Raw genomic sequence first — 144179 nt, 5'->3', positions numbered from 1 at the left:
AGTCCAGAGGCCAAATCTAGCCTATTGCCTGTTCTGTACAGCCTACTGTAAGTTCACCAGATTGCATGATGACTTGCAGAAACCAAGCTAGACATTCCCCCTCTGCTCCCAGCACCTGCCCATGTTCTCCTTTGCTCCCAGCACCTGCCTCCCTGGCTGGTGGCCACAACTTGCCACCACCCAGACCCATGCTGGTTGCCCTGATACACTGGAAAAAGCCGTTGGAAACTGCTGCGTGCTGAGCTATAGGATCTCAGTCCAGGAGTTGGTGGCTTGGGGAGTCATTCTGCCTCTTGTCAGCTGTCCAAGTTAAGTAGGCTGGGCTCTCCAGGGGAAAAGAAGGGTTCATCAAGATCTGGGTGTCACTGTCCCAGTGACAGTCACCATGAGCTGCTGTCCTTCTTTTGGGCAAAGTCTTTGTGAAAAAGCACGGCCCCTGTGTTAGAGGACAGCCTCTGCCTGGGAGAAATGTGGTGCTAGGAGTGGTTACAGCTGGTTTGTCAAGCTGGAGAGCAGCTCAGTCTAGCAGGCAAATATGCAGTTATAACCCAGTTAGGAAGTACCATAAGATTGAGGTATGTAGGCAGCTGGCTGGATCCAAAAGCATGGAGGGAAGGGGTAGGATAACAAAAGGAAAAAGTTGTAAGGGAGTATGAACATCAATTTGCCCACGGATGTTCAAAGATAAGCACCATCTCAGAAGAAAGTTTCCTTTTTCCTCTTTGGGGGACAGTACCTTATACTGGAATTTGGCCAAATCCTGGCTTGCCTCATCAACTAGGATTCATTTTAATGGCCTCCCAGAAAGATTTTCATACCACACTTCTTTGACAAAAATGCATGAAGGTTCCCAGCAAGAAGTAGAAGCAGATGCCCTCCTTCCATTCAGTGGTTTGTTGGCCAGGAGAAAGAAATTAGGTGGATCCACATTTCTTCTGAGTCTGAAAGACCCTGGGGCGAACCTTAGGAGACTCCAGAGGTAAGAATCTATCCTAATACTTCTCAAATAAGGAGTGCTTCACTTCAGGTTTGTAATATGTTTGGGATTGCATTGCACTTGCCCATGTACTACCATGCTTACCCAACTTACCAGGGAAGAATGAGCACAGCTTCTAAAAGTATGGGTTCAAATCCTACCTCTGTCACTGAGCATGAGACTCCATACAAACCACTTCATATGCTAGAATCTCATTTTCCTCATCCATAAATAGCGATTCATGATAACTCCCTGAATGGGCAGCTGTGAGGATGAAATGAAAACACTTGTGAAGCCTGAGATATACCAGACTCCTACTGAATGGTATCCATGTGTGCTGGAGCCAGCAGGCTCATCCCAGCTGATGGTTACAGATTCTGAAAACTGGCCAGCCAGTGCTTAAGCCATTAGTGGCCTGAAATCATTCACTGTGTTGATGTTTACACCATCAAAACTGGGGATTGCCACATATCAGGGCTTTTTGTTTTTTCGGGAGATCCAGTTTCTCAACACACTATTGCTTCTATTATTTCCCTTCTCTTCCTTATATTCTGGAAAGAATCCCTGTGAGGTGGTATCATTACCCCCAGTTTATTTTTATTTATTTATTTTTTAAAAGGTTTTATTTATTTATTCATGAGAGACACAGAGAGAAACAGAGACACAGGCAGAGGGAGAAGCAGGCTCCATGCAGGGAGCCTGATGTGGGACTCAATCCCGGAGTCCTAGGATCATGACCTGAGCCAAAGGCAGACGCTCAACTGCTGAGCCTCTCAGGTGTCCCTACCCCCAGTTTACAGATAAGAAAATGAGAATTAGGTTAAATGACCTGCCCAAAGTCAACAGGTCACAAATATCCACTTTTCTGGTCTGCAAATCCAGTGCAATCTTCGCGCTACCATAGCAGCATTAAGGCTAATTTTGAGTACACACAGAGTCTACCTTGGCTTCTGGTGCCATTTTTCTAGCCATTACAGAGGATGTGACCTGTCAGGGCCCAGACTGCACCCCCCCACCCCGGACAGTTTGGTTTTACCTTCACATCCGAAAGCCAAAGCTCTATGTCTACTACAGAGAGATCCTACCTCGCCTTCAAGGATTCCCATTTGTTAATTTTACTGTGTATTTATCATTGCATTTGTACAAGCACTTCACCATCTATATAGCATCCTTATGCTAAGTGGCTTCAAGGGCTCCAGAAACATTATCTCATTGTCCCTTAACTTCTTAATGGAGAGGGTTGGAGACTAGAGCCCTTATTTTTCAACGGAGAAAAGTGACTTGTCCAAGGTCGCCTGAGAAATTGGAAGCAGTGGCAGCCAGCAATCCTTTCTTTCCTGCCTAGGCTGCTCCACCCACGAGAAAGAGCAGAGTAGCAGCTGCAGCCTCTCTCCTGAAGGAAGAGAAAATGTCAAGGGCTATCAAGACTCTAGCTGCAGGGCGCAAACTCATTACCACCTAGGGTTAAGGATAAAAAAAAAAATCCGTTGCATGATATACTACTGTCCAATTATGAGCATCACCTAGATTTGAAGCAGTTGACATTGTCCACAGTCAAGATTCTAAACCCATTCTGGATAAGGACATGGTTTGCATTTACTGGCAGTGGGAGGATGCTGAAGTAGCTCGGTAAAAAAAGAGAGAGGTTTACGCTGCCAGATTATCTGAGCTGACATTATTACTATCATGCTTAGTGATTAAGAAGAAAATAAAGGCAGAGTCCCACTTGACTAATTTGATTATCTGAGAAGCTCTGTGTTGATTACCAATGTCTGCTTGCAATTGGGGGCAAAGAAGAGGTATCCAATCGGCCGAAAGCTGGGAAATCACACAGAGAAGCCTGAGGTCTGTGTAAATGAAATTTAATAATAAATGGGATGTGCTCTCAGGTAAACAGGTAAATAACAGGCAGTGAAAGAGAAGGTTCAGATTATACAGGTGGGAAGGGGATTCTGGCCAACCTGACATATTTGGAGAAATGGCCTGCGTTGAGAGAGGAAGACAGGCTCAGGGCAAGAGTAAAGTGAAGGAGGCAGAGGAATAAAAAAGATAGCGAATCAGATATGAAATTATGGTGCTGGTCTCAGGAGAGGTGATTATAAGTACTGTTGCGGGCAGTGTACAAGAAGGCTTCTGTGTATAGAGAGAGAAATGTGGCCAAATAAGAAGGACCCCAGAGCCAAGCAGAGAAAGACTGCAAGATGGGCGGCTGGCCTAGCATCTGCTTGTAAGCTAGGAGAGAAGGGGGCAGGCTCAGCATGTGCCCTGCCCCAGGACATTAGGAGAGAATTCACACAAGCAGGGAGCAGTGCTGGTTGGGCACCTGACTCCAGCGGTGGCTGTGCCATTGCTTAGGGAGATTGACAACATGTGCCATCTCCAATCGAATGGCCCCAGAGAAATACTTCATATTGATGACATGGTGCTGATACGAGGGGAAAATGACAGGCCTGAGGTCAGAAGCCCAGACTCTGATTCTCCTCATCTGTAAAATGGGGAAAACAATATAATTCATACTTGGGAGTGGAAGGATTATCAGGGAAGAAGACAATTTAAAATAAGGAGAAGGACTTAGCCCTCTAAATATTAAAACTGTCAGGTCAGCATTTACTGATCTAAACAGAAACAGGCAAAGTTACATTAAAGTGACACAGGAAGTACACAGGCTGAGCAAGAGTTAGCTTAAAAGTATCAATATCTCCAAAGAAGGAAATTGTGCAACCAAAGGGGGCTTGATGAAAAATGGAAGCACAACAAGAAGGAGGATAGTGGGCAGTGCCCCTTCTAGGCAGGTCCTATGACATCTTGCCCCAGACCTAGAGAATTATGGTCTCATGGACAAGAACACACCTACTGTGACCATACTAAGATGAGGCTATTAGATAACCCAGTCGCCCAACTCTATGCCTTAGTTCTGTGCTCAACAGTCAGTCTTCAACTTGGCTTATTCTACTGGGGAATCACTCTGCTAATTTAGTTTCCTTTAGAAGAATGTGTTGGCTTTACTTGGAAAGCAAGACCACTGTGTTCACTGAGCTTTTCCCAGGTGAGCAGATGGAGGAGGAAGCCTGCTGCCTGACCAGTGTCCTCCCACACAGCAGGGAGGTTCTGTTCTGCCAGAAACCTGCTGGGCTCCAAACGTACAGAGCTGTACGAGGACATCGTCCTTGCCTTTGAAGAACCAGTAGATGGAGAAGCCAGGCATACCAATAATAGTGTGGTAAATGGTGGATAGGGACCTGGAGTTAAAAGACTCTATGCCTCTGTGACTCAACTATAAAATGGGGTATTGGGGTAAATGAGTTGATCTATGTAAAGCATTCAAAATAGTGCCAGGAACATAGCAGGCTCTCAATAAATGTCAGCCATGAGCCATCACTAGGCACAGTAGCATGTGTCTCCACTTCACTGTACATACAGTACAGCCCCTTGACTTTGGAAATTTTTATTTCTTAATGCCAATTTTACAGCTGTGATGTGCTTTCTCCTTATTAACATTATATGATTATCAGGGTATAAACACTATGCTACATGCAAAAGAAAAAAAAAACCAGCTTTGTTCAAGACTGAAATAATAACTTATAAAGTAGGGAACAGAAAGATCTTCTAACACATTCACAGGTTATTTTAATACTTTCCAAATAAATGCCAAGGAAGGCAGTGTTTATAAATAGCATTCAAAACAGCCCCTCCACTTTCTTGGTGAATGCGCACCAGCTTGTCAATGTCCTCATTGTGCAGGGCCCAGAGCTGGATATAATTAAATCCTATTACCCAGGAAAACTTGCAGCATAGTTGGTCTGACACATTTAATGATTTGTTAACTCAATCCGCAAACATAATTGGAATAACTCTGTGCCTGGGAGATGGGGGATGACTGTGATGGTATAGCGCCATGTCTGCCCTTAAAGGGCTTATAATCCAATGGATGGGCTAGACATGGGAATGACTAAATGTAATCTCAGGCAGAAATAAATGAACACTAAGTAAACATTCAACAGCTGGAAGTGCCAGTGTCTGAACTCTTAAAGGCAAGGTTTTGTCTGTACCCCTTCATCTGCAGAGGAAAGATGCCCTAGCACAACGACTGGAACTCTCAATTCTGAACTCAGCTCACCCAGGTATAAATCTCAACACAGGCTCTTGCCAATTGTATGATCTTGGTTGGATGAACTGGTTAACTTCTTTAAACCTCTGTTTCCTCATCTTTAAAATAATGATAATAACTATCTCATGGGGATCTCTCATTGGGATAATATCTCTCTTATCATAATAATAGTAACTAAATCATTGGATGAAGGTTGAGATAATAGGCATAAAACACACATCACAATATCCACAATAGCCACATAATAAATTAGTATTAAAATTATTCTGCTCCCTTCCCCTAATACCTAGCATAGAGCCAATTCACAGTAGGCACCAGTAGGAAATGTTCACAGAATGGAAAATGCAAGAATAAAATAAATGAAGAGTAAATACATTATTTAATCAATGAGACAAATTCTTGTGTGGGAATAAAGGTAGAAAAGTAATTATTGTTGCTTGGGGAAAGAATGAAGTGTCTTCGATGATGCAGCATTTGAGAGAGCCCAAAAATCTGGACTAATAAGAATCCTGAGGGGCACCTGGGTGGCTCAGTGGTTAAGCATCTGCTTTTGGCTCAGGATGTGATCCCGGGGTCCTGGGATCAAGTCCTGGCATCAGGCTCCCCAAAGGGAGTTTGTTTCTCCCTCTGCCTATGTCTCTGCCTCTCTCTCTTTGTGTATCTCATGAATAAATAAATAAAATTTTTTTAAAAAAAAAAGAAAAAAGAAAAAAAGCCTGAGCCTGCATGGCACATGTGGAGCAGGTAGATACGCTTGGAATGAGGTTGGAGCCTTGGGAGCAATTTGAGTACCATGAGCTTCTCTCTGGGGAAAGAAGAGCTAGTGGAGATTTTAGTAGAAGGGTTTCATATAATACCTATTTTTTAAAGTACCATTCTGGCCATACACAAAAAATGAAGTCATGGGAGAAGAGAGTAGAAGCTGGGAGAACAATGAAAAAGCCAACATAATAGCTCAGGCAACAGACATGGGAGTCTGACTTAGGGCAATGGCAGTGGAAATGAGGATGAGGTGGAGAAGGCTTATGAGAATGGATGGGATGTGAGGGGCAAAGGAGAGGGGGCAGCAAATGAAGATTTTTGAGGTTTCTCACCTGGCTGGTTGACATAGCCATTATTATATAGAGAGACTGTACCATAGAGAGAAAATGGTGCATAATGGTCAGTTATTTCTTCTGAAATCATATAATCCTAGATTATCATGGTGGATGAGACCAGCCCCCCAAACATTCACCATCTGCTGCATCAATTTCACTCATCTGTGTCCTAATTCCAAAGCAGCTTCAGGACATCTCTTATTCTTAGAAAGGTTGGACTCATACTGAATTAAAACCTACTTTCCCATAATTTTCGACCTTTGGTTTCAGTTTGGCTTCTGGAAACACAGATCGAATTTGGACCTTCTGCTCTAACACCCTCTTTTGGGTTCAGCTGGCTAAATAAGAATTCCACCTTCGTTTTCCTAATCTGTCCATTAAAACAACATGAGGTATTTCATCAAATACTTGGCTGAAATCAAAATACATTGTTTGCCTCTCTCTACTGTTCTATTAAACCTGCCACAAAATGTGGAGAGGATCTAGTTATGTTAATGCTCACAAACTAGACACTAATGACCATCAATTTTTATATGGGTGCCCGAGAATTATTTATTTAATAATGTATCCTAGGGTTTTCCTCCATATGACTAAGTTGACCACTTCAGTTTAACTGGAAGGGAAAAACTCTGGAATCTTACAGCACCCCCATCACTTGAAGGAAAAGCATATACTACTTTTATGACCTTGACCACACCAAACCAGATTTACCCAGTAGACATTTGTGTTTGCTGGTCCTTCTCATGACATACTCTTGTATGGCTGGTTGTTTCTCATTACTCGGATTTCAGCTTAAATATCCCTTCCTGATGGAGGCCTTCCCTGGCATCTAGATTCACTCAACCCCCAACATTTTCCCCATTACCCTGTTTTATTGTTTGTGTAGCATTTAAAAACCATTCGCAATGATTTTGTTCATTTGTTTGGTTACCTCCTCAGGACAGGGATGTTGCCTTGTGACATGTGGTAATCCTATAACCAAGAACACTACCTAGCACAGAACCGGTGCTCTATAAGCTGAACATGTGTGTGAATAGTCGGTCACTGGCTTAGAATTCTAACTGCCTAGACTTCAACCTTTTCAGCTTTCACAATCCCCAGGATCACGTTGCTGCTTTCTCCCAAGGTCCCTGTCACATCCACTTTGCCAAGCAATTTTTCCTAGTTGGTCAGAATTAGGTCCAGAACAGAAGTTCCCCAAATCTCTTCCGCTTCTGGCTGAAAAATGAAATTAGCAGCCAAGTCAAGCAAGGCAAAATGGATCAGATGCCCTGCGTGAGGCTGAAGGAAGCTTCCAGCAGTTACTGCCCACATACTGTTCCTCACGTGGGGAGGTCTCATCCCCCAACTGTCTCCTACTAACATACACACTCCCCAACTTCAAGAAGAGGGTGGATCTGCTCTGGCATTATCACAGCAACTTCTCCATCACTGACTGACCTCCTTCTCTTCCCCGACTCTGGTTCCTGATTCTCAGCTTTAATAACTCATGTTAGACCAAAGTCTGATAGCAGCTTTAACCATGAAGCTACAGTCAGTGTATACATGCCATTAGCTGTGTGGATCAGAAACCACTAAGTACACACAATAAGAAGAGGAGTAACGGAAAGTTTAACAGGGAGTCTCGTGGGACTACTGTCTCTGTCTCTGTCCCCCCCCCTTCCCCCCGCCCCGTCTCCGGGGCCACATGCTCTTGCATCCTTCCTTCTTTCTGCAGGGCTCTGTCATGTTGCCCTTGCTTAACAACTGGCTTCCTTTCCTTGATTATGGTTTATGTGTTCTTCCAAAATGTTGACTTATATGTGCTGTGGCTTTGCTTTGTCACATTGCAAACTTCAACTCAAGTCCGTGTGACCTTTCAGCTCAAATGCCCACCACTGATTGACTAGCCTGTCTCTAGCCTCTAGCCTAGCCTCTAGCCTGTTGCTTCAATTACTCAACAGAAAAACACCTGAGAGGTCACTACACAGCCAATAAACTGTCTTTTTATTTCAGGTGTTTATCTTTGGTTCCATCAGGCCTGGGTTGAAAGACCGTCACATGGTTCACAGGGATGCTCTTCAGGGTGGTGAGTGGGATTTCCAAAGGTGAGGGGGACAGGCAAGGGAGAGATTCCAAAAGATAGTAACAGCCTCGCTAAAGTGACTGTCTCTTGCTTGGCCCTGCTTTGTCTCTCTGGATTGGAGCCCAGTTCAAACCTTCACACCATCCTAGACCTGAACCTCTCTTCCAATGAGGAATAGGACCCCATCTCTGCAGTAGTTATCAGCCCTTGTTCTGCTCTGGATTTCTGATATATCTAGCATCAGCCAAACACTGACATACCTGGGTGCACTGGATGCAGTTGGTTTCAACCACGTGTGGTACTGCCACCACAGGGGGTGTTTGGAAATGTGTAAGAGTGGCTTTGGGTCAATGGGGATAGCTGTTGCTCTTTGGTGGGCAGAGGCCAGGGATCCTGAACTTCCTGCAGCATGCAGGATAGTCCCTCTCAACAAAGACATGTCCTACCCAAAGTGCAGCAATGCTTCTATTGAAAAATACAAGTAACTGGATAAATCCATTCAATCAGTCATCCATGTACACGTTCAGTATCTTTACTCCCTGCTACTATGCAGCTCTGAGAATACAAAGATAAATATATGACAGATATATTAATTTTATATAATAAATATATCTGATAAAGATAAACATAACCCTTGTGCCAGAGGTTCTCATGGCCTAAAGGGGAAGGGAGTCCGATAGAAATAATACCAAATGGGAAAATAAAGAAAAACATGAATTCTAGATTTTAAAAAAAGTGCTGCCTAAGAAAGGAAATATAATCATGGTATACCATTTGATTCAGCAGGGAGAGATACATAATCAGAATCATGTAAACTCTCAATTTAATAAGAAATAATGATGTAACTATTTTGAGAGGATGAAGAAAATAAGAAGTAGGGTGATGTTTGGACAAGAAAATCAAATCCTCATCCACTACAAAAGGAGGTCAATAGATAATTCCAATAAATTGTAGCATGGCTGTATAAGCACATTATTTAGAAATATGAAGATAAATTTCAAAAGACATAACATGGAGAACTAGTTTGGCTGTCTATGGGGAACAGGGTGATGGGAATGTAATAAGTCTTATAATATTATTTAAATTTTTGATCTAGGTATGCATATTATCCTTTGACATAAAATTTCATTTTAAAGCTATTACAAGGTAGGCTATGTAATTATTATGAAGCCTATCTTGGAAGAATGTACAAGATGCCATGCATTTATTCTTAATGTTATGATGTCTGTAATTAGTTAAGCTGTGAAAAGGTTTTGCTAGGCTAAGTGTGCAGGCCTGTGGGAACACACCAGCAATCCCCAACATATGGCTAAGGCAGGTTCCAAAGGCTTATATATATTTTCTTAGCACCTCTGTTGGAACATTCTCTGATCAGCCCACCTGGGGCAGAAAGTGGAACCTCCAGAATTCCAGCATTGGCTGCCACTCAGGCTGTGGAGGATAGGGTAAGCTAAGATATATACCAGAGAGTGAGAGGAATTGGGAGCCTAGGAGAAATCCAGAGAGAGGGGTTGAAGAGAGAGGAGAGATGGAGAAAAGAGACCCAAGAGACTGCATGCAAGGATGGGGTGGTCTGTGAGATCTCCAGTCAACTCTAAGGTTTCTCAGTTTCCTCCTTGTATCTGCCTCCTCCTCCATCTATAAGATCCTAGCAGGCAAGGCCCATAGTCAGTCACCTCTGAGTCCCCTGCATCTTCCAGGCCACCCCGGCCATGTTCCCTAAATAGCAGAGAGTTCTTAAGCACTTATCCCTGATAGGTACTGTTCTAATATATGAGCATGGATGAACATATAATATCGATGCTGTCTCCATATACAAACACATTTAGTCTTGACCCATACCCGGCAAGGTAGGCATTATTAAGTTCATTCGACAGAGGAAGAAACTAAAGCCCTTAGACATTCTGGAACTCTACTGGAAATACATTAAGCCCATCTGAAATTCTAGCTCTTTTTTTATTTTCTCCTTCTTTGTTTGCTTTTTTAATTGGTGTATAGTTGACACACAATGTTACATTAATTTCAGGTGTATAACATAGCTGCCCTTTATGCTGTGCTCACCCGCTCACCCGCAAGGGCAGCTACCAGCTGTCACCATACATCATTATAACAATACCATTGATTATGTGAAATCCTAGCTCTTAATCATATATGACCCCCATTCCTGGGAAACTGCCACACCAACATTGGAGAAATTGCAAAAATGCAATGGAGGGGGAACAGAAAAAAAAAGTGAGCTAATATTTAGTAAGCTATTTGGTTTATGTGCCAAGCACTTTGCATATGCTATCTAATTGAAACCTTACAACAATCACTTCAAGCGTTATTTATATCATTTCACTCATGAAGAAATTGAGGGTCAAAGAAGTGAATGGGCTTTTCCAGGATCCTAAGTTTTTGCTCAAAGCAAAATTTGAGCCCAGGTCTGTCTAATGACCATGCTTTTCAAGGTGGCCAGCCTCCTGGAGATCCTAGGGGCAAGTCAGGCCAACCTTGCCAAGCCAATGCTAATTGATCTCAATGCTGGTGATACTGGCTTGGGACGGCCAATATTTGGGGATCTCTCCTCACTGGTGATTCGCAGTTTCTGTATGTACATCAGTGGAGGAATCACCTCAGCATTTAAGATGTTTCTTCTGAATGTTGTGCAGTTCTGGGCTGCGAGGACCATCTCTGAACCCATGGAACCCTGGTGTCCTGCAGGCTGGACGGGGTGTCAGCTGCCCAAAAGGCAGAACAGTGAGCATTTCCCGGTTCATGGAAACATGTTAAGCTAATGGTTGGAAATTTTTTCAAGTTTTTTTCTTCTTTTACCAATGGCACCTGTTAGTGCTTGTCCGTGCTAGAATCTGGTATTGAATGATGTCTTATATACTGAGCTATTTTAAATTTCATATATCAATATTTTATGGTGTTCCACAAATAGCTCAAGACATAGATAATGTCAGCCCCACTGCCTCTCCTGTCCATCTCTGCCTGCCCATGGCTCAGGTTACATAGTAGCTGTGAAATGAACAGACTGACTTATAGATTTTCTTTTTTAAAGGAGGAAAAAAAAATCATTGTTATGTCCATGTTCCTTTTTAAGCCCATCTCTTTCACAATAGATCCTATCCCTTTCCAAGTGCTCAAGGACTTCACTTCTCTCCAACTAATGCCTGTTTTTCAGGTCCTCTTTACAGAAAAACTCTTCAAAGGTGCTGTCCAGGCTCACTGTCACCTCTTCATTGCCTCTCTTTCACTTAAAGTCACTCTAATGAGGTTTTAGATCCCACCATTCTTCTGGAAGAGCTCTTGCAAGGTCACCAATGATCTCCACATTGCAAAATCCCACTCAATTCGTAGTTATCTTTCCCAAATTCTCAGCTCATTTTACTCCCTCTTTCTCAAAACGTTTTCTTTCCTTGGTTTCTAGGACCTCATTCTCTTGTGGTCCTCTCTCTGCCTCCCTCATCACTCAGCTTCAGTGTCCTTCACTTGTTGACCTTGTGCCCCAGAGCTCGGTTCTTGGGATGATTCTCTTTCGTATCTATTTTCACTCCCTGGATGATAATCTCACCCTACTCTGTGTCTTAAATGCCATCTATACTCTGAAAACTCCCAAATTTATAATTCCAATCTGGACCACTTTCTGAAATACAGACTTTTATCTGCAACTGCCTTCTTGACCTCTCCTCTTGGGTGTTTAAATGGCATCTTACCAAAAAAAAAAAAATGGCATCTTACCTAATAAGCCCAAAACCAAACTCCTGGTTTCCCCATTTAAAACTTTTCTTCCACATTTCTGCCCATTTTGGAAATGGAGACTCAATCCTTCCCAGTGTTCAAACTTGGAATCATCTGGGGCGCCTCCTTCCAACACATCAGCCAATCCTGTGAGCTCTACCTTCAAAATGTGTCCCATATCTGACCACCTTGTATCACACCCCTGGCATCTACCCAGTCAGAGCCACTATCATCTCCACCTGGATTCTAGCAATAGGTCCTGAGTGATCTCTCTGCTTTCTCATACTCCTGTTCATTCCATTCTTCCTTGCCCCCAGCAGCCAGATTGATCCTGTTAAAATGTACTTATATTATGTCCTAAAGCTTTGTTTTATATCTTTTACATGGCTTGCTCCATCAATCCCTCAAATCTCTGTTCAACTGTCATCTAAATAGAGAGCCCTTCCCTAACCACCCTGTTAAAAATACTAATCTCCATCTACCCGCTGCCCTCCCTGTATCCCTTACTCCACTTTATTTTTCCTCATATGTAAGCTCCCCCTGCTATCTGAAGGTAAAGCATTCCTATGAAAACCTTTGTAAGCCAAGGTGGCATAAATCAAAGAAGCAATTACCATTAATCTATATGTAAAAACATTTTTTAAAGATTTCATTTTAATGATCTCTACACCCAATGCGAGGCTTGAACTCACAACATAAAGGTCAAGAGTCGCATGCTCTACTGCCTGAGCATATGGAAAGATGTTTAACATTCTCAGACTCCCCCAAAAAAACCCTCTCTCAAGCATTCCTCATACTTTAGGGCGCATCTTGCAAACGGGTACACAAAATAAATCCAGATAAGGCACAGATGTTCACAAAGATGGTTTGAAGCTTTGGTGACTGAATGCTGAGATGCTTCATGTCTTCCCCAGGAAAGAGCTTGGCAGGGCCAGTCCCGCTGCTCAGGCTGCACGCTGCTTCCACAAAGACTCTCTGCAGCACAAACACCATTTTTGCTTTCCATTTTTCATAAAAGCAAAAAACTCCAGATTTCTTTCAGTTAGTGGAAACAGGTACTGATGTAGGTCTTCTGTAAAAGTGAAATGGTGTACCACGAATTTTCGTAAAGTCGGGGATACCTGTACATGTTCTATATCTATTTTGTTATATATTTGTTGTCTCTCTGTGAGTACAAATGCTGTCTTTTATATTCGCTACCTTATCCCCAGCACCTAGAACAGTGCCTGACTCGAAGTAGGCCTATAAATTCTTATTGAAGGAATGAATGCCCTCAGGACAAGAAGTAAAAGAGAAGTATGAACACAGAGCGGGGTGTGATCCTCTGGAGAGGAAGAGGCAGACAGAGCAGCCTCCTTGGACAACATGATAGGACACTAGCACAAGATTGAGAACTACTGTCCTATAACAAAGTAAGGATTATGCCTGTTGAAGCTTGAACTTCATTCCAATTCAAATATCATCACTCACAGGCATTATTCTCTTTGGTGAAAGAGTCAAGTGTGACTCCCATCCAAACTTTCATGTGAAAGAGACGCTGACTTTGGGGGTTCTTCCCAGCACCCAACAGAAATGAAGGCTGGTGGCTGTCAGCACAGGGCAACTTGACTATCTATGATTCAGCCCACATTAGAAGATAAGCAAGAAAGAAAAATCTCCTCAAACATTTAAAGGACATGTTTGGCCAAACCAAACCTGTAGGAGGCTTAATGTTGCTGGGGATGTTTTATTCAGCCACTGGAACAGAGGTGTAGGTAGTGCTTTGGGAGAAAGGAGTCATGCCCAGACACAGACGGGATAATGCCCTGGCTCTGAGAGAGAGCAGGTTAATCTCAGCAGCTGCCACTAGAGGTCTATTCACAGCCAGAAATAAGAAGAGCCATCATTCCTGCAGCCTTTTCAGGGCTCCTAGGGAGCTCCTGCCCTAGAGTCTGCCCCTGGAGTTTGCTGAGCTCGGGTCACAGCTTTCAGTCCCTCTGCTATGGCCTTTTTATCACCCCTCATGTTGGGCCCCCTGCCCCCCAAAACCATGGGAGGACAATCCTTAGAAGTGCTGGCTGTCATGAGCCCATGGTTAGAGGGTGAACAAATGAGGAGGTGGTTCCTGATAAGTAAACATTTCTACATTCAGTAGTAGCATTGCAATTACTCAAAGCAGGTCTTCTTCCCACTTTGTGCAGTAAATATTTCCCCCAAAGATCTACCTAGAAGAGAGAGTTGTTTTCATGCAAAAGAAAGGAGTGCTTACAACCTGAAGGAATCTTGCAAGACTCCTGAGTGGTGAACTGAGAACTCTGTATAATCTATCCATTTGGTAGATGAATGCCTCGGGATTGCTCTATGTGGTTCTCGGGTTTGTAGGTAAGTTAGAAGAAATCAGCCCTATGTGTGTTAGAGGCCAGTTATACTTTTCATGCAGATCCACTCTGTTTTTTTATTGAGGAAAAATTTGCATAACCTAAAATTTACTATTTTAACCATTTTGCCAGCACATTCATGATGTTGTATAACCATCACCACTGATTCCAGAACATTTTCATCATTCCCAAAAGAAATTATACCCACTAAACAAATCGTTCCCTACTCCTGCTTCCTTCAGGCCCTGGCGATCATTCCCCTCCTTTCTGTCTCTATGAATTTATCTATCCTGGCCATTTTAGACAATTGGCATCATACAATGTATGGCTTTTTGCGTCTGGCTTCTTTCACTTAGCATAACATTTTAGGTTTCGCCATGTTGTGGCAGGTATCAGCAGTTTGTTCCTTTTGTAGCTGAATAATAGTCCATTGTATGGACATACCACATATTGTTTATCGCTCACCAGTTGATAGGGGCATTTGGGTTGATTCCACCTCTTTTCTACTGTGAATAATGCTGCCATGGACATTTTTGTAGAAGGTTTTGTTTGAACATCTATTTTCAGTTCTCTTGGCTATACACTAAAGTGGAATGATTTCATTTTTCACTGAGCACCTAGTCTCTACCAGGCATAGGATTACAAAGAGGAATAAGACATGGCCTCTCCCTCCCACCAAGTAAACTCCCTCCATGCTTTCTGTTTGATGTTCGTTTGTTCAGCAAAGGTACACCAGGTACTGAAAGTAGATCCATGGACAAAAGGCACAGAAGTCCCAAATCTTGTGGAGTTCACAGTCAAGTGAGGATATGGGAATGACAGTAAAACAGAAAAAGAGATAGCAGATAATTTCAGATGTGGGTTGATGGCTATTTTAAGTAGCACAAACATCCAGTTGTGTACTAGGTAATCCTCAATTGCCACAAAAACAATTGATAACTAACATGTCTAAGGCTAGACTCCACATCTTTATCCCATTCTTTCTCTCTCAGTTAACCTGGTTACCTTCTTGGTTTCCCTAACTCTGCTATTGACCTATCTAGCCAGTGATTTAAGCCACCATCGTAGAATCCTCCTCAACTGCCCCTACTCCCAAATCCTTATATCTAAGTGGTCCCAAGTCTTCATTTCCCCTTCCATATCTTGAGTCAGTCTTCCTTGCTCGCTCCCTTACTCTTGCCTCTGCCTGGTTCAGACTACTAACGGTTGCTGTATTTCTGCATGGCTTCCCATCTCTCCCCTGCAATCAAGTCTTCATGCTAGAATTATCTTTCTACCATGCAAACCCAATCCTGCTGTCCTCCAATTTAAAATCTTCACTACTTCCTCATTCCACACAGGGTTAAGTTCAAATTCCAGTATGGCATAAAAGGATTTCCATCAGGGGCAGCTGGGTGGCTCAGTCAGTTAGGAGTCTACCATCAGCTCAGGTTATAATCCCAGGGTCCCGGGATGGAGCCCCATGTCAGGTTCCCTGCTCAGCAGGGAATCTGCTTCTCCCTTCCCCTTTGTCCCTCCCTTAGCTCATGCTCTCTCTCTCAAATAAATAAATAAATATTTAAAAAAAAAAAAAAAAAAAGGTTTCCTTCAGCCAGGCTCTGCCTACCCCTCTAGCCATCTCTCCTGCTAGACCTCACATCATCTTCTCTCCAGCAGAAGTAAAATCCTTTGCTATCTTCAAATCATACCATAGTTGCATGTTGTTCTTTTCCCTCTGACTTGACCTTCTGTTCTTACCTACCTCACCCTCTTAGAAGCCTCTCCACTCTTCTCCCCACTGCCACTAGGCTGAATTAAATGCAGTGCTGTCTTTTCCAAGCCTAAACTGATTAGCAATTGCTTTTGCTAGTCTGCAAGGTTGATTTTCTCCTAGGAGAAGCCCATGTCTGGTTACTTCTATGTCCCTAGGGCTGAGCACTTTCTACAAGGTATGCAATTTAGCTCCTCTGAACCTTAAGTTCCCTTTTGTAGAAAGGAGTAAATACTACCGACTTTACATGGCTCTTGTGAGGAATAAATGAACAACACTTTATAAAATAAGTAAACAAGCAAACAAACAAATTTAAAAATTGCCCAGAGCCTGGCTTATGAAAGGCACTCGAACCTTGTCACTATGTTTCTCCATCACACCGCATCGAGAATTTCCTCTTCTATCCAACCGCTGCGCAGCTTCTCCCCAAGGCCTCTATATTTCCAGCAATGAAAACATCATGCAAATTACTTAGGTTCTAAATTCCTCTCTCTTCCATTTCTTCCTGTATTCATTTGTTCATAGAGACCTGTCGAATTTTCCTTTCGCAATGTTTCTAGCAATAATACCTCCCTATCTATTTCCAAAGTCACCGCGCCCTAGTTTAAAAGCTGATGACGTCAGGTTTGAATTATTTCTTATGATCTCCTCACTCCCACCCCTGGCCTCTCCAAGACTTCTCTCCTCCCACCCCCCACTCTCTCCAAATCTCCTCTCCCCTTACCTCCACCATCTCCAAGGCTCCCCATATTGTAGTAACCTTCTAAAAATGCACAACTGCCAAAGGTTGCCATTCTATCTTCTATCCATGTGCACACAGGGATGGAATGTGACCTGATTATATTAAAAACAGTCCAGCAAGCATATCAAGAAAGTGTTGTTGACTTCCTAAAGCTGGAGGCATTCTGTTCTCCATGCCTCTGTCCTGTTCACTTTTGGTCAATGGTATGAGTGAATTACAGAGAAGAGATGCTGACCAAACTGTAAGTGACAAAAAAATCAGAGGGATTGCAAATGTATAGCTATTTTTTCTAATCTTCTAGAATGTAGAGTGAAAATGAGTAAGATGTCGCAGGAATACATGAGTTTGTTATTAAGATTCCAAAAATCAATTGCATACACACCAGACCAGGGTGCTCTTGCTTAAAAATGGCTCATGTGAACAGATGGGGTAATGTGACTGCTGAAAAAAAGGTGAGTCACATAAGGTTGGTGTTGCAAACTCCTGTCGTTTTTAGCTTCATGCACATGACATCGGGAATGTGTGCGACCATATTTGAAGAGGAACATTGAACCAAATGCACAGTATCTTTGAACAAGCAATCAAAAATAAAAATACCGAGGGGTGAAAATACCAACAGTGGAAAACAGACATCACTATTTATTTCCAAACTGTAGATGGGGCCTCAGATGAATCTATGTCACATCATTATGCTAAAGGCCAATTTTGTTCAAAGTCAGTAAAAAGCAATCACCTAAAAAACAGATAATGTGAAGGATCACTTTGGCCAAAATGGCATTTCAGTCTTGCCCATAACCCACTGCAATTACTTCTACATTTGGGTAAAGTTAAATATTCATTGTTGGGTTTTTTTTTTTTCCATTTAACTGAAAAAGCAGAAATCAACTCTGCTGTCTGTTAGACTGTGATAAATAATGTTTCTAACCAAACAGAGGCAAGGCCATACTAGGGTTGAAAAAGTTACTTCGGAGAGATTGTTGCTTTCTTATCCAGCCCTGTTTTGCTCTTTCTAAATTCCTGAGCAAGGATTTCTGAGATACCAAGTTGCCGAATTACTCTCAGTACCTAATAGCATCCGATACAAAACTAGTTCCTATTTTTCTAGTCTTCCCTTAAAATCATTAAAATCCTTTAATAAACCCATCCAACACTCTCTTACCAAGGTACCATGTGTTCTCTCTTACGGCAGCAAACTAAATAAACACACATTTGTTTAACTATAGATATGTCCTTGGAGGTCTTCGACTGGTGGACTTTGATACAACAAATATTTGTTGAGCACCTTTTAAGTGTTGGGTACTATACTAGGTGGTGGAGGAAAGCAAAGAGTTGATTATAGATGAGAAAGTAGAGGAAGCTGGATCAATTCCAATATGATAATAAATGATAAGAACAAAAAAAGAGAAATCAGGAAATAAGCCAGAGTAGTAGAAGTTGGATGGACTGTGTACCGGGGTACCTGCCTTGTCCCTATCTCCCACTGCAGATCCCTGCTGAACAGACATAGTCAGACTCTGTACCAGGTGGCACAGAATAAGGGTGGCACCAGCCCCCAACAGGGCCTGGCCTGTAGACTAAGAGTCCATGACTTGTGTGGCCTTGCTCAAAGAAGACGACTTAGGCCAACTATATTCCTATTTCAGGATGTTGAGCTAAAATTCACATAGACCAGTTCCAGCTGGCAATGAAGTCAAAAGGATTATCAAGAGTTACCCTATTGTATAAGAGAACTGGGTGGCCATTATGGACCATCTGCTACTGAAGCCAGGAAGACACTGATCAGTAGGCAGGTGAGACTAGAGGTCATGAGCAGAGGGCAGCAGGGTTGTCTTAAGAGAGGTCTTGAAGTCATCAAGAGATAAAGCAGCCTTTTTGTGTGATGATATCATCCCCATTCAAGTCCCCATGAAGCCTGGAGGAACTTGGCTTCCTGTCTTGGATTCTCATGAGCCTTTCTTTGTGATTGATGCCCCTCTTGTTAAGCTAGCTCTATTACTACAATTAGAGCACTAACCAGGACAGGAAAGAAGGAAAAGGGGATCCCTAAACAACATCCCAAGAGTAGTAACCTAGAAAGCAGAGAGACAAATGAAGGGAATCAGAGTTCACACGGTGGCTTCTGAGTTCAGCATGAGACCAGACAGAGAGAGGACTACATGATGAAGGATGTGTGTATGTGTAAAGAGATATACGTATGTAAAGAGATTTACATATGCATGTAAAGAGATTTATTATAAGGAATTGGCTCACATGGTTACAGAGGCTGACAAGTCCCAAGATCTTCAGGGTGGGTTGCCAAGCTGGAGATTCAGGAAAAGCCAATGTTTCAGTTCAAGTCCAAAGGCAGGAAGAAAGCCAATGATGTCCTGGTTCAAATGCACTTAGGCAAAAAGAGTTCTCTCTTATTCGGGGGAGGGTCAGCCTTTCATTCTATTTAAGGCTTTAGCTGATTGGATGAGGCCCACTCACATTAGGGAAGGCAATCTGCTTTATTTACTCAGTCTACCGATTCAGATACTATGTTCATCCAGAAACACCCTCACAGACAGAAGAACATTTGACCAGATATCTAGGTGGTCTATGGCACAGTCAGGTTGACACATAAAAGTAATCAAGGGGTGGGGGAGAGGGATGGAATTTCTCTTGCTGAATTTGTGTTTAGGAACATTTTATGGTAATTAGGCAAATCATATTTTTTTAATGACTTAGGGAGCTGTCCCAACTTTGCCTGGGCTCAGCCCTCATCTCTTGCCTGGAAGGAAACAGGAAAAAACAGAAAGAATGGGATAAAATCCATCGATTCTGGTTCAGCACATGATTCTCCTCGTGACACACTGAATACTGCAGTTGCTGCTGGGGTGATGAGCTTCCACTGACTCACTCAGATACAAAGAGGGAATGGGAAGACCACCAGGAGTGGAGCTGCCAGGACCTCAAAATTCTGAACCACAGACATCCGGGTCCTTGGTTGTTCCTAGATGCGATCATTACTAACCTGGACATTGTTGTTTTGCATAAGACTAAATATTTTCATAAACAGATGTTTTTCCATTTCAAAAACTCAGACTCTGGCCTCGTGGCTTAGAAAACTACTATTCAGCCTCTGGTAAGATGCTCAAACTCTTTGTGCTTGGGACAAAAGGACTGTGGCACGCTCCTGCCACCTGGTGGCAAGATATTGAAAATTGCACATTAGCTTTAACCCTGAAGTTTGGATTTGGGCAAGACACAAGACAGGACAGAGACTTGTATTAGTGAAACTGACTTTTTTTTTTCTTTTTTACTGTTTTTAAAATTTTTTAATTTAAACACAATTTGCCAACATAAAGTAATAGAACAATAAACCTGAGAGGGAACTTAGTGATTACTGAGCCCAACTACCACAATTTCCAGAAGACAACAAGGCAGAGAGATACTTTATTACTTCCTCAAGATACATAGGCAGTGACTGACCAGAGCCTCCTCATTGTCTCTAATCAAGCGTCATATCCCTTCCAACCCAACTCTAAAAAATAACTATTTTTTTTTACTTGAGGCAACTGAAGACTCGAATATGTGGCAGAATGATGAGCACTTAAATATAATTATAAAGCAAAAGTGGACAAATTTCTATTGTGATACCTCTTTGTAAAGAGAGTGTCTTTTTAGAAGTGACATATTATGCCAGGATTGAATTATGAGCTTGCTTTTCAGTTTAAATGGACAGAGATGGGGAGCGCCTGGGTGGCTCAGTTGGTTGAGCATCAGGCTCTTGGTTTTGGCTCAGGTCATGATCTCAGGGTCATGGGGTCAAGACTCGCATATGGCTCTGCACTCGGTGTGGAGTCTGCTTGAGATCCTCTCTCCCTCTCCCTGTGGCCCTCTCACTATGCACGCTTCCTCTCTCAAATAGGTAAATAAATCTTTTAAATCAATGAATCAATAAATAAACAGAGACGGATGCATATCAGCAAAATCAAATGAGTGTTTGCTTCTCTCTCCAGGAATGGGGTATTATATTTTGTTTATGCTTTCGTTTGTCCAATTGGTATTGAACATCACTGTGTTGTATTGGGTGCTGTGCTAGGTGCTGCGGATACAATGAGGAGAAAAATGGATGAGATTTTTGTTCTTGTGGAGCTCATGATCTGGAGGAGGAAGATAGACAAGTTAACACTCAAGTCCCGTGCAAAGTAGTAACAAGGATGCTGCACATGTGGTCACGGAGAAGCAGGGAACTAGAATTTAGGGGGTAACTGTCAACAGAAATAGAATCAATGACAGCTGCTGGTCTTGGAGAGGTAGCAGGGTCTGATGAGGGAGCCAGATTCTAAACATGCTCAGTGCCACGTGAGCCAAGAGGAAGTGCAAAATGGTAGCACTGTTAAAACTAAAGGGTCAAGTGAGAGTGGGCATCTGGGAGAAGATCCATATGGTCCACTATGGCTAAGGAGAACTCACCTCTGTAATGCCAAGTACTGGATGTGGTTGTCACCAGAAATAGGAAGAGCAGAGGGAGGCAGGAACAGAGGCTGGACCACTGAGCCCCAGGTCTCGGAAGCCTTATCAGGACAAGCCTATGTCAGGATTGTCTCAGGGACTGGCATTAGGCTGCACCGACAGGCAGTGGGGCAGCCAGCACAGATGGCTTCTGGGCTGAGGGTGCTAGCAGGGTCCAGATGGAAACTCTGACCATAATGTGAATTCATGCCTCTGTGGTTTTCTGTTCAGACAAATGTTGGCCTCTTGTGGGTTTAGCTTAAAGCCACTGGCTGTGTGGGGCCAAGGCCCTACCTCCTAGATTTGTTTTAATTTCTAATTCCCTGATAGTGGCATTTAAAGGAAGAGATGATCAAGAGTCCTGGCTCCTGGGAAGCCACCATGACACTTTAGACAGCAGTTGGGAAAAACACTAGTAGGTCCCTTGGGAGCTGAGCTACATCCCAGTCTGGGAAACTCAGTCTCCTACTCATAATGCAGCACCAGTCTGAGAGGCTTTAGGGTAGGCAGTGAGCCCACATCCTTTAACACGTCCAATCCAATGTCCCTGGGGAAAAAAATGAGCTCGCAGCAAAGAAAGGTGGAAGATGAAGCTGGGTTGATTCATGGTGCCATGTCTTGTCCTTCTGTTGGATTGGGTCCTTCCCTGAGGCACTTTCTACACCCCAAATCTGCTCTGGGACATTGAGCTGGGCCCTCTGAAGTGAACTTTGGCCCAACTGGCAAGAGATTTGTTTCCACCAGGGCTTGGTCACAGACCAGTCCTATGACTCGGAGATAGTTCTCACTCACTGACTCAATTTCCTCAGCTACTCCTGGGATAATTTTCAACACCGAGGAAAAAAAACTAGTGTCAGGGCCAAAAATAAAAACGTTATGCTAGATATTAAATGTTCGTCCCAGAGACAGTAAATTTAATGGCCCCAAAGTGGTTTCAGGCCTCTGAGAGAATTTTACTTCTCGAGCATTGGAGAAGCTAAGCGCAGCCTTCTATTTCTGTTCTGCATTGAAAAAGTCATAAATAGTTAACTGTGTGAGTCCTTTTTTAAAATCTCCCTGGAGCATCTAAAAATAGCCTCTAAGGGCTCAATGCCTATTTCCTCGGGTCCTCCTCTTAATCTTTCAGTATTGGTGGTGACGATTTACTGTTTCTGTCACCTATGGACTTGCACAGACAAAAGCAGCGAGGCTGGAAGGCAGAGGGAGGCAGCGTGTCGGAAGGGTCCCCTGGGAGGTGAAAGCGAGCACTGATTCACTAGATGCACGCGGGGATGAGAGATGTCACCTCTTCTTGACTTGGTTTCCCTGCTAGTAAAAAGAGAGAGAGGTGAGGAAGACTCCCTCTCCCCAGGGTGCAGCAAGAATCTACCCTCGAGTGGGAAGCTCCCGTAGCTTCTTCAGCAAGGCAGGCCCTGCCAGCAGCCAAGTGCTATTATGACCAATCAAGTCCACACTCATTACATGCCTTTGCAGCGCATGTCACCCCTGCCGCTTCCTATCTTCAGACCAGAGTGGGGCTCTCCTGCCAGATTTCCAGCCCGGTGGCATGACCCGAGGCTGACTGTCCATCACAAGCTTGATGGACAAGGGCAGGAACAGCCAAGCCTGCCATAGCCGCCTGCCTGTCCTTTACAGCCCTGCCTCTGCTTTCTTTATGCTGCACCACAACAGTTAAATACTGCTTCTCTCCAACTCTCAGCCCATCTCCTTCAGGAGGGCACCCTTGCAAACAGACCACCAGCCCAGGGCACTCCTGTCGCCCCAGAAGGAACAGTAGGGCAGCACATACCAGGCGGCCTCTGTGCCCTCCGTCTTCTCTCCAAACACTCCCGACAATGCACGGTGATTAGCAGCGTGCCGGGTCCCCTGACACCCCTTAACCTGGAAAATCAGGCAGACTTTTCGCGACAGCAATCAGCTCCCAGACACATCGAACCGTAATGTGATTACGCCATTTACCAAAATGCAAAGAGAGATACTTGAGGCGTTTCTGATTAGGGCTGACATTATCCCTCTAATGGGCCACCGCATTAATCAAAGCTGTTGCTATGACTATGGCGATGGTGGGGAAATAACCCCAGCTTGATTCTGGGCCTACCAAACGCCGCCAAGGAAGAGGTCAGCTTTTGTTAGGGACACAGCAGAACTGCTTCTTCTTGCTCGAGAAGGGCTTTCCATTGAAATCATACCAGCAGCCAGAAAGAGAGGCCTCTGTTTTCTTTCACTACACTGGGGTTTTCTGGTTCCATTGCTCAAGATGACTTGATAGCATTGTCCTAGGAGGGGCTGGGAGGAGTGGCGGGGGGGTATGGAGGCTGATTTGTGGGGCTGTCAGAGCCTTCTGCTTTCCAGAACTGTGTCTTAATTGCCAGTGGCCCCCTGGGAATCATGTGGGGCATGAGAACCTGCAGGCAGGGGGAGGGATGATCTGTGCAAAAGCCCAGCTTTTCCCATGGTGTAAACACTCTGGGCTCATGCTGCTCTCTCTCCTCCAGAGCCTCTAAAGCATTTGGCAGAGGCAAGCCCCTACCACACACCCTGTGACAAGGCAGATGGAAAAACAGGCGGGAATGCAATGGATCTGACAGGCCCGTATGGAAAACCCCTCAGCCTCTGCTCTGTGCGACAGGGAACCCAGGAATGGCAGGGCTGGGCAGAGGAGACAGGCACTGGGTGTTGGGGACAGAGTCGTTGGAACCTTGCTCTGGCTATTTTGGTGGCAAACTGTTCCATGGACCCAAGTCAGCCTTCTCCCAGGCGCAGTTATGCGCTGAAAAGAGCACCTGCGAGGTCAGTGACGTGGCATGGCCTCTCCCCGTACAGAGCACCGGAACAGAATCAGGAAATGTGCTTTCCAGTCCCTCGCAGTCCTTCTAAAATTTCCTCTGAGCCTTGGTTTTCCCATCTTAAGAGTGGGGACAATGAAATCTCTGCTGCTTTCACAGGGGAGAAAAATTCACATTGCTTCATTTGGGGGAAAAGTGTCACGTAAACTCTAGAGCACAGATCTTCAAACCTGGCTGCATTCTGGAGCCCCCTTTAGTTTTCTAAAGTTCTGATGCTTGAGCCCCAGTATCTGACATTCCAGCTTCACTGGTCTGGAAGGCAGCCAGGGCACGGGGTTTCTGCAGAGCTCTCACATGCAACCAAGGTTGAGAACCACTGCTCTCAGGCGTGGGGTGGGGGGCTGTACCCCCTCTTTGAGCCTCATTTCCGAAGCTAACCTATATATTTTTTTAATGAGGATGAAAATTTTTATAATAAAAGGCTTTTGTGAGGTTAAAAGTAGAAAATACATGAGAGTGCATAAGGTGGTGTATCCTAGATTCCTAATTAATGCTTAAGGCTCTCATTAGAGGCCACTGTCTCCACTTCAGGGGAAAAAGCCTTGTCCCCAGGGTTGAGACCCCAGACAGCACCTCACACCTTAGCTGCGTGACAGCAGGCAAGTTACTGAATAACAGGGAGCATCTGCAACACCCATAGCCTCCCACATGCTTGATCTAGCTTAATTATAGCAATCACCCGGTGAGGCAGGCTCAGACCATTGTCATCACCCTCTGAAGCGACATCATAGATGATTCAGGAAGTCAGTGGTGGAGCTGGGATTTTAGTCCAAATTTGTCTTGTTCCGAAACTGGAGTTCTTTCTCCGACCTTCTTGGTTAGAACTGACCCGAGTCAATTTTGTCATTCACCATGTACATGCATGAGGTCTTGGGGCCACCGGTCTCTGTATGTTATAATGAAAGCAGGTGTCAGAAAGAATTGTGCCACGCAGACTCTCATTTATTAGCAAGCAGGTGCAAAAACAGGAATGTGGCTTGCTGTGTGAACTCAATGATATCCAGAATCATTGTCCTTTTAGATGCCCCAGCAGAGCCTTGCATGAAAGCCTTGCTCAAGGCAGAGGTGACATCTTTAGCCCCAGGATTCAGCTAACCTTGTAGTTGGGTCATGAAAGAAAAATCCTCTGATAATCAGCCCAACAAACACAGGATCCATTTGGAGTCATAGGCTCATGGGGCTGTTCCATTTAGCTAACACGGAAGGCCACCAGAACATTCCAGCCCAGGGCTGACAGAGGCCTTTCCCAATGGCTGTGAGGAAGGAGGAGAGGGGTTAGATCATTCATGGAGCCAACCCAATTTGTGCGGGCACTACATGAGTTTCCTAGGGTTGCTGTCACAGAGTACCACAACAGGGGGCTTCACGCAACAGAATGGCTTATCCTCCCAGTTCTGCAAGCCAGCAGTCCAAGACCAAGGTTTCAGCAGGGCCACGCTCCCGCTGAGGGCTCTAGGGAAGGGTCCTTCCTTGTCCGTCTCATAGTGTCTGGTGGATGCCAACAGTCCTTGGTGTTCCCTGGCTTGGAGCTGTGTCACCGTGATCTCTGTCTCTGCTGTCGTGTGGCTGTCTTCTCTGTGTTTGTGTCTGTGTCCTTTCTTCTTCTTCTTAGGACACTAGTCATATTGCATTAGAGACCCACCCTGATGTAACTTAACTAATTACCTCTATGAAGGCCTCATTCTCAAAGAAGGTCATATTCTGAAATTCCAGGTAGACAAATTTGGGGGGACACTATTCAACTCAGCACAGATACCATGAAGGCAACTGGTGAAAGCCTGACAGGAGGTGGCCAGTGGAGAGGGACTTGGAGGCCCATGGATCTGGTCTAAGCGGCTGGCAGCAGGATGCATTCATGGAGACAGGAATGTGGGTTCTGACATGGGCAAGAGATGCCAGATGAAGCCAAACTGTTGGGCAGGAGCAGGTCAGAAAGGCCTCACATGCCAATCTAAGAAAGTTAGAATTGAATCCTGTGAAGCTCAGGAAGCCAGTGGCATATTTTAAGCAAGGGGGAAAGGTAGTCGTATTTGCACGTCAGGACAACTGCTCTAAGGCACGGAAAAGGATAAATCAGAACAGTTAAGATCGAAAATGGGAATCCTACCTAAAGAGTAATAGGCTCTACAGATGGCAGCAACCATGGGGATGGTTTAGAATTTATTCAGAAGAAATCGTCAGAACTTGCTGATAAATGGGATGTTGGGTGAAAAAAGATGGAGTTGGCAATGGCATTCGAGGTGTTCTGTTTTGGGAGTCTCAGCCAGTTAAGCACTGGACTCTTGTTTTGGTCAGGTCATGATCTCAGAGTTGCGAGATTGAGCCCTGCGCGAGGCTCCATGCTGGGCTGGGTGTGGAGCCTGCTTGACATTCTCCCTCTCCCTTTGCCTCTCCTCCCCCACCTCCACTCTCCTTCCCCTGCTTGCCTGCACAGGTGCACACACTCTCTCTCTCAAAAAAAGAAGTGTTTGAAATCTGTCCAAGGGTAGGTTGAGATTCCTGTCTCTCTCTGCCAAGGGCAAGTTAAAAGAAGGTGGTTTGAATATAACTTAGGCCAGGGATAGAAAAACATTCTTAGCAAAATAAGGCTGTGGTGTGAGTTCCTAAGAAAGTAGGTTAATAGGAGAAATATTAATTTCTTGAATAAACTTGAGAAGGACAGGAATTATGCTTATTCCGTGTTTTTAATCCAATAAAAGCAGTGTGGGTTCTCAAGATAGCTGCATTAAAATGAGAAATAACTTCTCTTATAAAGCTGAGGACAGCCAGGGTCAGAAGGAAGGGAAGAAGTCCACACAGGATAAAACCTGCTTGGTTTTAGATACTCCAGGAGAGGACCAGTTCCAGTTTGGAGAGGAAAACAGTCCAATCTTGCCTTCAATCGGCCATATGAGTTTCCTAGTGCCGCCATAGCAAATGACCATGATCCAGGTGGCTAAAAACAGCAGGAATTCATTCTTTCCCAGTTCTGGAGGCCACAAGGTCAAAATTGGGGTGTCAGCAGAGCTGCACTCCTTCTGGTCCTGGTGGGGCAGAGGTGAGATTGAGACTCTATTCCTTGCCTCTTTCAGTTTCTGGTGGCTCTTGGTGAATCATTTGGGGGTCCTTGGCTTGCAGGTACATAGATCTCTGCCGCCATACTCACATGGCCTTCTCCCCGTGTTTCTTTCTAAGTCCTCCTCTTCTGTCACCTAATCTCCCTCTGCCTTACTCTTAGAAGGTCAGCTGTCATTGCGTTTAGGGCCCACCCAGGCAATCCAGATGATTTCATCTCAGGATCCTTAAGCAATAACTCCATTTCAAGAACGCTTTTCTCACAGAAGTTCTCATTGCCAGCTTCCCAGGATTAGGACTTGGACATATCTTTTTGGGGGTCACAATTCAACCCATGACACCCTCATTCATCCTTATTAATACAACCCAAGCTCTTTTTCCCCACTTGTGTGCTGCAGGGAGGGGCAAGGAGAGCCCCCCAACCCTGACAAAGAGCCCATCCTTCCTCAGCCCCAGATGTACCTGAGAATAAAAGTCATTGATAGGGCCTGCAGGTCTGGTCATCCAGTTTGTGAACTGCACAAAAGCCCTTGGCAAAGGGGCAATTGAGGAGGATACTGAAATACAGCCTGTTCTCAATAGCCCAAACCATGCACCTTATCAGTACTACACCCAACGGGAGAAAGGAACATCTTTTTCTCTCCCACCAAGAAATTGCGCGGGTCCTAAGCATTGTGCCCAGGTCAAGGGGGCTCCTTTTTCTGGTTTAAACAAAGGTGCTGTATAGGCCAGGGGAGAACCTGGCCATTGGCACGCATTACTTCAACTCTGTCTGCCAATGGCCAATTAGAGGCGATGGTACAATCTATTACTAAAATTTTTCAGGACCATGCAAAATCTGCCAGACATGAAGAGAGATTATTGTTTTTTAGGAAGCAGTGGCACAAAAGATTTGAAACAAGATGGAAACTGCAACAGGTCGTGAGTTAAAGGGAGACAGTCACTAGAATCACAGGAAGGGAATTGTGGTGGTGGGGGTGGAGGTTAAGGAGGTTCCCAGCCCAGAACAGCCTCCATGTAAGGACACCCTTATCATCCTCACCCATTGCCCCCTAAGCAGCAAGGCCTCATCCCTTTTGTGATAGGAGAGGGCAATACAGCTGGGCTGAGAACTGATCCCCAACCCCACCTCTGCCTGCCACATACTCTGGAAGATTCTGAAGTGATCCCCAAAACCCCTGCAGTAAAGACCTGCCTGAGCACTCACTGGGGGCCATACACCTTTGTTATGAAGAAAGCTGAGTGCTGCGGTACTTGAGCCAGATAGAGAAGAGCAGTGACATCCTCACTGTGGCCGACTGTGTGTCTGGCAGTAGATACCCACAGGCAATGGCCCACCTGGAAGAAGAGCAAGACCAGACCCCCAACTCAATCTGCCCAAAGACCGGTCAGACACCCATCCTTTCAGAGAAGGGGACAGGAGAAAGGAGCCTCTCCCTCCAATGACACCACCATCCTTTAACATATGCAACCCCAAAGCCTTTTTCTTTTCTTTTCTTTCTTTTTTTTTTTTTTTTTGAAGACTTTAGTTATTTATTTGAGACTAAGACAGAGAGAGAGCGAATGAGCATGAGTTGCCAGGAGACAGGGCAGAGGGAAAAGGAAAAGCAGGCTCCCTGCTGAGCAGAGAGCCAGATGGATTCAGGGCTCCATCCCAGGACCCCAAGATCATGACCTAAGCTGAAGGCAGATGCTTAACCAACTGAGCCTCCCAGGTGCCCCACCTCAAAGACTTTTTATAGTCGCGATTCTATTGGATCCTCACAACAGTATCCTAAGACAAGCCCATTTTACAGGTCTGGAAAATGAGTTTCAAAGAGGTGATAAGTCTTGCTTAGAGGCAGGACTCCCTACTCTTGATTGTGTTTTGCCATTCAGAGTAGTGATTTTCCATTCCCAGTCCTCTGTGTCAGGAATGCTGAGAATCTTAAAGCTAGGTTCTAATCTTGACTCTCCCTTGCAGAGGTCTCAGGGAATGCCACTTAACCCTGCAGCAGCATTTACTCTGTAAATAAAAAGGAATAACAATTATCTTCCCCATGATGTCACTGTGGAATAGCCAATAAAAAATGATTAAAAAGCAATTGCCAACAATTGAAATCAAATACATAAGAGAGTAAATAGCTATGTTCTACTAACTTCCGTGGGATTTCAGATATAATTAAAAAAAAAAAAGATCAGTCCCTGGATATCCATGCAAGTTAGAGGGAGTCATTAGTGCGATGGAAAGAAAAATGGATTTTCTTGATGGTTTTATTAATAAGGAAAAAAGTAGATGTGTACTGTTTGTCAAAAAAATGAAATTTTCAGGAGCATATGGCAAATTAATCATTAAGACTCTCTTATGGCTCAGACCCACTTAATATGTTCTCTGCGGTGTGTGTACAACAAACTTGCAAAATTACATTACGGTGGCTATTAAATGATTCATCAGGGTCACTTCCCCAATAGATTTAGAATCTGGTGCTTATTCACGCTTCCCCCTTGGTAAGCTTTATTATCTTAATTGTGTTTGCCAGTGGCTAATTAAAGGTGATGGTACAAGCTAATTGCTAAAATTTTTCAGAACCATGCAAAGTATTTATTTTGAGAGAAGAGGGAAATTACAGTTCCATCTTTGGCAGCAGAAGGGATGCACTGCGATTTTAACAAATGGTGTGGCTGCTGCTCCTTAAGAGTTCAGCATCGGTTTAATGCACAAAGTGATTGGCTGACAGCATGGACCCAGGAGCTGAGAGCTATTATAGCTCTCCCTATCCAGGAGCACACAGGCTATAGTTAGACTCATGCTCTGCGGCTTGAAATGCTCAATGCCTGGGTTTGGTCCATGAGGACTTTTTTCTCTCTTGGACCCTTAACCATAGCCAGAGGGGAAAACCATGGGCTTGGCAAATTGAACCAGGCTCACGGGGAATGTCATAGGCAGGGTAGACCAGGGCAGATGAGCTCCAAGTGATAAGAAAAAGTGCAATCTGGAGGGAAAGGGCACACTTCAAAGAGCAGAGGAAAGTTTTTTTGGCAGCTGGGCACAAAGGTAAGAGAGCCAAGGAGAGGCAATGTGTAGAGGATTCAGGTTGGCAGCCCTGAGAAATCTGGCACCAATAATCAAGGTTTGGACCCTAGAATGGGGGTCAGGATTGAGACTGGTTCCTGGGGAGAAAGAAAGTAGAAGGCAGTGGAAGAGGAGAATCAAGTCTGGGTTTCAAACACGAAGAGTTCCCCTAGCAGCAAGAGGGCTGATGCCGAATGCTACAGGATGAGAGCTGGATATCTCATTCCTGATCCTGAGAGCTACTCTTACAGCAGCCTTCGCTGTCATGACATTTTGTTGGATTGAGCCACAGCCAATGTGCTCAGCATCCATTCCCACTCCTAGTATGCCTCCCCCCACCAGAGGAGGCTGGAAATAGACATTTCAACTCCATGGCTCGCCTGCAGTTAGGGATTGCCATACAAATTCGGTTCTGCCACTTAGATGCACTCAAGGCAGATGTGAGTGGGGAAGGGGAAGTGGAGACCATTTTCCTGCTGTATTTACTGTTTCTCCAGATAAGAAAGATCCTGAACATAGAGGACTATGGCAGTCAGGAGAATGCATCTCTCACTTCTCCATTGCAAGGTCTGGGGAAGACCCACCTCCCTGCTACTATGCTCTGAAATCCACCCTCACGTTACCCGCAGAGGCCACACTTCCCATGGGCTGGGAATTATCTCATTTTAAAAATTTATTTTTTTTATTTGTTTGGTTTAAAGATTTTATTTATTCGATAGAGAGAGAGAGTGCACTGTGTGAACTGGGGAAAAAGTGTAGGGAGAGAGAGAGAGACTCTCAAACAGACTCTGTGCTGAGCTGGGTGCCTGATGGGGGCCTCCAACTCACAACCCTGAGATGACGACCTGAGCCAAAACCAAGACTCCATGCTCAACAGACTATGCCACCAACGCACTCCATATCTCATTTTATTTATTTCTCACAATGAAGCAGGTCTTATTATTAGCCCCATCTCACATTTGAGGATATTGAAGCTTAAAGAGATGATGTCATTTCTGCAAAGTCATATGGCTAATAAAGGGTAGGCTCTCTTGCCTGATTAATTGTGCATGTACTATGTGCCATGTGCCAAGCCAAGACCTACACATCAGTTATTTCACACACTCCCCACTATAAAGTCAATGCCAACACCAGAAATTCAGCAGGGGCAGGCTGGCTTAGAAGGATCTCATTAAGAAAGCTTCATTGTTGGGTTTCTTTTCAATGCTTGTCACATCTATAGTAATTAAGATTGCCAGATAAAACAGAGAACACCCAGTTAAATCTGAATTTCAGATAAACGAAGAATAATTTTTTTTAGTGTTAATTATGCCCCAGACAATATTTGAACACACTTAGACTAAAAATTACTTGTTGTTTATGTGAAATTCAGATTTACCTGGGTGTCCCGTGTCTATTTGTCAAATCTAACAAGCCTAACAACAATGAACAAACCCCTACCAAGGAGACAGGGAGAATGCTATCCAAAGCCATGATTCAAAGAGAATTTCTAAGCATTGCCTAAGATGCAAAGCTAGGTGTTCTTAGGAGAAAGATAATAATAGCAACAATAGTTGCTTTGTTGAACACCTTTCTACTTGGCAGGCATCTTGCTTTCATGAAATAACTCACTCTGACCTCACAACAAGCCAGTGGCATAGGCACTAGTGTTCTTCGTGTCTCACAGACAACTGGGACAGACAGAAACTTGCCTAAAGACAGACAGCCAGCAAGCCAAGGGGCTGGGATTCTAGCCATGACAGTTCCCAATACCACATGCTTAACCACTACCCATTCTCATAGACAGCAAGGCTCAATTTGCTAAATTATATAAGGAATATTCGAATCAGGGCTACTCAATGTCTAGATTTATTCTCTATTTGTTCCTTTCCAGTTACCACCAATCTAGGTCCCATTTTTCTCCCTAATAGATGCCATACCCATTCTCCCCTGTCTAGCCAGAGCTTGTGTTTTTAAAGCACAATTTTCTTATTTAAAAAGTACTACAGGGGTGCCTGGGTGGCTCAGTAAGCTAAGTATCCAACTCTTGATTTTGGCTCAGGTCCTGACCTCAGGATCATGAGATCGAGCTCCTCCACGTTGGGCTCCACACTCAGCATGGAGTCTGCTTAAGATTCTATTGATCCCTCTCCCTTGGCCCCATCCCCCTGCCCGCTCTGATGTTCATGCACATCTCTCTCTCAAAAAAATAAATAAATAAAAATAAAAAGTACTGCATGTTAACCTTCTAAAATTTTGGAATATAAAAGAGTACAGAAAACTACATGAAGTATAAAGAAATTCAAAATCACCTTAATTTCCACTTTTCAACATGCTGTATAGTCTTCTAGTCTTCCAGTAGAGGCATAATTTTCTTTTCACTTGCTTTTTAGACAATATCTGAAACATACCACGCACACTGTGTTGTGGCTTCTGTGACCAATATGTTGTGTATATACTTCTTCTCTACAAGTGGTCTTGGAGATCGCTATGGGCTGAATTCTGTCCTCCCCACATTCATATGCTGAAGCCTTAAGCCCCCAGTATGACTGTATTTGGAGTAAGGAAGTAATTAAGGCTAACTGAGGTCAAGAAGGGGGGCCCTAGTCCAATGGGATTAGTGCCCTTATGAAAAGAGACACAGGATGGCTGGCTCGCTCTCTCTGCTTCATGAGGACACAGCAAAAAGGCAGCCAGCTACAATGCAGGAAGAGAGCCCTCCCCAGAAATCAACCCTGCTAACTCTTGATCTGGGACTTCCAGCCTCTAGGATCGTTGAATGAGAAAATAAACTTCTATTGTCCAAACCACCTAGTCTGTAGTATTTCATTAGGGCATCCTGAGGCAATTACTACAGATTTTTTTTAGAACTATAATACTCCATCTGATGGATACACCAAAATTTACTCAACAAATTCCCCATTGCTAATTTTGTAACTTGCTTCCAAGTCTGCATTTTCTCAACTAACACCTACCATATGTAACCTTTCCTGGTTTGTTACCTTAGGACAGCTTTCTAAAGGTGGAGATGCTGGCAGGTGTAATGCACTGTCCCTGTTTGCCCTGGACCATCTTGGTTTTTGTATTGAAAACCTCGAATCTCAGGTAAATCTCTTGGTAAACCAAGACAGTTGGTCACAATATCCCTGGGTCAAAGGCAACACACATTTTACTGCCTTCCTACATATTATGCTGGGCCACCCACCGGACTTGGGCTAATTTCCACACCCACCACACAAGAGGTTTCCCTTCCAAGGTATAGGACCTTATCTGTAATTTACATTTACGTGCTTCAGCATAGTGAGAAATACGAGGTGTAAATTAAAAGTAATCTATACCCTAGAAACAGTTAATTAATATGTGAAGTACCCTAATCAAGAATCCACATTCCAGAGGTGGCTGGTTAGCATTTGAAAGACCCTAATCAGGAGCCCCCACTCCAACTCCACCTACAAGCACCGTGACAAGTGCTTTCTTTAAATACCACTATCTGAAGCGGCATATTGAGCTTGTTAATTAGCATAAGGGATATTAGGAATAATGTTTCACTGGCAAAATGCGAGCTATTCAAGAAGCATTCAGCCTTGCATTAACAGAATATTTTGATGAATCTGGTATCAAAACCCAGCAACCTAACACCTTTAGAGTGGGGCTTTCGGTAAAGAACTCCATTTGATCCCATTACCCCTACATTTATCAGATTACAGAGAAGTGGAAGTGGAGGGGGACATTTTGGGGTTGCCACAATGACCAGGAGGTAGTAGTTGTGGGGCGAATAGCGGACAGAATTCAGTGCCTGGGTCCTGGGTTGCAAAATATCCTACGATACCCAGGGAAGTCCAGCACTCAAAATGCCAGGGATGCTGGAAAAGCTCCAATAGTCAGGACCTGTGGCATTTTTTTTGCCTCAGCAGAACCTTTCATGTTGGAGAACCCCAAGGCCAGGGGGATGGTACTTCAGTGGACTTACCAAACAGATCCACTGATTTTTGTGTCTATTTTCTGTTATTGTTTTTGTTTGTTTGTTATTTTGTTGTTGTTACATGTGGCCAAATTTGGTCCAAGACTTGGCTTGCTTCATAACACATCACCCAGAAGCAAGGTTTTGGTTAAGGAGACCTACTGCCCTCACACACCTCTAATCATTCAACAAAAGAAGCTAATCATTGTGAATAGGCAAATCAGGATCAGGTCAGGTCACAATAATTGATATCTTTTAAGTTTGCTTTACTATGTTAAGATCCCTTTCAGTGCTTGCTATTAAATACAAAAGAAAAAAGAAAAAAAAGAAATGCAAAGAAAATAAAGCTGGTAAGTCCCTCTGTTTGATTTAAAACAAAGCATAAGCCAAAATTGTCTGATGCTACTGTTTGCTGAAAACTATGCCAGATGAATGTGAATGTGCGTGTATGTGCATTCTCCTTGGTGAATCCAGTTATGCATGTGTCCATTTTATTTAAGTGATGAACAGGATTTTTTTTAAATTTTTTTACTTATTCATTTGAGAGACAGAGAGAGAGAGAGTGCATGCATGTGTGCGAGTGTGAGCATGAGCAGGTGGGAAGGGGCAGAGGGAGAGAGAGAAGCAGACTCCTGGTGAGCAGATGCCCGGTGTAGGGTAGGGCTTGATCCCAGGACCCTGGAATTATGACTCCATCCAAAGGCAGATGCTTAACTGACTGAGCCTCCCAGGCACCCCACTGTGACGGACCAGCTTTAAACTTGATCCTCCAATAGGCAGGATGGAACTCAGGAGCAGTGCCACTCTTACTAGGAGAGAGGTCTCTGCAAAGCCATCTGGACTGCCGAAGAGAGCCAGCAGAGGCTTGTGTGGTAGAGGGCAGGTTCTCTATAGTAGCAGATCTCAGACTCTCCTGGACATCAGAGTCCCCTGGAGGAATTAAAATCCCACAGATCACTGGGCCCTGCCTCTCAAAATTCTGATTCAGGAGGGCTGGCGTGAGGCCTGAGAACCTGCATTTCTAACAAACCCCCCAGGTGCTGCTGATACTTCCGGTCCTGGGCCTACATTTTAGGAACCACTGCTGTGCTTGTCAACCTTGGCTGCATATTACAATCACCTAGGGAGCTTTTAAAACAAGATCCAGGCCACACCCCAGAATGATTTGTTAGAATCTCTAGGCGGGGGTGTCAGGGGAGGCAGGCCACAGAATTTTTTTTGGTACTTCTTAGAGAATTCCAAAGTAGAGCCAAGGTTGAGGACCATGCTTCCAGAAGGAGGCCAGAGTCAAGCTACATCTGGTTTGGAATTCCCAAGCTGGATACTAATAGCAGTAACAATAACAAAGATGTAATTTAAGTCTGACTGTATGCCAGTTTCTGTCCTAGGCCTCCTACAGGCACCATCTAATTCATCTGTACAAAAACCTATGAAATTAGGATTTTTGATCTTTTTTAATTTTAAACAGATGAAACTCAGGCTCAGAGAGGTCAAGTGACTGGCCAAGATCACTGAGGAAACAAGTGGGGAATTCAAACCCAAGAGGATGTGACTCCAGATTCTGTTTCTTAATAACCCTGTGATACTCTTTCTTGTCACCCCTTCAAAAGGGTAGGTAGGAACCAGAGCTACATGAAGGATTTAAAGGAGGGAAAAAAAAAAAGCAAACAAGAAGAGGCTGGGGCATTTCTGGAGATGGTGCTGATGCCCAGGATGTCACCTTTAATCATCCTGGTGTAGGCTACATAGACAGATAGGGTCCATTTGAAGGGCCCTGGCATGCAGCATGTAAAGGCAGAGGGACCAGAGATAGGGATCTTTATGCTTTCTACCCCATGTTGGTCTGGGGTTAAGTCGAAGCCTCTTTTTTTTTTTTAAATGATCCCCAGGTAATTCTAATGGGCAGCTGTTTTAAGATAGCCATAATTTACTTGACCTCAGCACAGATGATGTGATATTATTACATCTTTGGATTAAGACAATGGTTCTTGACCTGGGCTGTAGGCTGAAGTCACCTGGGGAAGTTTTAAAAATACCGATGCCTGGATGCCACCACCAGAGAGTCTTAAATATTTGGTCTGCAGGAGCAGCATCAGCAGAAGTAGTTTAAAAAGTTCCTTCAGGATCCCTGGGTGGCTCAGCAGTTTGGTGCCTGCCTTCGGCTCAAGGCATGGTTCTGGAGTCCTGGGATCAAGTCCTGCATTGGGCTCCCTCCATGGAGCCTGCTTCTCTCTCTCTTTCTCTCTCTCTGTGTGTCTCTCATGAATAAATAAATAAAATATTTAATAAATAAATAAATAGCAAATAAAATAAAAATTAAAAGTTCCTTCAGGTGACCCCAATAGATGGTCAGGAACAAGAGTTACTGAATTAAGTTCTAGCCCAGAAACTGATAGTATCTTTAAGGATACAAAATTCAGGTGTGGTCAAATGGCATTCTCATCTAGATACTCATTCTTCAAAATATTCATTCTTCAAGTGGGAGGTACTACATACATGTTCTTCTATATCCAATCTCAATAAAAAACAAGTGCTTTGAAAATTAACATACTGGGCATCAAAATGAGTGTTTATTAAATAGCATGATCAATGTTACAAACAGGTTCTCACTGGTGAAATTACAGTGATATTACACTAATAAGCATTTATTTAGTAAATATACTTCCAACAGAATTTGAATATGTCCAAAATCATCAAATTGTATGCGTTAAATATGTACAGTTTTTGTATATAAATTATAGTTCAATTAAGCTGTAAAAAATATCTTATAAAGACCCTCCTATCCACTTTTTAAAAAACTAATTAGCTAATTTTTTAAATCTTTTTTTTTTTTAAGGGAGAGAGGAGCAGAAGGAGAGGGAGAGAGAGAACCTTAAGCAGGCTGCATGTCCAGTGTGGTGCCAGACACGGGCCTCAAGTCCACAACACTGAGATCATGACCCAAGCCAAAATCAAGAGTCAGATGCTCAACCAACTGAGCCACCCAGGAACTGCCCAAAATTAGTTAATTTATTAAAACTGCCATATCTGAAAAAATAAAAACCAGACCTGTTAAGGTTGTAGGAATATTTGACTGTAACCTACCTACATCAAAGCAGCCCCTAATGGCTGTTAGCTCAGAACTGGCACAGTTCTAACAGGAAACACACGGTGTTTTTCTGTTGAACACAAGGCCACTCTGACTATGATGAGCGAGACAAAAATAGGGCCATTCTGGAATGGTGTCTGAACACAGACAAAGGCAAGAGCAGTGTCCAAACCACAAAAATGGCCAAATATCTCCTTCTCCCTGCTGATATAAGTAACTGGGGCTTCTTCACCCATTGCAGCTTTAATTCCACCTCTTAGACAAAATTTATTAAGCTACCCAATTATGGACTAGTCCCTTCTTTCCGATAGCACCCAAATCAAAACAAAAACGTGCTTCTTTGAACTCTTGCCCAAATCACCTAACACAATCCCAGATTCCAGAACAAGCCCCTTGTACAACTTCCTCACTGAGATGCTCCAAGTCTCTCCATTTTTTGTCTCCCTTATTGTAATTAGCCAATTGCATTAGTTTTCTATTATATGTTACTGCATAACATATTGCCATAAATTTAGATGCTTAAAGGCAGTACAAATTCTTACTTGATAGTTTCTCTAGGACCGGAGTCTGGGCATAGGCTAACTGGGTCTTCTCAGTCTCTCACAAGGCTAAAATCAGGGTCAGCAGGGGCTATCTTCTCATCTGCAGCTTGGGGTCTTTCCAAGCTTACTCAAGTTGTCAGTAGAATTTGGCTCCTTGAAGTGGTCCCATTTTCTTACTGGCTTTTGGCTGTTAGCAGGTGACCAGGGGTCATTTTCAGCTCTGAGAGGCCACTTTCACGTGTAAGCCACACGGGGCCCTTCCATAGGCAGTTCGCAACATGGTTGTTTGGTTTTTTCCAGCCCATTGGATGAACTCCCTAACATTTCACTTTCTTTCAAGGGCTCATCTGATTAGTTCAGGCCACCTAGGGTAATCTGCCTTTTGAATGATTGGTAACATAATGGTGGGAGTGGCATTCCAATACAGTCATATGTGAGGGATGTCTGGGTGGCTCAGCAATTGAGCATCTGCCTTTAGCTCAGGGCATAATCCTGGAGTCCAGGGATCCAGTCCCACATTGGGCTCCCTGAATGGAGCCTGCTTCTTCCTCTGTTTATGTCTCCTTTGCCTATGTCTCTGCCTCTCTCTGTGTGTCTCTTATGAATAAAGAAATAAAATCTTAAAAAAAAAAAAAAAAGATTTAGTCACTATGTCATAGGGGGGTAGCTATACAGAGCTTGTCCACCAGGGGGCAGGAATCTTGGGGATCATCTGCCTGCTACACCAAGAAACCTAATTTTGATTACAAATGTGTTCCTGGTGATCTCTGGCTGAAAGGCATCAACACTACCCAGCTAACATTTTCTACTAAAATGAGCCTAAGACATGATCGGACTACATCAAACCAATTTCTAATGCCAGATGGGAAACCAATGGGCAGACTTTCCAGGAGACTTTACTGAGCCCCATCCAAACCAGCTGGGTGAATCACAGCCTTTTTTCATGGGCAAAGACATTGTAAGCCTCTCCCACCAAAAGGCAGGTGGAGCTTGATACCCAGAGGGGTAAAAAGAAGCCTATTTGTTCAATGATCTATTCACCAAATCACACCAACTTTACCCATTTATTAAAATGTATACTGAAGAACATTCTTGAGTATATTCAATAAATAGTGATACAGTAGCCCCCTTTATCTGTGGGGGATGTTTCAAGACCCCTAGAGGATACCTAAAACTACAGGTGATACCAAACCCTATATATGCTGTTTTTTTCCTATACATTACCTTTCTATGATAAATTAAGCACTCTAAGAGACAAACAATGACATAATAAAACACAATGCTTATAATAATATAAGAGTTGTGTGAATGTGGTCTCTCAAAGTACCTTATTTACTCTTCTCCTTGTAATGATGTGCGATGATAAATTGCCTACATGATGAGCTAAAGTGAGGTGACTGGCATAGACATAGTGACTAGTATCAAGCTACTTTTGACCTTGTGACAATATGTCAGAAGAAACATTGTCTGCTTCCAAATCACAGTTGACTGCCAGTAACTGACACCGCAGAAAGTGAAACCATGGATACAGAAGGACCATCATATATTCTGTTAGATAGAGCAGTGACCAGTAATTCTTCCCTTCTATTAGAAGAGCAAAGAATACTTGCCTAGTGAGCAAATAGACGGTATGTCCGTTATCTACAATTTTTAGCACCTCCTGCCCTACGTGCCCAATTTAAATTATCCCTGTGGAAGAAAATATCAGAATGGTTTGGCACCTGGAATTCACGCCCGGTTGAAATATCTCTATGAACTACAACAGGTTGATTTACCCTCTAATGAAGCATCCTTACAAACTCAATTATATTGTAATTTATGTGAATCTTTCAAATATCTTATTTTACTCAAACTATCAGGATTTTTCATGTATCCATTTATTGAATAAATATATGCTGAGCACCAACTATATATTAGGTGCTCAATATGGAGATACAGCAGAAGACCACAGAAATGTCCTCTTTCATGGAGTTTCTAATGTAGCAGAGACACAGATATTCAACAACTACAACAACAATAATAATCCAAAACTTAACACAATTACAAATTCTGATGACTACTAGGAAGGAGAAGTGTAATAGAAAAATAAAACCATGTGGTTGTGATAGTTATAGTAAATATGCAGTGAAACTCGAGCTTGGACATTTTTTCTTTACTCTTATCTTTGCAAAGATTGATTAGGAAGAGACACCCAAGAAAATGAAATGACTGCTTCAAAGAATGTTCACTGCAGCTTTATTCACAATTGCCAAGACATGGAAATAACCTAAGAGTCCATCAATAGATACATGAATAAAAATGTGATACACACCAATACACAGACACACACGCTGGAATATTGTTCAGCCATAAAAAAGGACATCCTGCCATTTGTGACAACATGCATGAAACCTGAGGGAATCATGCTAAGTGAAATAAGTTAGAGACAGGTAAATATTGTATGACCTCACTTATATGTAGAATTTTAAAATGCTGAATTCATAGAAACATAATAGAGTGGTAGTGGTTGCTAGGTGTTGAAGGTGATCAAAATGGGGAGACACTGGTCAAAGGGTACAAGCTTCCAGTTACAAGATGAATAAGTTCTGGGAATATAATGCACAGCATGGTGACTATAGTTAACAACACTGTATTACATACTTGAAAGCAGCTGAAAGAAGAGATTTTAAATACTTTCACCACACATACACACACACACACACACACACAGCATACACACAATGTAATTATGTGAAGTGATGGATATATTAAGTAAACTTACTGTAGTAATCATTTTGCAATATACACATGTATCAAATCATTATGCTGAATACCTTATATATAACAAAATGCAATATGTCAATTATATCTCAATAAAGCTGGGGGGAAAAGAAAAAGACATCCACCCTAATATGAAGGACTATTAGGAATGTACCTACCTGTCCAAGGAATAAGGGATCAACTTCATCAAGTTTATTTCAGGAATAAAACAGGTCAGCTGTGTGACCATGACCTTCTACGCACATCATTTCAGCTGGAAAAACTAGAGCCCCCACCCCTCAACTCAAAGGTGTCCAGTCCCAATATTACTTGCTCCATTAATCTTTGTTGTCAAGTCAGCTAAAGGAGGAGTGCTTATTCCCCTAATGGATTAAAAATATAAAGACACCTACTCTGAATATATCTAATGCCTATTAAAATTGTGTATGAAAATCAAGAATATCTCATGTTTAAATATTTACCAAACACAGATAAATCTTAGGTCTTAAATAGAATGGTATAATTTAGTTCAGTTTCATTCATTCTAAAATAAGGATTCTCCACTGTAATTATCCAGGTAAAGTCAGTTACTCTCAAAACCCTTCCTAGATTCCCCCAGGCACAGTTATTAATAGGTACGTCCTTCCCTGTGCTCCCACAAGACTTCCATTACAGCTCATTTTTGCACTGTACCATAAATATCTTGAAGTCTTTGAAATTACTTTTCTGGCTCTCCTATTCAACTGAGGCCCTTGAGAAGAACACCATGGTCTTATTCATCTGTGCTCCTTGGTACCTAGCCGTGGGCCAAGTTCATGGTAATAAACCTCAATACAAGTTTGAGTGAATAAACAAAAAAATATTGTACAAATCTCATTTTATTACAACAAATGCAATTGGGTGACACCTGACTCTTGATTTGGGCCCCAAATGAGAAGACAGCCATGTAAAGATGTAGTCAGGAACAGCATTCCAGAGAGAACTACTAGTGCCAAGGGGGGGAGGGAGGGGAGAAAAGAACATACAGAAAGAATTCTACTGGGTAGAATGAAAGGGAGAGGAGAAAATGAGGTTAGAGCAGAGAGGTAAAGAAAGGTCAAATAAAGTGGCCCCTTGTAGGTCAGGATAAGAAGTTTGTGTTTTGTACCATGCATAATGGAATTATTTGCTGCAGGATTACACCCTAGAGCTTGTATTTTTCAAAATCACTCGGGCTATGTTTGGAGAATATAGAGGTGTGTGCTTGAGACTAGAGAAACCATCCAGCCTATGCAGAAATGCAGGCAAGAGACTATGGTGGCCAGTTCTCAGGCAGCAGCCACTGAGGTAGACAGAAGATATCTCTTGGATGTAAAGGCAACAGAACTTGGTAAGTTAGATGTGAGCAGGAGTACTATGTAGCTGATAAGTCCCTGGAGAGCCCTCTCAGTGGCCAAAATATTGAAATATTTCTATACCAGCTGGTAAACAGTCACAGCTGAGAGGTCCCAAGTGCCTCCACCCCAACACCCCAATACACCCAGACTTCCTCTAGAATCAAAAATGAAATATCAATGCTTGGCATGGTAGGGATCCCACTCAACCACTCCATAGCCTGACTGTGTTCTGATGGGTGGGTCCCATACAGTACGGTTTATTAAAGACCACAATGAGATTTAAATTTTTTTAACTTAAATTTAATTAACATGTACTGTATTATTAGTTTCAAAGGTAGAACTTAGTGATTCATAAGTTGCATACAACATCCAGTGCTCATTACTTCAAGTGTCCTTCTTAATGTCGTCCGACAACCTATTTGTTTCCCATAGTTAAATCCTTTTTAAATTTTTTTTCAGTTTTTAAAGATTTTATTTATTTATTCATGAGAGAGAGAGAGAGAGAGAGAGGCAGAGACACAGGCAGAGGGAGAAGCAGGCTCCCTTCAGGGAGCCTGATGCAGGACTTGATCCCAGGACCCTGGGATCATTACCTGAGCCAAAGGCAGATGCTCAACCACCAAACCATCCAGGTGCCCTGTTTTGTTTCTTAAATTCCTCATATGGTAAAATCATATGGTATTTGTCTTTGTCTGACTGACTTATTTCACTTAGCATAATACCCTCTATTCCACAGATGCCATTGCAAATGGTAAAATTTTATTCTTTTTGTTGGCTGAATAATATTCCATTGTGTATTTATATACCACTTCTTATTTATCCATTCATCTGTCTATGGAAATCTGGGCTCTTTCCATAGTTTGACTATTGTGGACATTAGTGCTATCAACACTGGGGTGCGTGTGCACTTTCGAAAGACTGTGTTTGTGATCTTTGGATAAATACCTAGTAGTTCAATTGCTGGGTCATAGGGTAGCTCTATTTTTAACTTGTGAGGAACCTCCATATTGCTTTCCAGAGGGGCTGCAGCAGTTGCATTTCCACCAACAGTGTAAGAGGGTTCCCCTTTCTCTGCATCCTCGCCAACATATGTTATTTCCTGAGTTGTTAATTTTAGCCATTCTGACCCATGTGAGGTGGTATCTCATCGTGGTTTTGATTTGTATTTCCCTGATGTCAAGTAAAGATCACAATGGGATGTAAAGGGCAGTGAAAAGAGAGGAATTGAGTGCTACTAGGCTTTTGGCATGAGCTGTTGGATAGCTGCACTGCCATTTACTGACATGGAGGAACAGGAGAGAAGTACGTCTGATGGGAGGAAAATGATTCTGTTAAATTCAATACTTATTAAACATCCAGGTGGAAAGGACCAATAGGCCAAGTAAAGGTTCCCAGTCACTACCCACCAGCAAAGTTCAAAGCAGCAAAACTCTAGAATGATGGAACTCGGCAATAACCTTGAGGACCATTTTATTGTGAATAAAATCATAATGTTCTGGATTTGATTAATATCAGGAAGGACGTCCAAGTGCTTTATAAATCCAGGCTCTTATGATCCATTTGGCTGGCTGGTAGTAGGCTGAATAATAGCCACCCAAATATATGAGATCCTAATCCTGGTACCTGTACATAATACCTTTTTCTGAATAAGGGTCTCTATAGATGTGACTGGGCTAAAATTCTTGAGATGGGTAGATTATTTTAGATTATCCAGTTGATCATAAATGCAATTACATGTATTATGAACTGAATTGTGTACCCCTCAAATTCATACATTGAAGCCCTAATCTCTGGCAGGACCGTACTGAAAGATAGGGCTTTTAAGAAGTACTTAAGGTTAAATGAGGTCATGAGGACCCCAATCTTAAAGGACTGGTGGCTTTGTAAGAAGAGAAAGAGCTTTCTCTTTCTCTCTCTCTGTCTCTCCCTGCCCCCAACACAGACACACCATGTGAAGACACAGGGAGAAGGCAGCTGTCTGCCAGCCAGGAAGGGAACTCTAACCAGAAACCAAATTGGCCAATACCTTAACCTGTACCTTCTCAGCTTCCACAATGGTGAGAAATATATTTTCTGTAGTTAAAGCCACCCACTTCATGGTATTTTGTTATGGCAGCCTGAGCAGACTAACACATATTGTATTCATATAAGAGGGATGCAGAGAGAAATTAGAAACAGAAGAAAAAGAAGGTCATATAAAGACGGAGGCAGAGATTGGAGTGATGTGGCCAAAAACAAGGAATGCCAGCAGCCACCAGACATTAGAAGAGGCAGGGGACATATTCTCCCCGAGGCCTTCAAAAGGAGTATAGCCCTACTGAGGCTTTGATTCTGATGGAGTGGTACAGATCTCAGACTTCTGGCCTACAGAACAGTGAGGGGATATTTCTGCTGGTTTAAACCACCATGTTTGTGGTACTTTGCTGCAAAGGTCACAGGAAACTAACATGCACACTGAGGTTGTTGGGAGGAAAAGTGGTGTTATGTCCCTCTTACAAATGAATACCCAGAGACAGAGGGTGGCTCAGTGGTTGAGCATCTGCCTTTTTGGCTCAGTTCATGATCCTGGGGTCCCGAGATTGAGTCCCACATCAGGCCCCCTGCTTTTCCCTCTGCCTATGTCTCTACCTGTCTCTCTGTGTCTCTCATGAATAAATAAATAAAATCTTAAAAAAGAAAGAAAGGAAGAGAAGAAAGAAAGAAAGAAAGAAAGAAAGAAAGAAAGAAAGAAAGAAAGAAAGAAAGAAAGAAAGAAAGAAGAAAGAAAAGAAAGAAAGAAAGTCCAGAGACAGGAATATTTATAACATTTTGTCAAACACTCCCAACTTCTAGGGCAGACACTTGCCCCACCCCTGCTTTAGATTAGCCTGGTGACTTTTAGCAGGCATCTTTCAGAGCCTCTGTCCTATGTGAAAAGACAGAGGTGGCAAATACTCTCTCCTTGACCAAACCTTAGCCAGGCTCTTGAAAACCCTCTTCTTGACAGGGCCTCTATCCTGTCCTCAGTCTGCCTACCTGGGTTTTATCAAGAATCCTGCTGTTAGTCTAGCAAGAATCCCCTGCCCCGATCCTTAATAGCTGACCAAATTCATTCCCCACCTTTGATGCCTAAGTCCTTGGCCTTCCTTTAGCAAAAATCCTGTTGGGTTAGTTTGGCAAGAATCCCCCTACCCTTGATGTCTCTCCTTAGTAATTTCTTATCCACTGACGCCTTCAATCTGCTCCTCGGCTATAAATCCCTTTGTCCTTGCTGTAGTTGGAGTTCAGTTTGATCTCTGTCCTCTATTGCAATAGAGCTGATCCCTACTGTAATAGTCTTGAAAAGTCTTCCTTACCATTTTCATGAATGCCACAATAATTTTTTCTTTAAGAGAGGTGGCACTGCTGGTATATCAACTACTGACTTCCAGATATGTGGAGCTTTAAACAGCTCTCCCTTCTAAATTTCAAGGTTGCTGCTGCTGCTGAAAATGTTTCACAGGCTTAGGGAAAAAAGGAAATATTCCCATTCTCTTTGGAGATGCACGTTTGAGTTGAAACCCCTCATAACTTTTGCATTACAAAGGAAACCAAGAAGGCTAGTTCTTCTGATTTGTCTGTAACCTACCTACTTTCTTTCCTTCCCTCCTCTCACTTATTCATTCATTCATTCAGGAAATCAGGAAATATTTACTGAGTCATGACTATGCACAAGGCTATGTGCTCTGTGCCACAGGGTTACAAACATGTAGACATTGTGGCCACTCTCCTCAAAGGAGAAAGGAAAACATGGTAGGACTCTAAGACCCTCCCATGTGTCTGGCAGCATGTTGGACATTTTCACCTGTATTGTCACATTTAATCCATCCATAGGACCAAACAGATGGTAATTATTTTTCTTTCTTTCTTTTTCTAACAGATGATAAAACTGATTCTTAAAGAAATTGAGCAACTTACTCAAAACCACACCGCTATCAAATGTTGGAGGCAGGTCTCAAAACCAGATGTCAGACGTGGGAATCTGTGACCTTTTTTCTCACTGTGATATACAACAATTAACATATGCACATAAATAACTATGATACAAACTAAGTGGGTAAATGCTCTTGGAGATTAAAGAATTAAAAACAGAAAGGAAAATAAATATTGTGTCTGCAATGTGCTAGGCACATATCCACAGGCATAATCATCACTGTAATGTGGTAACAACATTTGACACAAGATCTACCCTCTCAGTAAATCTTTAAGTGCACAATACAGTATTGTTGACTATAGGCACAAAGTTGTACATCAGATCTCTAGAACTTATCCATCTTTCATAACTGAACTTTTTACCCATTGAATATCAACTCCCCATTCCCTCCTCCCCTCAACCTTTGGCAAGCACTCTCTGCTTCTACGCATAATCTTATTCAGTCCTTTCAACAACGCTGTGAAGAGAGACAGCCCACTTTCAGCAGAAGAGAGTACAAAAATCCTCAAGGAAAAGGTAATGCCAAGTCTGTGCTTTGAAGGATGACAGTAAAGCATGGGGGACCAGTGAGAAGACATGTTCCAAGGGAGGAAACGGGGTACTCTAGAAAAAGGGAGGACATGATCACAAAGCAGCTGTTGGTGAAAGTGGCTGAGCAGAAAAAAGAAAATAGCAAAGAACAAAAGGGAGAGAACCTACCAGGGCATGCTCAAATATGCAGCCCTTGTTCAGTGAGCCATGGGAACTGTTGACAAAGAGGCCAGAAAGGATCTTTGGTAAATATGTAGTGTAGGGTTTGACTTGAAAAGGATGGCAGGAGAACCCAGGGTCAAGAGAACCTCGTGAGTGGTTATAAGGCTCTCCTGAGGCAGAGGCTGGGGCTGGAGGAACGGGAGAAACGCATAGTAAGATGAACGTACACAGCATTTTTCAAAAACAGCTCTAACAACAGGAAAAACCATGGCTCAAAATAAATAGTTCTCTTTGGGAACAGAGGCAGCAACAGGCCTATGATGTTTTCACTTAAACCCACGTTTGTTAGATAGCAAGGGTGGCAGCTGGCCGGCAGCAAACTGCTTCTTATCTCCAAATCCAGGCCATGTCACTCCTCTGCCCAGAGTCTGAATAATAAATTTTCGATTCCTCTGAAGAAAACAATGTCATTGAATGAGGTGGAAATACCAAAAATAGGATGGCTTGATTTTATGGACAGGGTTTCACATGATATATCAGAACTCACCTGTTTCTTTTCCCAGTTGGCCCACCAGCCCAACTAACTGACCTTGGAAAGTCATTTTCTTCCTCTTTTCAGTACAATTTTAAAAATTGAAGTGTTTTTGGAATTGGAGAAACAAACCTAGGAATGCAGCTTATAGCAAAGAAAGGAAAATCAATCTGTTCAAAGAACCAGAGTTCTTCTCAGAAGACTGAACAGGAATAGCTGGAAGCCTGCCCAGTGAAGATTATGGATTATGCAGTGATGGGGAGGGGAACTAATCACTGGCACCTGTTACTCTTCAGATACTGGGCTTCTTGTTGTGGATTTAAAACTAACAAGACAATCTCTGATCTCATGGTGCTCGCAGATATATAGAAACCCCCCCCCCCATGGTGTGATGGGAACAACAATATGGAAAGTAGAGGTTCAGGGAGTCAGTGAAGTTTCTCAGAGACCTCAGTAAACAGGCACCATCCAAGGAAAGTACATCAGGTCTACATCAATGTCTCCTAAACCTCCACATTATACTTCCTGGTTTCAAACTATATTACAAAAATACAGTAATCCAAACAGTATGGTACTTGCATAAAAACAGACACCCAGACCACAGAACAGATTCAAGAGCTCAGAAACAAACTTTCACATATATCATCAACTAATATTTGACAAGGGAGCCAATACTCAATGGGAGAAGGACAGTGTCTTCGATAAACGGTGCTGGGAAAACTGGATAATCACATGAAGATGAATGAAATTGAACCCCCATCTTATACCACTCACAAAATTAACTTGAAATGGATCCAAGACTTTCACAGAAGAACTGAAACTGTAAAACTCCTAGAAAAAATTAAAAATAAAAATAAAAAACAAACAAAAACAGAGGAAAGCTCCCTGACATTGGTCTTGGCAATGATTTGTTGGATCTGACTCCAAAAGCAAAGGCCAACAAAAGGCAAAAATAAACATGTGAGACTACATCAAACTAAAAACCTTTTGCATAGCAAAAGAAACAATCAACTAAATGAAAGGCGTTGTTCAACAGGGTGTGAACTGTCTTGGGAGGATGTGCGTACTTATTTCTGCAGATATCAAATACAAGTGCAGTAAGCATTGGGAGGCATGTGGCAAAGGGGCTCAAAATAGTAGGAAGAGGTCATTTAAAGTAGATGTCATCACGCTTCTTTCCAAGCCTGACATTCTGTGACCCTATGCTGGAGCTTCCTATAAGGTTTGCTCCAATGCTCCCATCCCTATAGAGCTCTGTGCTTAGGGATTATATGTTAAGAAGTGGTAAGCAGCACCTGAGCAAACAGAATTCATGTAATGAAACCAGGTAGCAACTTTATATCTGTCTCCCACCTTCCCTTCAAATTTTATCCAGTGGGGTGAAAAGTCAGGCAATCTCATAATTTTTGGATCACTTTCTGATCAAGTCTGATAGCCACTTTTGGTGGCAGATAAGAGTATAAACCTGGTGATAAAAATGGCCAGGGGTGGGCATCTGGGTGGCTCAGTCTGTCAAGCGTCTGTCTTCAGCTCAGGTCATGATCTCAGAGTCCTCTGCTCAGCAGGGAGTCTGCTTCTCCCTCCATCCCTCCGACTTGTTTGTGATCTCTCTCTCTCAAATAAATAAAAGTCTTTAAAATAAAATGGCCAGGCTCTTGTGATAATAATAAAAGCTGCCAACATAACAACTTTGAATATATGATTTTGCCCACCTTCCCAGCAATAAGCCCACTGGGAGGGTAGAGCTGGAGGAAGGCCAGCAGGTGCAGGAGCTTCTTCCACCTGCTAATTCTCTCCTCCCCCAGCTTGTCACTTGCAGTTTCTGATCCCCTCATGGTCGGGCTAAGGCAGGATCAAGTGGGCATAGGAGGCAGGAAAGAAGGTAAGAGTAGCAGAGCAGAAAATGCTTAACCTGACTATCATACACAGGTGGGGCCCTGGGGATGGGAAGATGTTACCATTGTGTTCTGGGACAGTTTGCTGGTAAGTAGTCACAGCTCATGCCCTCAACCCAGGCAAAAGGCCACTGGTCTAGCATTGCTCACTCTTTCCTCTGCCCCTAAGAATTCAGAAATGCAACTTTGGCCTAGCCTCTATTGAGGCACTTATTTCACCGTGATAACTCTATTGGACTGGATACTACAAGATGGACCTGCTCAAGGTTGCCACATGAATATACTGTCTTTGCCCTGACAGACTCTGGGAGTGAAGGTCAGTCCCCAGGAAGGAACAATTCTCTTTTGCTTTGCTGCCACAGCAGCTAAATGGTGCAGGTGTCATACTCTGATATCCTGGGTGGGGCAGTGATGTGGGGTCAGATGATAGGTCTGTGTGCTCCCGTAACTGCTCTCTGGTCCCACTGGAACTCCTTTTCCTTGATAAGGTGAACAGGGAAGCTCCCTTCAAACCTCCCCCTTGGATGGGGAATGAGGACTCACAGCACAGCCACAATTCTCTCTAAAGAAATCCGCATACATTTTCTCTAAATCTCCACTCTTTCAACCCTACTATATATTCTTGATATGGCTGTTGGTTTGGCGAGCTATGGTTTTCAACCTACCTTCTCTGTAACCCCTGTACATGGCTTAAAATCACCTTTAGATTGTATGTTCTTGCAGGGATTGAAACTTCCACCTGTTTAATTTTCAGTGACCAAATGAGGAAAAAAAATAATACTTATTAATAGCTAGTTAAGAGCTTGATAAGGTAAGTAAGGTGGCTACGTGCTCCAATGCAAAGCCCTTGTAAGAGAATGAAGATGAAGCCTGAACCCTCTTCCTTCCCACTCATTGAATCTCTGCCTCTCTCATTCCCCAAACCCACGGGTGAGACACTATCACTAATGTGCAAGGAAAACTAATGTAAAGCAGCATCCCACAACTACCAAAGGAAGCAGAGCAAATCAAGCCACTTAAAAGACCACATCTGATCCCCACCTACTGCTGAGTGTTCTAAGCATCTTTTTATTTTTTATTTAAGAGAAAGAGAGTATGAGTGGGGAGGGACAGAGAGAGAGAAAGAATCTTAAACAGATTCCACGTCCAGAGCAGGGCCTGACACAAGGCTCAATCTCACAACCCTGACCTGAGCCTAAGATCAAGAGTCAGATGCTTAACTGACTGAGCCACACAGGCACTCTGAGTAGCCCAGGCCCTTAGTGTGGGATGAGAATAGTAGACAAGGTCAGATTACCACCTGGGAGAAATGAGAGCCAAATGGAGATAACCAAGTCTTTTAAACAATCGTTTGCGCAGGAAGTAAAAGAGCAAGGGGGTTGGAGAGCCCACTATGCCTAGATTCAAGAAATGAAAGAGAAAGAGGTTGGCTTGGTTTCTGCCCCTGAGTAATCAAGCTTCCCAACCGGTCAAGTTGTGTGCCATGAATGAGTTACAAGAGTGCCACAAGACCTTAAACTCCCAAGTCTTTAGGGCTGTTGAAGATCTTGAATTGGTCACGTAGGCCCATAAGTAGCCTTTCGGGGGGCTCTGCAAAGGATGGCCCCAGATGAGTGACATCTGTCTGTACACCCTACAGTCCCTACAGTCCCTACAGATAGGAATGTAGTGAGCATCACCAAGCACTACAGTTCAGCTTCAACAGGCTAAGCAGAGCTAGGGAGGAGCCCTCCCATCTGGACCACCATACCACGGCTAACAATGGAGCCCAGCTTGCCTACTATAAACACATGGCCCATGGAGCTTTTGGAGGAGCTTGTCTTCCTGGTGACCAAGGAGCACAGTGCATAACCGTAGGTGCCACCTGTCTATTTTGAGAGAAGGAGGAGCAAGAAGGTTGAACTTCTCGTGGTGGCCTTCCCATAGGTGTGAGATTTTTGCCCATTTGTAATTGATGTGTTCTTTTAATAGTGACCATTTTAATGATATGTGAGAGTTCTGAGAACCAGAGCCATATTTTATCATTCTGAAGTACTAGATATGAAAAAGTTCAATTAGATTTGGAGAATATTTGCATTATCTCTTAAGAATTTCAACACTGATTTTGTTGATAAAAGGATGGGATGTTATAGTCCTCAAATATAGTTTCAACTACTATGAATTTTGAAACAGTCATAAAACAGTTTTTTTTCATAAAACAGTTTAAATACTTTTTTATGATCTTTTCATCAAACACTGATCATCCTCATTAATAGTGAATATCCAAAATTTGAAGAGATCATTATTAAAGACTTTTGATCAGGAATTAAGGACCATCATTTCAAGCATCAAACTTAATATAAAAAAAAATTTCCAGAAGCAAAATCTTTTTCTCATTTAAGAAGTTGACAATAGTCAATTTGAGTATTTTATGCAAACTTACTGTCTAAATGTTACTCAACTTTTAATTTTCCTTGCAATTACATGACGTAAAAAAAATTGTTTTGTTCTCCTGTCCTACATAGATCTCCCCAGAACCCCTTCAGTCTACCCACAATGTGTTATAAAAATATTACCATTTTCTGTATATGCCATGATGCAACAGTAATCCTCTAATCCCCTGCACTTGAGCACATGATCTAATAGGTTACGTAAAGCCTCTTTCCAATACTATGCTGAGTTAGGTGAGGAAGCACCAAGGGAAATTCTTTTATGAGAAAATTGCTTTGGTATACATATTTTTAAGTTTGCATGCTCTATCTATATTCATTGTGTAGCATGTCAAGAATGTTTCCTAAAACATTTGATCCAACTATGGATCTCCGGTTCTCGAGATTCTTGTACAAATCCCATGTTGGGAGGATTGCTCATGACCACCTCATTCCTCAGGATCCTTCCTCCTCTGGGAAGACATAGAACAGTGTCGGTCCTGTAGTCTCTCAGCTATTTGATGTTAACGAGCCACATTTTCTTATTTGGTCATTTGGCCATTAAAAAAAAAAAAAAGTAATCTAATTTTAGCATATTCCTTGGCTAATTCCACTATTTTCCTTTAAAAAAAAAATTCTCCCTACCCTTTTAACTAAGCTTTCATATTTTATCTTTTTTCTCCTCGTCTTGCCCCATTCTAGGAGGGGAAGACTGGAGAGATGAAGGTACTCAGACATTTCTTGTGGCACTGTTTGTGGTCAGGCCCAATTCTCAGGAAGCCTTGTGAGTTCCTCCTACATCATTATTGCTCATCTATGCACTAGGCACATTCACATGCTATTGCCAGTCACTACGGTGATCCTACAGTATAGGATGTAGTGGATCCAACTGATGGACAAATGACTTAGCAATTGCATCAGGACACAACTCTAGTGAGCAGGTGAGTATGTCAGGAGTTGCGGTAAGATCTGTTTGATTTTGAACCCTTGCCCTTCCTACTCCCACAGTGTTTCTCCACCTTTAATATGCTTAAAAGCCACAAGGCATCTTAAAATGCACATTTAACAGGTCCGGGGTGGGGCTTGAGAGTCTGCATTTCTGACAGGTTTCTAGGGGAGGCAGGTGCGGCTCCCCAGAGAACACTTGAGTTAAACGTGCACATGGTCTCAGCCAGGCTCCTCTGAGTACACGGGCACCAAGGGGATGGCCCAGATAGAGCCATCGAGGTTATCATTCACAGCTGATTTAGCCCTCTTTCGCTGACTGGCTTTTGATCAGGGTTCCAATGGATGGCTAGCAAGAGCTAATTACAATCCCGACTAATTCACTGTCAGTTGTTATTCATTAACAAATTATGTTCCTGACAAACTGCTCTAGTGTGGTACCCTAAGTACTGTAATTAAAATCTTAGAAAGTTGCATGTGGGCTTAATTGATTTCCTTAATGTATTACACAGACTAAACATTCCATTATTTTGTGTCTTGATGTTTATGAAGGGGCAGAGGGCCTGCTCCACCCAGGCAGCAGATAGACGGGCTCTGGGTTAACAGGGAGCCTGCCTGTTTTGTGGGCCTGCTCACTCCCCCAGGACAGTGGTGATGGCTCTCCACCAGAAATATTCACAGAGAAAGGGACGGAGGGTCATTTGACTTGTGTCTCTAATTAATTTGTATCCTTGGATTTCTAAACTTTGAGAATGTTAGGATGACTCTGGTGTGCTGATGGAGAAACAGGGAGCTGTTTCCCCAGGCTGTTATGGCCACATGTCCTATAGGCTCTGGCTTTTAGCACTGAGCACCACAGGGCCAAATTAGAGAGGGAGCTGGGAACAATGTCTACATTTTATCTAAAGGCGTGTGTGTAGGGACGCCTGGGTGGCTCAGTGGTTGAGCGTCTGCCTTTGGCTCAGGGTGTGATCCAGGGATCCTGGATCGAGTCCCACATTGGGCTCCCTGCGTGGAGCCTGCTTCTCCCTCTGCCTGTGTCTCTGCTTCTCTATATGTCTCTCATGAATAAATAAATAAAATCTTAAAAAATAAAAAATAAAGGCGTGTGTGATGCAGACAAGTCCAAGTGTATTTGGCAAATCTGGAATACTATGGACAGCCAACGTGAATACTGCAAACTAGTCAATTTGACTGCATATATTCATTTATTCATGTGTTTGACAGCCTCTTAATGAGTACCTAACATGGGCCAGGCTCAGTGCAAGATTTCAATTTAAAAAAAAAAACATACAAAATATGCACAACTTTAATAGCAGTGAACACTTATACATTAAATGCCAGGCACTGTACTCGGAACTTTGAACATATTAACTCATTTAATTCCTGCTCAGGTCCTATGAAGGAGGTGCTCCTATTATCCCTGTTTTATAAATGAGAGAACTGAGGTAACAGAGAAGGTAAAGAACTTTCCTAAGGTCATGCACCCAGGATTCCAATCCAAACAGTCTGGCTCTGACTCCTTGCTTGAACCCCAATGCTATATTGCCTCTCTTTATTATAATAGCAATAGCTAATGAGGACTTAGGGTGTCCTCATGAGTAATTTTACACTCACAAAAACCCTCACAAGATAGGTACTGCCATCATCTCAATTTTGTGATTGAGAAGAACAAGAAGAACAAGAGAGAAGAGAAGAGCGAACAAGATCCAGAGAGGTTGCTGAATTGCCCAAAGGTCCCCTCGCTCATAAGTGGCAGAGCTGGGATTTGAGCAATAGGCCCAGGACCTATATGCTTAATCTCAATGCATCTTAGAACTAGCAGAGATCTGAAAAATCATACGGAGATTTGGGGCCTGCACAGCCAACCAATTTAAATAATTAAACTCCAAGTGACCCTGCTCTAGATCTCCAGCAGAGGAAGGTAAGGCCCAGGTTGAAAGTGCAAAGCAGGGCAGCCCAGGTGGCTCAGCGGTGTAGCACCACCTTCAGCACAGGGCCTGGTCCTGGGGTCCAGGGATCGAGTCCCATGTCCAGCTCCCTGTGTGGAACCTGCTTCTCCCTCTGCCTGTGTCTCTGCCTCTCTCTCTGTGTGTCTCATGAATAAATAAATAAAATCTTAAAAAAAAAAAAAAAGAAAGAAAGAAAGTGCAAAGCAGAGATGGGAAGGTCCAATGCCTAAGGCTGCCTGTGACCTCTGTATTATCACTCCTCTTGTACACCTGTAGTTCTCGGACACCATTCCCTGCCCTCTGCCCTACTCACCCTCACTGGGCATCTAAAACAACGGGGGTGGACCACACAAGCCTAAGGATAAACCCAACAAGCTGGCAATATGTTACATTATTCCTTACACACATGTTCAAGAAACTAAAATGTGCTTGAATTTTAGAACTTTACTTTCATTTTTTATGAGGGTACCCATCCAAAAAATGCAAATTTGAAAAGAGATATTTGTCACATTTTCCTGATTCTAAAAAAGTAAAAAGGTGTCAGTAGTGAGGTCATTTAAAAGAATAGGACTATTTTGTTTGCTGGAACAGGAGACTGAGCTTTTTCAATAGGGTATTTCTCACGCTGCACCGATTAGCTGAAGGAGGACTCCCATTATCTGCCGGCTGCCCTAAGCATGACGTGCTTCACTTGTGCTTTCAAGCTCTCTCCTTGGTTCTGGAACCACAACCTGACATGACTCATCCCCACTACCCTCTGAGTCACTTCCGGGATCACTCTTAATGGGCTCCCTCACCACAAATGGCACTATTTCTGCTTCTCTCAGACAAGCACTTTTGCATACACCCTAACCCAGGCCTCCAGATCATTTTATTCCCAGACTTGCGCCACAGACAACACAAAGTACTTTCTGTTCAGTGTCTGGTGGTGATCCGACTATGTGCCATTCATTCTTGGTGAGCTCTTTTCAGTATTTCTACTCATTATCAAGTATGCTTTTCTCTCAGGTAAACCAACCATGTACCCTTCCGTTGGAATGTCCCCCTGGTAGAACAAATTGGCTTTCCATTCGTTGCTTTTAACATACAATATTCTCCTATTCTTTTTTAAGGCACACATACACACACATATATTATAGATGTTTCTATTTTAATACAAGAAGCCCAAAGTATACATTTCTATCATATTACTAAATAAAAACTCGGTTTGAGTTTAACTTCAAAGAACCATGTAGACATTATTCATCTCTGCAAACTCCACTTTCAATTTTTATGCAGGATCCTGGAGCATTGATGACTTAGCTAATAAAAATGCTGTCGGACGTTAAAAATTGCTTCTGGGGTAGTGCTACCTTTCAGTAAGAGAGTTCTTGGAAACACTTGACAGAACTTGGTTGCATATGACAGATTCCTCCTTCTACACAAGTCACCGTACGCAAGCCAAAGAGGCAATGCAATCGTCAGAAAAGCTTCAACCATTCTTTTCAATTTATTTGATATAAAAGAAAACCTCTGGCTTAGGCTACATGTCCAGAATACAAACTATTTGTGAGCAGGTATGATGCTGATGCCTGGTAAAGGCAGAATTTCTTTCTCCTTTTTTCCTGGAACTGCCAGTGGGAGGCTACTGGCCACTTTTAGTGGGAAGGTTGTGAAAGCTCTCAGTCTTTGGAACAGATTCTTCTTGTCTCTGGAAAAGTTCCAGGGTTGGCCCTGTAGTTATTATATAAATATAAAGCAAGTACCCACCCATTGTCCTTGGCAAAAGCAGTGAAATCACCATACATCTGAATGCTGATGCTGCAGAGTAAGATGCCTGCCCAGTGATGTAAGTGGGGTAACTTCCGCCAGAACCATGCCCTTGAAGAGGGTGAAAAATGTTTTGCCTAATGTGAATCTAGAGTAGGAGAACTGGTATTTAAGTACTATTTAAAGAGCAAATAACACCAACTTTGTGAAATATATTTTCAAACTATTTGAGTATTTTCAACTTTTTTGATAAAAACCAAACTTTTTTTTAATTTATAGTTTTTAGAGAGGGGTGGGTTGGGGAAGCACAGAGGGAAAGAGAGAGAGAATCTTAAGCAGGTTCTACACCAAGCTTGGAGCCTGTGTGGAACTTGATCTCACCACCCTGAGATCATGATCTGAGCCAAAATCAAGAGTAGGACCTGTAACTCACTGAGCCACGCAGCTGCCCTCAAACAAGCATTTTAAAAGATTATTTTGTATTTTACAAAGTGTAACAGTAAACACATACCACAAATATTTAACATGAAGTTTCAGAAACAATACTTACCTTTATCAAATTTAATACTGATATTTCTATATACTCTATTTCATTGTTTTTAATGTTGGCTATGTCCCATTGAATTCATATTATGATCTTCTAATGGGTTATAATTTACAGTTTGAAAAACATCCAGCTATAGTGATTCCTTGTCTGGGTCCAGTGATCAATCTGTAGAATCTGAGAGATTTGGGGTCTTAGACTTTGAGGTTCAGGGACCTACAGAGATAACAATAATTTACTTTAAAACACATTAATACAGGGTGCCTGGGTGGCTCAGTTGGTTAAGTGTCTGCCTTCAGCTCAGGTCATGATCCCGGGGTCCTGGAACAGAGTCCCACATTGGGCTCCCTGCTCGGTGGGGAATCAGTTTCTCTCTCTGCCTGTCCCCACTGCTCGTGCTCTCTCTTGCTCGCTCTCTCTCTCAAATAAATAAAATCTTTAATAAAATTAAAAAAAAAAAAAACATGTCAACACAGCCAGTGAGATATTACATATGCCAGTTAGTTTCAGTGTTAGCTCTAGTGGTAACTGTGGTGGTCAGCTAGCATCCTGATGTGAGTCAACCCACCAGTGATTTTGCTGTCTGTATCTTCAATCAAATAGTCAAAACTCGTGAATTTGCACGTGGAATGTCAAAAATGGGTTTTTATTGTGCAAAATGGTGTCTTGTTGACCAGCATTACAAATGTCAGAAATGGGTTCTTACTAATGAAAAGTCAAATGTATTTCTTTTTTTAAAAAAGATTTTATTTATTTATCCATGAGAGACATAGAGGCAGAGACACAGGCAGAGGGAGAAACAGGCTTCATGCTGGGAGCCCGAAGTGGGACTCAATCCTGGGACTCTGGGATCACACCCTGAGTCAGAGGCAGATGCTCAACCACTGAACCACCCAGGCATCCCAAATGTATTTCAATTAAAGAAAAGGTTTTAAAGGTCTCAAAAAAGAACACTTGTAATAAAGATATTTCTAAGAATGTGAAAGAAAAAAGGATTCTTAATATGTAGACTGGCTAACATACCTCTACCCTTGCACAATCAGAGTCTCAGAATCCAGACAGCCCAGTAACCTATAACCCCAGGGACATCTGATTGCTAAAAGGCTAAACATGCACCCCAGTGCGTGCCCATGGATGTGGAATATGCTTGTTGTCTGATATTGACTGAAAGAATAACAGAACCCTGCCTCTGCAGTGTTGGCTTTTGTCTCCAGTAAACAGAAGTTCATGCAAGGTGTTCATCAGACCATCCAAAAGGCCAGACAGAAGCTGTGACTTCTTCAAGTGTCCAGAATAGATGGCCGTGACCTGTTTTGTGCCTGCTTGCTAGTGAACGTGTGTTTTGCAAGTGTCTGCTTGTCTGGTGGAATCTGGTCTGAGACTTGCTCTCATTGTAACATGGTAGCAAGGTTATGTGGGAGTGGCAAACCGTTACCCACCTCAAACTTCTTTGGTTGACTAGTGTTATCTTCTTTTTACAAAGACCTAAGAGTGATGATTATCAAATTGATTAAATCCATCCAGTTTCCAAGCCCCCTTCCATACTTGCAAATCAATGTGGAGCATGAGGAATCCTGGAGAAACAGGTTGCTTTGGGTGAGAATAGCTGACAAACACGATTAGCATAACCCATCTGGAAAGCATGGGAATGTTCTTGACTCCCAGATGTCAGTTGGTGAGGAAGACTCAGCAGAGGAAGGGTATTCACAGGATGGAGACTTATGATCATTTTACTTTAGATCTCAAAAGGAATTATGGCCTTATTTGGTAATCAGGCTGGAGAGGCCTGGAAATCCATAAGCCACTTGAAATCGCAGTATATAACAAAAGGGATTTTTTGACATTCTACTCCACTTGAATGCTAGTGTTTTAATTATAAAGTTCATTTTCTCAGGATAATATTGTGACAGTAGAAGTGGCAGGACTCCCTGTGAGCCCCAGACCATGCTGAGTTTCAGAACTTCCTGAAAATAAAACAAAGGACAGGCCATAACTGAGTAACCACTGAGGAAAGAGCTTTCTGAATTATGGAACTAATTGGAAGGAAGCTAGTGGTTTGAAAAATGTTCAAGACAAATAAAGAAGAAATGAAGGATTTGGGATCTGCCTTGTCGTTCCTTGGCCCAGCCCACGAACCAGATCCGAGCTCTCTGGGCTGCAGGCAGAATTAAAGGGAGTCATGAAAATATTGCTCCCTGTGCTCTTGACCTGGGGAATTAAGAATAACCCAGATGGGAAGAGGGATCTTCTCTTCATTGCTGTATGGATCCAACACAGAGAAGATTCAAGGGAGTGCAGAGCCACGTGGAAGCTAGAAGAGTTTGGGTCTGCATTTTTGGCATCACTTGGAGAACACAGACAAAAGTGTTGTCACCCAAGGCCCTGGCATCAGCGACAGTACCAAGGCATGACCACTGAGGGACTTTTCAGTTGATGGACATCAACTGTGTAAACCAGACACTAAGAATTTGAGATCAGTGTTCATAGGCTCATGCAGTTTGGCACCAGAGCCAAAAATATTTGGTTATTAACCACACTGAGCTCCATGATACTTATTTATGCAAGACTTGAGGAAACTTGAAATAAATTTGGGGATCTCATTAGGATTTTAGTGATTATAGATTCTCCTTCAAAGACACAGCCTGAGGGATCCCTGGGTGGCTCAGTGGTTTGGTGCCTGCCTCCAGCCCAGGGCGGGATCCTGGAGTCCTGGGATCGAGTCCCATGTCGGGCTTCCTGCATGGAGCCTGCTCCTCCTCTGCCTCTCTCTTTCTCTGTGTCTCTCATGAATAAATAAATCTTAAAAAAAAAGAAAAAAAAAGAGCCTGAGACAAGGGCTTGTGTGCAAGCAGTTTATTTGGGAAATGATCCAGAAAAGTGAGGTCAGGAAGAAATGGCAATATAGGAGTATTGGTCACTGCTGTAACTAGGGCTTGACCCACTAAGACCTTCTGAGGAGCCATAGATAACATGCCTCATTTATCCACCAGCTCTCATCCCCCATTAGAAAAGGGATGCCCCATTGGGCTTTAACTCCCCTGCCCTTTTAGGCTGTGTATGCCTGAGTGGGTTTCCATAGCCATCACACAGTGCAGCATTAGAGAAGTCCCAGGGCAGGAAGACATGATGCAGATGAAGTGAGGCACTGTCAGAATATGTTTGCACAAAGCTCACTGCTATGGCAGTGGCCAGAGTAAAATGTGGGCTGAGAAGATGTGAGGATGTAAGTGGTACACACCAAGTGTCTGATATAGTACATCTCTTGCACTGCTCACATCCACTCGTGACTCCTCGTGAAGTCCCATTTAGCAGGCAGCTTTCAGTGTAGTGGACTTCCACAGACTCTACAAAAGACTTAATACAAGGGGTTTCCTGGAAAAAGTTATAGTCCTTACTGCTGTACGTGGTGTTGCAGGAAGGGATCTGATAGAGGTCCATCTGTTATCAGGTGCCTGGCTGACACCTTCCGCATACCCTCATAAGAAAGGGAAATTATCCACTACATGAGTTGCAATTCAATTTCAAGTAATAGACAACCTACTCAAAATGATTTAAATGGAAAAAGGGAACCTAATGGCTCATATAACTAAGCAGTCCAGGAGTAGATATGGATTCAGATAGGGCTTGAGGCAAAATGTTTGTGGAACTGTTGCCATGGAACAGAAGAAGGAAGTGATGTAGGGCAGGGGGTAAAAAACAAGTGTACTTGATCAATATTTAAAATGATTGCCAGGGGACACTTGGGTGGCTCAGTGGTTAAACAGCTGCCTTTGGCCCAGGATCGAGTCCCGTAGCAGGGTCTCTGTGAGGAGCCTGCTTCTCCCTCTGCCTGTGTCTCTGCCTCTCTCTCTCTTTCTAATGAATGAATGAGTGAAAAATAAATAAATAAACAAACAAATAAATAAATAAAACTTTACCTGCAAACTTAATGGAAATAGGAATTCTTTTTCTTATTGCTAAGGGGTTGTCTTGTTTCGGTGGCCTATATAGGGAACGAACCTTCTTATTGCTAAGATTATAAAGGCAATGAAATGATGTACTTTCTCAAGAACTTTTAAGGGCTTAACTATTGCCTTTTATTGAGAGAAAATCATGAAAAGATTCAGACCAGCTCGCAGAAGAGGAAAGGGACTGAACTGGAACCAAAGGGAATCTATTTAGTCACAATTATACCTCTCACCAGAAAAGATCCAACACAGGGTTAGGTGTAGTAAGTGGGTATGTTGTTTATCTTCTTCCTTCCCAGTTCATGTGGTCCCATTGCAACCATGAATAATGATGCCACCCTCCTCCCAATGCAATAGTAGTCATGTTGACCAATGACTAATCAATGTGCTCACTTCTCTGGTCATGGTTAATGGCTGAAAGACGGACATGTGATATAAGCAGAGCCATGATGGGTGAAATAGAAATAGAAAACATATATTTAAGTATATTTACCAATCTACACCCAGATCACAGAAAAGGAAGAAAGAGAAAAAGAGAAAAAAAAAAACTGTAGTATTCGTTACCGTGTGATTTTTGCAGTGAGTAATAAACTATGACATGCAATAGTGCATACTCTTTCCCTAGTCCAGCAATGCAAGTCTAAGGGGAGTCCTCCCCAGGACTTGGCTGCTAAAGTAATCAGAATACCTCTTTTCCATTAGGGTCGATAACCTGGCATCTAAAGCCAGCAGCATCCCTGAATTTCCAAGTCATATGAGCCAATACATTTTATATTTTGCCTGAGCTGAATTACTCAGATTTCCATAAAAACAAGAAGCTTTTAACCAATATGTTAGCTCAGTCTCAAAACTATCGGAGCTCCTTCTTCTGAGTTTGTTTATGCGAGATGTGTTATGTGCAAAAGGAAGATGGCCAGTTGACTCTACTCTAGAGATGAGTCCCCTCTCACCAGAGATCCCATGGTGAGTGTAAAGGACAAAGGAATGCAGGGTGAGTATGATTCTGACTTCAGATTCTGGGAAATACATTCAATGCTCCCACGTTCCTTGAATACCATTCCAGAACACGTAGGGGAGAGACATCGAAGTGATTTACAGTGGGTAACAGATAAAGCTATAATCCTTTTTCCTTTGTTGCATGAGAAATGAAAAGTTGATTCCTACTTACAATCATTCACACAAACCAGAATCTGGACCTAGTGTCAGCCGTGTGTGATCAGCCAAAACACAGGGCTTTTTAAACAGTCCTTTCTGAGCCTCATCCAGTAGAGCCAATTTATCAATCAGGATGTGAGTTGGAGGCAAGGCTGTGATGAATAAAGACCAACTGCAGCCAACTTTCTGAGAGCCTTTGTAACTTGGGGCTTCAAGGGAACAGAAAAAGAAGCTGAACTGAGTCTCTGACTCTCAGGTGTTTAGGTTCCGTAGAGAAGGGGAGTGACATCAAGCCACAGGAAGAATGGCCGCCATTTGTGGAGCTGCTTCTTCAGGCCAGGCACGCTGCACGTTTTATCTCACTTGATCCCCACAAGGATTGCTGTGAAGGAGGTATTTGTAATCCACAGATATTCACGTGAAGACACCGAGACTCACAGAAATCAAGGTTTGCCCAAGACTGCAAAATAGCACATGGAGGATCCACAAGTCAAGCTCAGTTCTAGCTTGTCAAAGGTGAGTGTGCGGCTCAAAAGCCTGTGTGTTTCCCCACCCAGGGTTTTCCCATTATATGGCTAGCTATGGTTGTGTTCAATAACAGTTTTGTATTTATTTTAGAGAAGGGAGGAAAGGGAGGAGAGGGGAGGGGGCAGAAGGAGAGTGAGGGAGAGAATCTGGGGCTTCATCTCACAACCCCAAGATCATGACCTGAGCTGAAATCAAGACTCAAGTGAAATCAAGACTCCAACCAATTGAGCCACCCAGGCACCCCAACAGCTCTGTATTTAAGTTATTCCTTCAAAAACTAGACTTCTAGGCAAGACCTCCAAAGGAATCAAACCATACCCACAATTACTGCAGTATTGCTTGGTCTTCTCTTCTAGAAGAATGCTCTTCTAGAGGAACCGTTTATTTACTATCTTGAAATGCTGCCTTATAAAATCTCAATTCAAAGGCTATGTCCCAGTAAACATACAGCTTTTTTATTTTTATTTTTGCCACGGCTTACCAATGCATCATAATCACTCATAAGAAGTAGCATCCTGACCCACAGTAAATCACATGACATACTCATTTCATATTATAACAATCACCCTAATTATTTGTATCCTTAACTGAAATGTTTAGATAGTTGTGATGGAATCAGTTTTATTAATTTTACAGTGTCCACAGATTTCCCCTCTTCCCTAGTCTGCCATAGAGATCCTGTAATTAATTACCTGCCCAGTTTTCCTCCTTAGGAGACATGAGGAAATAAAAGAATCCTTCTAATTATTTTGTGCTAATTTGTGCCTCTATAAACCTGACTCCTTTCCAAGATAAAACCACCTGGGACATGGTTTCTAGAGAGCTGCACAGTAACACCTGTGAAAAGCTAGCAGTACACAGGGTACAGAAGCACATGTGCCTGGTGGCATGGCAAGGTGGGATGATTCCTGGAGCCAGAACATCTCTGATGTGCTCTTCACAGTGCTATCGGGGGATTACATGAAACAATAGACATGACAATTCTTTCTGAACTAGAAACACTGTGCAAATGTGAGCTGTTACAACCAGGTGGTGTGTGCAATGGAGATTACCTTTTGCCGGGGGTAAGCATTGCAGTTTATATAACACTTTTCATTCCAGAAGTCCTAACCCCTTGTGAATATTATCCTAAGAAATATCACTTGAAATAAAATGCATATATACAGAGTCTAGCAAATGAAGGCACTAACGATGATGATGATGATGATGATGAAGGTCTTCAACGAGAACATCAACATTTTGACATGTCAACTCTCAAGGATGTTGCCACTGTAGTCACAACACCTTCTGAGGGGAAAATCAATTCTCAACATGAATGTTTCCCATCAGGGCAGACTGGGTGAGGGGGGAGTAAGAGGGGAACAGAAGCGGAAAACACATTTTAAAATATGAATTTTATTTCCCAGAGCGGTACATCAGAAAACTCAACTATAACTCCACAACTCTTTAAAGAGTTTCCTTTTTGTTTTCCGATGGTAAAGAGAGAGAGAGAGAAAATAAGCTGTCATTATCAGAATGATCAAACGCAGGGAGAAAAGAAGCAGAGGTAAGTAAAACACCAATTACAGTGCTGCCAATCTGTGTGAGTTGGGCCCCTTCCAAACAACAGTGCAAATGGATCTGAGGACATGGGGAAGGGGATGGTGGGGGTAGGGAAGAGAGAGCTGCCAAAATGCGAGCTGGGGAGGAGGATAGAAATCGCCCCCTGGCGCTCTGGCAGCAGTTTAATCAGGCTGAGCCCTGTACATTCCCATGCACCAATTCCATTCTGTGTGTTCACTTGCAGATTTGGCTTCTGGCTCACTCTCTTTGTTTGGGTAGCTAGGCATGAAAAAGAATCATCCGCAACCAGAGCTCCACTTAATTCCCAATTCCTCTCTGGAAACTATCTGTTGGCATCCTGAAGTGTTCTGTGTAAAAGGCCATGCTTTGGCTGGTCAAAAGAGGAATTTCAGACCCTCCATCAGGGTCTTTGTGGATAAAGCTAATTCTTGGAAATTGACAGAGGAGTCTGTACCTCTGGAATAATGTGTGTTGTCCCAGCATCTCCCTGTTCTTGCCAATGACAAACAGAAACCCTTGACAATTTTTCCTCTCCCCTGGCAAATGGGATGATGGCACAGCTGTTTTCTCTCTATAAAAAGACAGTCACTCCTCTCCGTCCCTCCAGCCTATAACAAAGGTCAACTTAGTGACTGAACGTTAGTGATTGAACTACCATGCAGCATATGAAGAAACACAAAAGAAATTCAAAAGGAGAGACTCTAAGATTTCTAATCATTTTATCCACATGCCAGCTCCTGAATCTGAGTGTGGTGCTCACCAAGTTTTGAATGAACGTTGGAAAAGAAAATTGAGTTAAATATTGCATTATCTGCTATTTTCAGAAATTTTCATTCAGGGTAATTTTAATCTCTGCTCTTTTTTCCCTTTGGGCCAGGGAAGCCATCTTACCATATTACAACTGCTTTGACTTGTGTCAAGTCTGTTGGGTTCAAGACACATTCAGGAGTGCTCTGAGAGATGTAATAAAACATGGAAGAAAGAGTAAGTGAATGCATTTCTGGTAAACATGAAAGATTACACACACAAATTTGCCATTCCTTTCCCTTAAAAGAAAAAAATAAAGCATGAACCACAAGAATAGAAAAAAGAAGATGACAGCAGATTATAAATAGTCACAATATTTTGGAACTGGAAATCCAAGGAGCAGGAATAAAGGGGAGTAATGGGAGGAGGAGGAGTCAACCAGGAGCAAACCAGTTCATGTCTCTGAATCCCCAGAGCCATGGGAATTGAGGACGCCAGGTGCCTCCAAAGGCAGAAGTGCAGAGTAGGTTCGAAAACAGAACAACCTACTGATTTCAAGGTAACTAGGAAACTGGGACCTGAGCTCAGGTAATCAATGAAGTTAGTTTAGTTCAGTAGATTTGGAATGTACTTAATTAGAAATAGAGGATAAAGTTAAAGTCATAATTAAATGTTCTGGCCCAGAAGTGACAGATATTGCTCCTGCTCATAATTCAAAGGCCAGAACTTATCACATGGCCCCACCCAATGACAAGGCAGGCAGGACATGTCATCCAACAGTGTGCCTGGAAAGAGAAGAAGAGTGTTAAATTAACATCAGGAGCCACATGAATGAATCCTCCAAGGCTCAGGACAGAATGTGGATACATGTTACTCCAGAGATGTAAGAACTATGAGTTAGTATGGAAAGAAGACAAAAAACCAATCAGATACAGAAGACCAAGAAAGCAGGAGTCGTGGATGACCATGAGGAAGGAGAGAGCACAGAGAAGGAAGCAAGTGAATGATGCATAAGTTTCTGAGAGCAGGGTGCACTGTGCACGGGCAGGCAGAGCGATTTAACCCAAGAGGCACTTCAAGACAGCACCCATTCCCTGGATGAATTTCTCAGTCACAATTCCTGTCCCTTGGACTAACCCTAACCCCACATCTAACCTCAATTCCTCAATTATAACAATGCATATATAAGGCTGCCTTGGCCTGTTTCTACTGAACATTCTAAATGTCTGTTCCCAAAACCCTTCCTCTGATTTCACTCTTATTAAGCAAACATATCATGTCTCCTTATGATCGGGCTTCCTTAATGGTCTTCCTTCAGTAAGGATTTGTGTTACTTATATGAGAGCATTTCGGACCACACATCAACTCCATTCATTGCTCAGCAGGTAAATTTAAAAACCAGCATTCTGGGGCCCCTGGGTGGCTCAGGCAGTTAAACATATGACTCTTGATTTCAGTCTAGGTCATGATCTAGGGGCATGAAGCCTACTTAAGATTCTCTTTCCCTCTGCTCCTCCCCACTCATGCTCTCTCTCTTTCTAAAGTAAATAAATAAACATTAAAAACAAACAAACAAACCAAACCCTAGTAGTCTACTTTTTTACATCAGTAGGATGAACCTGGTATTATGAATCTCTTACCAGATGGTTCCACCCTTGAATGCACATAAATATATATTTACAAATGTAAATATACAAACGTAAGGCCTACATGCCTTATGTGCAATACCTAATTTTTTTCTACAGTGAGCCATAAGAAGAAAAATTCCAATAGAAATAAACTCCATGGGGATCCCTGGGTGGCACAGCGGTTTGGCGCCTGCCTTTGGCCCGGGGCGCGATCCTGGAGACCCGGGATCGAGTCCCACGTCGGGCTCCCGGTGCATGGAGCCTGCTTCTCCCTCTGCCTGTGTCTCTGCCTCTCTCTCTCTCTCTCTCTCTCTCTCTCTGTGACTATCATAAAAAAAAAAAAAAAAAAAAAAAAGAAATAAACTCCATGTTGAAGAGAGACAAAAGAAGGGGTAAAAACAATTCAATGGCGGGGGGCGGGGGGCGGGCGGAGAGTTGGATAATAAGAGATTAGGAAGTAACAGAAAGGGAGATATACCATGAACAGAGGCCACAATTTCAGAAACCTAAAGAGCTTGGTGGCCTTATTTTTGCTGAATTTAAAACAAGACTACAGTTGTTTACTAGACTAGAAAGTGTGCAATTTGGCAAGAATCTAAGTTACAGTTATTGATGGTGGAATGAAAATACCAAAACTGAAGAAGTGCCAGAAGCCAATGATATACTAGATTTTTCTATTTTAAAAAATAACCGTGCTGGGGGTTGTTAAAGAAATTATAATAGGATGAGATTATATATTATGTGGCAATAATATAATAAATTATAACAGATTATAATATGATGGAATACAATTCAGTCACCAAAACCAGATTGCTGAAGAGTGTTCAATATCACAGGAAAAGGATGGCCTCAATATAACGTTCTGAGGAAAACATCAGGGTTTTAAAATATGTTGGCATTCTCATATGTTTATTCCAGCATTATGCACGATAGCCAATTATGGAAGCAATGTAAGTGTCTGTTGACACGTGGATGGATAAAGATATGGTTTATCTATGCAATGGAATACTACTCAGCCATCAAAAAGAATGAAATCTTGCCATTTGCAACAATATGGATGGATCTAGAGGGTATAATGCTAAGTGCAATAAGCCAGAGAAAGACAAATACCATATGATTCACTCATAAATGGAATTTCAACAAAACAAAGGGGAAGAATGGAACAAACCAAAAAACAGATGGTTCCCTGAGACGAGGTGACGGGGGCGGGGGGGGGCAGGGGAAATAGGTAAAGGGGATTAAGAGTACACTTATGATGAGCATTGAGTCATGTTGAGAATTGCTGAATGACTATACTGTACACCTAAAATGACTATAACACTATATGTCAACTACACTGGAATTAAAATAAAACAAAATAAAATAAATAATAAAATGTATGTGCATTATTATGCCAAGTTGGAAACCTAGAAAAGACTGGAAGATCTCAAAAATGACTGTGAGAGTGGTGGTGTGATTATAGTTTATTTTTCTTCTATTCTTTATACTTTCCTGTGATTTTCAAAATTTTGTACAACCAACTTAGAATTCTTTAGATAATGTAAATTACTTTTATAGAGAAACGTGCTTCCATTAGCAACTCTGTTTTTCAATTATTTTTGTTAGTTATATTGGAATTAAAAACTCATTACATACATTAAATGTAACATTTTTAAATGCTCAGGGTATATATGCTCCCAACTGCTTTTAAAATGAAATTGTAATTAGATGGAATAAGAGAATTGAGACTGGAAAAGCTCTCTGAGGGTGATGGCAAAGGCATGAAATGGCCTATTTCAAATATTGCAAAATACTTACCATACAAATCGTAATCTTGTGGACATATTTTGTAGAATGCAATACAAATAAATTAAAATTTAACTTTGGATCCTCTCATAGAGTTTAATATAAATGGGAAAAGTTTCCAAGTTTCAATTAAGCTAAAAGTTTATTTTTACATTATATGAAAATGAGATGATATGCAAATTGATACTGAGAATAAGATTATGAAGGAAATATCCACCTGCCTAAGAGAATATACTATTGTCAAAGAATGGAACCATCCTTTATATACTTACAACATATGTGTCAATTAACAATTAACACTCTAAGTATAGTTCTAGCTCCATTTAGTGATGTAGAAAAAATGGAGAGCATTTCCTCCCATCACACAGATTCTAGTTTCTCTGCAAAGACAGAGACAAGATCATCTGAGAGCAAGGGGCCAGTGTGAAGTTCAGGGGTCAAGGAAAGTAGAAGAGTATAAGGTAACTTTGCAGAGAATAGGACAGTGCATCCACCAGAAAAATGTTATATTGCCATGGCTCCAAGCTTGACTGTGGACTGAGATTATTTCTCTTACACAAATTGAATGGTCTCACTGAGCAGGCTGGACTCATAGGATGTAAAGAGAAACAATTTTATTCTTCACCCCCACATGCCCATTCGAATCCTCTCTTTCAGGCCTACTCTTCCCCCATCCTTCAGATGAAATATAACTGTGATCATCTCAGATAACAAAATGTCCCCTGGTCACTTCATCCCCAAGGACCATGCAGTAGGGAATGGGGTGTTCATTTCTATTTCCCCAATAATGCTACTTCTCCTGGACCCCCACTCCATTCCCCCATCACCTGACTACTAATGGACCCTCCAGGATGGGAGCAGAGACAACAGGAAGGTAAGGGGAGGGAAGGCCTCATCTGACTGACAGATGTAAGCTGGTATAGTTTCCCTCTGATTCTGGCTGATGTTTCTCTCATGGGAGCATCCACAGCCTCCTCAGCTGCTCTCCTGGTGGATCCTTCCTTCTGGAATTCCATTGTTTCAGGCAGTCCTCTCCTCTAACCAGCCATCTATAATTCCCTTCTGCTTCTCTACCCAGTGGAACCCCTGACCTCTTTTTGCCACGGGCAGGAAGCCCTCTGGGTCAAGATTCCTTTCTAAACAAGGCAGACTCACATTCCTCCTGTCGGTTTCACATTTGGTCCTTGAAAAAAAAATGCAGCTTTGACCTGGCATCGGCCAGAATGTGGTTATTTCCTAAATGCAGCCCTCTGCTGTGTTGACAGAGTTCATTTCAGCCAACCTCTCATTAAGGACTTTTTTCCCTAGGCATGAGTCTAAATGTTTGCCTGTGCCCTTCAAGGTTCAAAAGCTACCCATCAAAGGTGACTATGAAGCTCCCACATGGCTAGAGGGGTAAGTAGGAGGGAGTATCAGATAGGAAAGACTCACAGCTCAAGGTAAGTGAAAGATAAAGTTCATAAAACCTGTTTTCATCCACCTTCTTTAGGAGTCATGCATAGGAAGGTGCCAATCATCTGCTCTGGAATGTGACGGTATTTGGCATCCTCAGTCTTAAGGTCTCAGTGAAAACTGGAAGAGTGGCTCCTACTTTATCTTTGTGCAATTTTTTTTCAGTACTACTCAGCCTCCCAGCTAAAGAGCAAGAAGGAGGTTGGCTTCCAGTTGTGTCAAATAGGAATGATGAAAATAGCAGTGGCAAGGGGATTTGGGCCCTGGCAAGAGGGACCGAACTGATTCACCACAGAATCAAAGTTGGATAAGGAGGATAGTAAAGAAGGTCAATGGACTAAAGGGCTCAGAAGATTGGAGAGTATAGAAGGAATGGCTGACCAAACATTCAGGAAAGATGCTTTTAGCAGTTGATTGGCTAAAGGGAATGGAAATGAGAAAGGGCTGAAGAGTCTTTGGAGTCTACAACCTGGTGGACTACCAGTGGTTATGGAATTGTTAGTAGGTGTAGAGTATCAAGGAGAGCTGGTTTTCAGGGCATAGTGCTGAACTCCCCTTTCAGCAAGCTGAACCTGAGAGGACAGGGAGACATCTGAGTGGAAATGTCCCTAGAGGGCTGGAGCTCGGAACCACAAGATGTACCTTTAAGATCCAGGACCCGAGGTATTATCAGCTGCAACAGGACTCAATGTCCCCAAAGGAGAATGCAGAGGTTGAGGACCGCTTGGGAAATGCGCTCTATTAGAAGGAAGGGATATAAAGAGAACCTGTTAACAGAGAGGAATCAGAGCTCTCTGTCATCCAAGAGAAAGGGCTGCATTTGAGAGTCAAGCTAATCTGTTCTGAAGAGTACTTCATCGAAAAATGCCTCTTCTTCCTCTTCCTACTTTTTTTAAAAAAGATTTTATTTATTTACTCATGAGAGATAGAGAGAGAGAGAGAGAGAGAGAGAGAGAGGCAAAGACACAGGCAGAGGGAGAAGCAGGCTCCATGCAGGGAGCCTGACGTGGGACTCGATCCCGGGTCCCCAGGATCAGGCCCTGGGCTGAAAGTGCCACTAAACCACTGAGTCACCCAGGCTGCCCTTCTTCTTCCTTCCTTCCTTTTTTTTTTTTTTTTTTTAAAGATTTTATTTATTTGTTCATGAGAGACACAGAGAGAGAGGCAGAAACATAGGCAGAGGGAGTGGAAGCAGGCTCCATGCCAGAAGCCCGATGTGGGGCTCGACCCCGAGACTCTGGGATCATGCACTGACCCAAAGGCAGACGCTCAACCACTGAGCCACACAGGTGTCCCACTCTTCCTTCCTAATTACCTTTATTGCCTGGTTATGCCGCTAAATCTCCTCCTACCTCTTAAGCTTGGTTTCCACATCCATAAAAGGAAGGTAATGATTATATCTGCCTTTTAGGGCTGTGAGTAATATCCCTGGCACAGAGGTACAAACCCAACAAGTGTGAGCTATCCTTACTATTGTCATTACTTTTTGTATTTGTCTCTAATCAACAGTCACTCTGTTACATGGTAAGTATATCAAATTTACTTCCAGTGGCTTTGTCTTTTGTTTGGGGTTTTTTTGCCTGTCACTTAGCTCTTCCCTTTGATGCAAATGGCCCTGGGAAAGACAGCCTAACTCAAACACTGAGATTGCCAATACTCCGGCATGGTTAAATAAATACGTTGTCATCGTGATACCAGTTTAAGTCTAAAGTTCAGAGGTCACTAATTCCTCTTAGGGACTATGCCTACAGTTTAGAGACATTGCTGCCAGCTGGATAATGTTGCTAATTATGACATTTATTTACTGTATTAGTTTTCTACTGATGTGTAACAAATTGGCTTAAAACAATACCCCTGTATTAGCTCACAGGTCTGCAAGTCTGAAATCTGGGCACAGCAGAACTAGGTTCTCTGCTCCGGGGCTCACAAGGCTGAAATAAAAGTGTTGGTAGAATTCAGTTCTTCGTAGTTTCAGGACTGAGGTCACTATTTTCTCTCTAGTTGGTTGACTGGGGACCTGTCTCCGTTTTAGAGGCTGCTCCTTTCCATTGGTAGTTCACTACATAGCTGTATGCTTTCTTCCAGGCCAGCAGGAATGTTTCCCTCTCTTAAAGCACTTACCTGATTCGAGTAAGCCCCCACCCAAATAATTTCCCTTTTGCCATATAACACATCCTAATCAATAGATTGATATCTCATCACATTCATATGTTCCACCCACCTTCAAAGAGGAAAAGATCATACAAAGGCAAGGATCACTGGACGTGAACTTAGAATTTTACATGCCATATTTACCCATGGAACAACATTTGTTTCAGGCACTGAACAATGCACTGTGGGTACAAAGATAGATTAGACGCTGCCTTCGAGTTGCTCATGCTCTAGCCCCATACTGCCCAAAGTGGAAACCCCAGCCACATGTGGCTATCCAGCACTCAGAATGCGGCTAATCCAAATTGTGATGTGCTATAGGTGTAAAATGCACACTGGGTTTCAAAGAATGGGTACCTCTCCAAAGCTGTAAAATACCTCATTAATACTTAGATATCAATTACATATTAAGGTGATAAGATTCAGGATATACTGGTCTCAATAAAGTACATTATTAAAATTAATTTCACCTGTTCCTTTTCACCGTTTTTAGTGTCTACTTAAAAAAAGCCTAAGCAACAAAGGTAGCTTGCTCTATTGGCAGCTCTGATCCAGAGCAAGAAAAAGCCAAGCACTTCCATGTGCATAGGTGTCATAAGAGAAGTCAGTGGTGTTTTGGGCCCAAAGAGGCAGAGGTCAGTTTCACTGGGGTAGAGAATGTGAATAGGAAAGACTTCTAAGTCACAGCAGGTGAGAGCAAACATGCTTTTCTAGAGTCCTTCTCCAATACTCAGGAATTCTTTATATAAAGCTGCAAAGCAACAGCTAGTGACTTTTTTATTTCATTTCCATTTTTTTGACGTTTTTATTTTAGAAGACACAATTCAGAGTTAGATTCTGAAACAAATACAAATGCCCAAATAAACAAATGCTTTGTTAACAAACTATTAACTGTGCTTCATCCACCTGGACCTACTGCCTTTCTCTCAGATCCCCACAGACAGAGCAACTCTCTCTGAGCTACTTAGGAGGGTCCGAAACTTCAAGGCTGTCATCATTGAGAGCAGCCTGTCTTCAAAAGTCCTCGAAGGCAGTGTTTCGCTGGCCTTTGATCTCACCAATAGAGGGCAGCTATTACCAGCTTAATTAGAGAGTAGTTAATACCTTCTTGGCCCTCCCAATTAGTTCAAAGAGCTCTCTTTGGCTTCCTTGACTTTTGACAAATCACAAAAAGAAATGTTGAAATGTGATCTATAAATTTTTTCTGTAATGGTCTTCTTTTTTTTTTTTTTTCCCCCAGTGGGAGATTCTCTGTCAGTCTAGTCTGGTCTAAAATGTTAGAGTAGATCCCACTTCCCATAAAGACCTACGCGAATAATGTTTACTCTGCAGACAAATACCTTTATGTGCAAATAGTTAATAGGTGTTATGCATATGCTATGTATTAAATGTGCCAAGTATTTATATCACCTCATTTCATCTTCACACCTCAGAAAGGTAATAATATAATAGTAATGATGATTGAGTGCTAGCTATGTGCTAGGTACTTTTCCCATCTTTGGGATGAAGTTAATTTCAGGATTAAATGAGATAAAATGTGGTAAGTGCTAAGAACAGTGCCTGGCACTGGGAGATGTGCTCAGTAAATGCTGACTAATATTCAATTCTCACAAAGATCCTCTATCTTAAGTATTATCATTTCTATTTTATAGATAAATAAACTGAAGCTTGGAGGGCTTAAATTTCTTGCCGTAGATCAGTTGTTCTCAAACTGTAGTGGGCACCAGAATTAACCAGAGGGCTTATCAAAACAGATTCTGGACTCTCCCCCCATTCTGCTTCAGGGGATCTGGGGTGCGAGCAAGGAATGTGCATTTTTAACAAGTTCCCCAGTGATGCCCACGATGCTGCTCAGGGATGCTCTGCTCTAGATCCCAGAGCTAATAAAAACTTCACCCCAGCTGTTCAAGCTCTTCACCACAACTCAACACTCCCTCTTTGTCATCTTATGTTAATGGAGCTTAAAGTGTCTACAAATCAAGCTAATGTCAGAACTTAGACAACTTCAAACAAATTATAAAAGAGTTTAAAAAAAAACAGTATAAAATGGTTGATTCACACTACATATTGGGAAATCCTGACCCAAACAGGGCATTAGTTCCCTTTCTAAGAAGCCTGCCATTCATAAATCCTCATTAGTAAGGGTCTTTTGTTCACTTCCAGCCACCACATAATGCTGGCAAAGATGAGTAATATCTCTTCTAAATATACCCATCGATGGACCTTCCCAGGCAAATCATGGCTTCTTAACAATGGAGGAGTACACATCACCTTTGTGTTAAGGGTTTTCTCCAGGGACAAAATGACAGCTATGGGATTAAGAAGAATTCACAAGGGTTTTACTTAGAACACTAATGTATTTGTTCTTTAAATAAAAAGTGAAACAATTCTAGCAAAATACTGAGGTGAAAGCTGGTTGATAAAGTACACAGATGCTTATTACATTATCCTCCACATTTTTCTGAATCTTTGGACTATTTTCTAAATACGTAATTTAAAAGGCCCTATGCTTTCTAGTTGGTAGGGAAAGCACATGGAGGAAAACCAGACACAGCCCCACCTCCCACAGGAGTCACCACCCAGGGAAGGAGGTGACCCTGAATCAAACAATCATAATGGGTACAGAGCTACAGATTGTGATCTGTCTTATAAGGCTAAGGTTGAGTGTGTGAGGAAGACTTTTAACTCTTGTATGTGACCTAGCCTTGGAGTCCAGGAATGTTACCCTGAGGAAGTGGAAATTCAGCTGAAGGACATGTAAGTAAGTGTTAACTAGGAGCAGGTGGGTTGTAGCATAGAAAAAAACTGTAAAAAATCCAAGTGTGGGGAAGGAACAAGGAGTTTTCAAAGGAATGAAGGCATGTCTGTGGATCTAAAGAACAGCGAGTAGGTAAAAGGATGACATAAGATGAAGCTCCAGACATGGGCAAGGGCCAGAGCATACTGAGGATTTTGGACTTGATCATTGCCTTAGTATGATGTAATGAGCCTTCGTGATCATTTGCAAGTTGGCTGAAACTATAAATATTAAAGCCTTGACTATTAAGCATCTCTTGTATATCAAGTGGTGTACTGGCAAACTGGCTCTCCCAATTAAAAAAAAAAAAAAAAAAGTCCTGGTTGCAGTGTGCGCTAATTTCTGTGGCGCAAATACTCCCATCATGCCGGATTTTGAGACCTCCACATGATGTTACAGAGCTCGGAGTTGGGAAGAGATGTGTAGACAGGCTCAGAATGGCTTCTGTTCACCATTGTATTCTACCTCAATTCTCGACAAACTAAATAGCAATGATACTGTGTATATTGGTTTTAGTTTGTTTAGAAACAAGCTGTTGGTGGTGGCAGACAATATAATCCATTTTTTCACAGGGAATATAAAATGTTTTCTTATTTGATGACGGAAGCCACCAAATTTTAGATTCTGGCATTTGATGTAATCAAATCAGAACAAACTATGATTTCAATCTAACCTTGAGTTTATAAGCCTCATTCACCCTTTGTTTCCTTATGTGTAAAATGAAGAATCCCTCGAAGGGATGGAATCTTTATTATTTTATGAAATGAGGTCTTTTATAATCAAGATCTAATTTATGCTCATTAAGGGTTATAGCTTTCTAGTTTGTCAGGGTGTGGGGGAGGGAAAAAAACAGCCATCTGCTTGCTAGTGGTTGCTGACTCATAAGATGAAATATCCTCTTTTCCCTGAATGTCAGAGAATCACTAACTGAGATTGGTTAAGTGATCTGACTCTGCATTCTCAACACCTAGTCCTTAGCCTACTAAGAGGAGGCATCTAAAAATCGAATATCTGTATAACTAATGTAAGCATTCTTTAAATCACATATATTCCATCAGAACATGGGATTAATCTACAATTAAACTTTTAGACGCTGATTTTCCAGCTGCTCTAGGTGATGGCCTACTGTGCATTAGGTCCCAGAGCATCCCTGATTTTCTAAAGAAGTTTAAAAGAAAAAAATTCAGTATTATCTCATGAATTCCAATTTGGTCCACCATAGGTGTTTTCATACCTTTTATAAACCAGATTATACAGGAAGTAGAATTTTCTGATTGTGAAGGTTTTTTTTCAAGACTGCACTGTAAGAGTGGTCTCCTTGACAGAAGATATAAAGCAGAATCCTCCAGCGTCATTGACAAGGGGCTACAATAATTTCCCTTGTAAAATATTCCTATATGATTCATTTATTGCATGAAATAAAAGTGAATGGTAGCACATGCTTGTGTGGAATATCATTTGAAATCTCTCCAAGGACTTGTTATTACTTTAAAAACACCCCATTACAGTAATTTATTGTAGAATCTTATTCATGTTCGCTTCAAGGGCTGTGCTTGGAGCCCCAAAGAGCCACCCAGGGGCACAGGCCATGGACTGGTCATATTGCTCTGGAGATCTTCTAAATTTTTATTATGGACATGAATTTTCACACATACTCCAAATTAGGGAAAACAGAAGAATGAATTACCATATACCTATCACCTAGCTTCAAAAACTACCAATTCACGGCTGATCTTGTTTTATCATTACCCCCGCCCCCCTCCCATTCATCCAAACCCACACAGAATTCCTCAGAGCTTTCAAAGGAAGTTATGGAATCTTATCCTGTGGCAGTAACAACTACTCACATTCCCTCCAGGAGACTAGACTTTCTTGTAACCTCACAATATGAGCACGGCCAATCAAAGGAGTGAACACATTTTCGAAGACGTTCTATTTACATGCTCAGGGTTTTTCATCAATCATATTAAAGAGGGTGACATATTCTGTTCAAACTAAAGTGATTCATCAAGCCAGAGGGATGGGTCATTGAGGACATATGACACCTTCCAGTCTAACCTGCTCTTTGTGAACACCTGTATAGTAATCTTGCCATAAATCTCTCCCTGCCCCTTTTATAATGAAAGATTGTTTACTAAATTCTGAACCCTACTAGTATAGAAAGAAATGGTTTCAATATTTATTACAAGAATCCTCAATTTTTGGAGAGTTTAAATTCAAATCAAATTCAAAAGCAAGCCCATACCTTTACTTTAGAAGTGAAGTAAACCATTGGAAAAAGTACTAGAGAGCGAGACACTGATTCTTTCAACCAGGAATTCTGTATCTATCTATTTTTCTTAAACAATCAAGCAAGTCTCCAAAGATGTATGTATTAGGGTGTTGTTTACAATAAATTGAATGTTAGGAGAATATTGGACACAGTTAATTATCCTACTAGAAACTTGTGAAAATAAATCATGGAATGTCCACATGATGGAATATTATGAGGTCTTAAAGAATAATGGAGAAATATTTGTGATTTATTAACAAAAATATGTTATCTTTAATAAATTATAAAAACAAAAGACAGGAGAATCTACAGATTAAAAGATACTTGAGACATATTAACCAACTGCAATATACTGTATCATCTTTATAAGTCCAAGTGTGCACACATGTGGGTGCACACACACACATGAAAGTTGAGGAGATTTGAACAATGAACATATATGGGATGATACTATGGAGTTTTCATAATTATTTAAGATTTTATTTATTTATTCATGAGAGACACACAGAGAGAGGCAGAGACATAGGCAGAGGGAGAAGCAGGCTCCCTATGGGGAGCCTATGTGGGACTCCACCCAGGACCCCGGGATCATGACCTGAGCTAAACGCAGATGCTCAACCACTGAGCCACCCAGTCACACTATAATTATTTTTTAAATGTGGTAATGGTATATTAGTATTTATTAAGTTCTGTATTTAGAAATAAAATGTTCTATCGATGGTTCCGTAAAGTTATAGATGAAACAAGATTCACAAAGTTTGAGGATTCACTATACTCTATTCTGCACATGTTTAAAAATTATATACCATAAAAAATATTTTAAGTTATAGAATAGTACATAGACTGATCCCATTCATTATTTTAGATATCTTTTTTCTTATTCTATATGAAACATGACCTAGCTTTTTAACATAGACGTAATACCCTGTTTGCAATAAATAAATTATTTAGCAACTTCAACTAGTTTATGCTAGACACTAATCACCCACAGTTTGGTGTTTTCCCATTATTTCTAATATATCACTGAATTTAACAGTTCATAAACTGTTAAAAATAACAATGCAAGGTGTTATTGTTTCAAACTAAAATTGTTGGTCTTCTATTAACCTAAGGCCCACACATCAATATGAACTGACTTTTCTCCTGTGGGCTAGGAGCAATTCATGCCTGAAGCAAACAAAGAGATAAACACGACTCTTTTGAAATCCTGGGCTTTCAGGTTTCAGTACAAAGCTAGACCTTTATAAACAAAACAAGAAAGTAATCTCCTAACAGGTGAGTGTAGAGAAAAACCAAAAAACTTTATATAAATGATTTGGATAGTTTATAAAATTCTAGAGACAATTTTGCCTAAATCAGCAAGAAAATGCGATTTTTTTTTTCCAGGTAAAAAGTTTTGCATTTGTTCTGTTAAGGTGGCTAGATTTATTTCAAATAGGAAAAAGTAAGCCACCAAGAAACTACACTTTCAAACTCCTAAAAGAGGCAGTTAAGCCTTATGTGGGACTTCTAGAAAGTGACTGTGAGCTTATGAAATGGAATTAGGGTATAAAGTATTTATCATATCAGAGCTTCTGTTGACAGATGTGCTGTGCTACATGACTTGCTCCTGCTTAAAAACCCAACTGCAGCTCCTGTGTGAAGGAAAAGAACGCAGTTTGGGAATCTGATTTTTATGATTCTGCTTGTGTCTCCCACGGCTTCAAATTTTTTAGCTGACTAGGAAATTCTGCTTGGCTTCTAGTGTTGGTTTCCCCTCTCTGACCCTCTCAACTACAGGCTCTGAACCCTATTTTAGGTAACTAAGTTCCATCTCGCTCAAGCTCCTGAGCCCCAAGTAACATCTTCTGTCCAGAGAGGGGTCTGCAGTGAGCCTTTCTGCCCGGCCCTGAAGCCAGATGGGTGCAGGCAGCAGGATTCTTCCCTGACCCCCTTCTCCAGCAGCAGATCAGGTCATGTGTTTTGGTTTCCAGATTGGTCCCCTGGTCAGCACCCAGAGAGAAGTCCCAAGTCTCAACCTTCTGCCTCCAGTTGTGATGCTTGTCCTTATTCCCCAGTAACCACAGGCTGAGGTCTCGCTCCCTCATAAGGGACCACCTGGAACCACACTGCCCCCTGGTGGCTGATTTCCTTTCTGCCTGGCAATCCCCACAGCCAGCCTGCCCCTGGCTCCACCCTGTGGTATCCCAGTATCTCCCTAGGGGTTGCCGAACATAATTCAGACTCTGGGATATCCCTTAGTGGTGTCCTGACTAATAAATTTTCAGGCTTTTCACAAGGTGGACTGTTAAACACTGCCATTATTAAAATTTATATTATATAAAATAATTTACATTAAAAACAAAGGTCATAAACACGCAAACTCATCAGTTTTTAATAATCTTACTACATTTAACTATTATCTATGCTTGTGAGTTATTTACATCTATTGTTATCTGGATGGTGGAGATTACTCTACTCGTCAAATCATGGTTAAATTGCAACCACAGGTTGGCTATGAATGTAAGAGTTCAGCAAAAAATTAGTGAAAACATTCTGTGAGAATCAACAGGCTACATGGAATTTAGAAGAGAGTAGTGTATGTTTTATTACTATTTATAAATTATGTGCTACACACCCTTTATATCAGTAAAATTTATAAAGGGGTATTATTTTTTTTCCCCCAGAGAGCTAATTGTTAACCATTTTGAAGCACACTAGAGTATCCCTTCCTTCCCACGTAGGGCCAGTTCTATAGACTAATTAAATTCTCCTAGTTCTGTCACCTTGCATTACTAACTATGAGCCAGTTAGAAGGTGGGACTCTCACATTCAACCCCCTCTTCTTTTATCTTGTCCAGGTCAAAGGACATCCACCGGCATAACACAGCTGGCCTCTTCTGATTCCTTACACATTCCTCCCCTCAGGAGATGAACTGATTTACCTGACTGGTGAGTTTAGAAGGAGAAAGAAGTCATGCATGGACTAACTCTTGCTTCTGTTCTTTTTCTTAGGGAAAAAGAACCCATAGAAAGAAGCATTTTTCTATACATGGGAAAGGCTGCCATGTTCTGATGTTGCCTGAGGTTGATGAGTAAATTGGCTGAATGCTAGAGTTTGGTGTTGAGAACTCCACTTGCTCAAAAATAGAAGCCAAGCTCTTTATCTAAAATAGCATTTATCAGTAATGAGGGCCATATATTGGCCTCCACTGGTGACTTCTTAGTCTTAGATCTCAATTGGTTCAAAAATTGAATAGGAAATAGGAGTGCTATTTTGGGGGCCCCTTAGAAACTCCAGAAGTGTCCTCCTATGCCATTATCCTTTTCTCCTGAGGCCCCGAATGTATTGGTACACTTAAGCCTTTTCTAAGATTAGGAAACTTGAATTGCAAACTTATCTGATTCCAATTCCTTTTATTATCAATATATATATGTAATGATAATAACCATGCTGACACAACTGGGCACCCTTTGTATGCCAGATATACATACAAAGATAGACTCTGTAGAACAAGTCTTTTAATGACCTAGAGTGTTTAAATAACTTTCCCGAGGTCACAAAGTGGCCAGGCTAGTTGTCTGATTGCAAGGCCCTTGCTCCTTCCATTACATGTTCTCTTCCTTTTCTTTCTTCCTCCCACCCCCATCCCTCTAGTCTTCCCACCTCTCCTCTCTCTCCACTGATCCTTCTACTACCTTCCCTCATTTCCACATTTTCTAGCCCTTTGACACAGAAAACTAAGACAGCATTTGACACCTCAGATTGCAGTGAGTGTGTGTGTGTATATGTATATACATACACACATATACATATATGTGTATGTATGTATGTGTGTATATACATATAAATATACATATACTCACATATGTGTGTGTGTGTGTGTATACACACACACACACACACACACACACACACACAATCCTACAAAATCTTACCCCAACAGCTGGGCCCTCAAGAAACCTGGCAGTAAGCAGAAGGAAAATTGTGGCTGTCTTTTTAGTATCCTCCTCAGGTTTCTGATGAGGAATGTCCAGCATCCATTCAAGGTCCTGGGGGAGGAGGTCACAAAGAAAATAGTGTGTGAGAGAGACCACAAGACTTCATCAAGCTGGGGTCTGTCCAGGCTTGACCTGGGGGCTGGGCTCTATGTAGAAAATGCAGCCTTTCCTTAAATGGAATGTCTGCTGTTACCTCCAAATTAAGGTTTCTTTCCCTGGGGTCAATAGTTGTGTAATAGGTTCAGGGATTGAGCAAACAGTTTACACATTACTTGGGGAATGATTGAGGGAAGGGAAGGAATACATATACACACGCACATATTCTCAACAGGGGTAATATTACCCTCAGAGGGGGTGAAAATTGGTTCTTGGGAGAGAAAGTGAAAAAAACCTCACTCTTTTCACATATAAATCACAGAAAAGTACCTACCTACAGACAATACCTAAACAAATACACAATGTATCTGTGGTATTAAAATGTCTTATAAGGGTGTGGGAAATATCAGAAAGGGAGACAGAACATAAAGACTCCTAACTCTGGGAAACGAACTAGGGGTGATGGAAGGGGAGGAGGGCGGGGGGTGGGGGTGAATGGGTGATGGGCACTGAGGGGGGCACTTGATAGGATGAGCACTGGGTGTTATTCTGTATGTTGGTAAATTGAACACCAATAAAAAATAAATTTATTATTAAAAAAAGGAAAAAAATGTCATATAAGGGATATTAAGAAAAACATATCTAAGAATGAGGAGTAATTCTCACGGGAGCAATAATTTTTTAATGGTTGAAAAGCACTGATGTATATAAAGAACCTAACAGAGTATGGACGTATGATAGGTATTCAATACATGTAAATTGCAATTGGTACTATCATAGTTAGTTGTTATTATACTTGTCCTACAAACTTGCTAGAGAACCATGCCATCCCATCATGGTTAGAATGGAGAAGGGTGTACTGTGGCAAATTCCCAGATGAAGTCAGGTTAGGGTGGATCCTGCACAAGCTAGAGGCCCTGGGTTCTAGCAAATAAGCAGATTCTTGCACACCACTGGAATGACCTCTGGGTGCCCAGAAACACTTGATAAAATGTTAAAATCCAAAGAACAAGGCATGACATAAATGATTATAGGAAGCATACAGGTTCCCACATGCCCATTTTATTCTTCTGGTGAAGGAAATGTTCCCAAATTCAATTTCTTCCTGGCCAAGTACTCCACCATCAAGTTTTGTGTACATGCCTTGTTTCTCATTACAGAGGATCTGGCTTCCAGGAGGCACTCAATAAATGAATTAATATGGGGTTGGGGCAAATGTTGAGCAACTTCTCATGCATGCTCCATGTGCTCTACAGGGTGGAGGAAAACTAAATAATCCAATGATTATTCTTAAAACCTATGTTTATGCTACTTTTAGCTTACATAGTGGTTTCATACATAGTACCTTATTAAGTCATCACAATAACTCTGTAAGGTCAATATTCAATCCCTACTTGAAGGAGGAAGAAGCTGAGGCTTGTAGAGTTCACTTATTGGTCCTCTTTAGCTACCAAGTAACAAGCAGCAGAGCAAAATTCCTTTCTACTATACCACTTAATAATGCTTTCCTACAAAGGAAAAAGAAACATGAAATGGTAAAGAAATGGAGAAAAAGTCAAGTACTGGGACTTGGGGATCCCCTTTTAAGGGATATGGTAATGTCTGAATTGACACAGTCAAGTCATGCAGGAAGGGGTGTTATCTTCATGGAGTATAAATCTAGCACATGGCAAAGCCTGCTGAGGCTGGTCAAAGGTATCACCTGCCAAGTTACAGAGAAATGAAAGGCCATCAAAATGGAGTATGGGAGCATTTCAAGATGATGTGAAATTTGGGACATAAAAGACTTAATGGCACAAATGTTTAGAACAAAAATATGATATGAAAAGTGAACCACTAGGTACACACTTCGTACAAATTTTTATTTCAGGGCCATAGCTTCAAATGTAGGAATGACGGCTATTTGACTAGGAATGAAGAGAATTTTTCAAAGACTGAAAAGAATGTGTTTAGTCAGAGACCAACTCCTCTGGCCAAAGGGGCTGTAAATGGAAAACAGATGGGAAGGGAGAGAAAAACACCTAGATTAAACTGAAATGGGTTTCCATGAATGACATTAAGGAGGGCCTGGGAAGAATTTCAACAGTGAGGGAGGTGCCGAGTGATTCAATAAGAAAACAATCGGAAGAACATCAGAAAGAAAACGTAGGCAGCAGATGTCCAGATATCATGCATAGAACATAAGCAGCACAGCAACTTTGATATTTAGCACAGGGTGACAAACAAGACCTCACAGATACCACTGAGAGTTGGCAAGATGGAACAGATCCATGGGAACACAGTGATGGAAGGGTGTGCTGTGCACAAAAACCTGTTGGAAGGAGATGGAACAGCACTGTAGGCTGTGATAACAATAGATTCAGAGGACGCTCTGAACACTTGGATCAAGATGAAAGAAGAGAAGAACAGAAGCGATGTTTTCATGGAAGCAGAGCTGAGCCACATGGAGGAAAGCCACAAAATCGGCAGAGCGAGACACAATGCAGATAGCATTTGGATACTTCATTCAGATAAAAGCAGTTTTTCACTTGCCTAACAATTTCATGTCCTACAGGGCAGAGGAAGTAATAGAAATAATTGTGCTCTGATTTCAACCAATGGGAAGAAGCCCTTCTTCGGGGTGGAAGGGACGGGGACGTGGAAGAACATGGCCACATCATCTTCAAAGCAGGGCAAGGATGGGCAGCCCGGGTGGCTCAGCGGTTTAGCACCACCTTCAGCCCAGGGTGTGATTCTGGAGACTTGGGATCAAGTCTCATGTTGGGCTCTCCCTGCATGGAGCCTGCTTCTCCCTCGGCCTCTCTCTCTCTCTCTCCCTGTGTCTCTCATGAATAAATAAATAAAATCTTTAAAAAAAAAAAAAAACACAAAGCAGGGCAAGATTGAGTTGGATAAGATGTGTACAGAGGACTTTTGGAAGCTAAACTTCAACATTTTTTTTAACATAGGCACAAATCCACAAGTTTCCAAAAGAAGACAAAATCAGGAAGTGTCAGAAATATGACCTTGGGCAACTCCAGTGAGGAATAAAAGGTGGGGAGATAGTGTAGAAATTCTTAAAAAAATTAAAGTGATGACACAGAGCTCTTTAAGCTAGGATAGAGAATGAACATTCAGAAGGCTGGAGGTAAATGACAATTCTACAAGAGGGACATGGAACCACGCAAATAGTAGCAGAAATGTTAAAATCCTGGCAGAATCAAAGCATGCAAAAGTGATAAGGACCAGAGAAAGTGTTATGGAACTGAGGGAATTATGATAATGGATGGTAGAAAGGATGTACTATTTCTTAAACGATGTCATATTCCTTTAGGCTCTGATAAGGACTGCGAGTGTGGGGCTGAAAACACAAAAGTGTGTAAGAGTATAGTGGAACCCAAGTTTGGAGAAAATGTTACTGATTCCTTTTGGACTCCAATCGGGGACCAGACTTGGTGGTGGTCCACGGTGTGAGGATCAACTGGTTTATATCTGCCTATCTCCAAACTTTCTTCTTACTAAGTGCTACTCATGGTATTTCAACAAGTTGATCTTCGAATTCTTGCAGAAGCTGCATATCATTCTTTTGGGTCAGAAAAATTTCTTCCAATTGCATTCTCTCTTTTACCATTAGAATTTTAAAGCTGGATACATTAAAGCTGGTTTTAACTGAAGGCTTAACTGACTACAGAAAGATAGTTTCTAAAGTTCTCAGCAGGATCCTGTATGCATCTCTAGGCAAAGAAATCTTAATTAAGGTATTCCACCTTTACCAATGAAAACTGAAATACGTTGGAGTTTCTTAAGAATTGTCTAGAGCAGTTTCTCTTGAAAGAACTTGGAAAAATGGTGCCAACTTTTATAACAACTATGGGGTTATCCCAAAATCAATACATCACTTTATGAAGTTCAGAATAGGCCAAACTGATCTGTGTGGATATAAATCACTAGTGATTGCCAGGATAGATGGGGCAGGGATAAAATGGAAAGGGACCCAAGTGAACTTCCTAGGAAGATGGCATACTCTACTTTTCAACTGGAATTTCATTACATGGATATACACTTTTGTCAAAACTCACCAAACTGCCACTGGTCATTGTATGCAATCACCCCTCTTATAGAATACATAAAAGAATATTATAACTCTGGGCAGTGATATGAAGAGAAAAAGGAATGATTTTCTATGATAACTTGACAGTAATTAAATGAAGTTACAGAGTCAAGGAATTAAGAGAAAAGCAGAGGCTCAGAGTTTGAAATTAGCCATGTTCTCAGAGTAGATTTAGAGAAAAGTATGTCCCATCAACACCCTCAAGTTGTTAATTTCTCATCAGCAATGTCTTCCATATTGCAGAGAAAGGGCATCGTTACCTTTTATCCAAGTACCAGTGGTTTACAAACTTTCATGCACATTAATACATTAATACCACCTTGGATGCTTGTTAAAAATGCAGTTTCAGGCAGCCCTGGTGGCTTAGCAGTTTAGCGCTGCCTTTGGCCCAGGGTATGATCCTGGAGATCCGGGATTGAGTCCCACATCGGGTTCCCTGCATGGAGCCTGCTTCTCCCTCTGCCTGTGTCTCTGCCTCTCTCTCTCTCTGTCTCTCTCGAATAAATAAATAAAACTTGTATTAAAAAATGCAGTTTCTGGGTCCATACCTAGAGATTCTGGTAAGGTAAATCTAGCTTAGTGTCTAGGAATATGCCTTTAATCAACACGCTTGGTGAGTTTGATGCAGGAAGTCCATGGACCTACACTTTAAGAAACACTTCATTTGATAACCAAATCATAAAAGTAGCTACTACTTCCTCTAATTTCAGGTTCTCCAGCCAATCTTCTGATAATAAAGCATTTTTCCATACCTACACAGAAAAGTTGTTGCTTATACCAACACACGTATCCCAGCTGGCGTGACAGCACTCTTTCTCATTCTAAATAATAAATAGGCAGTGGTTTTGTATCTCAGTTTGATGAGCTTGGTAAATATTGGTTTGCCCCTTATAAATGAATGTGCTTACCATGTGATACTGAAAAACTGTGCTTCTGGAATTGTGAGGAAGAGAAATGTGATTTGCACCAAATTTACTGAGATAAAGAGGATTTCCAAAATTTCCTCTTCAAAGAAATTCTATGCCTGACATGACATCATTATGGCTGCTATGTTCTCTCTCTCTCTCTCTCTCTCTCTCTCTCTGTCTCTTTCAAATTAATAAACTTTATTTTGGGGGCACATGCGTGCCTCAGTTGGTTAAGCATCTGACTCCTGATTTCAGTTCAGGTCATGATCTCATGTGTCGTGAGACAGAGCCCATATTGGGCTTTGTGTTCAGTGGGGAGTCTACATGGGTTTTTCTACCTATCCCTCTGTCCCTCCCTCAATTCATGCATGTGCACACATGCACTCTCTCTCTCTCTAATAAATCTTTTAAAAATAAACTTCATTTTTTTACAGCAGTTTCAATTCACAACAAAATTAAGTAGCAAGTACAGAGAATTCCCATATACCCCCTATCCTCCACTCTAACACAACTTTTCCCTCTATGAGCATGGCTGTACATTTGTTATGTTCAATGATACAACACTGACACATTATTATCACTCAAAGTTCATACTATAAATTAGGGTCCACTTCATGCTGTACATTTTATGTGTCCTGCAAATGTCATGTTCTTTTAGCAATTAAATTTAATAACAAACATGTGTAAATTAGTATTTTCATTTTAAACTTAATTCTATGAATTTTTCAATGATTTGTGTTGTAGTTTTCTGATCCTAAGTAAATGCTCATTATTGACATTTTGGAAAGTGGGAACATATACAAAAACTGCTAGTTATTCTACTACTCTGGGCTAAACACTGTAAATATTTTAATTTTTTTCAAGTCATTATTCTGTCTTCACATACATGTATTTATTGAGGTAGTAATGATTGTTCATTTCTTTAAAACTGGGATCTACAATATAAATATCTCCTAGCATTGCGTCATTATATCATTTTTAACAGTAGTAGCTCTCCTCTGATTTTTTCTTAGTATTTATCACCACCTTACATATTTGTTTGCCTATTTATTTTCTGTCCTCTCCTAAATGACTATTCCAGAGGAATAGCTGTTCCATAAGAGAGTTCTGTTCACTATGAAAACCCAGTATCTGTAATAGTGCCTGAACACATTATTCACACATATTTGCAGAATGAATGAATAAATGAATGAGTCACTTCATTGTCAGTAAATATGCTCCAAAATCATGATTTTCAATGACTAAGCAATTTTACCAAATGTATACAACATAATTTGTTGAACCATTCTTCTAGCATTCAACAGTAGGGCTACTTCCACCTTCAAATTTTTATTATAATTCGCAATGATATGTAAATATTACTTGTAAAGAAGAGTTCATATTTCTGAATATTTCCTGAGGAATAATACCTAGAAATAGAGTTATTATGGCAAAAATCATAAAAAGTCTTAAAGACCTTTTCACATACTGCCAGCTTCCAAGAGTGTGTAGGGGACCAGAATATGCCACCCCAAAATATGCCACTTTGGCATAAGGATTATTTTGAGCTGGAGGCAAATGGGAATTGACAGATGCAGAAAGAAGTCTACCCAGAGCCTTCCTTATCTGACTAAAAGCAGGAATTTCTGAGAAATGAGGACCGCCATAACTCCCCTCTCCCAGAGAAGTTTTATAGCTATGAAAAGAAAAAAAAAAAAAAAAAACCACACCAGAAAGCCAACACTGAAATGGACCTGCACAAACAAACCTTACTCCATTAGTTTTCCCCAAATATTGACCTTCCCACCTTAAGAAGCCTACAACTTTTTTCCTTTATCTTGTCACTTCTCTACGAATTTATTGTGTTTTGCTAAGACGCTATATAAGCCCAAATTCTAACCACCTCTTTGAGTTACTCATCACTGAGTTCTCCTATGTATATAAGCAATGCAGGTGTTAATAAAATTAACATCTTCCATTTTTCTCCTGTTAATCTGTCTTTAGTGAGTCTAATCTGCAGGGCTCCAGCCGATGGAAGTTAAGATGGATAGAGGAAAAAAGCTGTTTTCCTTCCCTATAAGTGTGAAAGAGGAAGTTGACAGGACTTTTAACAACTTAGATCCAAATGGTACAGCATCACTCTCACTGATCTACTAGTTAAAGTCCAGCTTCAGTGTGGGAGGTGACTATACAAGGATGTGAGGTGCCAACAAGCCTTGCTCCCTGGGAACATTTTTGTGTAACAATTACATCACCCTTTTTGGTTTTCCAGAGTTCTTATGGCTTTTCTTTTAATTGGATTATTTCTAAAAGATTTGGAGGAGAGAAAAAAATAGCAAATTCTTTGTTTTAATTCACCATCTTCAAAGTAGAAGTTGAGTATGTGCTTTGAAACTGGCTATTTACATCATTTTGAGGTATTTATATCATTCTCTTAATATATATTTATTGTGTAATATGACATTTACAAAAATTCTCATTCTCCAATCCTCTCAATATCACTTAATTGAAAATTTTTTTTCTTTGACAATGAAATCCCTTAGAATAAGTATGTATTCAATTCCATAATTCAATAAACATTTTTAAATGCCTATTATGAGCTGGTCCCACAAATAAGGTGCAGAGTAATATTCTCAATTCAATAGTCAGCAGCCACGAGGCATTTATTTTTTTAAAGTGCACTGAGCTCATGTTAAATGCATGGTACTATAAGAGATATAAAGGATTATAAGACAGTGCTCTTCAAGGGGTTTTGCAATAATGGAAAATTATCAAATGTAATAAAAATGAACATCTAGTATCCACATGCAAAAGAAGGAAATTGGCCCCTCCATAACACCATATACAAATTTGATTCAAAATGCATCAAAGACCTAAACTTAAGATCTAAAACTATAAAACTTTTGGAAGAAAACATAGGGAAACCTTCATGACATTGGATATGACAATGCTTTCTTGGACATGACACCAAAGGCACAGGCTACAAAAGGAAAAACAGATTGGACTTCATGAAGATTAAACAGCTTTGTGCATCAAAGTATACTACCATGTTCTTAATGTCCGTGTCCCCTTAAAACTCACAGGTGGAAATCTGAACCCCTAAGGTGATGGCATGAGGAGGTGGGGCCTCTGAGTGGTGATTAGGGCATCAGGGAAGAGCCCTCTTGAATGAGATTACAGGCCTTATAAGGGACTCCAGAGAGAGCTCTCATCCCTTCCACCATGTGAAGACACAGTGAAGACTGCCATCTATGAACCAGGAAGTAAGCTCTAACCATGCACTGAATCTTCCAGTACCTTGATCTTGGACTCCTCAGCCTCCAGAACTATGGGAAATAAATTTATTTTCTTTATAAACTATCCCATTTACAGTATTTGTTATTGTGGCCCAAATAAGACTAAGACAGATACTATTAATATAACTAAAAGGCAACTCACAGAATAGGAGAAAATATTTCAAGATTATATATCTGATAAAGGATTAACAATCAGAATATATAGAGAGAACAGGGGCAACCTGGGTGGCTCAGCGGTTTAGTGTCTGCCTTCAGCCCAGGGCCTGATCCTGGAGACCCCGGATCAAGTCCCATGTCAGGCTCCCTGCATGAAGCCTGCTTCTCCCTCTGCCTGTGTCTCTGCCTCTCTCTCTCTCTCTGTCTCTGTATCTGTCTGTCTCTCATGAATAAGTAAATAAAATCTTTTTTTTTAAAAAAAAAAGAATATATAGAGAACACCTAGAATTCAACAACAAAAAATACTCCAATTTAAAAATGGGCAAAGGAATTGAATAGACCTTTCTCCAAAGAGGATACACAAATGGCCATGAAGCACATGAAAAGATGCTCAGCAGGAGTTGAATTCTTGAAAGACAGAAGTGATTTGCTCACCACAATGGCCAAAAAGGAATTATAGAGCCTGTTAAGTGTTGTCTTGGGGCCGGGGAAATTGGTCATCTCAAACAGTGTTCATAGGAATGTATGTTGACGTGAAAATGTAGATAGAATTTTGGTAGGATTTATTAAATTTAAAACATACAATTTATACAACTCAGCAACTTCACTTCTTTACATCTTTCACAGAAAAATTCCTAGACAAGTACATAGAAGAGGGAAAATGAAGCACAAGAAGATTAAGTAACTTGATCAGAGACATCTCACAATTGACATCAGGGTTAAAAGTCAATCTATTAAGCAAGTAATAAAACACCTGGGCACATAATAAGCATTACTAATTGTACTTTTTCCATGAATTTTCTGTATAACCCTTTTATGCTTCTGCTTAATTAGATCATAATGGTTTTCTTTCCAATTTGTGAGTAATTTATATGTTAAGAATATTAAATTTGTCACATGTTGGAAATATTTTCCAGTTGGTTGCATGCTTGTTATTCTGTTTACTTTGTTCTTACATGATGAGGTCATGAAATCTTCATGTAGTCAATTCTATTAATTTTATATAATTACATATATATCTACATACAATTATATATATAACTAGGTTATATGTAAGGTAGAAACTATAAAACCAATTTCATGTCACAATAAGTACACAAGAAAAGATGTATCAGTGGGACAATTACTATCTAAACTTCAAACACTTTGGGTCCTGGGGCTCTTCCTAATTAATATATAGTGCAACAAGTCTGCAAAACATAAGCAGGCATATATTGCAAAACCAGAAATAATAAACATGGGTCCATGAAAAAGGAACCCACACTTTCCACTTAAACTTAAAAAACATGTTTTTTAAATGCTCTAAATAAATTTTCTTCAGAAAAGCTCAGGGTTGTATTAATTTATTCAGTTTCCTTTATGACAAGATAACATTCTAATGCAATTTGCAGAATTTTGGCCAATACATAGATTAGATAACCAGCTGTAGAAGAGAGATAGAGTTGAAAAGATGCTGAGTCCCTGTGTCCAGCTCCCACCTGACCCAGAGTTAATCAAGCCTCACTGCCTTCCTGGAGCCTGCTCCAATGCCAGGACGTCACACTGTTACTTGTTTCTCCTAGTAACCTCCTGAGGGCAGACACAGCCTGACCTAGGTAGGGCCCGGCATATAATTGCTTTCCAATGAATACTAGAGGATAAATGATAATAAACTAATTAACAAATAAACATGACTTCAACAAAAAACCAGCTCTGGTTTTTAGCCCCAAAGACAAGTTAGGTATACTTGACATAAATCATGAATTAAAATCAACTATAGCTGGAAATGAAAAAGCCTATTGAATGAGAAACAGAAAGTTGAGCTGGGAAAAACGAGAAAACAAAAGAACCAAAACTGTTTAAACATATTGAACTTTAGCGAAAGATCTATTTCACAATTTATTGCTAACAGTTTTTCTAGTCTTGCAAAACTAATGAGAAAATCAGTTCAAATGAGAAAAAGGAATGTTGGGGTTGTGTAAATGATACTGTTTAAACATAAAACATGTGAATGCCAGGCCTTTGCCCCACTGGCTGGCTTGACTACACCATTAAATCAACTTTTCAAGTCATAGTTAGCTAGTAAGGCTGAGTTAAGTAGTTTTGGAAATATTCATGTAGTGTATAGGAGAACTGAAATCTGAGAAGTGAAGAACCAGCTGTATTGCTAAATGGCTTCCCAAAAGGTTGTAAACTCACTAGCAAACTATGGAAATATCTTTCCCATACACTTTTGGATATTTCTGGAGGTTACAGAGTCTTAACTGTCAATTTTAACACAAAGTATCACCTTGTTTTAGTTTGCTTTTATTCATGGGTGGCTCACTTTTCCTTTCATTATTAACTTAGTTCTGTTTCTGTTTCCAGGCACTTTTCCTGGTGCTTAAAGTATGTGAGGGGGCGAAGTAGACAAAGAGCCCTGTCTTCTAGCAGGGGAGACAGATACTACACATGAAACACAACAGATAAATAAAGAAAGTAGCATGTTAGAAAACAGTAAGTTTAATAGGGGACAAAAGGAAAGCAGGGTAAGGGGCATGGAGACTGCAAGATGGGGAAGTGCGGGGTATTTTATGATACTAAGGAGGATGATAAAGGAGTCGGGGTAGGTTTCACTGAGAAGGTGAAATTCAAACAAAGATTTGATGGAGGAAGTGAAGGAGAGGATTTAACTATCTACAGAAGAGTGCTTCAGGAAGACAAAAGATCCTTGGTGGGGTGGGGGTAGGGGGAGCGGTGGTGGAGAGTGGACCTGGCCAGTTCAACAGACAGTAAGGAGGCCAGTGCAACTGAAACACAGTGAACTGGAGGAAATGTGTAGCTAACAATGTCAGGAAAGTAATAAACAGGAGGAAGGGCATTGTAAAGATGGGATTTTACTGATTGAGGCGGGGAGCTTTTGCAGTGTAAATGAATGGATCTGGCTATTTTATTTAGAATAGACTTTAAAGATGCAAGAGTAGAAATATGATGGGCACATGAATGGAGTGACCATGGTGGCAGAGATGGAGACTAGGCATGGTCTCTTGGCATGAACTCTCAGGAAGGCTGATCTAACAATAATCACCTCTGAATACCCAAACTGTCAAGAGACAGACAGAGAGACCGGTATTGAATTCTCAGTGTGGTACTGTTCTTTGAAGGATCAACTGTCACTTGGTGGGAAGTTGACTTGCAATTGGGCCATTTGCATACTGGAGGACCAATTTATTCTCATGAGAATGAACATTTATTCTTGGGGTAGGTTACATTTCCTGCCAGCAGAGCTTTAGCCTATATCACCATACGGGAGTTTACAGAGCACCTGATCCACAGACGTGGAACCCCACCCATCATAGCATCCAGTCAAAGGACCCACTTCACACTGGAGGTTTGGGAGTGATCGCATGATCTTCTCATATACCACCCTCTCCAGAAGAACCAAACTGAGAGAGCAATGGAATGGCTGGTTGATCATACAGCTAAAGTACCATCTCAGAGGCAATACTATGCAGGAGGATTTCATTCTCCAGGATGCAATCTACACACGAAATCAGAGAACCCTATAGGGCATTCTGTTCCCAGTAGGAAGACCAGTTGGGCCCAGGAACCAAGGCAGGAAAGCAGGAGGGGTCCCATCTGCCACCCCCAGTGACCCACTGGGTATATTTCTGCCCCCTGGAGGAGCACCGTACAGCCTTGCAGCAAGAGCACTACCAACCAAAAGAATAAATTCCTAACTTCACTCTCTTTGCTCACACCTATCTCCTGCAGGGATTCCCCAGGAAGCCAGTCGTGGTAGTTCATAGGTCAGCCTCCTTACAACCAACTGCTGGGCAATGAAGAGGGAAGAATGATGGGGAAAAGAATGAAGAATATCTGGCACATTCTCTGTACCAACTCTATTTTTTCTGAGCACTGCTGATGCTCTTCATGTGCTTTTTTAAAAAACAGCACTTATCACCTCATAGATTAAAAATATCTTTGCTTTTTAGTTCATTATCAATTTATCTACTATCCCACGAGAATATAAACTCCACAGGGACTTTGTTTTGATCCCTATTGTATCCCCAGCATCCAGAACTGTTCCTGGCATGGAGAGCCTCAGTAATGATTTGTTGAATGAATGGCTTGAATTCTGGCATTTTTGCCCTAGTATTTTCTAAGTCAGCAGTTGCGGCATCTTGGCTTGCTCACTTTCTTCCCTGAAATCATTTGACTGATTTCCAAAAATGCAAGAAAAATTACCTGGCTTGTTCCCAAGTATTTGGAATCAACAACTCCCACCATCTTTTTATCTTGGCCTAATAGCTCTTGGAGAAGCCCAAGGCCTATCCTACAAGGCCTTGCTCACAAGCATTCTCATCTCAGTGGCCTTTGTATCGGGAGGGTTAGGGAGGGGGGGGGTGGAGTCCCATCATCTGTTATATAAACTGTGGGACTCTAGGTAAAGGCAACTACATCTAACAAGGAGGCATATAGCCTGCCCAACCTGAGCTATTGGTTATATCTGGCTATATCTATCTATATATAGTTTTTTCAGAAATTAAAAGAAAACAAAAAACAACTTTTTATCTAAATACTGTACTTTAAAAAGTGTGTCAGGTGAATCTTTCAATTGGCATTTAAAATCTACTGTTGCTTGGGATGCCTGGGTGGCTCAGGGGTTGAGTGTCTGCCTTTGGCTCAGGGCCTGATCCTGGGATCCAGGATCAAGTTTCACATCGGACTTCCTGTGGGGAGCCTGCTTCTCCCTCTGCCTGTGTCTCTGCCTCTCTATGTGTCTTTCATGAATAAATAAATAAATCTTAAAAAAAAAAAAAATCTACCGTTGCCACAACTATCTGGGAGGATATATTCTAGTATATATCTAGAAGATGTCTAAAGACATTCAAAACAATGATTATTTCTAGGAAGGGGACAAGGGGATTTATTTTCAATGAACCCCTTTCTATGCTGATTATTTTCCTATGAGCAAAAGGTATTTTTAAAAATATACACTAAAATATGAAAAGGCATCTCTCACCTCCCTTTTTCTGTGCTAGATAATAGCAGTTGTAGCAGGAAAGGTTTATTATAACAAATAAGTATAATAAAGGTATAATAAATATATTTAATATTGTAATAAAAATGAATTCTAATAAATTCTAATATATTTATAATCAAACCATAATAAATTATAAAACGGTTTCAGATTAAGTTTCTTAGAACTGCTTAAATTTCAACTAAATTAATTTTGATTAAAGTAACTTCACCATTTTTTCAGCCAAAATATATTGAGCATTCACACTCTAAAGATGCCATTCTTAACAAGACTGACACAACACCTGGCTTCATGGAGCTTACAGCTGAGTTGGGATTCGGTCAACATAAACCACTGAGCACCTGCGTTCCAGGCACTGACCGAGGTGCTTGGGAAAGAGCTGTGAATAACGCAAGTGAGTTCCTCTGTCCAAAAAGTAGACATGGGAAGTGAGTAGTAATGTGAAATAGACCATAAGCAAGTTGAAAAATAATAATTTCAAGTAGATCCATGAAAAAATTTAAGCCAAGATGATCTTGTACCTATCTTACGGAGTTTTGTGGGGATTCAAATGAGATCATCCACATAAAGTGGATAGTGCCTCACCTAAACAGTTAATATGTATTATCATTGCACTTGTTGAAAAAGTCCAAAGGGAACAAAATGTGACCTGGGATCAGAATGATGAAAAGGTGTTAGCTATTCAAAGATGCAGAAAGACAGAGTTTTAAGCTGATGTAACCTCAATTGCAAAGTCCCAGAGGTTAGAACCAGCTTAGCCTGTTTGAGGCATGAAAGGAAGTGAGGAGGACGGCCTGGGTGGCTCAGTGGCTAAGCACCTGCCTTTGGTCCAGGACGTGATCTGGAGTCCCAGGATGGAGTCCCAGGATCAAGTCCTACATCGGGCTCCCTGCATGGAGCCTGCTTCTCTCTCTATGTCTCTGCCTCTCTCTATGTCTCTCATGAATAAATAAAATCTTAAAAAAAAAAAAAAAGGAAATGAGGTACAGAGGGATGACAGTGAATGAAAGGGAGAGAGAAGACAAAAGATGAAGCCAGAGAATTTGGCAGGAGTCAGATCATGTGACCTCTTCAAAGCCAGGTAAAGAGTTTGAACTGTATTCTTAAGCGTAATTAGGTGTTAAGAATAGATGTGACATGATTTGATTTATCATGTCACATGATAGGTCACATCATAGGTTGAAAAAGACTACTCTGCCTGCTGGGGAGGCTGCTGGGAGAAAAGAAGCAGAGACACCAGTTGAGAGGCAGGTGCAGGATACCGATGGATCAATTAGCCTAGGGTTAGATAATTAGAAATGGTGAAAATGGCTGAATTTGGAATATAATCTGGAGAATAAAGTTGACAGGACTTGATAATGGGTTACATGTGGTAGGTGAGGAACTAGGAAAAGGAAAAATTTACCAGGGATGCTGAATGGATGCTTGGGCTGAACACCTGGGTAGATGGTGGTGCCATGAACTAAAAGGTGGGGGAGGGAGGGGTGGTGATGGTAGAGGGACAGGTTTCATGGGGAAGAGAGGTCCAGAGAAAACTGGTTCTGTTGGGCTGTGACAGGCTTCAGATGCTGGATATGCTCTAAGTGAAGCTACAGTGTAGGCAACCGGCTAACTCTGTCTACAGCTAAGGGGACAGGTCCAGGCTGGAGGTATTTCAAAACCAAAGACAAGATGAGATCATGCGGTGACTAACAGTAGACGTAAAGGAATACAGAAGACAGAGGATTAGACAATTACAATACAGGGACATAGGGGCGCAGTGAAAGGGGAAATGCCAGGTTAGTGGAGAGGGAAGTTGGTCAGGAACGACCCATGGAAAAATTATATCTGAGCTCTTAAATCCGGGAGAAACGAAGCAGTGACACTGTATCAGGGTGATGGCACAGAGCCGCAGTTTGCGATTGGTCACGTGGGTAGTGATCTAACTGTCACGTTCCTTTATACTGGACCCACCTTATGTCAAATGTGCCACATGGTACCTTATTAAGAGGCAGAACAGCCCAGCACCTGGGAGCACATGCATCTGGAGTCATTGTGCTTTGGGTTAAAATTCTGGATTTGGGGCCCCTGGGTGGCTCAGCGGTTGTGCATCTGCCTTCAGCTCAGGCCGTGATCCCGGAGAGGAGGGGATGGTCCTGGGACCGAGCCCCACATCCGGCTCCCCGCAGAGAGCCTGCTGCTCCCTCTGCCTCTCTGTATCTCATAAATAACTAAAATCTTTTTTTAAAAAAAGAAAGAACAGAGAGATGGCAAATAACTATGCATATTATGCGGTAACTAGAAGATGGTAAATGCTACGGAGCTAACGGAGCTGAGCAAGCTGCGGGTTTACTAAGCCGAGGGTCGGGGCCGACTTCACGGAGCAAGTGCCCTTTAGAGCCAAGATCTGAAGGAGGCGAGACAGTGAGCCCCCAGGCCTGCGGGCCCGGAGGACCCGGGAGCCGGCACAGCGAGTGCAAAGGCAGGCCCCTCGGGCGGGGGCAAGGGCCTGGGCCCCACCTGCAGCCCCGGGCGCCCGGGGCAGGCGGGAGGAGATGCGCGCAGAGGCGGGGGCTGTGCATCCAGTCGCTACAACCGTGACCTTCTACTTCTCGGGGGACAGGAGCCGGCGGGCAGTTCTGTCCACGGGGCAGCGCGAGAGCGTGACCTCCTGCATCCGTGCTCCTGCCTAGGCCCGCGGTGCGCCCGGGCGGTCGGGCGCCGGGGGTCTGCAGGCCCGGGGCCCGGGCATCACAGTCGCCACCACCGAGGCCCGTCCGCGCGGCCAGCGCCCCGCCAGCCCGCCGGCCCGGCACCGCGCAGCCCGGAGCCTTCCGCCTAAACCCCGCCCCAACCTACCGCCCTCCAGCTCCCCACCTCCAGACTCCGGCTTCCACTTAGCGCGGTCTCCACGTAGCGCTTCCCCGGCTACGGATTGCGCAACTCCGGCAGCCGGGAGGAGCCTGGACGTAGGCGGAGCGCCGCGGCGGGCGGGAGCGCGCCCGGGGCGCAGACGCCGCCAGGAAGCCCCGAGCCCTCGCGACGCCCCCCGGACTGCGCCTGCGCACGGCCGGCCCCAGGCCGCCGGCATTCCAGAGCCGCGGTCCGCCCCGCCCCACTTCCGGGGCGGGGTTCTCCGCCGCGCCTGCGCACCGCCTCGCCGCACCCTGCGCCTGCGCGCTTGGTCGGCCCGGCCCCCATTCCCCCCACCCCCCCGCCCCCAGATTTTTTTTTTTCGGGTGGGGGAGGGGGCGCGTCTCGGCGAGTCACGTTGATGGCGGCCGCCGGCCTGTGGTGAGGTAGCGGATTCTCTCTCTGCTCGGCTCGCACAGCCCGCTCGTGCGTCCCGCGGACTCGGTGGCCGGCGCGCGGCGCGTGAGGAAGCACGGCGGCCCGCGCTCGCGGGGAAGGCGGCAGTCGCGGAGGGAGCGGCGCGGCCCGGGCGCGGGGCCGGGGGAGAGGCCGCTCGGCGGGGCGGAGGTGACAAGCCCCCTCCCCCCCTCCCCACCCCCACCGCCTTCCTCGGGGAGCGCGAGGAGCGACCCCGGGGCCCCGCCAGGCCACAGACCCCGCCCAGCGGCCCGCGCCCGGAGCAGGCCCGGCGGCCCAGCTGCGCGCCGGCACCATGCTGGTCACGCTCAAGACCCTCCAGCAGCAGACCTTCAAGATCGACATCGACCCTGACGAGACGGTGCGAGCGGCGAGGGGCCCGGGGGGGGGCGGGGGCGCGCGAGGCGCTCGGGCCCGGCTCCCCGCGGCGTGCGGCCCGCCGGGGCCTCGGAGTCGGCCGCCGGCTTTGTGGGGCGCACGGCCGCGGGGCACCGAGGGCCTGGGCCTGGGCGCCCGGGGGCGGGGGGGGCGGGGCCGCCTCGGGGGTGGGGGTGGGGGTGGGGGTGCAGTCGGCCTGTCGGGGCCTGAGGTGCGCGGCCCGAGCCGAGCCGCCCGACGTGCTACGCGCCGTCCCCCAGCCCTGCGTGGCCCCGGTGAGGGCGCGAAGGTCTGGGAGGTGGCAGCCGGCGGCAGGAGCTGCGAGCTAGAGATACGGGGTCCGTCGGCCGCGCGGGGACAGGGGAGTGGAGAGCAGGGGCGGGGAATCGGTCCTGTGCCCCCTCCCCCCGCCCTGCTCCCCACCACCGGTGACCCTCTGATTCGCATAGAGAGAGCCTCTTGGCCCGCGCGCGTGAGCCGCAGTTCTCCCGCCACCGAGCCCACACCCACACGCAGATCGCACTTTTCCAGGCCTCCTTGGTGGTGAAGACGCGTGTGTGCGCGTGTGTGCGCGTGCTAGAGCCCTTCGAATCCAGGCTCACACTCAACTCCCGAGTGATAATAACCACCCGTGTTAGAAGTCTCGTCAACGTCGGGCACTGGAAACCCTGCACTCTTTTTTTTTTTTTCTTTCTTTCTCCAGCCCCCGAATGGTAACATTTTAGGGGAGGGGGAAAAAAAAAGGGGGGGAAATAAAAACTTGGAATGTCGTCCGCAGGGAAACCCTCGAAGACCTCCGAAGTCCACGTGGTGGACTTTTAATGCCATCTTGTGTAGTTGTGACTGCAAAAAGGCCACTGTGTGGAAGTCAGTACGACGTCATGCCGAGAATCTCTGTGGGCCGCCCGTGTAAATCTGCTTTTGTTTTGGGATTGTGGTTCTGTACACCGTTAAGATTGTCGTGTTAAGTTTAAACCAGCTCTTTTCTGCCCGTCTGTATTTTAGAAGAGATAGTTGATTGTGTTTTGGGTGGAGATCAAGGGTCCTGGTGTTCACTAGACCAGTTGCATTTGTGCCTCTGTAACTTGTTACCTACCTGCCTTTCAGAGATGGGAGGGTTAAATGGTATTTAATTGGTGGCCAGTAAATGAAATCAGTCCTTAAGGAACACTGTATGTACTCTTTGGGTGAGGGTATAGTGTTAGGTTTTACCTGTCTCATTTAATTTGAAGTTTTGTGCATCTTCAGTTACTTAAGAAAACGTAGTTCCCAATCTTTTTTGGAACTCTGGCATGGAATAATTCTACTGCAAGAATGTGTAAAAGTATGCTTTATGATAAGTTCTTAAAGGTGCAGGAGTTAGTAGTGATAAATGAGAAGCTTTTCAGTGTCCTCAGAATTGACAACAGCCGTAGATTGATGTTACTAACATGATGTTGGATTTTTCTTTATTACTGAGGGTGTACTAATAAGCTAAAGGATGAAAGTTAAAGCACAGCTGTCATGATTAGTGTTTTCAGACAAAACTTTTCACGAAAAGTCTGTTTGACTTTGGTTCTTTGCAGTAATATCGGTGCAACAGGAACTTCACCAGTTTATAACATTCAGAATTAACTCCAGAATTATTGAAACCTAAAGGAGGCTTTTGTAAATACCTGTGGGTTTACTGAAGTTACGCAGTGACTTTCTACAGCTCCACTGAATCTTCTGTGATACTTGTATAGCTCTTTAGGCAAGTTGTGCATTGACGATCTTAGAGCCAATATTGTGTTTGTGATATACTCTTAATTCTATTTGCTGTTTACCAGTTTATTTCCAAGGAATGTCTTGAGCTAAATGATTTATAAATATACTTCTAAAAGTGTGTTTTCAGAAAGATCATTGTTACAGAGAGTGGCTTTTTCAGCTTTTTGTTGCTATTTGTCTAAATATATTGTAGTAACTAAGTATAAAAACTAAAGTTGTTAGTCTGGAGCAAGAAATAAAAACATTTCATCAGTGAGGTATGGAGCATTTACATTAAAATGACTTGTAGGAAAAAAAATAAAATGACTTGTAGGATTTCCTTTTTTTTTTTTTTTTAAGATTTTATTTTTAAGTAATGTGTACACCCAGCATGGGATCGAACTTACAACCCTGAGATCAAGAATCCTGCACTCCACCCACTGAGCTAGCCTGGCACCCCTTGTAGTATTTCATTTTAACAGATTGAAATTTCAGAAATGTTTACAGTGTTTTTTTTAATATCCATTTTTTATATTTTAGGTAAAATTCCTGTGAGAAAAGAAACAATGAAAGTTATATTAATATGGGAAGAATCTAGGTGTCTTGTTTCTAATTTGTTGTGAAACTAAGTAACCAAGGATATTAGATATTTCTAAAATAAAGGGGAGAAAATAGGATTTTAGTGAGACCTGTAGGGAGATCCACATAAAATGAATAGTTTTTGCTCTCTGAGACCTTGATTTTGGCTACTGAAACGTTTCTCCTTGTTTGATTTTTACCTAGAAGGAACTAAAGAAAATTAAGCAATTTGAAGTGGCCAGTATAGAAACTCTAATGAGCTTGAGATGAGCAGGAGCAAAAATGAATGAGCAAGAAAAGACTGAGATAAGAGGAATCTTGGGAGTGATTCATTTAACGTGTATCTGTTTAGTGGTCTTTGAGTGGCAGCACAGGAGTACAGGTACATGTGGGATGCGGTAGGTCTTCTGGAGCCTCATTGACCTAGTCGCTCAAAAGCTACAGAGTAGATGTACAAAGTGGGGAAAGCAGTGGAATTTGTTTTTAAATTGTTTGTGTTTGCTTTAGTTTTTGAATGCTGAAAGTCCTCTTCCCTTTTTTCAACTTCCAAAATTTTCGTGACTCCTATTAGCCATTTTGTATCATTTACTTGACCATTACCATGCACTGTCTTCAGGGTTAACTAGTGCAAAAGTCTTTTTACCACTACAATAGTACTGTATTTTTTCGTATAAAATATTAAAGCAATATAGAAACAAAATGAGAAGATTGGATGGGAAGACCGTTGCTTAAAGAGAATATTCTTAATTGTGTGAAGTTTTTTTTTTTTCTTTTTTAAATTTTTATTTATTTATGATAGTCACAGAGAGAGAGAGGCAGAGACATAGGCAGAGGGAGAAGCAGGCTCCATGCACCGGGAGCCCAATGTGGGATTCGATCCCGAGTCTCCAGGATCGCGCCCTGGGCCAAAGGCAGGCGCCAAACCGCTGCACCACCCAGGGATCCCTGTGTGAAGTTTTATGTTAAAGAAATGTACTAAAAAAAAAAAAAGCAGGAGGAGTTTAATTTATGTAGAGTTCTGAGATGTCTAATGGACTGCTAATTGTATAAAATTCCTAAAAATTCTGAAAGTTGGTGATGTGATGGAACAACATTTAGATAAAAATGAGATACACAGGTTTTTTTTTTAAAGCTCATATCCAGGGCGCCTGCGTGGCTCAGTTGGTTGAGCGTCTACTGTTGGCTCAGGTCATGACCCCAGAGTCCTAGGATCAAGCCCCATGTCAGGCTCTTTGCCCCAAGGCAGCCTGCTTCTCCCTCTCCCTCTGCCTACTGTCCTCCTGCTTGTGCTCGCGCTTGCGCGCTCTCTCTCGGTCAAGTAAATTAAAAAAAAATAATAAAAATTTAAAAACTAAAATCTTTAAATAAAGCTTATATCCAAAGTCCATTAGTTTTCTGTTTTGTGGTTACGTCAACCCATTAATTAAGGACAGGTAGATTAAAGAAGAAAAATTGAGATGATTGTAAACATTGCAGGTCTTACTCTATCACTAAAAATGATGACACAGAAGAGTATGTGATACTCAGATTTAATTCTTTAATATGCTAACCCTTGTCACTGTTTTGTGCTTTCAATAAGTGGAAAAACATAGAATGTTTGAGATGAGACTTTAAATGAACTAGCTGAAGTGTGATCATAATAGTACATAAAGTGACATCAAAGCTGTGTGTATATGTTGGAAGTTTTGGATAAAAGAATTAGAAAGATACAGTAGTTCCAGTTACTATAGGTAGTACACTTAGTGTATGGTACAGTAATGTGTAAACAATTGTTTTGGTTTGTGATTTATTTGTATGATATTTGTGATTATGCTGTAAAATATTATTAGTAGTTGCTCTCCATATATTTGTTGGCCATCATTTATTAGCACTTATTCCTAATGTGGTTTATTGTGCTTTAATATAGTTGTGCAGGAGATAGTACTTTATTATAGAAGGTTCCTAGATTATTAAGGCATTAAGAGTAAATGTATTAAAATATTGTATCACAGGGGCGCCTGGGTGACTCAGTCCATTGAGGTGTCTGACTCTTGGTTTTGGCTCAGGTTATGATCTCAGGGTCTGAAATGGAGCCCCATGTCGGGCTCTATGCTCAATGGGGAGTCTCCTTGAGATGTTTTTCCCTCTTTAAAATAAATTAATAACATCTCTAAAAAAAAATACTCCATTACAAAGATGAAATTAAGGTTTCTTGGCATATCGATAAAACATTACACGGAAAGTGTCCCTGGGAAATCTGGCATGGTTTCTGCCAGAGTTTTGCTTTTCCTATACCTAGCACATAGAGGGCATTTAATAAACCTCATTTGAATGATTTGAATACATTCTTTTAGTGATTCCTCAATATTTGAATGTTGATTCCTTTATTTAGTATTTGTTGAGTACTTACTAAAAATCTTGTCCTGTTACAGTGCATATATTACAATGGAATAAATCAATTAAAAAACAAATTTTAATAATCAGATAATGCTAAGAGCTATGTAGAGAATTGAAATAGGGTGAGGTAACGTGATAGTGCATGACTGGGTGGCTACTTTTAAATTGACTAGTCATTGAGGCCTTTTTGAATACAGTGACATTTAAACTGAGATCTGAATAATAATAAGTACTCAGATGAGGAAGAGTGATCTCTGTAGGAAAAGACCTTTGAGACTGTGTTTTGGGAATCAAAAAAGGGTTGTATTGCTGATCTAGTAGGTGAGGGAGAAGAGAGGGATAGATCAGAGTTAGGCAAGGGGCCAGAGTCTATAGGACTTTGTAATAAGCAGGAGGTTTTTGAGGTAAAATAGGAAGCCTTTGGGGAATTTTAAGCAGAGCAGAAAAATTTCTTTTATGATCTTAAAGGTTAGTTTAACTGCTGTATAGAAAATGGATAGTAGGATAAGCAAGAGGAAAAGCAGGGACTTAGGCTTGTATAGTAGTCTTATTAAACAGACAAGGCTTTAGGGAAATAGCACAGATATGAAGAGAAGTGGATGGATTTGAGATATATTTGGGAGGGTAGAGTTGAGGGTTTTTGAAGGGGTGGAGTGGGGAAAATTGAGAAATTGAAGATTAAACCTAAATTTTGTATAAATTGCGTGAATACTTGTGGTCTTTCCTGAGACATGGAGGGTGGGAAGGGGAGCAGGTTTGGGGTTGCAGTGGGAACTCAAGAGTTAAGTTTAAGATGCCTTTTACTTTCAAGTAAAGATGACAAAGATATTTGTTACGAATCTCAATTCCAGAGAGAAGTTTGGGTTGGAGATAGAGCCCTGACAATAGGCAGCATATGTGGTTGACTTCAGTCCTTTGGACCAGATGAGATCTAGCAATCTTTTTTCAGTGTCTTGTGAAAATTGAACCCTAAATTATGCACTATATGTAATTAATTGTGTGCTATTAGAATTGAAGAACCATGGTGAGAATGTTGTTAGGTAATAAATAGGATGAGGCCTAGAGTTGAAGCCTGGATGTGGAGATTGAATAGTGAAGATGTCAGTCAAGGAACCTTTGAGGTGAGAAGAATCCAGGAAAAGAAAATGTTTCAAGGAAAAAGAAAGGATCAAGTGTGTCTAATGCTTGAGAATTCAAAAGACATGCCCTTTGGTTTTGGCATCTTGGAGGTTATTAGTGACCCTGACAAGTAATCTCCGTGGAATGGTGAAGCCAAATATTATGTTTGATTGGGTTGAAGAATGAATGGGAGATGGGGAAGTGTAGATAGTAACTATGGACATATATTAGTTATCTTAATGGTCATTTTTCCTGATGTAGCTGCCTTTATCTCTGTCAAAACCATGTAAAATGATCACAATTCTGAGGTTCACAGCATGTGAACGACATTGCTTTAAAAAGAAAGCTACACCAGAATTATGGAAAATACGTTAATAGCGTGCATTTTAGAAAGAAGAAATGAATGCCAGTGTGATTACTAACTTGCCACCAGCATAAAGTCAATGGCTTTGGTAGTTTCAGTATCTGTGAAAGACAGTCTTGCTCATACTCTGGTCTTGTATTCCTTAATCTCTCACCCAGTGATCTTTCCTTCTACTCTACCTCAATTATTCAGTCCCATAACTGGTTACTAGATCTTATTACTAAAAACTAGCTATTCCCCCATTCCCAGTAATCTATTTTTAGTATTCTGCTTTACCTTTCCTCTGATTCCAGTTCTAATGAGACATAATTCATTTGATCCATACTTCGTTTTTTCCTCCCTTCATGTTACTGCCTCCACTCTTGACCAGCTAAAATAGGGTCAGTGATTATAATTACTCTCTTGCAAGGATGAGCATAGCATGTCTCTTGAGCCAGGCTGCCTGAGTTTCAGTCCTGGCTGTAGTACTTGCTCTGTGACCTTGAACAAGTTACCCAATTATGTGCCTCTTTCCTCATCTTAAAATGAGAGTACTGCCCCTGAAAGTACTAACTTCAAATAGTTGTTTGGATGGTTTTATGAGGTTGAGGGCATACACAGAAAACCATGACCGTGCTTGACAACATGGTCCCACTGTCATTTCATTGTTTCTGCTTGGAAAACCCCAAAAGTGATTACATTCAGTTTTGTTTGTGCTTGCAGTTGTGAAGCTAGAAGACAAACACACAGCCACATTGATTTGTCTCACTTAAAATTCATGAACATTAACTTTAATTGGGCCCTTTGTACTGCCTGATAAGTGTACTTTACCCATTAACTCTTCTCCTGTCATAGGCAGATTTTATATAATTTCCTTGTTTGCAGCTGATAACCCTAGATTTTAGATTTTTTTGAGATTTTGTATTTTAACTGACTATAGAAACAATTTGGGACAGAATTTTTGCAGAGTCCTACCAGAGCTACCTCCTTTTGTTGTGGGTGGTGCTAAGGCTGATCCCTCTACTTTTCCTCTATATCCTGTACTTGGTCGTCCATGAAGGACCTCACTCCATGTATTTTCCTCTTCTCGTCTGCCTAATTGATTTTTCCATTCTAGAATATTCATTTTCCTCCATCTTAACAAAACCCTCTCTTGTCTCCATATCCCTCTATGGCTACTGCCTCATTTCCCTCATTTCCCATTTTGCTCTTCATAGCAAAACTTAAGGGTAGCTCTTGAGTCTCTTTGTTTTTACATCTTGCTCTCTTTAAAATACATTACACTAACTGCTAACCTAGGCGTGAGTTTTTTTCCCATTTTGTAGTTGTCCTGTGTCCTTGAGCACTTAAATCTATTTTCTCTTTAGTAAAAATAGGAGTAGTAATAAGCCTGCCTTGTAGAGTTGATGTGAGAATCAAATGAGATCATGGATTTCAAAATTTTTAGTGAATTGTGAAATTAAAAATAAATATGCATTTTTAAAATAAATCCTGCTTTCATCAATTTTCATTATTTTGATCAATGTTTTTCACTATCTTTTCTAAAAAACGTTTGTGTGGATGTGGTGTCCTCTCATTGTGTCAACTTGATGAAATCAGCAGTTTCAGAGTTTTTAAGAGTGGTGTTCTGCTTTTTTTTAGTTTGGAAATTATGAGATGATAGGTAATGTATAAAATTTCTGTTACTTTTGGAAAGAAATGTGCTAAATTTGAGCTTGCCATAACCACAGAGAATCCTGCTGAAGGACATCACACCATCTGTTCCTGTAAGTTTGGATAAATTCCTTATGTAGTGTCTCCAAGAGCTAATTTTATAACTCAATGAACTTTATAAACCCTTTAAACATTACGTAAACGTTTTCAAGGAGAGGAGATAGATTGGCTACAATTGGCTAATATATATGAACAGATCCTAAATACTTCAACAGGTGGATAAAAATTGTGTCACTCCCTCTCTCCTTTCCTCCTCCTCACACTTTTGGTTGAATTAGGTAGGTGGCTTCATTGTAGTGTGTTAGATCCATTCCCTGCCTATATAGAAACTTTAAAAATTACAGGTATCTTAAGATACCTACTTTTTCTACTTAGTTTTCAAAGTCTGTGTCTGTTTTAATCTTGTTGAAAAAGATCATAGTGTCTGGGAAAAAATAGATTCTGGATTTCAAATTATCTATTTCTAAAGATTATTTATTTATTTGAGAAAATAAATGAGAGCACGCGTGGTGGGGAGGGGCAATGGGAAGGGGGAGAAGCAGGTTCCTGGGATGAGCAGGGCTCCATCCCAGGACCCTGGGATCATGACCCAAGGCTAAGGCATAAGGCAGATGCTTAATTGAGCCACCCAGGGGCCCCTCAGATTATATTTTAAAATCATAGCCTTTTGGATCATAATAATAATTTGAGAGCTTATGGCTTTATTTACTGTCTATTCACACAATATTAATACTGTACTCTCAGTGATTAAAAAAATCTCTTGCTACATTCTTTTATTTCTTGGATCTAGTGGGAAGATTTTTCCTGTTGCACTAGAGCCAGCTAATTCTACATAATCAATTCTTTTTTTAGAATTAGTAGGAACCTACTTTGAGGGAGGAATCCAGGAAATACTCCTTGATACCTATCCTACTTTCTCAAATGGAATGGTACCACCCAAGGGATCAAAAGAAAAGCATTACCCAACAGTGTAAATCTATGAAATCCTTCTGCTTTGGGACTCTCCTTTTTCTAATGGTTAATTGCAAATTTGGGTTGCTCTTATTTTTCAAAATTTAGCTAGGTACTAGACTATGGCCTCAGACCTCTCTCTTTTTCTTTTTTTTAAGTAATCTCTGTGCCCAGTGTGGGGCTCAAACTCAAGACCCTGAGATCAAGAGTTTCATGCTCTACCAATTGAGCCAGCCAGGCGCCCCAGACTTTTCTTTTTTTAATGAAGACTCTTTTCAAAATTGCAGTGTATTGTATAATACTAGTAAGAAATGCCGGGGGTGGGGGGGGGGTGCCGTGAATTTTTTTTCTTTTAATAAATTTTCCCTTACATTACTGAAGTAATCCAGCCTTGTTATCTATAAAGTATGTAAAAAAGCAGAAGGCTTTATTACGCTAGTTTAAATGACCATTATGGTCTCTATATGCTGCTAGACATTTTTTTAATTTATATGTAACACATAAATGTAATTGCATTATTTTTTTTAAAAATTAACTAGCTTTTGTCCTTTAAAGATAATTATAAATATGTCATTCATACGTGCATGCAGTCAGTAAATACCTTGCATGTATAGTGATTGTTCTTGTATTGCATTGTATATAAGTGAATGCATGTACAATAATGTATTTTACCATTGAATGTTTAGGGTTGTTTTCAGTGTTTTAAACAGTAATGTAGTACACTTGTTCATGTATCTTTTTTTTTTTTTAAGATTTTATTTATTCATGAGAGAGAGACAGAGAGAGAGACAGAGACACAGGCAGAGGGAGAAGCAGGCTCCATGCAGGGAGCCCTGATGCGGGACTTGATCCCCGGACTCCAGGATTATGCGCTGGGCCGAAGGCAGGCGCCAAACCACTGAGCCACCCAGGGATCCCCTGTTCATGTATCTTTAAAGTATTTGTGTGGTACATCTTTAACATTGATTTCTAGATGTAGAATTATTGGATCAAAGGCTGGCAGATTGCCTCAAAATTGCCTGCATCGATGTTCACAAATACCAACTTCCACATCAGTAACTAGCCAAGATTCAAATAAGAGATATATAGCACAAATTAAATGAGTTACGTATTATGAAGCTCTTTATATACTGTGGTAAGTACATACCACCCATGAACTGTTACTCAGCCTCTGTATTTCAGGGCTACCCATTAAAGCTTGCATGATTCTTTTTATGACTTATAACAGTAATAAGGAACAACAAAGTTACAGCATAGATAAGGAAAATATAGAGTAACATTGAGGAAGCTGGGTTATCATGAATATTCAATTGTAAACCTAGTCAACAAGCTGTAGTCCTAGAAATCTTGTGCAAAAGTGCTGTGTAAGAAGCCTGAGGTGGGGGGATCCCTGGGTGGCTCAGGGGTTTAGCACCTGCCTTTGGCCTAGGGCGCAATCCTGGGGGGATAGGTTCCCGCGTCGGACTCCCATCATGGAGCCTGCTTCTCCCTCTGCCTGTGTCTCTGCCCGTGTCTGTCTGTCTGTCTGTCTCTCTCTCTGTCATAAATAAATAAATAAATAAATAAATAAATAAATGAATGAATAAATGAAAAGACTGAGGTGGAAAACATCATGTTACTATCGTAGGGATATAATTTGTAAGACATTATTTTAATATTTGAAATGTACAACTTAAATTTATTGAATGCAGAAGACTACTTTTAATGGCTATTGGCCTGAACTGTGGTAGTGCCAGGGGATGCAATGTAATATACACATCAGGAAATAATTAGATAGGTGGGGCCCCTGGCTGGCTCAGGGATTTAGGCATCTGCCTTCAGCTCAGGGCATGATCCCAGAGTGCTGGGATCAAGTCCCACATTGGGCTCCCTGCATGGAGCCTGCTTCTCCCTCTGCCTGTGTCTCAGCCTCTTTCTTCGTGTGACTCATGAATGAATGAATGAATGAATGACTTTTTTTTTTTTTAAAGGAAATAATTAGATGGTAAGTTGGAACCACTGGATGAATGATTTGATGTGAGGAATGTAGAAGAGATAAGTACCTCATGGGAATGGGATGTTTTTCGTCCCATGAAAACTGGGATCAGCTTTTGTGTTGGCACTTTTAGTCTATTATTATTGCAATTATCTCCCTTTTGGGGGAGAAAAGAAGCCAAGTCAACCATGTTTAATGTTAGATACAGAGTATGTTCTTTTTAAAATGCACACAATTTCATAAGAGAAGTATGCGACTAGGGAAAAGTATGCGACTACTGATTTCTTGATAATTGTTGGGGGTTGGGTTGATGATAATCTCTCACTCTTTAGGGGGAAATAAACAGCAAGAGGAAAGTTTAGGAGAATGAAAGGATAGCCTTGATTATGTATTGGGACTATAGTGATCAATTCTAGATCCATCCTGTTCACTACTCAAGTGAAATAGGAGCACTGGCAGGGGGTTCAGCACAGTTAAAGGAGTCATAACTGCTTCCACTGCTGGTCATAACCTTCACAAGAGAAGCCATGTGCAGATAGGTACAACCTCTTCTTCTTCTTTTTTTTTTTTTTTTTTATCAACATCCAGAAAGAAGGCCTTTCCCTCTAAGCTTTTTTTTTTTTTTTTTTTTTTTAAGATTTTATTTATTTATTTATTCATGAGAGACATAGAGGGAGAAGCAGGCTCCTCACAGGGACCCTGATGTGGGACTCGATCCCAGGACCCAGGATCACGCCCAAAGCCAAAGGCAGAAGAAGCTGAACTGCTGAGCCATCCAGGCATCCCTTTAAGCTGTTTTAAAGTATGTTCAATCTGATGAGGTTAAGATTTAGACTAGTCTAGAGACCTTCTTTCAGCAAATATATTATGTTGACATGCCTGTGGGATATCCAGTAAAGATGTCAAGTAGACATTTAGGTATGCTTGACTAAAGGAGAGAGCTGGGCTAGAGATAGAAATGACACCTGGATGGTTATTAAAATTAGAGGAGATGGATTATCTGGGAAGTTTACATAGAACAAAAGGCAGCCTTTGGCATGACCCTGAGTAGCACTTAAAGGGCTGGCCAAGGAAGAAGATTTCAAAAAGCCATGAACAGAGAGACAGGAGGAAATCCAGAAGAGAGTGGCCTTATGGAAATCAAAGGAAGACCGTGTAAACAAGAGAGACTGGCCAATACTGTTTAATGTGACAAGTCAAGTAAGGTAGAGAAGAACTAAGAAGTGTCTGGTAATGATTTTTCTGCTGAATTCAGTGATACTGGTAAGAGCAGTCTTATGGAATCATGGGGATAGGGAGAAAATAAGCAGCAGAATGAGGATAAAGTCCATGCTTCTGTCAGCAGTGTGAAGTTGAGTAATAGGTATGGTGTTACAAGTAAATACTACAGTGTGTGTAGTTAATTTTTTTTGGGGGGGGGGGGAAATGCCTGAGACTAAGCAGAGGAGAGTAGGGCTAACAAGAAATACTGGGGGCTTATGAAGTTTTTGTTTTGTTTTTAAGATAACAGAAAATTAGGTCTGTTTAAGTGTGAATGAAAATAAACTGGCTTTGAGGAAGAGGTTGAAAATATAGCCGGGGGAGGGTAGGAAACAATGAATGTAGCAAAGTACTGAAGAACACTGGAGGAAGAACCAGGGGACAGGTGGAAAGAATTAGGTTTGAAAGAGAGTGATACCTTTTTCATTTAATAGGGGAGAAGGAAATTAGGTGAATCTGGTTGCAAAACAAAAGTATGGCCTTTTGGTGGCAGAAATTGGATGGTGAGTTTCTCTGATAATCTATGTTGTGAATGAAGTAGAAGATGGTCATCTGTGGGGACAGGGGTAGGGTAGTGTTGGGAAACATACTTAAAGAAGAGTGCAAGTTTGAAATTCCCTTTTGGAGAATGGAGGAGAACCACAAGAACAGAAGATTTAGGGTAGCTTTCATTTTCTTCAGCATTTAGAAGACTGGATATAAATAGATAGGCAGGGGTTGGATAGTTAAGGATAAAATTTGTTAGCTAAGTGAGGTAGGAGTGAAGTGGTTGAACTAAATTTTATATTGAGTACTGATAGAAATAAATTCAGTTATGTCCAAATATGGAATTTTGCCTGGCAGGAGCAGCAAAAAGACAAGAATGCCTGATAATAGGAAGAAAAGTAATAGAAGCCATGGCATTGTTGTCCGTGCTGAATAGAGCTGGCAGTAAAGATCAAAATGAAAATAGAAGCTCTAGTGACCAAAGTCTTAATGAGATACAAGACCAGGTGTAGTGAACAGTATTGAGAGCTGGTAGCAATAGCAGTTGGTGCTTGTAATTTCTAAGATGGGGCAGTTTTAGAATGACAGGATTCATTCAGCCTGTGTATTGTGGTTAGATTACTTAAATAGATTGAACGTAAAGATCATTGTGTTGAGGTTAGGAACAATGAGGTTTGGATAGGTCAGTGCACCGAGTTCTAAAATCTAGTTTAGTTTTTTTGTTTGATACATAACCCAGAGTGGTATTGCTGGATTGAATGGCCTGCCCTGAAAAATGTTGACCTTTGGTGTATTGCCCTTAAATACTACATTTATTTGATACTCTCATTCTAAGAGTGTATTTCTTCACATTTGGTGCTAACACCAAGAATTATTTAAGGCTGTCTTTTCCAGTGTTACGGTGCATAATCATGTCTGACTAAAAACTGTGTTTTTGATTGCTAATAAGGTTGAACTTTTTATTGACCGTACCTGTGGATTGCTGCCCTGTTATTTGTCCCATTTTTTTCTGTTGGCACAGAACTATTTTCTACCATTTCTCTTAACTTATTTGCATTTTTCCTTTTTTTTTTTTTTTGTCTTATTTCTATTTGAATTCGTGCTTGGTTTACTAATTTTCATTCTTTGTTTAATTTTCTTTTTTTAATATGTTTTATTTTATTAAAGATTTTATTATTCATAGAGACACACACAGAGAGAGAGAGGCAGAGACACAGGCAGAAGAGAAGCAGGCACCATGCAGAGAGCCTGACGTGGGACTCAATCCAGGGTCTCCAGGATCACGCCCTGGGCTGCAGGCGGCGCTAAACCGCTGCACCACCGGGGCTGCCCTTTGTTTAATTTTCATTCTTTGTTTAATAATCACTTTTTTAAAAGAGAGAGTACTACACAATGGGGGTGGCGGGACAGAGAAAGAAGGAGAGAGAAAATTCCAGGCAGGCTCCATGCCCAGCATGCCCAACATGGGACTTGATCTCACGGCCTCAAGATCATTCATGACCTGAGCTGAAATCAAGAGTCAGATGCTTAACTGACTGAGCCACCCGGGTGCTCCAATAATAAACACTTTTAGTATTAGTCTGTGATTACCTTTTTTGGCCAAATCATATAGGTATTGACGTCTGTAGAGATCTCATTGTTATGTTCCTAATATTCTTTAAGCACCAGTTTGGTTTCTTAGGAGCAAAATGGTTGGAGGTGTTTGTTGTTCTGCTTTTTATAACTTCTAAGGTTTTTTTGTCCCCTCCTCCCTCTTTGATAGAACTAGAGAGTGGGTCCATTATTTGTTTAGGCTTATATGAAAATATAGGTCTTTGTGGCCTACATTTTTAAACTATATATTCTATCGGTGCTAGAAAAGAAATACAATTTTTATTGGATAGAAACTGTATATACATATCAGTTAAGTCTGTCTTATTTCCCACATATCCTGACCTGTCCAGAATGAGATTTCTGTTTCTTTTATTTCTTTCATTTATTGCTTCATATATTTCTTTTTCTTTCTGTTTTTTTTTTCACATATTTCTATGCTCTATTAATTTATTCAAGTATTAATTGAACAACTGCTGTGTTGTATACCATTATGTACTTTTTTGAGAACTAAATTCACTCATGGTAACACATGTGGTCTGTAATTCATTTGTGATTTAAAAAAAAAAAAAAAAAAAGCCACCAGAGCTACAAATATTGCATCTTCTCTCCCTCTCTGAAGAAAGAAGTATGTGGAAGGAATTTATTATTCACCGCAGAGTTCTCTAACTGAGCTTTGCCATCACTCAGTTGACTTTTGGGCAAGTCATTTAGTATGAGGAAGATTGCAGGTCTCAAAATTTTTGTTTTCAAGATCCTATACACTTAGAATTTATTGAGGACTCCAAAATAGCTTTTGTCTATGTGCTTGTGTTTACTGTATTAGAAATTAAACTGAGAAATATTTAAATGATCTTTTACAGGTAATAAACCCAATAAATGTTATAATTATTTACGTAAAAAATTATTTTCCAAAACAAAAAGCAGTAAGAAGGCATTGTTTTATTGTCTTGCAAAACTTTTTTAAGTAGGCTCCATGCCCAGTGTGGGGCTCAAACTCCCCACCATGAGGGCAGCCCTGGTGGCGCAGCAGTTTAGCACTGCCTGCAGCCCAGGGTGTAATCTGGAGACCTAGGATCTAGTCCCACATCGGGCTCCTTGCGTGGAGCCTGCTTCTCCCTCTGCCTGTGTCTCTGCCTCTCTCTCTCTCTCTGTGTCTCTCATGAATAAATAAATAAAATCTTTTTAAAAAATTATAAAAAGAAAAAAAAAAACAAACTCCCCACCCTGAGATCAAGAGTCCCATGCTCTACTGACTGAACCAGCTAGGCACCCCAGCAAAACTCTTTAATGTTTGGCTTAATAGAAGATCGATTCTCATCTACTTCTGTATTCAGTCTTTGGTATCACATGCTTTGTAGTCTTTGGAAAACTCAGGTATATATTTGTGAGAAAATTAGGATGGAAAAAAGGCAAATAATGTCTTTTGACCTTGCAGACCACCCACTAGGGTCTTATGAGCCTTTATGGCCTCCCTACCCCACCTTAGAGAATCACTGCTCCAGGCTTTAGCATCCATAGCAGTGCAGGGAATAGTCTTTATTGTTCTGTTTCGTTTTAAGATTTTATTCATGAGAGACACAGAAAGAGAGGCAGAGACAGGCAGAGGGAGAAGCAGGCTGCCTGGAGGGAGCCCAATGCAGGACAATCCCAGGGATCACGCCCTGAGCCACCCAGGCATCCCAACTAAAACAGACTTTAAGTTATTTTATCTTAGAAATTTGGATAGTATCTTTTATTTCCTGATTTTATCATGAACTGCTAGTTGAATGTATAAGTAAAATCAGAACCGTCAACATAAATATAATTTAAAGCAAGGGTCAGCTGTAGCGTTATGGAAGTTGTGAAGTCCTTGTACTTCTTTATTCTGAAACACACATAGCAGACAGTTTATCATCTGATAAAGAGCAGTATATGAAATTGAATAAGGCCATGGCATTTATAGCCTGAGTTTACTGATGTTGAGATCAGATTCTGAGTGCTTTCTTTTTAAAAGTTGTTACTTGTGTTAATTTAACTTTTGAAATTCAGAATAGAAAATAGTAGACTTAGATACTTGTGATGTATTTCTACTTTGGGGAACATCAGAATAATGGTGATGCTGTTGACTCGTTACAGGAAGATCAGTGCAACGAGGGGTAATTTATATGGTTTGTGCAGAATATTCTGCTTTAAAGCTTGAAATCAGAAAGCTGTTTTGGGTTTCAGCTACTATTTTTAGTAGCACTGTGACCTGGAGAGGATCTAAACCTCTCTTTTCCTCATCTATAAGATTGAGTGGATAACCCCATTTGTCCCAGAGTTTTGAAGATTATGTGAAATTGTGTATGTTAATGTACTTAAAGCTGTATAAGCATTACTGTCTTTTTTTTCTTTTGGAAGATACATTGTTGCTTTTTAATTGTACAAAGGAACCTTCTCTTTATATCTTATCAGTTTTCATCTAAAGCTCAGTACTATCAACTTAGACAATTTTCAGAATTCTGGGAGATTGAAGGAAATGGAATTTTCCTCTTTGATTCCTGTGTCTTTAAAGTAATGAAACTAGTACTCTCTCTTTGTATCCCTATCAGGCAGTCTTTCACCTAAAGCTCAGAACTATCAACTTAGACAATTTTTAGAAGTATTCTGGGAAATAGAAGGAATAGAATTTTCCCTCTTGATTCTTGTGCCTTTCAAGTAATGAAACTAGTTCCATTATTTCTTCTTGCCTCTTTTACTCCTCAGCCACTCTGATCAGTTAGTTTCAGAAATTGATTGGACTCATTTTCAGAATACCTTATAATGAGCCTATTGTTACATAATTTTAGGAATCTGAGACCATCAAGATCATCTGTTCCTATTTCTCTTACTTTGTACATGAGACTGATACTGAGAGAAACCAAGCTACTTGTTTAAGATCATTTAAGTGATACAGTGGTCCTCCGCCGAGGCTGAACTTTGGAACCACCTGTAAAGCTCTTTTAAAAAAAAAAAAAAAAAAGATGTTCAGGCACCATCTCCAGAAATTAGGTTTTAATTGATCTTTATGAAGCCCCCGTGGGTGTAATGTGATGTAATGAAGCCCCCCGTGTGATTGTAATGAAACGTATCCGACTTTTAAAATGAATTACTTGCCATTTAACATTCATATTTAACTTCTATTATTATTGTAGATGTGACTCTTTTGTGTCTTCAGTGTTTTTAGAGAGCCTTTCTTTACTTTTTTGCTCTGTGGGAAATAAACCCATAAACTTTATAATGAGAATCAAAACTTTGATGTTGAAACCTTTATCTTGAATGGATTTATCAAGTCAGTGGTAAAGTTTTTTCTTCTAATCTTTTTTTTATAAGTTTATTTTTTATTGGTGTTCGATTTGCCAACATATAGAATAACACCCAGTGTTCATCCCATCAAGTGCCCCCCTCAGTGCCCGTCACCCAGTCACCCCCAACCCCCACCCACCTCCCCTTCCTCTTCTAATCTTTATATGTGTAGCGGCTGGTGGTAAAACAAAGCTTATACCTATTATACCTAATGCATTAAGAATGAGTCTTTTTTAGTATAATATTGTGAATACATGATAAGCTTTGGAATTATTAATAATACGTATAAAATTTTACTTTGCATTATTTAATCAAATTCTAGGTAGTCATTTGTTTTAGACTTTTTAGGGGAAAAAAAATCTTTATTTTTCCATAGGTGAAGGCACTGAAAGAGAAGATTGAATCTGAAAAGGGGAAAGATGCCTTTCCTGTAGCAGGTCAAAAATTAATTTATGCAGGTATGAATTAAGTATTGAAAGTAATGTGCTGTCTTCTTGGTTACAGTGACATTCTTTAGTTTTAGAAATTGTCATCTTACAAATGGTGTAAACAACTTGACTGTCATAAACATATATGGTGTTTGTGTTTGTGTTAGATATCTTTTAGTCAAAATGTTACTACTTTTTTCACCCTATTATATTTCCATTCATATTTATCTTGGCTGGTTAGTTACTCTTTTTCTTTAGGGAAAGTATTAATTGATAGAATTGACATTGGGGATTGTTTTAACTTTAATATGTGTAAGACAAAGGTTACGGGGCTTCAAATAATGTCTTCTCTTTTTCTTAATGTACTAGGCAAAATCCTTAATGATGATACTGCTCTAAAAGAATATAAAATTGACGAAAAAAACTTTGTGGTGGTTATGGTGACAAAAGTAAGTTTCAGCCTTGTACTGTGTATATGCGTGTGAGGTTTTTTTTTTTAAATGTAATGATCCCGAGTCCAGCCTTTATGAATACAGTTTATGCATATCCATTTGGTAGGCACTTAACTGTTAAAGATTTTAATAGTCTATTTTGAGTCAGCCATAAAGTTAATTATTTTATACGTTTATAGCTTAAACATAATTTAAAATAAAACAGTTGATTAAATGTGTAAAATTTGTTTTGCTGAAGTCGTAAAATCAGTGATTATGTAATTATTTAAAAATGTGGTTCTTAGAAATTGAATAAATATTTCTTATTTTATTTATTAATGGTGCCTTAAAGGGACTTGCAGTATTATGTACTATATCTGACCAACTCCTCAGGCAGACAAAGCATATAAACTCCTAAATTCAGGGATACTTTCTAGTTGATAGGGTAGATTTTTAGATGCTAAGAAAGGAAAAGGCAGCTGAAGAAATGATAGAATGATTGCTGTGAGGAAGGGTTTGGTTTTGGGAGAGGTTAGGGGAAGAGAGAGGCAGGAGGGAGAGAATCTTAAGCAGTCTCCATGCCCAGGACAGAGCTGGACTCAGGGCTCAGTCTCAGGACCTTGAGATCATGACAAATTGAGTTGGATGCTTAACCACCTGAGCCACCCAGGTGGAAGTTCTTTTTTGGGGGGAATTTTTTATCACTTACTGGACTGAAATATTTTGAGGACAGTTTCTAAAAGTCAAAGTTTTTCTTCAAAGCAAAGGATGAATTTGAGTTCTTTCAGAGATTCTGTTGTATTTTTAAAGATACATAAGCAAAAAAAATAAATAAATAAAGATACATAAGCATGCAGTAGAGAGTTAAAATAGGTACCTGTGGCATTAATTTTTAGGATTGAATTGTCATAATCTGAGAACAGTGATTCTTATAACATTGAAAATAAGTTTAAATGACTAATTGGAAACCAGTTTATCAAAGACATAAAGAATAAATGTGAGGATCTTTTTTTTTTTTAAGTTTAAAGTAATATATGCAGTAGAAAATAGTAAATTTAATCAAGTGTGTATTTTTGTCCTTAAAAAAGCAACTGAACAATTTACATGTGTTGGATTTAGAAGTTTTTAATCCATTAAGAACCATAGTGGTTTTGTTTTAATGGCACTTACTCATTAAATATTAAACTTTGCATATAGAAGAAAAGAATCATATGAGGAAACTTTGCCTCAATCTAGTATTTTAAATTGTGATAAAATACATGTAACACAAAATTTACCAGTTTGACCATTTTTAATTGTACAGTTCAGTGGCATTAAGTACATTCACATTGTGCAACCATCCTCACCATCCATCTCCGGAACTCTGTACCCACTAAATAATAACTCCCATTTCCCTGCTCCCAGCCCCAGTAACCACCATCCTACTTTCTATTAGTTTAACTACTTCATACCCTGTATAAGTGGAATCATACAGTGTTTCCCTTGTGTGACTGGCTTATTTCCCTTAGTATACTGTCTTCCAGGTTCATCCATGTTGGCTACATGCCAGAATTTGTGTCCTTTTAGAGCTGAATAGTATTCCATTGTCTCATCTAGGTTTATCATGCATAGTACATAATGGAAAATGTGGTAGCCACATATTTGGATATGTATGTTGGTCTTATTTCCTTTAGTATTGTAATAACCTTTATTATTTAAAACACAGTAATTAAGCAGGATAGGTCTCAGATCCATGCATTTGAGGTATAGCTACTTAGAGCTGAGCCTTTTCATATTTTATATAGAATTCTAATGATATTTATCATTACTTTATTTTCAAATTAATAATGGCCAGTTATTAGAAGGGGGAAGAGTTAGGCATTATGGAAGCAATGAGAAATGACCTCGTTGTAAAGAAGAGACAGGAAAAAGCTATTTAGATCAGAAGTAAGCAGAAAAACTTCAAAAAGCAGATAGGATTGGTACCATTTAGAATGAGGCTTAAATAGCACTGTAGAGCAGAGACTTTGAGGGCATGGAATGTGACCGTGTTATATTGATCACAAGTAATCTTCAGGGAAATAGTAAGTGAGCATAGTAATGCATTTATATTTCACTTCATCTAGATGGGAGTTTTAGAACATTAATAATTTGAAGAGTATTGTATTGGCAGTTTAAAAAAAGCTACAGGGCTAAACATAAGACTGAGAATAAGGAAAGGAGGAAGTGAACACTGCTAGTATTTTTTTTTTTTTTAAGTCCCCTGCCCTGCCTTGCACAGCCAATCTTTCTCCAGTGCAGTCTGTACTAGCATAGGTCGAACAAGAAAGTTACTTTGGTGATGCTTTTGAATGACAATAAATACTTGAAAGTTATACCCAAGGCACTTAAAGTGTAATGGGGAGGGCAGTAATTATATAGTTTTTATTTCCAGTACACAGTCTGTATATTTCTTAATAGTGACTAGTTGCTTATGGTTCTTTTTCATATTAACTTAATAACAAAGATTGAAACTATTAGCCAAAGCTAGTTAAGAACGATAGTTAATACATACGCTGTCTTTGGCTTTGAAAGAGTGACATAAATAGTGATTCATATGGTTAATGTTGGTCATTTATTGTTTCTTAACAAAATTATTTTCAAGTTACAAGTTTATATTATTTATTGGTGTTATGTTTGTGGCCTCCTATAATGATACAATCTACTTAGAGATCAGGTAAATACAGTATTTTATCATAATTCATTGTATTACTTTTTTAATGTGTTTAGCCCAAAGCAGTGACAACGCCGGCACCAGCTACAACCCAGCAATCGAATCCTGCCACCACTACTACAGTTAGCTCCTCTACAGCTCCGACTGTCGTTCAGGCCCCAGCCCCTCCCGTTCTGGCTCCCACTCCTTCTCCTGCATCCGTCACTCCAGCACCAGCGACAACATCTTCTGAACCTGCACCTACTAGTGTGACACAACAAGAGAAACCTGCGGAAAAGCCAGCAGAGACACCCGTGGCTACAAGTCCAACAGCAACTGACAGGTAAGACCTGCCATCTAGAAGATGCACCAACACAAGTTCAGGACATGAACTTCAGGCATGTATTTATCTTCATGATTATTTTGATCAAACTAACTTTGTTTCTGCTACATTAAACGTTTTCTAAACATTGAACTGTGACTAAAACAGTGTGCTTGTGCCTGCTTAAATTTCCATAATCCAGATTTTTATACTCTGCATATTTTTTCCTCCAGGGAGAAGGGAAAGCGGGTCAGAGTCTCTGTTCATTTTGTGTAGGAAAAAATAAGAAATACAAATGACCTAAAAGAATTATAAAAATAACTTGCTATTTTATTATACTTGGACATATTATAAATAACTTGACCTTCATAATCATTATTTATATTCGATCTATATTCTTTTCTGATCATTGTCATTTATACTGTAAACATCCTTCTATGCCACTAAATCTTTCCAATTGCTGCATACCATTGTGTTTGGATCTGATATTTATTTGCACTTAACCTTGCTCGGTGGTTGAACGTCTACCTTTGGCTCAGGTCATGATCCCGGTATTCCGGGATTGAGTCCTGCATCAGGCTCCCTGGAAGGAGCCTGCTTATGTCTCTGCCTCTGTGTGTTTTCTCATAAATAAATAAACTGTTGAAAGAAAGGAAGAGAGAGAGAGAGAGAGAGAAAAGAAAAGGAAAAAAAAGAAAAGAAACAGAAAGAGACCTTACAAAAGTGACGGCTTTGGGTATTTTCCTTATCTGTAAAATGTTTGTGACAATAAGACCTATCTCCTAGAGTTGTTACAAGGAGTAAATGAAATAATGAGTGTAAAAGATGTGAAATAGCACATGTTCACAGCAGTGAGTAACAACTATCTTGCATAGTTAATGTGGATTGTTTGAATTCTCTGTTTTATCTATATTTTTATGAGCTTCTGTAGAAATTTTTTACCTGTGTAGGTCTTTAAAACAAAAGAAAACGTGCTGGGATATTTGGGGGAGTAAGAAATAATTTCTTGTGGGATGTTGGCAGGATTGTTCAGTAGTTTATGACAAAGGTTTTTTTCTCCCCGAGTATAAATAAATAACCACAAGTACTTTGGTTCTCTTGATTGGACTCATATAGGGAATTTCATCTTTATCTGAGAACATGGGTTCTTTAAGTCCAGTGTACACTGGCACTGGAGCTGTTTATAGTTTGACACTTAGGTACAACATGGGACCTCAGTGGCAGTAGAGTCCTTGGAATCAGAACCAGACAGGATAGAGATCTATACAGAAATTGGAACACTGTGATAAACACAAGGATTATAAAATGTTTAGTTATTCTTTCTTTTTAGTGTTTTGCCTTTTTCATGTTTCTCTGTCTGACCCAGTCCATGATGTTTGAAGGGGTTTGATTCATTGCTCATTTAGGGCCTCTTTCCAGGAAGTTGATTCCTTTAAGAGGAGATTCAGGTAATAAAATACTTCCCCTAAGCCTGCTTGCTGAGCTTTGCTTCAGGCATTCTGAGACACTGTTGCCTAACTTGATGCTCCTCCCATGTATATTTAGAAATGCATTCAACACTCTTTTCTAGTGGGAGACAACCTAGACTCCAGTTAAGTTGTTCTATCAGAAGGTTGTTCGTCAGTTCTGTGTATGGGAGGGAACTTAAACAAATTTTTTTTAACGCATTGGATTCCCAAATCACTTAAACATTGCATGTGTAATTAAATATGTCTTCATTCAGTGCAGTATATCTTCTTTTCTTATGTGTTTTCAGCTCTTGAAAAGCTCATAGTGAGAATTTCAGAATTAATCAGTACATTTTTAATGTGCTAGTATCATCTATCCAAATTTGTTATTATCTCCTTTTAAAATTTCTTCCCGGGGGTACAGTTTTATTTACCCATTCTCAAAAGTCAGTATTATGTTTTCAGACCTACAGAGGTTGCATAAATCAGTAGATGATGGTACTGACCATCCAGAGAGCAGATCCTGAGTTACTTGGTTGGACTTTACACATCAACTGTTTACTCTTACTTCCCCAAATGATCCCCTTAGAGAAAGATAACATGGGAAAAGAAGGATGAGAGAAACTCAGAAAATTGGCAGTTTAAATGTGCCTTTGTCCTTTCTTCTGTGTTGTAAAACATTGAGTGTCCTGTAAAGCACAAAACTTAGTGAGATTATCAGGAGACACGTTGGTATTAGTTTGAAGGACATCAGAAAGTTTATTCATCACCACTGGTCTGACATTTCATTAATAGGCATTTGTGTCTTTAGGCCAGTTTTGTTCTTTGAAAACTACCTATTACAATACAAATTCTACTTATTTCTACCTTAGAGAAACTGCGCATGTGTACAAAGACTGACTACATTATTTGTAGTTAAAGACAAATTGAAACCAATCTAAATACCTCGTTAGAGAATGACTTGACCTGTGATTTATACGTATTAGAGAGCAGTGCTGCTACAAGTGGAGGTAGACTGCATCAGCATCACTGGGAGCTCATTTGAAAGTAAACCTCTAACCAAAATCTGAATTACTGAGGAGTGGATCCCTGAAACCAGCTCTCCTGCTAAATCCTTGAGCTTCCTAAAGTTTGAGAAGCCCTGATATCCAGTACTATCGGCCAGCTGAAGTATGTAGTATGTATATGCATAGTGAGTGAATGTGGTTTCAGGGCTTTGTTATCAAGTGAGAAAAACATGATGAAACAATATGGGCAGCAACCATAAACCAAACAAAACATTGTCATACATTTTCTGGGTATGGATAGTAATGTGTAGAAAAATAGTAGCAGAGGGACAGCACCCTGATAAGTGGTTTCCTCTGCAAGTGGGGAAGGAGAAGTGGTGAGGTAGAATCAAGATTAAAGGATTATGGTTCAGCTGCACCTCACTCTTATCTGAGATACGTAAAGAAGGAAATTTTAAAGCAGTGTGCAGAACAGCACAACTTGTTTTTGTAAGAGAACTGGAATGATGGAGACTAATCCTACCAGGTAGTAAAATGTATTATACTGGGTAATGATTGCAATAATTTAGAGTGGCTCTTACTAGAAGATTGCTCAGTTAAATAGATGGTAGTCTAGAAACATACCAGAATACATCCCAGGGGACTTAGTGTAAGATAAAGATGTAATTTCAAATCACTGTGGGGAAAATGCTGTTGGGATTAATGCCTAGCCAAATAGAAGGGGGAAAGATGGATCACATACCTTATATCATAAAAATAAATTCTAGATAGATATTTAACATAAAAGTGAAGCCATAAACTAGAGAACATGGGAAAAATAAAAATAATTTATAAAGTCATAAAAGGAACAATTAATAAATTTGATTACAGAATTTTTTTTAAAAGATTTAATTTATGCACTTGGTATTCATGAGAGACAGAGAGGGGCAGAGACCTAGGCAGAAGGAGAAGCAGGCTCCCTGCAGGGACTTAATCCCAGACCCCAGGATCCCCAGGATCACGCCCTGAGCTGAAGGCTCAACTGCTGAGCCAGTTAGGCATCCCTACAGAAAGAATTTGAAAGTTGTAAACCTAACTAAAATTTCCCTATGAAGAACTTGATTTGGCCAATTAAGTGGAATACTGTGTGTTTGTGGGGAAAATTTGAGGTCGTTACAGTTATGTGAGATAATTAAGAATAAAACACACCCAAAAGCAAGACACAAGTCATTGTTCTATAGAAACTGGTAGTAGTGATTGTTCCCTAAGCAGGGGTCATGGGCAGGAGAATTAGTTTTTTTACATACAATTTTTTTCAAAATTTTGCTTTCTATATAAGTTACCTTACATAGTTAATGAAGATAATTTAAAAATTACTCCAAAAAATCAGTTTAATCATAGTGATCATATTGGATGTTATGCTATGCACTCTGCTAAACACTTTATAGCAATAACCCTATGTACAACACTTTGGGATAGATACATGGCTGTTCTTGTTGACTTCATTGTACTGATGAAGAAACTGAGGCTTAGAAAATAATTTATGAATTCAAATTTAGACACTTGCTTTGGTCTTTCTATGCTACAGGAGGGGTGGAGGGGACAGAGGAAGAGGAGAGGGAGAATCTTAAGCAGGCTCCATGCTCAACTTGGAGCCTCACTCAGAGCTTGATCTCCCGACCCTAAGATCTTGACCTGAGCCGAAATCAAGAGTTGCACGCTCAACTGACTGAGCCACCCAGGTTCCCCTACTGTGTTTTGTTTTTAAAATTGGGACACAGATATAAGTGTGTGTTGTATGTATGTTTTAATCTAAACTACTAACTGCTACTTTTACTACTTTGTAAACTTCAACTTACTTTTCTTTGGCCTACTCTTCATGGTCTTTCATAATCCTGTTTTTGTCTACGTTGTTTCCAGACTTCTGCAGTTGCCCAGCAGAAACTTAGTCCTTTTAAACTGATTTAAGTTACAACTTAGATTTTATCACACCTCTTCATTTTTTGCTGTATTCCTTGACTTGATGCCTTCTTTTAGTTTCTGTGTTCAAAACTTACCTATAAGACCTAACTGAAATTCTGTTATGTAAAGATTTCCTTGGCCTTTCCAGCCTGACATGGTTTCTACTTTGGCTATTTATTGTGTATAGGTTTCCTCTACTATTTGAAAGTAGAGCATTCCTGTGAAACATATTGTAAGCCGAAATGACATAAAGCTAAGAAGCAACTGCTGTAAATTTATGTGGAAAAAAATTTGGTCATTCCCAGAACCATAAAATAACGTCTCAGGCTTTTCTGATAACTTAGGACACACCTTGCTAAATTTAGATGAAGCATGGATGCTCACAGGCACAGTTCAGAGCGCTCCTGAGGTGCTTGCTGAGTATAGTCCCTGGGGAAGGAACTTGGTGGGCCACCTCACTTCTCAGGGTGTGTTCCTCTATAAAGGCTTGCTGCAAAACAAATGAAACACCATTTTCACTTTTCTCATAAAAGAAATACTTTGGAAAAGTGGGGGATACTTGTTTGGTATGATTCTATTGTGACTTGACTTACAGATTATTTAACTTCTCATTGTAAATTCTTTTTTTTTTTTTTTTTTTAAGATATTATTTATTTATTCATGAGAGACACACAGAGAGAGGGGCAGAGACCTAGGCAGAGGAGAAGCACGCTCCATGCAGGGAGCCCAATGTGGGACTTGATCCCGGGATTCCGAGATCATGCCCTGAACCAAAGGCAGACGCTCTCAACCACTGAGCCACCCAGGTGTCCCTCGTTGTGAATTCTTTGGGGGAAATAGTTGTGTGTTAACATTTTTATGTTCCTTAAGTGGTAAGCATTCTGTTCAGTTGTTATTTTATATCTTCGGACATTTAAAATGATGCACTTGCAGAATAGAATGAATTTTAAGATTGAAAATTTTTCCCAAGCCATAAATGTTATGGGTAAAGCTTTGGGATTTAATGTAGAAGACGGTTTAAACACTTATGTAGCCAGACTTTCACATTTAATTAAAATCAAACTCTTTACAAATTGGACAGTTACTAAACTTCAAGTTTTATATACTTTCTGATGTACGATTCTCTAAAAACTTTTTCAGTACATCAGGAGATTCTTCTCGGTCAAACCTTTTTGAAGATGCGACAAGTGCACTTGGTAAGTATCTACGTTGTAAATAACGCAAGAAATAGGGAAGAGGTTCCAAATTTCATTTTTCTAGATCATGAAAATGTGTTCATTCTCATGGTTGCGTATAATCAAGCTGCTAAATGATTTGGATAAATTGCTCAGTTAATGCTACTAAAGACTTTGTAAGTTAATATATTTATATATTGAATCCTTTAAATTGTAGTGTTACTAGGGTTAAGCATATTCTTTTAGTCAAAGCAGATAATTTTCCATTTTCCAAATGTGAATTTTAACTGAGGTCTTAACAAAGTTTGAACTGTGGATAGGCTTATTACAAAATGTTTTTGAAATGGGTACAAAACATTACTAAGTCTGTCTCTCATTTGATCTTTATTCATCTCCAGCTTTTATTCCAGTTTGAAGCCCTGTCGGGTCCCATCTGTATCTTGTTGCTTGTATTGTACTTGCAGTGAATGTAATTTTCTGTCCCCCAACTTTTACTGTCTCAGATAATGCTTTTTCATCTCCCTTCACACTTAACCTGCCAAAATCAGTCTTGTTTTTTTCCCTATTTTCCCATTGTAACACCTCTAGTACATTTCCTACTGTGCTTGCTAATTGTTGATCTATTGGCAACCCCTTTCCTCTCCTTTGTGTAGTGTTCTACTTTACTAGAAGTGGTAGGGAGGCAGAAGATAGGGAGCAGCAGCTTCAGTGATAAGGGCTTCTAGATTCTTTCCTGAGTTCCTGTAGCAGCAGGGTTCCAACAGCATTAGCACCTCATAAGATTTGGGGGTAGGCCTCTGACCTAATGGGACTTGAACTCCATGATCCTCTCATCGCAGTGAAAGTGGTACCTTGGTTGCCCATAGCATGTAGGGGCAAAATGATTGTAAGTGATTAACCTAAGGTCACCCAGATATACCATACCCACATTTACATCTTTACATTTACTGTTTTCTGAGACTGACTAGTCTGCTACCAAATGAGTATCAGTTAGTGTCCAGTCAACAAAATAGACATCACTTTCAAATAGGGAAAGGCTTAATCCTAGGAAGTTGGTAAAGAGATACTGGAAGTACTAGAAGAGATGACACAGAGATCAGTCAGGTTCTGTCTACCCACAGAACTGGAACCAACTGGCACTTGTCCCTGATGCTGCTGAACTGTCTGGCGGACACCGCTGCTGCCTCAGTTGGAAAGCATGAGCTTTAGCTGCTGCTACTGTGCCTACACCTCTGAAGGCAGTGTCTTACCTTTACCTCTTCTGTCACCCTGTACAACGTAGGTTGTGGGATCCCTTTTCTCTTTAATTCACCCAGTCTTTATGTTGATACCTGCTACTTTCTTTTTTTTTTTTTTTTTTTGATACCTGCTACTTTAAACTTCCCTTCTTTGGCTTACAACACTACTCTTTTCTTGATGCATGCCTTTTGACTATTCCTTTTCAGGCTTTCTAGTTCTTTTTATTTTACCTGACCTTTAAGCATATGGATCTTCTCTAGATCATAGTTCAAAGTTGAAATTATGGGAATGAAAAATACCACTCACTCTTATACTGTAAGGATTCCTAAAATGATAACTCCAGTCCACACCTCTCTCTGAACCTGCAGGCTTGTGCTTTAAATTGCCAACTGGGAAACCTACAACCTCCATAAATTCCTTAGGTTCTAAACTGAGTCCTGTTTTATTCCCTCATCTAATTATTCTCCTTTGTTCATCATTACTTGTATCATCATCTCTACCAAACATTTGGCATTGTCCTTGACTTCCCTGCCTCTCATGGCTGGTTGAGCCCAGGGTCTCAGGGTCTCATGACCCTCCTTCCTAATGTTACTGGAATATTTGTTTCCGCTGCCACTTCATTGCCTTAGTCACATCCTTACTTCATTGATAACTCCTGCATTATTCTCTTGTAACTGGTCAGTGGCCCTGTCATAGTGGACTCTATATAAAGGCAGACCTATTGAGGTCATTGTTAATTCCTTTCACAGCTCCTTGTGACCTGGAAGATAAGCCCAAAACTCACTCTAATGATACACATAGGTTCTTCATTACCTCTCCACTTTAGCTTCATTAGCACTCTCTTGTGTTGTCCATAGCCTCTAGTTTTCCTATGAGTAGTTTGCCCTTATATTATTAAGATCTAAAAAGTATCAAACTGCTTATAGACATTTCTTTTTGACTTTTATAACTTGATTAATTAGGAGGCATGATTTTAGCATGATGACTAGGTGTGGGGGCTCTGGACACTGACAGCCTCTGTTAGTCTCTACTATGACTTATCAGCTATTATATATACCATGCTCAAAATAAACCTCATGGAGTTACTGTGAGAATGACTGAAAAACACTGTGTCAAAATAGTGTAGTTCAGATACTTCACAGTTCTTAATTTTGGTTATGTTAATTTCTGTATCTGGGAACTAGATTACTAAAAAGGTATTGGCACTTAAGTGACTTCGTGCTAGAATTACATGAATGGGTAGTTAAGAAAATTAAAATAAGTTCTTTATGAAAGGGGAAAGGAAAAGTCAATAGCCTAAAGATACAAATACCACATTTGGTCAGTGATATTTAGTTTTTTAAAATTATACTTTTTAGCTATTAAATGCCTTTATTGAAAATTCTGCAGAGAAAAAAAACATTCAGCGATAATGAGTGTCGTCTGTGCCAGGGAGATGGTGATGGAAAATGTCAGGGTCCCTTGCACAGTTGAACTTTTTGTTCAGATGGAGGAAGGAAAAAGGGTGAAACCAAGTAAATTGCAAATCATGATTAATGATTTTAAGGAAATAATAGCTTTCATAAAGAAAAACAGAACATACTTAGGATGGTAAAGTAGTACATTTTAAATTGAGAACTGGAGCCTGCAAAGGAACTGACCCTCAGAGAATGTGTGTGTGTGTGTGTGTGTGTGTGTGTGTGTGTGTGTGTGTGTGTGTGTAAAGGTTCTGGGACATTTCTAGAAGGTATGACTTCTGAAGTGACCTGAAAAAACATCAGTGTGGTTGGAGTGTGCTGTATGGAGATTGTTGAGTGTTGAGAACTCTAAATGAGATGAGGTTTTCTTTTTAAAAGCTCACTGTTCCAGCCAGCTGAAGAATGGCTTATAGGCTCGGAGGCAGGAAAGGAAGCAGGGTGTAATCCAGACCAGAGATTGTTGTGGCCTGGTCTTGAGTGAAGGCAGTAGAGAAAGAGGGAACTGGGTAGTTTTGCACTATAATTCAGAGATAGGACCTAGCACATATGCTGGTAGATGAGGTGTGGAAGGGAAGCGAAAGGGAACTTTCAGTCACCAGGGTTTCTCGTTCTTGTGCATAGGTGAATAGAGGTGCCATTTATGGAAATGGAGAAGGCACATAATGGTGGGGCATGTCTGAGGGGGAAATCTTTAGAGATTCAAAGTCATGTATCAGTATTGGTTGAGGAGTGGGTGGAATGTGAGACATGGACACAGCCTGTGCAGGTAGCTATAGCTGGAAAGGAAAGGGAGCAGACAAATGGACCAATTCCTAGAAGAATTGGGATGTGGCCAAGGGATTATGCTTCTGTTTTTAAGATGACATTCTAGGATATAGTTAATTGTTGATGAGGATAATGAAGTGGAGAGTGAAGGGTGGGAGGTGGATAAAAGGGAGGATAACCAAAGGGTCCGGTTCTTTGAGGAGACAAGAAAGGGAATAGTACCCAGAACAGAAGTGGAAGAAAAGATGGCTTAAGTGAGATAAGTTTAGTTTAGAGAGTTGGCTTTCTTTCAGACTGTTGTCTGTCGTCTGACATTTCCACAAAGAGCGAGTTTGGGTTGGAGGCAGCCTGTGGGAAGTGACTCCCTGGGATAACAGTGCTTGGGGCTTTGCACCAACTCTGTATGGTATGTGAAAGTCTGACTTTCCTCCTTCTAACCTCTGCTTTGATGATGAAAGGTGTCAAGGGAAAACTAAAGTTGTTAACAGTTAAATAGATTGCTTGAAATGTCCCTCCTACTTGTTTTCAAAAAGTAGTTCATCTGTCTCCTCTAGGTTGTCTTCTCTGATCTGCTAATTCTGTCCTGTATTTGTCATACATTTGTATCTGATATTTTTATTGTACTTATACGTTAGTTTTCTGTTGCTACTATGGTAAGTTAACCACAGATTTCTTTGTCTGAAACAACACAGATTTAAGGCACAGTAGGTTAGAGGTCTAACATAGTACTCACTGTACTAAAATCAAGGAGCTAAATCACTGGGCTACCATCAGGACTGCAGTCCTTTTTGTACACTCTGGAGGGAATCTGTTCTATGTCCTTTCAACTCTTCTGGAGGCTATGCACATTCCTTATAGCCCCTTCCTCTATCGTCAAAGGCAGCAGCATAGCATCTGTGACCTTGCATCTTTCCTTTTGTCCTTACATCTGCTTCTTGGACCCTCCCATCTGTTTTCCTTCTTCTTTTAAGGACCCTTGTGATTACATTGGACCCACTCAGATAATCCAGGATAATTTCCCTCTCTTAAAGTCAGCTGATTAACAACCTTAATTCCACTTTGCCTTGTAACCTAACATATTTATAGGTTGTTGGGGGGTGGGGGGGTATTATTCTACTTACCATATTATATATGTTGTAGTTTGTACTGTTAATCGTCTTTGTGTCCCTTTGCCCTGTAGTGCCAGAAGCATTGTATATACATACACACTCAAGAAATATGGGAGAAATGTATATTAAATGTTGCCTTTCTTTCCCTCCCCACACACTTTTTTTTTTTAGTGACAGGTCAGTCTTATGAGAATATGGTAACTGAGATCATGTCAATGGGATATGAACGAGAACAAGTGATTGCAGCCCTGAGAGCCAGTTTCAACAACCCTGACAGAGCAGTGGAGTATCTTTTAATGGTGAGAAATATTTCACTTTATTCTAGTTTAAGACCAAAATATCAAAGATTTTAGGAATAACAACAGTTAATGGGAGAATGAGAGTATGTGCTAGTAATTTACATAATGCTTTCATTTTTCTTAATATGTTAACATTTTGTGTTGGTAAAATGTAACCTAAAAGATTTTTATGTAAAAAAATTAAATAAATAAATAAATAAATGATTTTGATGTGATTTTTTTAGATAGGAAAGGACATGGCTAAATGAGTTGTAAAATTGGCTGTCCAAAATAAAATAAAATAAAATAAAATTGGCTGTCCACTCGGAGTACTACCTTCTGCCCCATTCATGTCATCCTCAAAGGATGACAGTTTGTGTGTTTGGAGGGTGGGGACAGAAAAATCTAATCTACCCTTTTAGTAGCTTTATGGATGGCCAGCATACTTCCGGATATACAGTTTCTTTTTTTAAAGACATTATTTTTATTTTATTTGACAGAGAGAGTAAGAGCACAAGCTGGGGGAGGGAGAAGGAGAAGCAGGCTTCCCTCTTGAATAGGGAGCCCGATGTGGGGCTCGATCCCAGGACCGCAGGATCATGACCTGAACCAAAGGCCAGACGCTTAACCCGCCTGAGCCACCCAGGCACCTCTCCTGGATGTGTACTATTGAGGACATTAATTAATTCAGTTGGCTGGTTTGAACAATTTGGATTCTGGATTTTTGTAAGGGTTTAGGAAAAGTTTTAGAAGGAAAAAAAAAAAGGAAAAGTTTTAGATTATAGACTCTTTAATTTACTATCTTTCCATCCATTCCCTGTTACCTGACATAACATTGTGTATTTAATTCACTGTTACTTGCCTAGTTCCATTGGCATTTGAATTGTTAGCTTATTTATGGTCATTAGTAGTCAAGAGATTTTCACAAACATTGGTTTCTGATGCCTGGAGTGACATCTAATGCCAGCAGCCATTACCCTGGATGTGATTCATTATGCTTAATTCTTTATATGTTTATGATTCTGGCTTCTGATTTATTGAGAAATGGAAGCATTTGCCATATCTTCCCTTACCCATATGTAATATTTCCTTTTCATTCTTCTTCCACAATCTGTGCGGCTTTCATAAAGACTTATTTTAATATGTTGTATATGAAAAGTCTTGTAAATCATCCATCAAAATAGTGTTCCAAAAGTTTCAGTGCAGTTAACTTCAGAAGACAAATGCTACCAACTTAGAAAAAGCATCACCTAAATATTGAAATATTTAAGATTCTTTTTTTTTTTTTGAAATATTTAAGATTCTTATATGAACTTCTTAAGTTTTGAATAATCAACTTTAATTTTTTGCATGTGATACTTTCTGGATGACACTTTCTCAGAACCATGTATCTGTAGAGGAGATCTCCTCATTTGGCCACTGTTGCCACTGTCTCTGTCTCCATTAGACCTTTTATCCCTAGAGATCATTTCAGAATTGCACATGCATCAAAACCTGTTTCTTTGGGTAATTTTTTTTTTTTAAGATTTTATTTATTTATTCATGAAAGACACAGAGGAGAGAGGCAGAGACACAGGCAGAGGGAGAAGCAGCCTCCATTCAGGGAGCCTGATGTAGGACTCAATCCCAGGACTCCAGGATCACGCCCTGGGCCGAAGGCAGGCGCTAAACTGCTAAACCACCCAGGGAACCCCTCTTTGGGTAATTTTAAGGCTAGGGTTATAAATGCAAACCTTTCTATCACAGAGCTGCTGAAAGTTTCTATAAAGTTCAGAATTAACTAAAGTAATGTATAGCATAAAAAACAAACATGCCCAATTTTAGTAAGATTTGTATTGATATTGTAAAATTCTAATAGCCTTTTAAAAATGTACATTATTATATGCCAAGTTTATGATCTTTGATGTTAGATGTAATGTGTTTGCTATATGTAATCATTTTTATGACTTATGTTTTAAATTACAAATCTCTTTATACCTTAGATCTACACTGCCTAGTAAAATAGCTGTTAAATACTATTAGTACAGGTAGCTGTTTGAATTTAATAAAATTAAAAGTATATTAAAAAATTAGGGCAGCCCGGGTGGCTCAGTGGTTTAGTGTGGCCTTCAGCCCAGGGTGTGATCCTGGAGACCCGGGAGCGAGTCCCACATCTGGCTCCCTGCATGGAGCCTGCTTCTCCCTCGGCCTCTCTCTCTGTGTCTCTCATGAATGAATGGATAAAATCTTTAAAAAAAAAAAAATTTAGCACAGAGAACATTTTTTCATCATGGAAACTTCTGGACAGTGCTGCCTTACATTATAGCAATATACATTCTTCTATACCATGCTCAGATCATTTCTAATCATTTGAATATATGCAGCTTTCAGATAAGTCTTAATCCTTTTAATTGAAACAGATGTCTGTTTGATGCTTTTGTAAATTAGACAAGCATGTTAAATAGATCAATAAATCTTTTACTTTGTATTGTATTGAACTAACTTTGAATGACAAGCTATTTTAAAGCTGGGAAATTGTATTGTAGGGGATCCCTGGAGATAGAGAGAGTCAGGCTGTGGTGGACACCCCTCCCGCAGTCAGCACTGGGGCTCCTCCATCTTCGGTGGCAGCTGCTGCAGCAACTACAACAGCATCAACGACCACAGCGAGTCCTGGAGGTTAGTCTGGGCTGCTGGGAGTTGGAGGGGGCACGGTCCTGAGTTTCTAACATATGGTTAATCTGAGGTAAGGCTTGTCCCTGGAGCATCTGGAGGACTTTTCACACAAGGTCTCTATCCATTAATGTTAGAGAAGAGCCCAAAACGAATTCTCCCAAGTAGCTGTTACATATCTTCTTGCTGAGGCCTTAGCATTGTAATTTTGGCAAAGGGCATTTGTTTATCCTATTTCAAGGAAGAAATGCTTTCCAGTTCACATTTTGTGTTACATTCTGAAGCCAGAATGTTTGCTCACCTTGTCTCTTCTTTCTCCCTATGAATGTCATAAAATATGTATAATTTCAAAGCCAATAGGATCCTAGTGGTTATTATACCACCAAAGAAATAAAACACTGAGAAGCTTGAAGACTTGTATCTAGAGGTAAAAGCCAAGCTTGAATTTACCTCCCTGTACTGGCCAGCACCTACCCTTCCATTGCTAAAGGTGTGACTACAGAGGAAGGCCTGGTAGGCCCAGGAATTAACTGCATTCTCCTTCAGTCTCCTTCTGTATGCTGTATTGATAAAGTAATTTAAACTGTTAATTTTGAAGAAGCCCTTCTTTGATGCTTTTCCTGGCTCTACTTAAGACAGTCAGCTCTGGTTGACAAAAAGCCCTGAGCATTTTGTGTACAGTTTACCAGAGGACAGGCTTTTCATTTCTTCAGAGTTGGCATGAGAATGGAAAGCCGAGGCCACAGATTTGATTCAGATATGGGCTCCTATCCCATTTAGCTGTACTTAGTGTGTTAACTTAGTTTCTGAGTCTGAATTTCTTCATCTATAAAACTGGTGTCACAGAAAGGATACTTCCCATACTCCTATGGCCATTTTAATTTGAATGATTTTCTTGAGTAATTTAAGAAATAACATCTAAAGAATTCTCATTAGAATTAGTAACCTCAAAAACATAATTACATGCAATTTTTGACTTACTAAGAATAATCAGACAACCACACTACCTCCAATATGTTGCAAGTTCTGTATCTTATTTGGCATCCTTAATATTTATTATTGTTATGGGACTTTGGACTAACAAGCTCTAAATATATTAGTACCAACTTGACTTGTATCTTATTTATCTCAAGCATTTATGTGTTATAAATGTTTGAAGTTTAATGATCATAACCAAAGTTGTTTTTCTAATTGTAGTTCAAGTTTGTGTTAACAAAACTTCTTATCTACATATCTGATCTTTTTAATTTTTAAGTATTATTTTTCACTTATTTGGTTTAGAATTTCCCGGGCATTCAAGCTCAGATTGTTTTGTTTGTTTTTTGTTTTCTTAAGGGTTTGGTTGTTTATAAAATAAGCAGGTTTTTTCATTTTGTTAGTCCTGGGTATATATTTAGGAACAATTTTAGTACTTTTTATTTGATAGAGTACATGCAGGTCATAAATTCTCATTATTTGATAATATTGAGTGCCCAGGACAATTGAGGAAAACGTCATTCTATACTCTCTGCCTATGCTAATAGTAATTTCTGTACTATAAGACTTGCTTGTTGGTACAATTGAAAAATTTTTGTCATTATTTATTTTTATGTACATCTGAGAACAACTATTTTTTACTTGTCAGCATTTGCTGTCTAAAATTCTGATTGAACCAGCCTTTTGTATGTGTAACGGCTGCTTTTGCTTAAAAATATTTATGTATTTTTTTAGGACATCCCCTTGAATTTTTACGGAATCAGCCTCAATTTCAACAGATGAGACAAATTATTCAACAGAATCCTTCCCTGCTCCCAGCATTGCTACAACAGATAGGTCGAGAAAATCCTCAATTACTGCAGGTAACTATTTAATTAGAGTTAATTTCAAAAGTGAATTTCTAAAGTATATCATATTTTTTAAAGTCTATGAGTACTCCCTTTCCCTCCCACAAGCTCCATAAACTTTTTCTGAGCTGCACTCAATAGAACATACTATAGGTTAGATGTACTTAAAAAAAAGAGAGTGTGTTGGGGGTGGAGGTTAGGTTAATTTAAATTGATCAGCTACTAACACTTTACATCCTTGGGGAAATACTTTATTAAAGAATCTGAGAAACTCTTTACCATAGAAACTGTTTGTAAAATCTTTTTTTCCCAAACTTATTATCAGTGCAGCACTGCCTCTTAAAGACATACCCATGGGCTTATTTAATGCTCAAGTCACAAAGTAAGTTTTATACAGCTTTGTACTGCCTACTAGTGTGGAAGATACAGAAGTTCTGTTTCTTTTTATAGGCCCCAAGTAATTTTTTTTAACGTTAATTTGGGGAAATGGATGCATTTATGAGAGAGAATTTATTTTTTGTTTTTTAAATTTTGTTTATTTGAGAGCAAGAGAGCATGAAAAGAGAGAGGAGGGAGAGGGAGAAGCAGACCCTCTGCTGAGTAGGGAAGCCTGATGTGGGGCTCCATCCCAGGACCCTGGGATTATGACCTGAGCCAGAGGCAGCTGCTTAACCAACTGAACCACCCAGGCAACCCTGAAAGAGAATTTGAATTCTTTTAATTCTTCGCTGTTTACCTCACTCAGAAGTACCAGGTTTCGTTAATATTATAAGAGAGATCACATTCTTCCAAAGATTAAATAATGCAGAATCATTCTAAAAATAAGGTAGTTGCAAAGTTCTAGCTTTCTCTCATATTTGTACTTAGAATTCTTAGTTTCCTGAAGATACTTTGTCATTGCATTGGTTTTTTGTTTTTTCTGTTCTTCAAATTACCACAGCAAATTAGCCAGCACCAGGAGCATTTTATTCAGATGTTAAATGAACCAGTTCAAGAAGCTGGTGGTCAAGGAGGAGGGGGTGGAGGTGGCAGTGGAGGAATTGCAGAAGCCGGAAGTGGTCATATGAACTACATTCAAGTAACACCTCAGGAAAAAGAAGCTATAGAAAGGGTGAGTAGAAGTAAAGCTGAAAATTCAGTTCTTCAGTCACACTAACCACATTTTAGATGCTCATTAGTCACATGGGGCTAGTGGCTGCTGCCTTGGGAGCACAGATATAGAATATTTCTGCCACTGGTGATATTATATTGGACAGAGCCAAATATAGCATTGATCTAAGGTTTAACAGTAGGTAAAGACCGTGTATTTTTCATCCCTGCTCTCACATCTTGGTCTTTGTGAAGCCAAGGGACTAACAATGAATGCCAATCTAGCTTTATAAAATAGTTATAAATATTTTTAAAAATTAAAAATTTCATCTAGGTCTTAAAATTTATGAAGAAAATTATATTAAAGTGAATGCCTAACTCAAGATTATTCATTTTTTTAAATTTTACTTTACTGCTGTCACTAGAGTATAAAATAGATATGTATGTGAATTATATATAAAAAATATGTACGTTAAACATCAGAACCTGATACCATGATTCTGTTTTCATCCTTACTAGGTTAACCAGTTCACATGAGGCACTGCAGTAACTTAGTTTGTATGATACAAAGACAAGTCGTTCATTTTTCTCTGGCCTTTAGTGTTAATATTTGTAAATAGGGAATCAGTTACTGCCCTGTCTTATCTTAGCAAGTGTGTTGAGATGGAAGTCTTATAAAGAGCATTTTAATACTTAGAAAATCATTGGAAAGATATTTTGTCCATATATATGATAAAACATTTCAAGTGTTCAAGGTTTATAATTACATGTTTCTTCAAAGATACTTTATATATCCTGCTAATATTTCCCCCCTCAAGTAACTGAAGTTGAGTGAATGATACTTGCCTCAATTATTCTATAGCGTTTTTAAATTTTTTATTATTACTTTCTTTTAATGGTTAGGGGTATCAGTTTTTGATTTCTGTTTTGGAGAAGATTTTTTTCTTTTGTTGCTTGTGCCTTTGGTGTCATACTAAGAGAAGTTGCCTAATGGAAGGTCAGAACAGAAGACTGACTCCTGTTTTTTCTCTGAAGACTTACATAGCTCTTGTATTTAGGTCTATGTGATCTTTTGTGAATTTTTGTTTATAGTGTGAGGTGTAGAAGTTTAGCTTCTTGTTTTTTGTATTTGGATATCCAGCACCGTTTACTGAAAATTCTGCTCTTTCTCCATTAAATTGTCCTGCATCCTTGTTGAAAATCAAGTAGCCATAATTGTGAGGGTTCACTGGGCTTTCAGTTCTGTTCCAGTGATCTATATGCTTATCTTATGCCAATACCTCACAGTCTTGATTACTGTGGCTTTTTTGTGGTTAGTTTTGAAATCTCCAGTTTTCTTTTCTCAAGATTGTTTTGGCTATTCTGGATCCCTTGCATTTCTCTATCAATTTTAAGATCCACTTGTCTGATTTCTAGAAGAAATGCGAAACCAAAAACTGATTGGGATTTTAATACTCTGTATTTTTTCTGCAGATCGGTTTGGAGAGTAGTGCCATGTTAGCAACATTCTCACCAAGCCATAAACAAGAGTTGCCTTTCCATTTATTAGATTTTCTGTAATTTCAGACATGTTCTATAGTCTTTGGTTTATACTTCTTTTGTTAAATTTATTCCTCAGCATTTTCATTCTTTTTGATGCTGCTATAAATGGAAATGTTTTTCTTAATTTTAGTTTTGGATTGTTCATTGCTTAGCTGTATAGAAATACAACTTCTATCTTACAACCTTCCTGAACTCCTTTATTCATTCTGATAATTTGTTTCTTAAGGTTTCCTATTTGTAGAATATCATTTGCAATTAGTTTTAATTTAATTCTTTTCCAGTATGGATGCCCTTCCTTTCTTTCTCTCTTCTTTTCTTTTCTATTCCATTTTTCCGTCTTTTCCTTTTCTTTTCTTTCCTTACTTCCTCTTTTTCTTTCTTTCGTGCCTTTTTGTGCCTGATTGTCTTGCCTACAGCTTTCTGTATACATGTATTGTTGAGTAGAAATGATGAGAGTCAACATCTTTTGTCTTGTCCCCAATCTTGAGAGACCTTTCATCCTTAAGTATGATGTTAGCTGTGAGTTTTCCTAGATTCCCTTTATCAGGCTGAGGGAGTTCCTTTCTGTTCTAGTTTATTGAGTGTTTTTATCACAAAAGGGTATTAGATTTTGTCAGATGCTTTTTATGTGTTGAGATGACAGTATGGTTTTGTTCTCTTTTTTGTTAACACTTTATTACATTGATTTTTGTATGTTGGACCAGTCTTGCATTCCTAGGATAAATCCCACTTGATTATGGTGGATAGTCCTTTTTATATATTGCTGGATTTGGTTTGCCAGTGTTTTGTTGAAGATTTCTGCAGCTGTATTCATAAGGAATATTGGTTTGTGGCTTTTTGTGTGTTTGATGATTTTGTCTGGTTGGGTATCAGTAATACTTGGCCTCATTGAAGAATGAGGAAGTATTCCCCCTTTGCTGTTGGTTGGAAGAGTTTATAAAGAATAGTTTTAATTTATTCAACAGTCGGTAGAATTCACCAATAAAATTATCTGGGCCTGGATTTTCTTTTTGGGAAATTTTGTAATTACTAATTCAATCTCTCCATTTGTTATGAAGGGCTATTCAGATTTTCTGTTTCTTGAGTCAGTTTTGGTGGTTTTGTCTTTCTAGGAATTTGTGTATTTCATCAGCATTATCTAATTTGTTAGCATACAACTGTTCACAGTATTTTCCTAAAATGGTTATTTCTATAAAAAGTAGTTAGTGTTTCCACGTTTCTGATGTTAGTAATTTGAATCCTCGGATTTCTTTCTTTTTTTCCCCCTGTTCAGCTAAAATGTTTGTCAGTGTTGTTACTCTGAAGAAAAAAAACAACTTCTGGTTTTATTGATTCTGTTTTTCTAGTCTCTATTTTACATATTTTCTCTCTAATATTCTTTTTCTCCTGCTTGCTTTGGATTTCATTTTCTCTTTTTTCTAGTTTCACAAAATAGAACCTTAGATTATCTATTTAAGATCTGTCTTACTATAGATAATTACAGCTGTAAACTTCCCTCAAGGCACTGCTACAGCAGCATCCTTTAAGTTTTAGTGCGTGGGATGTTTTCATTCATCTCAAATGTTTTCTAATTTCCTTTGTGATTGCTTCTTTCATCCATTGGTTAAGGATTATGTTAATTTCCACATATTTTGAATTTCCCAAATTTTCTTCTGTTACTGATTTCAGAGTTCATTTTACTGTGGTCAGAAAATGTATTTTGCACAATTTTAATCCTCTTAAATGTATCGAGACTAGTTCTGTCACCTAACATGTCTTTATGGAGAATATTTGATACATACTTGAAAAGGATGAGTGATCTGTTGTCAAGTGTCCCATAAATGTCTATTAGGTCTAGTTGATTTGTAATGTTGTTCAAATCTATTTCCTTGTCAGTCTCCTGCCTGATTGTTGTGTCCAGCATTGAATGTGGGGATATTGAAGTCTCCAACTACTATTAAATCACCATTTATTTCTCCCTTCAATTCTGGCAGTTTTTGTTTCATGTGTTTTGGGGTTCTGTTGTTACATGTCTTTATAACAAAGTCTTCCTGGTGGTTTATCATCAGAATATGTCCTTGTTTTAGTAACAGTTTTTAATCACAATGTGTATTGTCTGATATTAATATAGCCACTCCAAGCTTCCTTTTTGTAATTGTTTGTGTGGTATATATATCTTTTTTCATCCTTTTACTTTCAGCATATTTGTGTCTTTGAATCTAAAGTGTGTATCTTGTAGAAGCATATAGTTGGATCGTGCCCTATCTACCTTTTACTTCAGCTAGCCCAGCTTTAATCTGGACCAGACCTAGGTAACAAAATCATTTTTGAGCTTTTCTTTTCCTTTCATGGATGAATATTAATCATGCTGAATTGAGACTTTTTTTTAAGGTCATTTCTTGATACAGTCTAATACAAGGTGATTTAGACAGTTGAACAAAGGGTTCATAAATACTTGGCTGACAAATATATAGTACCTAATGAATTAGATAGTTGAGTGCTTAAAGACTTTCAAAATAAGCAGTCATTTTTGAATCAAAGTGATTTTTTTAATAGACTAGGAAAACCACTAAGTAGCTGGTATCACCATTTAAAATTCTATAAAAATTAAGCAGATATAGAGTACCCTAATCTTAATCTCAAAATACATCATGTAATATTATTAATAATTGACCACCCATTTTTCTAAGTGAGGAGATGGAGACTGATAGTTGAGCCTACTGACTTTCTTTACAAATAATTGGATGAAGTAGTTAAACAATCCTCTTTCATTGCTCTTATCTGTATCTTTCCCCCTTACATACTAAAAGCTGTTTGATTTACACATTTCTATAGGGTCATTTATTTTTAAACCACTGAAGTCAGCAACTAATTTTTATTGTAACACTGAGTGTTAGCAGAGTATCTGTTTGTTTAATGGCTTTAACTAGCAGCAGAATTTTGTTGGTCATTGATAAAGGAAAGGCAATAGGTCCCATCTAGTTGCTTGGGGTTGGACAGTGAATCCACACTGAGATAGGCATGTGTTCCATGTGTTGTTTTCAAAAGCTTTTTCATGTCTTCATGTTTTCAAATGCTGATCGCCTCTACTGGTTCTGCTGGAACCCATGTGTGTTTTCTCTCTTTTCTTCTAGTTAAAGGCACTAGGATTTCCTGAAGGACTTGTGATACAAGCGTATTTTGCTTGTGAGAAGAATGAGAACTTGGCTGCCAATTTTCTTCTACAGCAAAACTTTGATGAAGATTGAAAGGGACTTTTTTTTTTTTAATCTCACACTTCACACCAGTGCATTACACTAACTTTGTTCACTGGATTGTCTGGGATGACTTGGGCTCATATCCACAATACTTGGTATAAGGTAGTAGATTGTTGGGGGTGGGGAGGGAGGGATCTAGGATATAGGGCAGGGATAAATACAGTGCATGTCTGCTTCAATTAGCAGATGCCGCAAATCCACACAGTGTGTAAAATATTATACAACCAAAAATCAGCTTTTGCAGGTCTTTATTTCTTCTATAAAACAGTAGGTAACTTTTCCTAGGTTTCACTCTTTTTAGTGTACTAGATCCAGAAATTTAGTGTAATGCCCTGCTTTATATTTCTTTGACTTAACATTGGTTTCAGAAAGAATCTTTGCTACCTAGAATTTACAGTCTCTATTTCATGGCAACACTGGATAATGGCTTTGTGAAATTGAAAAAATTTTGGAGCAACTGTAAACAGAAATGCCAAATTATTGATGGTTATTGTTGCTGCTTCAAATACGTATTGAATTAATGTGTAAGAAAGCCCATTCTTTCATGTTAAATACTTGGGGGGGGAGGGGGTCCTTTTCTTAAAATGAAAATAATTACTGCTATTTTAAAATTTCTTGATCATCGAATGTGAGACCCTTCTAACATGATTTAAGAAGCTGTACAAGTATAGGCAGAGTTATTTTCCTGTTTACATTTTTTTTTTTTTTTGGTTTGTTTTGGGAAAAAAATTGGTAGGTGTCTAATTACTGTTTACTTCATTGTTATATTGCAGTAAAAGTTTTAAAACCACCATTGCATGTTTGCTTTTGATGTATCCCTTTGTGAAATTAGCACTTTGGGGCCAATGGAGAAATGCAGCATTCACTATCCCTCTCTTCCCCTTCCCTCTGCAGAAATGTGTTTGTCAATAAGTCGTGAGTTCAAATTGCTGCCTTTTTTTAAACCCACAAAAATGCTGATTCAGTTCAAAATTAATGCAAATGTTTCAAAACTGGGTTTCTGATATTTGTAAGTGTTTTCCTTATTAGATAAGAATGTATGACCATTAAAGTCATTAGGATTATATTACTTTCAAAAAAGAAGGTGGACAAAAGTATAATCCAGCATCTTTTATTGCATTGGAAAGACTGGTGGAATCTTCTGGAAAGGTTGGGAGATGCAGCTGGAAAAGTACTTTGGAAAATATACAATCAAGAATATCTCATGGCATATTAAAAGAAAAATCTTAATAGCAGTGTTGGCTTTTATTTGAATTTTTTTCAACTGTTTTTATTAGAATCTTCATTGGCATTATTATTTGATCATAAAGAGGGGGAATATGTCTACTTGTTGAGTTTTTCAAATCTTTTTTCCTGAATATAAATAAGACTGTTTAAAGGAATAGTTTTTTCCCCTACCATCTGATACCAAGTAAAGAAAATGAATTTGCACAGATTTCTCCCTGCGTAATCTCTTGGCAATAATCCTTAGCAAAGTTTGGGGATGACTTTTAAGCTTTTACGTCATGCATTCGTACCTGTCTCTCATGAAAATAAATGAGACCATGATTTCTCCCCACAGTGTTATCATGAGTTTAATCTTCATGTGTGTATTCCTTAAACACGGCAGACCTTTGGACTTTGTATTACCTGTATGTTTTATAATGGATCATGCAAAATGTCTCAGGAGAATAAAAGAAGGATTTGTAAATATGTTCATCTTTCAAGGCAAAGCAAATGAGTTGGGAAGAGGGCATTTCTGGTCGAATAATGGAATGTTTTCATTTATTTTATGTCATTCTCTCTGCTGCCTAATTGTTCAGCATAGCAAAAACTGGAAAACAAAAAGCAAAGGAAAAAAAAAATCACACACACACACACACACACACACACACACACACACATACACACACACACATACACACACACCCCAGCAGCAGCCTCTTCTCTGGAAAGTGACAGCAGAAGTTGGTGACATGGAGTTTTTGTCCTTGGACAATAAAACCACAAATAGTGGGATTAATCATTATTATAAGAAGACAGTTGAGGCCAAGTTTTGACCATTCTTTACTTTATCTGCTGAAAGAATTAGTCAAGATGCTGTGAAAGACACAGGCTTTTTGTGACCTTTTGCTGTTGTCTTTTAATTTACAAACAGTTTTGATAAATCTCTTAATGTAAGTGGCTCTTTGACTTTGGAATTTTGCCTTTGAGGTATTCTGTTTCTTGAAATATTTTTATTGTTCAGTTGCTCTGGAAAATGTGAGGAAGTTTAAGTTTATATTAAATTCTTACTGCCATCCTTTAGTCAAATATGTCTTCACATTGTTTAAAAATATTATTTTCCAGCATATAATTTTTTCCTGTACTACATGGCTAGGAGTCTAGAGAATTATAGAATATTTTCAGTACATCCACCATTGCACTTCTCATTTTTTAAAATGATCCCTTTGCCATATAGAATCTTAGATTGAGAGCTGACAGTGCCTGTGCCACCCATAGTTCTGTTTTCTTCAGTGATGGGCATGTTAGGGGGCCAGGTGCTAGGTCAGATTTATTGGGTCTCCTGTGTCCTCAATCAAAACATCAACACAGAGATGGAATACTTGCTGGACCATAGATCAGTGTTCATGAGGGCTTTTTGAAATTTTAAATTCCCTTTTTCCTCATGCTCTTGTACAGCAACCAGCCTAATAAAACTACAAAATATTCGACCAAAATTAAGCAATTTCATGGTGTAAATCCTTCCTGACCAAGTCGGTTCTGGTGAGCTCCCTAGCCATGAGGCTTGGGTATAACCTGTCATGTTAGTTGACCTCCCACAGCCATTTTGTTCCCTGGCTTTGATCTTCTAAGTCAGGGACTGGCTAACTTCAGTCCCATGAGCTAGGAATGGTCTTTACGTTGTTTTCAAAAAAGGGTTTTATGATGTTGAAGATGATTATTCAAATTTTAGTGTTTATAGTTTTATCGAAACAACCATGCTCGTTTGTTTACATATTGCCTGTAGCTACTTTTGTGCCACAGAGGTTCACTGTTGGAGATGAGACGGGCCTACAAAGCCCAAATAATTACTGTCTGGCCTTTTACAGAAAAAACCACCGCTGTTTAGACTGTGACTCGCCCATCATATATTAAAGTGTATGATGCTTCCTGTTGTTCTTGTGTCATCTTGGCCTCTTGACTTTTGGGTCTTAGCTTCAATTTGGTTTGCTTGAGACCATCACAAGCTCTTTCCAGAGTAATGGTATTAAGCATATGTGCCGTATGTGCTAGCCTAACGTATGTGGTGTCTTAGGTACCACTTTGACATTATTATTTGCTGTTGCTGCGCCATTCCTTGCTCTTAACAGTTGGATAATGAAATTCAGCAGTAGGCACACTTCAGAACACCTGGCATAGTGATGAATTAGCCAGAACAAAGTCAGATGAATGCATCTGGGAACCTTTGGGCTCTACAATCAGGGTTGAGACAATTGGAAGAAGCATCTTAACCACAGCTGGAAGAAGAGAGTGGGGGGAACTCCAGAGGGGGAGTATTGCTGTTCGACCTGTTTGGGTGGTGGACTAGTTTCCAGAACGGTGTGGGTAGTTCGGGAATGGGAGGATGGGAGGGGCAATGACAAGACAGGGAGAGAGAAGGCCTGGACTTGCTAGGAAAAGGATCAAGCACCGCAGCAGTGGTGGTGACAAGCTGGCTGTAAAAGGCCTCCTCTCCTGGTGGTGGGTCGGGAGAGCAGTGGTCCCTCAGGGTCTCCGTGGAGAGGAGGCTGGGACCCCCGAAGAAACCTCAGTGGTGACAGATTGGCTTCATGTGTGTGGTGCTGCCAATTCCACAATGATTGAAGACAAGGTCTTTGCCACTGAGTTGGAAATTCTGACAGAACATTTTGAGTAGTACTGGATTCTTCACCAACTTGTCTTACAGGAGCACAGATTAGAAAAGTAGCCATCGCGGACTTCTGGTTCCTGTGTCACTTCATTTTCCAATGTTCTTGACCTAGCACCTCCTCCTTTCCCAGCTGGTTTGGTGGGAGTTACTCATGTCCAGAGCGCATAATCCTCAGGCAGTGAGGAAGCTCCTCTGAACCCTGGCCATCCAGCAAGCAGCCTCGTGTCCCACCCCCACCCCCACCCCCGTGTTTTGGGACAGCTATTCACTTTGACTGAAGGTTGGGAGGCTCCTGCTGGCTCTCCAGATGCGCCTACCGCATGGAAGCCAGTGGCTCGCGGGCCTGGTGACTGCCTGTGGAACTGACGGCTTCCATCTCTGACAAAGTCCAGAGTCGTCTCAAAACTGATGATTCGGCAGTAAGAGAAGCCAGTCTGGGTTTTAA

The 144179-nt window shown here is 40.7% G+C and overlaps 2 protein-coding genes across 3 annotated transcripts; one reads left to right on the top strand and one right to left on the bottom strand.

Moving 5' to 3' along the window:
• Positions 1 to 59470: 59470 nt before the first annotated feature.
• Positions 59471 to 97746, bottom strand: LOC121495173 (translation initiation factor IF-2). The gene is made up of 2 exons (XM_041762442.1): positions 96997 to 97746; positions 59471 to 62169 (listed from the first exon to the last, which is right to left on the bottom strand). The coding sequence occupies exon 1, from the start codon at positions 97744 to 97746 to the stop codon at positions 97048 to 97050; it is 699 nt and encodes a 232-aa protein (XP_041618376.1). The 3' UTR covers positions 59471 to 62169; positions 96997 to 97047.
• Positions 97673 to 143000, top strand: RAD23B (RAD23 homolog B, nucleotide excision repair protein). Of its 2 annotated transcripts, XM_041761510.1 has the most exons (10): positions 97681 to 97810; positions 115627 to 115708; positions 116048 to 116127; positions 118858 to 119123; positions 124639 to 124694; positions 129415 to 129542; positions 132047 to 132179; positions 133884 to 134011; positions 134937 to 135107; positions 139741 to 143000. In XM_041761510.1, exons 1-10 carry the CDS (start codon positions 97745 to 97747, stop codon positions 139852 to 139854), a joined length of 1224 nt encoding a protein of 407 aa, XP_041617444.1. In that variant the 5' UTR covers positions 97681 to 97744; the 3' UTR covers positions 139855 to 143000. The 2 variants fall into 2 exon arrangements, with proteins under 2 accessions (XP_041617445.1, XP_041617444.1); XM_041761511.1 differs by lacking the exon at positions 115627 to 115708 and having other exon boundaries at positions 97673 to 97810.
• The last annotated feature ends 1179 nt before the right edge of the window (positions 143001 to 144179 follow it).

This window comes from Vulpes lagopus, chromosome 7, assembly GCF_018345385.1.
Source record: "Vulpes lagopus strain Blue_001 chromosome 7, ASM1834538v1, whole genome shotgun sequence".
Classification (NCBI taxonomy): Eukaryota; Metazoa; Chordata; class Mammalia; order Carnivora; family Canidae; genus Vulpes; species Vulpes lagopus.
Note: the sequence above shows the minus strand (reverse complement) of the source record. Positions and strands in the feature narration are given on the sequence as shown.

What these genes read in the sequence shown, in the direction of transcription:
- RAD23B (XM_041761510.1), top strand. Translation starts at nt 97,745, where the DNA reads ATGCTGGTCACGCTCAAGACCCTCCAGCAGCAGACCTTCAAGATCGAC. An exon ending in GACCACAGCGAGTCCTGGAG is followed by an intron (nt 132,180 to 133,883) that starts GTTAGTCTGGGC and finishes GTATTTTTTTAG; the next exon opens with GACATCCCCTTGAATTTTTA. An exon ending in AAAATCCTCAATTACTGCAG is followed by an intron (nt 134,012 to 134,936) that starts GTAACTATTTAA and finishes AAATTACCACAG; the next exon opens with CAAATTAGCCAGCACCAGGA.
- LOC121495173 (XM_041762442.1), bottom strand. Translation starts at nt 97,746, where the DNA reads ATGGTGCCGGCGCGCAGCTGGGCCGCCGGGCCTGCTCCGGGCGCGGGC.